Raw genomic sequence first — 136,675 nt, 5'->3', positions numbered from 1 at the left:
GACAGTTGTACACTTATCACTGCTGTCATCCCAAGAGCAGGAATATTTCCGTGTGGGAGAGGTTTGCTTCTGAGACGGGAGATTTCAGCAGTTGTCTGCCCTCGTGCAGCAGAAAAAAATTTGGCTTTGTACCACTAGATGGCAAGCACAGACTACTAGATAAATTGCCTGATTGCTTTAGGTTGCTTCGGGAATTGCTTCACATCATAATCAACCTTCAGTTCTATTTTATGGAACACATAGCTCATAACCTGCTTAGGAATTTTTACTACCTTCTTTACCTGTTGCAGAGCCCAGATCAGGTAAAGGCACATCCAACTGAAGTCTCAGGTGAAGTCTGAATTATAGAAGCATGAGGAGACTGAGCATGAGAACTCCTACCTTCCTGCAAAGCAATTTCAGTTTGATTTTAAATGGTTTTTAGAAGAGACACCATCTTACATTGCTGTAATCTCTGCCTGTCCCTACAGCTCCTTGTCATGCTCTTTTATAACATCTCTATTGCCTCATATATTCATCCTAGATGGTAACATTTTCTTTCTGCTTGAAGTCTGTAGCTTGATCTCATGTGGTTTCATATAATAAGAGCTCTGACCACTCAGTTGTCTCTCTACAATTTGAGTAAAGAGGGCCATCCAGAAAAAGAAAAAAATCTTTAATCTTCCTTCCAAAGTGATTTTTATTCTTCCTTCCTGGACAAACTCTACAGCTAATTCCATTATCAGAAAAAAAATTAGTTTCCTAGGTAGGGGCAATAATTCCATTTTAATCTTTAAGTGCTCGTAAAGATGGCTAGAGGAAGACTGGAAGACTGTTTCTTCTTCCTCTGTTCCTGTAGGACAGGTGCCATGCCATTCTTTAGCTAGAACTGGTGTTCTTTAGCTGATTTCCAGCATTTGTGTTCAGCCAAAGCAGAGCTAGCTCTAAATCCCTTAGGCCAAGGAGGGCCATATGCTCTATTACAAACACGTAGCACACATTTGGAAGTTTCAAAAATAAATGACATTCTTTTTAGTTATATTTCATTTTCAATTATTTAGCCCTTTCTACTTCTTCACATTATGACTGAAATAATTTCATTTGCCTACAATATTAAATTGAAGTTTATTCAGAAAAGTGAATTAAGGTAGCACTCTGGCAGTGAGCAAATGTTTTAAACATGCTAATGGGCAAATTCTATTCCGAGCTGCACTGATGAAACCCCGCTGACTAAAATGGTTCTGTTTCAGGACCAGAGATTTGATTTTGACCTGACACGCTTAAGAGGTTTTCACAACAGGACTTCTCTCAAAAAATATTGCTTCATCCAAATACAGAGTATTTTATGGAAGCAGTTGTTAGCTTAACTACTCTTGAAGCAATAGTGAGTCATGAAGTTCTGAATATTTGGGAATATACATTTTTAAGAAATACTGATTTTTGAACCAGGAGAAATAGAAGCATACATTTTTAAGAAACATAGATTTTTGGACAAGGAAAAATACTTAGATTAATGTAGTTAATATAGTGTGGCCTCTAGCTCTCTGCTCAGTGTTAAACCTGGGCTTTCTCAAACAGCTCTTTTATAATTTTTTTTCTCTATTATATATCAACAGTACTGATTTATTACAGGTTTGAAAATATAATAAATAGCACAAAACCTATTTCTGCCTACCTATCTGCTCAAGCATGTGACAGGAGGCATGAGAGCCTGCTTACCCAGGAGAGAGGTCAAACAGCTGCTCGTTGATATTCTCCCGAGGTTTCCAATTTAATATTACTTTTAAAAAGTTCTTTCTTGATATGCAAAGGATTCTGAACTTTTGCTACATAATCTTAACCAGAAAGTTATTTTCTGATGTTCATCCTTATGTTAGGGTCTTCCACTCCTTCCCTTTCTTCCCTAAATAATTTTATCTATTCAATAACACATGCTTACATTTAAACTCATATGAGTACAGAACTAAAGGCTGCTAAGGTGTGAAAAGAGCACTACAGTTTTCAATTTACCTGAAGAAACAAACTTGCATGACCACAGATTTTCCAAGGGGATTCAATAACATTGAGATAGAAGAAAATGGAAGACTCGTGGTTGAGCCCTTCTAAAAAAAGTTAATTCTTTTTACTAGTATTTCTCAATACTTTGAATTTTCTCTTTTAATCATGCAAGAAATAATGCCCATTTTGATAATTTTGGAAATATTTGTGTGTTGTATTGTCCATTTTGGTTCCATAGACTTTGAGTGGACTATATAAGTGCAGAGAAATAGATGGCTCCAGAGAGCAGCAAAGAGAGAAATTACTCAAGTAATGTAACTGCATGTTTCATATCACTAGCCTAAATAATTCATTAATCTTCACCAAAAATGAAATAAAAAAGATTTCCAAACTTCAAGATTTTAATAATACAATAATTTTCATTTTCCCCACCTCACCCTGATTAGTCATGATGTGTGTACAGATGGCTCATTGGATCACTTATTCCCTGGGAGCCCTTGTCCCCAAGCATTTGGCCTCATTCTATGCATGCATGAATAAAATGAGATCTGGATTGAAACAGAATTGAAGCAGTTGCAATTGCTAAGGAGAACTTTAAGTGAGAGGTTTTGCTCTATTAGCTTCTAAAAGATAAATTTCATCTTGAAGGTCATGATACTTTAATGTCAGTAGTCAATGGTTAGAGTATTTTATATTTTTATTTGTATTATTTGTTAGTTTGGTTTTTTTTTGTTTTTTTTTTTTTTAAATCAGGAAATGTGTTATGTCCCATAATGTTTATTTGGCTGACATTTAAAGTAAAACTTACAGTTCTATATGGCACGCCTTCTGTCTTCCCCTACTACTGTTCTTCACCTAAAAGAGAACTGAATTTCATCTTTAAAATATGGCCTTTGGTAAAATCTTTACCAAAACATTTTTCATTTTCTTGCCATAAGCAAATGACCACAATTTATGCCTAAGTACAAATAAAAATGGATGGACCACAATTTATGCCTAAGGACAAATAAAAATGAATGCAGTACGTGGAAAGTTTTGAAAGAACAGGGATTGCAGGAAAACCAGCTGCTATCTCTCTACTTCACTTGTAACAAAGCAGTTTCCAATAAATCTTTGCTCGAATGCCACTGCAATACACCTGGAATTAAAAGCCATCTTGTGAAAACCACACATAGAACCATTAATTCTGGTGAACTACATCAGCATTTTAATCAGAGTGAGGAACATCTCCTGTTCACATGTGCTGGTTTTGGCTGGAATAAAGCTAAATTTCCTCAGAGCAGCTAGTGTGAGCCTGTGTTTGGGGTTTGTGCTGGAAATGGTGCTGGTGGCTCAGGGATGTTTCAGCTATTGCTGAGCAGCATTTCCACAGAGCCAAGGCCTTTTCTGTCCATCACCCCACCAGTGAGGAGCCCAGGGGTGCACAAGGAGCTGGGAGGGGACACAGCCAGGACAGCTGACCCCTGCTGACCCAGGGACATTTCACACCACATCCCACACCATGTGGCTTTGTGCTGAGCACAAATCTCAGGGGAGAAGAAGGAAGCAGTGGAGGAGGGGACACACACTTTGAGTGGTGGCATTTGTCTTCCCAAGTCTCTGTTATGTGTTGGATCCCTACTTTCCCGGGGATGGCTGAACACACGCCTGCCCACGGGAAATGATGGATTAATTCCTGGTTTCACTTTGCTTGCTCATACACCTTGTGCATTATCTGTTAAATTGTCTTTATCTCAACCCACAAATTTTCTTACCTTTACTGTTCTGATTCTCTCTTCCACCCCACTCTGGGGGAGGAAGTGAGAGGCTGGCCAGGATTTTCAAGGATACCATAACTTCTTTGCTCTAATTTATTGTGCAGTCAAATATTTACCAGGCTTAAAGGAAGATTAGAATGCTTTTAAGAATGCACAGATACAATTTATATACCTAAGACTAGGTCTGCTCTTTGTGTCTGGTTCCAACTTGAGTCCATAGTTCTCTGAATTTAGTAATTTCACTTCTAGCAGACAAAGGCTTTTGTAAGAAGGCAGCAACAAACAGCAATGATGCAGTAAGCAATAGTTTTGTAACAATGGTAGCTGGTAGTTGGTGCATCTTAATGGTAGCTGGTTATATGAACTCCTTCCTTGTCCCTCCTGCTGCGCCTCTCCCAGGTATGAGAAGATGCCAGCACTGCTCCCCAGGTAGGGTACGTTTTTCCACCACTGCTCGCTTGAATCTAATAGTTTAATCAACAAGAAATTATTTTAAAAGATGTATCACTAGTCAAACAAACTTTTGAAAGTGTCCTCAAGTCCTTTCCAAGCATCAGAATGTCCTTCTTCTCTCTAAGCCTTTAATTTTATTTTTTTTGCTCTCCACTTTGGAAAACCTTTCCAATCCAATAAGAGTCAAGAACCCAAACTCCACTATATCAAGAAGAGTTGGCTGTGCCTGCACTTGTGAACTTTGTTCCACTGCAGCAATACATTGACTTTGTGCTGAATTTGGGGTATTTGCCTTGATTTATTTGACCATATGCTTTTCAACCTGTATGTTCCCTCCTTTGATTTGCAGGGCATCAGCCAGAAAAATGGGAGGGTCCTAAAGGCATTACAGGGGTGCTTGATACTCTCTGCGCTTGAAACTCCTTTGATCCTTGTTATGTGTTGGAGAAGAAACCAGAAGGATTCTAAATGAACATGTTATATGAAATGCTGCTTTAGCAGGGGGAAAGGCAGAAATAAGTAAAAGTATTGGTTTATTGCAGTTTATCTCAAAATAACAAAGTTGCTCATCCTTTCCTCTAATGTTTAAAAATTTGAAACTGGAATTCCTCCCCCAAATAAATCCTGAACTATGATATCTAATGCTGGTCGTACACAACTCAAAAAAATACAGATTCAAAACTCTATCAGCTCTAACTCTTGACACACTTGTAAAATTACCCTGCTCTGCAGTTTTCTGTAGCATTTGCAGCAGGCTCTTTTGCAAGGAGACAGCTGTCCCACAGTGCCAGTGAAACAGATGAGGTTTGGGTGTCCTGCTTCCCAGCCCCATTCCCTTCCATGCAGCAGCTGCCTTCTGTGAGGAGGGAAGCCCAAGGATGAGTCACTGTCTGACCCTACAGACATCATCTGTGTTCCTTGAGAGGCAGACACCCAGCTGCTGACTTCTGTTTTCTGAGCCCCCTCTTTTCTATCAGGCTTAAGAGTCTTCACAATAGTGTCTGATTTCATTACTGAAACTACTTTTTGATTCCATGAAGGATTTGGTTTTCCTACCCATTTTGTGAAAGATAATCTCATGCTATGTTAATGGACAGGGTAAAATCCTAATAAAATATGTTGTTGGTAAAAGTTCCAATAAAAATTAATTAGCTAAAAAAAGCCTGTACTTTACACATTCAATAAAAAAATTAATAGATCCTTCTAATGTGCAGTAGGTTAGAGAAACAGAGAAGTCGGAACACTGAGAAGAAATTTGTTTTCAAATTATTCCGGAGGGTAAGTTGTTACATTACTGAAGCCAGATACAAAATTACAGCAGCTTCTTGGGGAATTAAGCCCACCTGATTTTTATTTGCAGTTCGATAGTATAGTTGGCAAAACACAAAATAAAAATCTTCAAGCGTTCAGCATTACAAAATTAAAATCACCTTTTTCATCTTGATTATTTTCTCAGGACAGTTGTTCCCCTGGGATATGGCTATGCACACCCAGAGAATACAAATAAAATTCCCAAACTGTTAAAAAGGGTTTTTCCTCTTTTTATTCATGTTGTTTCAAATGTAACTGATCTTTAGTAGTTTTTAGTCATGTGAACTTAGTTTTATTAGAAAAAAATGATACTATTTTTAATACATTATTATAAAAACCAAAATCTAAAAGATAATATTTTATAAGACAAAAGCCTCAAAATGAGCCAAGACTGTACGGTAGGAATCATATTTACAAAAATGCTGTTCCCTTTGGTCTTAGCCTCGGTTAGCATTCATCTTCTATCTTTAACCATTGGTTGAAATGAAATCAAGCTTGGTAAGAATTTAAAAAAAACCAAAAAAACCAACAAAACAAACTGTGGAAATTTCTTCTATTAACATCAATTGTTTCATTATTCCCCTGAGTGATCACTCATTACAGACCCTGTTACATATGGTTAATCACATCAACAAAAACCTAAATTGGATTTAAGGCCAGTGGGGGTAACAGTAGCCAACCAAAATTACTTGTCCCACAGTGTGGTCTGCAGAGAACTGTTTGGTACCCTTGGAATCAAGACAGAGCTGTGGGATGAGCTGAGACACAGCCTCTGAGGAATGCATTCAGCCTTGGCTTTCGGATTGCAAATGACGGCAAATCTATTACAATCCAAAATCAATTACTTCAGCCATTACTCACCCTTGCTGTTAAAAATGTGTACCCCACCTCTACCCTGATTTCTCTTAGATCCCGGTTTTTGCCCCTGAAGTTTTTTGAACTTTACCTGAAGTATTAAAAGTCATCTGCTATAGAAAATTTTCCCCCTTGTCAGATATCACCGGCTGGTTCTAGCTCTCCTGTTGCTCAGCTGAGGAAGTTTCCCAGACATTATTCCTCTAATGCATTCCTGATCATTTTCCAATTGCTCATATTTATTTTTGTTTGAAGCATGAACAGCAGAACCCAGCCCAGTCTGCATGGATTGTTCTGTATTCCATAAATTGGTTATACGAGTTTTCTCCCTCCTTCCTCAGTGCTCGTGGCTATAGATACATATATACGTGTATACATATATATATATATATATACACACACACATACTGCACCTGTGCAATAAAGACTGTCAGTGCCAGTGAGTAAAACTGACTGAACCTTAAACAGATGTTCAGCCATTCTCCTAAATACAGCTCCACTTGAGCATCCTTCTGCACTTAAGAACATGTGCAGTGATTTTGGTAAACTGGCCTAATGTGGAGTGACTTCCAGCCTCCTCCACCTCTACCACTACCTCTTCTTCTCTTTTTTAGATCCTTAATGTAGTGGGAGGTTTTTGATGGGATGCTTTTACATCCTAAACCTCAGCAGTACACCTGTGTCTCTGTATTTCAATTTCCTTTCGGCATTAATTATTTTATCTCTTTACATCAAGTATATCTCAGATGAGAGAATGTGTGAATTTATGAGTATTGACAATTTTAAAATGAATATTATTAGGCAGAACAACAGGTATTTGTATTTTGAAGTAGAAATAGAAAATGTGACAATGAAGGGAAAGAGCTAGTAAAACATACATTTCTAAAATCAGGAACTGAAAAGACTTTTTTTTTGCACAGAACCATTGCAATAGCAGTTAAATTCCATTACTTCCAATCTACCAGCTGTGAGAGAGAACGGCAATTTTAACAGGTGAATAAAAAAAAGAAAAATGAGGCAAAGCTCTGAAGGAAAAGCACAAAAGACATTACAAAGATGATTTCAGGATGGAAAAAACCCGCACCCCAAATCTCTCAGCAAGTGACAGCTGTGGGTTTAATGGACTATTCTTAAAATGAGATTTATATGCAAACTGCCTACAGAAAGTTAAAAAAGGATGCTAATAACCTATAAATGTGAAAGGTTTTTATCTTAGGCTCAAAAATTTTGATGGCACTGGAGGGAATGTTATAACACACCATAAATGTCCCCATTAAATGATTGTTTCTCTGACCTGATGCCATTATAAATGAAAAGAACAAAGCAGCTGTCCTGTTGCTCCTTCCTGCTCCACTTCTTCCCAAGTCACTGAGGCTGTCAGCATGGGGGTTTTAACCTCACATGCCACCCCATCACTAGTATTTCTTTCTACTATCACTGAAAATATTCCTGATCTCCTAATGCATTCCTTTGCACTGAAAGAAAGTTTTGGACATGCATGCATGAAATGTTGGATCAACATTGGAGACTGTCTCACTGATGCACCCATCGACAGGTGCACCTTGAGGTGACAAATCTTCCTCCAGCTCAATGCTGGGTCTTTATCCACAGGGAGCTTTGCTGAAAAGCATCAGTTCCCACCAGCTGGAAACCAAGAATGATTGCTGAATATTAAATAGGTGGGAAAGGATATTATATCCTCTAAATTCTGAGTTACAGGATTCAGACAGCCAAATGCAGCACCTGGCCGATAAATGGCGTACTTTGGAAAGTTCTCCACTTTGGGTCGACCTATTGCAGACAGTAAAGAACAAATCATAGCAAAACTTCTTTAGACATTTGACTGGTGAGCTCTTACAATTTTTGTTTCAAAGGGTTAAGGCATCTTTCCCATCTGCTTGTGCCTCCTCTGTGCCTGACTCCAGCACACCCAGCAGAGCTGGCAGGAGATAACACACATCTGCACCTCTGATTTGTACCAAGCTACCAGTGTGGGCAAGGGGCTGCTGAGTTGTGAGCAGGCTGTTTTGTTGGGCTACATTTATTAAGACAGATACCGACACGTGTGTTTATTAAAACAGCTCCTGTGTACTGGCAGCACACATGTGAATACAGTAATTTCATGATTACAAGCCACACCATTTTGACTAAAATTTTGCTCCCACCCCGGAAATGCGGCTTACACTCAGGAGCGGCTAATATATGAAAAATTTTCTGACATTTCCAAGCCCGGAAGTGCAAACCGAGGTGCCAGTAAATCCCGGGACTGTGTGATTGTTACAAATTGGTTGCTCTGTTTCGCGGCGGGTGGAGCTGGGCTCCCTGCCGGCAGCATGGGGGAGGGGAGAAGGCGGAGGGCTCCTTCCTGCTGGCCCCGCGGCCTGGGGGGAGAGACGGGGGGCTCCCTCCTGCTGGCTCCCGTCCCTGCCTGCCGCCGCTGTGGGTGCCAGCAGGCTCCATCCCCGCCTCCCACCACCCCCGCTGGTGCTGGCAGGCTCCATGCTGGCGCAGCGCTGGGCCAGGGCAAGCGAGCCCAGTGGCGGCCGGTCCTGAGCGGCCCCGCCGAGCGGCAGCGCCGAGCTGGGCTACCTGGCCCCGTCAACAGCCCTGAGCCCACACGGCCCGAGCCAAGCCAGTAAACCCCGCCCTGCCACGATTCTGTTACTAATTGGCAACTTTGTTGCACGCGGGTCCTCACTGCGAATGACAGAGTGGTTTATAATTGGGTGCGGTTTATTTATGGACAAAGAACGAAATGTTTGCCAACACCTGGAGATGCGGCTTATACTCAGTGCGGCCTGTATTCGTGAATTTACTGTACTCACACACACACACACACACACACACACACACAGAGACACAGATATCACATTACAAGCGTATGCATACACCTCTACACTACTGAAACAATGAATATAAGCTAAACAAGCAAATCACATCATTGCTTTTTGGCACAAAATATCCCCATGACTAGCAGCTTCAACAGGCACATGCACAAATACTTGTGCAATCCGCTTCCTCGCTTAGAGAAATTGTAGGAGGCATTGCTTAGGAAAGCACAGTTTGTGCAAGCAACACATTGCCTCAGCATCAGAGCTTTAGTCCACACTGTTAGAATTCAGTGGTGACAAAAGCTAAATTCTTCCTCCAATATTAAATATAACTCTGCTTAAATGTGGAAAAGTAGCGCCAATTTCTTAAGCGAGAGCTGAAGTGAAGCTTCAGTTTCCTTGTGACAATTTTATAAAATTACCTAAAAGGTTTCAGAATTTGATTTATTTTTTTCTTTTCCCTTTGTATTTAGTAGCTCTAGCACTTAATCCTCCTTCATATCACTGCAGATCCAGCGAAGTATGTGATTCTTGTCTTGCCCGATCTGCCTGGAGAAGCAGCTGGAAGGCCCCTGGCAAGTGTTAGTTCTTCAGCCCTTTCGGTGCCAAAACAGGCTGCTGAGTCAAGAATGGGTTTGATCTCTGGCAACGATTTTAAAAAGAAATTAAGTTTTAGAGGAACAAAATCAATTATATTTAACTAAGACATTTTCTCTGAAGAAACTCAAGCATGACATTGGCACACGGTGAGCCCAAGAGCATTAACACCTGCAATGCTCACGGTCATAGTCCGTTTCTAGTTGTGCTGGAGCCCTACCGAGAGGAATGATTCATCCCATAGAGAGAGAATCGGATTTTCGGGCTTTCTGCCTGTAATACATCTCAGCCACCCAGTAGAAGCCATTGAACAAGTACGGAGGCACATTCTATATCCCATTCCTGCGGAAGACACCCAGCCCGTCCCGCTCCCCACACCGCACCTTTCTGACCCGTTCTCTCCCAGCGAGAGGCCGCCCGAGCTGTGTCCGTACTCTCCTGGACAGTCCCCCTTCCCCCGGGAATGCTGGGGGTGGGACCGCGCTCTCCTCTTGTGTGCGCGAACCCGCCGCGCAGAGCCGGGGTCGGCTCCGGGGAACTGCGAGGGTGACTCAGTTTCGGAGGGAGGGAAGGAGCGGGCAGGGCGGCTGCCCCCGCTGCTCCCCTCCGTCCCGTCCCGTCCCCTGCCAGCCGCGGTGTCCAGCGGCCCGGACGGGGCGATCCTGGCGGCGGAGCATGCTCACAGGGCGGCGGGGGCGGGCGGACAGCACCGGGGCAGCGCAGCCCCGGCGCGCTGAGAGCCCGGGCGGGCACGGGGCGAGCGGAGCCGCCAGCCCGGGTGGGAAGCGCCGGGAGCCGCGGGGGCGTAGAGCGAGCCCAGAAGGAGCGGGCGCGGAGCGTGTGCCACGGGCAGGGTCCGCGCTCAGCGGAGCGGGCAGCCCGAGGAAGAGAGGAGCGCGCTGAGCTGCGGAGCAGGGAGAGCAGGCGAGGCGGGTACCCAAACCGGGGTCCGCGGGACAGAGACCCGAGCGAGGGGACGAGCCGAACTGCAGAGCGGGAACCCCTGGAAGGAGCCGCGGGGCGGAGACCTCGAGCAGGGGGATCCGCACTGAGCCGCGGGGGCGGGGATCCCGAGCAGAGGTACTTGTGCGGAGCCGCGGGGCGGGGACCCCAGGCGGGGCCCCCGGAGCGCGGGAGAGGGACCCCGGCAGGGCTGGCGCGGCGGGGCGCGGAGCGCGGAGCGCGCTGAGCGGGGCCGTCCGGCGGGGGTGGCGGCGGGGCGGGGGGGCAGCGGCCCCATGGGGCCGGGCGGCGGGGCGGCGCTGGCTGCTCGGCGCATCCCGGCCGGAGCCGCCCCGCCGCCGGCGGGAGCCGCCAGCGATGCTGCGGGGCGGCCGGAGCCCGCTGCCCCCGGCCACGGGCCCCCCGACGAGGTGCGGGGCCCGGCGGGAGCTCCCGGCGCGGCGCAGGTGGCAGCGGGCAGCCTGCTGGCCCTGCTCATCCTCTGGACGCTCTTTGGGAACGTGCTCGTGTGCGCGGCCATCGTCCGCTACCGGCACCTGCGGAGCAAGGTTACCAACATCTTCATCGTGTCCCTGGCTGTCTCGGACCTACTGGTGGCCCTGCTGGTCATGCCCTGGAAGGCGGTGGCAGAGGTAGCTGGGTACTGGCCCTTTGGGGCTTTCTGCAACGTCTGGGTGGCCTTTGATATCATGTGCTCCACGGCCTCCATCCTCAACCTGTGCGTGATCAGTGTGGACAGGTACTGGGCTATCTCCAGCCCTTTCCGCTACGAGAGGAAGATGACCCAGCGCCTGGCTCTGGTGATGATCAGCGTGGCATGGGCGCTGTCCGTGCTCATCTCCTTCATCCCTGTCCAGCTCAACTGGCACAAAGGTGGGGATGTTGTTGCTACTGCTGATGTTGAAGATGGATTTGGCACTGCCTGGGCAGCAGCAGGTGCTGTCACCACCTGGGCAGAAGATATGAGTACCACATGGGTGGCATTAGCAGCAGTGCAGCCCTCTGATGGAACCTCTGGCAGCAATGATACCCTCACTGGACCATCGGAGAGCTGTGACTCCAGCCTCAACAGGACTTATGCTATTTCCTCCTCCTTGATCAGTTTTTACATCCCAGTGGCTATCATGATAGTTACCTACACTCGAATCTACCGCATTGCCCAGGTGCAGATTCGTCGGATCTCCTCCTTGGAGAGGGCAGCCGAGCATGCACAGAGCTGCCGGAGCAGCCACATCGACTGCCACCATCACACAAGCCTCAAGTCCTCCATCAGGAAGGAAACCAAGGTGTTGAAGACACTCTCTGTCATCATGGGTGTCTTTGTCTGTTGCTGGTTGCCATTCTTCATCCTGAACTGCATGGTTCCCTTCTGTGAGAGCCCACCCAGTGACCCCCATGCTGGCCTCCCCTGCGTCAGTGAGACCACCTTTAATATCTTTGTCTGGTTTGGTTGGGCTAACTCTTCTCTTAACCCCATCATCTATGCCTTCAATGCTGACTTTAGAAAGGTTTTCTCCAACCTCCTGGGATGTGGTCAGTTTTGCTCTGGTACTGCCGTGGAGACTGTTAATATAAGCAATGAGCTTATCTCTTACAACCAGGACACCCTTTACCATAAGGAGATAGTAACTGCTTATGTTAACATGATCCCAAATGTGGTTGACTGTGAGGAAAATCGTGAGGACCCTTTTGATAGGATGTCCCAGATCTCTCCTGACCATGAGGTTGCCACTGACTCTGCCTGTGAGCTGGACTGTGAAGGGGAGATTTCGCTAGGCAAGATAACACCTTTCACTCCAAATGGTTTACATTAAGTTGTGTCCTGGTCTGGTCAGTTCTTCTTGGATTATAAGAGATAATACTAGCACTGAGTGGAGAAACCTGCTCGATGATGTAGACACTGTCATACAGTGGGCTGGCAGCACAAACTTCAATCAGCACTTCCCCAGGCTGAGGGCAGACCAGGCAGTCGTGTTGATTAGCTGTGGTGAGGTATTGTGTTATAATTGCAGTCAGTTCATGTTTATAATGTGTTTGCAAATGAAAGATGCCATTGTCACTGCTAAGTATTATGACTCCTAAAATCAGGGACTGATGTGGCTGGCATAGACATTAAATAAAAAATTCTGGGCTGTTTGTTCAGATCTTATGTTTCTTTTCCTCAATTTTTTTGTTTGTTTACTTTTGATTTTTTTTTCTTTTTAAGATAGAGGTAGTGAGGTGGTGATTTGGATGATTATTTAAATGCGTGTTTCTGCCAAAACAGTTTATGTGAAATCCTTGTTCTCCTAGGCGGCGTTGTTGCCTATGATATCCTCTGTTCCTGGATGAATAAATAAAAGTTATACTGATCAAGGAATTATTATCTTTCTTTTGTCACCCTGTAAGGTTTACAAGTATTCCAACTAACATTTCTGTGAATAGTTAGAATGACTAACAGCTTAACCCTATAATTTTAAAAGCAAGTAGTCTGTATAGAAAATACAGTTTTTGAATGAAAGTGAGGCTCGTAAGAATTCTTGACTTAGATGAACTTGTTCATATGGCTCTTACAGCTAGATTTATACATCTTTTTCTTTAATATTATGATGCTATCCCTTTCTGCAGCAAAGAATATGGAGTATACATATGTATAAGCTATTAAAACTTTTCATTTAATTCTGCACTTGAATTTACTTTTAAAAATGCTATTGATGTAAAGAGTTTGATGAAAGAATTGGGAGTTGTGTATGTTTAAAAACAATAATTATGTTTGAAAATGATATTAATAATCATCATTTCCCAATGTAGACACTAGAGTACTCATTCACACTGAGAGAAGAAAAGAATTTTGTTAATGTATATTTTTAGTTACTTGTTAACTGGAATTTAAAGATGCTGTAAACATTTCGGCTATACTAAACATTTTAAAGCAATCCTTAAAACTGAAGGGAGTATTTTTTTACTCTGTCTCTATTGAATCATTTGCATCAAATGGAATATTAGAAACAGTTGTAAGCTTTCAGCTCAGAAACCAAAAATGATGCTATTTCCAAAACAAGTGATCAAAGGTAGTAAAAGCAATGCCAATATTTATTTCAAGTTTTGGTTCACAAAGTGAACAACACTTGAATTAATTTACCCTTTAAGAATACCTGTGCCATGAGCTGAGCAGATTTAAGTTGAATGGTAGGTGTGGATTCTGCAGCCCTCCCTGCTAACAGCCCTGACCTGGGGCCTCTCCATCCTGCCTGACTGGGAGCTGAAGGCCCCTGTAAGGTGTGTGGAGGAAAAGTGGAGTGCAGCGTGGTCCAGGGTAAATCATTTAACCAGATGCTGGGACTTGTGAATGCTGTGGGGTTAGTATTGAGACTGCTTGAAAGTCAAACCCTTAGTACTGGTTTGGGTGTTATCTTCTACCCCCTGGGATATGGGGTCAGGAGGTATGCGATGGAAATCCCTTTGTGGTGGACCTCTGCTGCAATCTTGGTCTGCAAGCAATATTTTATGTATTTAGTCTTTGATATTAATTAGGTATATCATCTTGGATTACCTTTTCAATCGCTTGTCACTGAAGATTGACATCTACCTGAGCATTTTCTTTGCTGTTGATGTGAAATCTTGGTGTAATATCGATTTACAGCTGTCCTTAGGGAAGGATATTGTGACTGTGTCTTAGGGAAGCTTGGAAAATAAATCTCATATCCATAACCAGGTTCAATCTACTAATGACATCAAGGGTGAATATGATACCTGTTCCTATCCTAAAGCAATCATATGTTATTAGAGTTAACCACTGTTCTAGCCCTGCTAGTTAGATAAACTTGCCCAGAATAAAATACTTTTCCCAAATAAAAATGAAGGGAAGCTGCTTCTGGTGGTGCAGAAATTGATTATCCCAACCTGAATTTAATTTTTTGCATTTTCCATTTGCTACTCAAATGTTGAGGCTAGTACAGCATTTTAAGCTGGATTTGTGCACAAAACCCAGTGATATCCAGATACAAGAGGTGCAGGCACCTGGTGCTGATTCCAACTCCCAGGGCAATGCCTGTATTTTATCCAGTTTTGTCTGCATTAAATCAGAAGCAGCCCGGGGAGATGGGGAAAGGAAATCATAATGTCTCCCTGAGCACCTGATGCGCCAGCAGGGCTGTGCAGCCTGGTGCTGCGTGGTTCCCCTGCTCCAGCAGCAGTACAGAGGGTGCAACAGCAGAGCAGAGGGTGTCCCCCTGCTGCCCGTGTGTCCTTCCTGCTCCACAGGGATCCTGTGACAGATCCCTTGGCTCCAGCTCACTGCAGGTGTGGCACAGGGGCAGATGTGTACCAGATGCAAGTGCATCACCTTGACCCCTGTTCTCCTCGTTGAGGCTTTACCTGCCTGGGTTTGAGGAATAAGTGAGTGGGCTGGCTCTGGGATGCAAGAAGACATCTCCATCAGTGGGTTTATGTAACAGCTTTGTGCTAGAATATTAGAAACAGTCTCTATCTTAGATCTGAAGGAAGGTGCCTTTTTAGTCAGCCCCTAGATTTTGTGAGCATGATTAGGGCAGTACAGAAAACTGGCCAAATTTCCACTTTCCATTAGTAATTTTTGTTTCAGGACTTCATTTGTAAATGATTTCTGATGGTGGCTCTATGATGTAATCTCTCATCTTGAAATATGTGTCTGTTAGGGGGCTTCATCTTTCAAAGCCTAGGAGCATCAGAAAGGGTACATTTCTGCTTCAACAGACAGACAGAAGGTACTTTTTTGCTGGAAGCAGAGCTTGACCTTATGGATCTGAAAGAAAATATTTTCTTAACTCATAGAGACAATTTGTTGCATTTTTTACGTCTCAATTACTTACCACTGACAAAGCTAGAGTATTCAGAATTAGTAAGATAAACTTTTAAATAAATGTGTATCTTGCCTTGAACTGTAAAAAGGGGCAACCCATTTTAATGAAAGCATCCCCAAAAGGGTTGTTCTAACTTGTTTCTCTCAGATGAAACTGCTGCCCTACTTTTTTACATTTCTCTCTTAAGGACTAATGCATCTACCTATACATAGAGTGGAGTTCACTGGAAGTGCGAGTGGGTTTTTATAATCCTCATATCCTTGTGGTGTCTCTCTGGAACTTGTCTAGGCTGATGGTTCTGTGCCTCTCATCTGTTTTTTTTGTTTGTTTGTTTTTGGTTTTGTTTGTTTGTTTGTCTTGTTGGTTTTTTGTTTGTTTATTTGGACTTTTTTTGTTTACTTGTTTTTTGTTTTTACCTAAATAATTTTAATGCACGATACAGTTTGACTTTAACTTAATCTAGTCCTGAGTGATGACTCATCTTCAAGGTCCCAGATAGTTTTCTGTTTCTGTTTTGTATTATTTTTAGAAATCTTACCTTGCAATTTGTTTCACTTTTAAATTACTTCTTAGCCAGCTGGATCTGTTAGTCCTGGATAGCACCATCCTAAGGAGGGTCAGTGTATTTGTAGTCTTTGTGTGTATCTTTGTGTGTGATTACAGATGAGTCATTTTGTCTTCTAAAAAAAAACACGGGAAGGTACCTTAATTTTTAAGAAGCTGGGACATGGAGAACCTGAAAGTATTGTGTTTTATGTAAAATTCTGCAAACATCATTCACTCTTCAAACCCTCAAAGGGTTTTTAACAGAGCTGGCTTTAACAATGGGTGTTGGGTTGTGAAGTGTTGTTTGTTTTTTTTCTTGAGATAAAGAAATGTATGTGTCTCTCTGAGAGGTGGACACAAATAAGACACCTTCCAAAGGGAGAAAAATTTCTGCAGTAATTTTGGTAAGTCTGGTACTTTATCTCTTTGCTTCCTTTGTGTTTTTCACTTTTGCCAGCCGCATCTGACGTGCGTCTGCAATGAGGCTCCCTACTGAGAATTCCTGTATTTTTGTTACATGTAACGAAAAAACCTTTAAAATTAGAAAGCCTTCTTGCGGCAATGACACAAAGCACAATTTTACACCATTTAGGAGTCAATCATATATCAAGTCAGCATTCAAGACCGGCAGGACTGGAGGCAGTGTTCAGAGCATGCATCAGACTGGAGGTTTGAGAGGTCACAAGTTCCTCAGCTGTTTCTATGTACAGAAATTGCCACTCTGAACAAGGAGATGAGGGCATCTTCACTACTGTTTAATTGAATTCATAAGATTTTTAAAAATATTCAATGCCTATTTAATTCAGCAGAAGACCTCAGGGATGAATGTGTGCTTATGTCACAGGGCAATGCAATTATTTCTCCTTGCTTCTTATTAATATTTCCGTTGGTATCCTCTGATAGTGGATGAAGACATGTTAAAGTTGGCACACTGAACAAATCATTTCACCTGCTGCAATGCAGAAATATTTTTTTTATTCAGATGTATTTGTTTGTTTTCAAACTTTGGAAGACTTTTCAAACTTCTCAGAAGCTTCATGAAGTCCACACAGAGATCTTCGCTTTGATCACAGACCAGCAACAACTATTGCATTTTGAATGCCTTGTTAACTATATAGTGCACTTCGTATTTATTGACAGAATTTTGCCCTCCAAGTTTAAACTGTTTTTTAATATAAGGGTATGCTTGCAGTTTAAAATCAATGATGTGCACAAAACAAACTATAAATGAGGATATTCCTGTTAATGGGGCATTAAAGATATGTCTCTTTCTTCAGCTTTTTGTTTATTGTTGCAGAGGTATTGTTGCAGTTGATGGTAGTGAACAGTAATAGCATTAGGTGTGTCAAGACTGGAAATATAAATAACACATGATGAAGCAGATGATGGATTGTTTTTTTCTGAGAACTTGCTGTCTCTCCCAGGATAGTTGAGTTTAATGGAAAATTTACAAGATGATTTTATATTGTTATATGTCGAAATCCATTCTTAGTTGTAAATGGAGATAACAGCCAATAATATTTATAGTAAGCAGTTATTTAGGGAGGATAAATACTTCTGTGGACTTAATCTTTATATCATAGCAATCACTGTCACAATTATGAGATTTAAAAAATACTATGCAGTAATCATAAAAAATTAAAAATTTCAGTGTGTGAAAAAATTTTCTTCCTGTGAATTATTCCCTCCAGTTAACAGCAAATACTTCGTTATATTGAGAACTGTGCCCTCATTGCTACCAGAAGAAGCTGGAAAGCTTTGAATCTTCTACTAATAAACTATTGATTCACAGTAGGAGGGAGGTCTGCAAACAAGGAAAGAAATGGCAAAAGCATGTGCAGATGGGTTCAGGTCTCATGAAATCAGTCTGGTGTCAGGCAGGCAGTGCAAGGGCTGCAGGGCAGGGACCCTTCCTGACACACAAGAACCTCACTCTCCACCACAAATGTCTGCTCCTTGGTACACCCCTTGTTCCCTAAATGGGTGCTCAAAATCTGCATGTGAGACATAGGAAATCTGAACTTTTTAAACAACAGATGTTTTTAGGCTTCTAAATAAAAGAGAGACCACATTTTCTTTCTGAGGTTACGCTCTGAACAAATGAGATCTGCAGAGCTGGTGTGTGGCTGTGGCTTGAACGGATGTGGCTGTGAGAGCTGCTCAGGGCTTTGTTGTTTTGTGGCTTTGAGCTGCACGTAGGTCATAGTTTAGAGACCCAATATTGAGCTGAAGAAATCCAATCCTAAATTCATATAGTTTTTCCAGAGCCCCTGGTATTTGCATAGCAGAGATGAGCCTTGACCACAGCCTGAGCTTGGTTGTTTCTGGGGAATTGGAGTAGTCTCTTCTGCAGCTCACCTGATGCAGTTTTGAAAATGTCCCATTAATCAAATATTAACCAGGAAGTTCAGTGTGCTTGCTTTTACCCTCTGACCTCATTTCTCCAATCTGAAATGTTTTCAGTAAGATGCAAAATCTAAGTTTCTAGCCTTTGGCCTTGACCTTTTCCTTTCCCTGTTGACTTGCTGTAATTAGTCTCCTTTAGGGAGCAGAAGCTCCTGGCATGGGGTTTGCTGCTCAGGTACCTTATTGCCACCACATCTGGAACCACCTCAAGCTACACTTAAATGACATTATTTCTCTGGCCAAAGAGAATCTTATAGGTCTTGTTGTTTTTGTTGTTGTTGGTTGTGTTTTTTCCCAAGCAACATTTCCTTTCTTAACACAAGGTTATTCACCAAAACTATAATTTAGAGGACAAGAATAAATAGATTTTTTATAAGCTCTTGAAGATTTTGCTTGAGAATACAAAGTGAATATGGATCAGTATTAGACATAGAGACAATTAAAATTAGCCAATATTTTTCTACAAATTTTTAATTTTTTGGCTTTTCTAGAAATAAAGGCAGAATATTTTCATTGTGGAGAGTACATGCATTTGATTTTTATATACTTGCATGTATAGGTTCTTTTATATATAATAAAAACCCCATTCGATCATATTTATGGGGTAATTATATAGATTTTTCTCTCTATATATGAAAAATATACAAATTCATCCAGAAGAAGCAAGTCAGATCTTAGAATTTTATTATCTGTCATTACAAGAATAAAACATTAGTACATACCTTTCCCAGATAAAACATCCCAGTGCAAATTTCTTTCAACTCTTTTGTATTCACAGCAGTTTTATAAAGATTTGCTAATCAATCTTTACCTTTAAGCATTCTGAGACAGCAAGAAAAGAAGATGGTTTAGAAGTACCTCTGGAGGTCTCTCAACAATGGATATTTAACAATGCTTTTGTCTTTCTGGATCAGTAAAACAAAGATGCAAACTTCTTCACAGTGTGCAAAGAATTTCTGCTTCATCAGAAGAAAAAAAAAGCTTTGCATAATCTCCAAACATTCAATTGAGGTAAGACAGTGTCTCAATGTTAAATAACTTCTTAAGTAGAACAATTTTCTGTTTTAAACAATTGCTTTGATAATTCAAATTGTGCCATTCTCCTAAAAAGTGGTATTTGCAGATAGGATTTCATAGGTCAAATGAGAGATAAAATGCAAATTCCAGGACCAGTTCAGCAGCACTGGAAGCAATGGCAGGATTGAAATTCCTGGCAATAGCAGAGTTCTGTCTGAGCATGGGAAGGAAAATAGTTGGGTAGAAGAGAGGGAGAGAATTTAAGGAGGAATCAGAGAAACCAGCTGGGAGTCCATCAATTCATAAATGTGGTGGTGGTTGAAGAAGGCAAGGGACCAGGAGGAACTGGTATGGTGCCTGGTGGCTGAGGCAGGGATGGTAATAGAGGTCAGTAGGTTTTGGAGCAAGGAGGGGAAAGGGAAGGGGTCAGGATGGGGCCAGGGCAGGGACTGTCCCTAGGGGCTTTTGGGACTCAAGGCCATACAGAAATGGGTGAGATTTACCTGGGGAAGCCAACAGAGAAGGACTGAGAGTCCTGTCCCCTTGCCAGGATCCTCAGACTCCTGCTCTGTGCAATCCCCTCCTGCCGCTTCTGAATAACTTCAGTAGTGCCATTGCATTTTATCATTAAACACATGCAACTCAAGTGTCTGTCTACTGTGTCAGCAGATGAGGAGGTGTCACACTTATTCCATTGTGGTACAGCTTGGAAAATAACTTCCACAGCAACACCCTACATTATCCTGCAAGGAATAGTGTCTCAAGGAAGGGAGAGCAGAGAGGGCTTTGCTGTGCTGCATGGGGCTGTTCTCACTGTACTGTGGGAGGGCATTTTAGAGGTTTCTTCTGCTGGATTTCTGGAAGAAAATGTGTCTTCCAGAAACTTTCTGGAGGTATCTGTCTGAAATCTTAGGTAGACTGGCCCTCAGTATGTCAGTGCTGTGATTTCTTTAATCTGTGCAATTAAGGTGCATAAGGAACAGTGTCAAAATCTGGTGCTATGTATTAAATGCATATATTCATGGTGAAGAGCTGATCTGTGGTGACTTGTAACATGATGATACATGGAGGTGACTCTTAGTGACTCAAGCCTAAATTTGCTAACATGTAAGTACAAGAGATGTGGGGGCTCTACTTTCTGCTAAATGAAAGTATTAGCAATATCTTTTTTCAAATACAGAGGTACCAAGTTCTACTGTTTTTGCCCCTTGAATAAAGTTAGTTTTTTACAGTGATGGGACAACTAGAAATGGGCCTGAGAAACAGAAAGCTTAACTTCACACATATATGTTTATATATCATGTAGTGTCTAACAGGAAAATTTTAGTACATAAGGTAACAATGCTCATGCTGTTTTACATCTTTGCAGAATGTGTTTCCTTTTTTTTTTTTTTAATATTTTAGTAGCTTCTTTCAGAGTATCCATGTGATGGTAACAGTCTGCAGAGATCTGCAGTGCAAACTCCAAAATTTAAGTGTTTTGCTTATGTAGTGTTTGAAAGAGAGGTGATGATACCTCTGCTTGACTATGTTCCCTTGTTAGCACAAAGACCTGCACCAGGTAAAGCTCAATGTCTCAAATCTGCCCTTCTCCTGGATCTGTGATACACCAGTAATGCCCCAGCTTTGAGAGGAGGAGACAGAGCCCCTGCTCACCCTGCTGCTCAGCTGCTCTCCTTGGAGGTTACGGAAGCTTAATCCATTTTCAGCAGGATCTCCTTACTTGATGTTTCTGTGTCAAGCCAAATGTCAGGTTCAGAGTGTGCTCAGTAAATCAAGTGGCAGCAGTGCACCTGGTCTGCAGGTGCCAGAGCTGGTGGGAAGATGTCTCAGCAAAAATGAAGACCAGTGGGTTGTATGTGATGGCACAGCTTTAGGCATATGGAGACCTATTGCCTTGAAAATCATCTGGGTGTGGATGCAAGATTTTTTTCAAGGCTGTTGTCCTGCCCTTAGGCACCTAAATTCCGTGTAAATGAAAATATAAGAACTTTAATACCTTTGAGATTACAGATGTATTTACCCAAGTATACCTGTAGATACTGCAGATGAATCTGGGTCCCAGCTGGCTAAGATTTTAAATACAGCATAGGTGTGTATGTACAAAGAGGATGACTTCGTAAAATCAGATTGGGCAGGATCATTCCTTCTCACTTGTGAGCATCACCTGGTTCAGCATCTGCTTTAAATTCTCTCACAGTGAGCTGAAGCAAACCACTGCCTCCCACGTACTGCTGCACTGATTCATGTGCAGGGGTTTTTAAACAGCCTGGAGCAGGATTTTGCAGCACTGGGACCAATGGATGTAAAATGAGGACAACCCTATGTGATGTGCTTCCCAATGTGAGTTGGCCAAAGCTTGTGTTACATCAGTGCCTCTTTGCACAGCATTCAGGCAGCCTTGGGGAGCCTAAGAGATGCCCTTAACTTCACATTTCTAGGCTGAGAGGTTTATTTTGTGACTCAAAGAGGCACAGCTGACTTTCAGTTGCTTTTTTAAAAGATAGTATGCTTCAGTGCCTTGTGTATAAAAGCAAATGGAATGAACACAGCGATGGCAGCAATACAAACTTTATAACTTTAATCTACTAGGACAGATCATTCAGTGGTGAAGCTGATTTAAAAGGGGTGACTGCCATTCTAAATTTGTCTCTCCTCTTCCTCTCCCTTTCCTTCTTCCTTTCCTTCTCCCTCTCCCTCTCCTCTCTTTCCAAGCATATTAGCTGAAACACTAGAGACAGTTGTTTGGTACAGAAAGAAATGTTTTTTTCTACTTCATCAGATATGATAAACTGTTCTAAAAGTGTCAAATAAGCTCCTTAGGGGCTGCTAATCAGTAGCAGGAAGAAACATACTTTTCAAATGTTTCCTCTAGATAAGATCTCATCTTTCTTCTCTCTGTGCTCTCCTCTTTCCAAGATGACTTCTCTTTGGGAACTACTTTTCTGCATCACCTCTGCTTTCCAGTACCCCAAGCACCACAGAAGCACATTGCATGGCCAGCCAGTTGGTGGCTGGTTTACACTTCTTTATTTCTAGAGGATTTGGGATGTGACACTTTAGTTCAGTCCAGGTTTTATCAAAATTTATCTGTCTGTATTGGTTACAGTAGCAGACTTCCTGCTTGAGAGTCAAAAGTTTGGGTTCAGATACTGGTTCTCCATACCGGTTTTCTGCAGCCTATTGATGTTCAAATTGAGTTTTCTTCTTTCATATTTAACAGCTACAAAGGATTCTCTCCTAGGAATTATCCTTCACTAATTCTTTTTCCCTTGTGAAGGAACTCCAAATTCAGAGGAGACTTAATTCTGCATGTCTTATTCTGTGTTCAAGTCAGTAGCTTCCAGGTCATATGAAAACACCTCTTTATGCATTCTTTCTAGTTGGCAAACACTGATGATCTCAGGCCAGACTGGAATTGGGTTTCTGGCTTCTCTGCAACTGACCTGTGACTGAAGTGACAATGGAACATTCAAGATCCATCAGGGTTGTTCTGTCTGGTACTGGAGCCAGACTGTTTCTCTTTAAGAATCTGTTCTCCTTTGAGAAAAGAGGAACACACTTCCCTGAGTCCTTGGAGGTCTCATGGGTTGCTTGTGTCAGGTTATGAAGTTCCTGCTGCTCTCATTTCTTCAGTGAAATGACTCTGATTCTGTTGGAGGAGGTGGGACCTGCACTAGCTGCCTGCAGTGTGGATTCAAATTGTATCCATCAAGGCTCTGAATAGTGGAAATGTCTTCCTACATGCTCCCTTTTTGCCTTCTCTACAGGATGAGCTACATAATATGGCTGGCCGCTGTCTTTGTAAGTTAGAATATATATACACAAAAAGATAATACGGGAAAGAAGGATGAAATACAAGACAAAGTGAACAGCTACACAAAGACTTAACAATTTGTGGTCCCAACACCCCATGCAAGACTGGTTTTTCATGAGCTGGCTACACCTGTGTATCTCCTTCCTTCAAGGATAGTCTTGGGGGCAGCTCCTACCCAGACAAACTTTGACAGCAATTCTCAGTCCAGCTCTCCTCTCCCAGTGGGCAGAACTCAGAGGGTCCTGGTGTAAATAATGTCCTTTGCAAGTTTAGCCCAGCTACAGTTCCCACCTATTCAAAGGCCCAATTAAGATCTAAAGTCCTTGATATAAATAGTTGTCTGGTATTCCCATCCCATAACTTCCACTCATTTTTGGGTTTCTAAAACTGAGAGTTGAATAGAAATCGCAATGCTTTTTTACCCTCTTGACTACTGTGCTATTAAGCCCATGTTTTGCACACCACTGGCTTAATTTCCTCCCTACTGGTAAAACTCTGAATTTGATTAGAAGGAAAGATGAGACGTCCAGGCTGACAAACCTACGCTTAAAAAGTTACAGGGAGAAAAAAAAAGCAGCCCAACAAAAAATATTGTAGGCTTAGCAAGCAGTAATTGGATTGCTTTCTGGCTTCATTTCAGCCTCAACTGCTTCCTCCCACTCCCACCTCTTAGCCAATAATTCATACAGCAACACAAAATACCTAAGAAGGTGGATTATACAAAATATCTCTGTATTTGGCCTCTGGTTGAAATCCAGACATGGTTGGTGATTACAGGATCAATGAAGTCCATTGAGTGACCTAAGTAAGATAAATTGCTGTACTCCCACAGCATGAAGTTCTTCCTATAGGAAGAAGTAGAGGAAAAGAACCAAAATGACTTAAATGTCAACCGTCAAACTTTTAATAAGCCCTAACGTGGGTGTGGTGAAGTGTTAGTTTTAACTTCTTCCAGAGTTAACTAAGTTTATGTCCTGTCTGCCAGTCTGGTATTGAAGGCATTTGAAAATGAGCCAATAATCCTTTCCTGGACTGGGGAGGGAGGTTGCTGATGCCTTCAGGAAGATCTTGCACTGAAATCCCAGACAAAAGGAACTGTAAGTTGTGTGCGTGGTTTGTCTAACCCTTTCTAATATTGTAACTCAAAAGGAAGACATTTTCTTTTCTATAGCTGCTCCTTGTTAAAATCTGCTTAAAATACTGGTGTTTGAGGCATGATGTTCTACACTCCATCCCTGATTTTTGTTGCCATTGTGTATTATAAATTTTTGCTTTGTGTGAAGCAATGTGTGTGTTCTTGAAAGCCTCTGTTTCTCATAGAGGATAAGAGATATCACCACCTGCTACAAATACTGTACAAATAGCTTGTAGCGCTGATGAGCAGCGATTCCTCTGCAGTTGTTACAGTTGTAACTATCGCTGAAGATTTTGTAAATACACAACTTGGTCTTAAAAGTTCACTACAGTTTCTGTTTCAAATCTGAGAATGTCAAACTGAAGAATAAGTTCCTGTCATCAGCTTTTGATTTATTGCCTTTCTGTTTCATCTTATGCTTCCCTGTTTCTTATGTCACACGGCAAAGAGACCAAACCCTCCCAAACTAGTGTATTTGTGAGCTTCTATGCTTTTAAAATAAATGGTTCCAAACTTTCCAGTTATACTTTACCATGGAGTTCTTCATGAGTTGTGCAGAACCTGTGCCCTACTACAGTTCTACCTCCTCGGTTTATGTAAAGTATCTTGGGCACACTGCAGGATTGTGTTTGGAGGTGAATTACGGCGCTTTGACACCATCTTAATGTATGGTGTTAATCTCAGTAAAAGCACAGGTGTAAATTTGCAATAGATTATTAGGGATCATTATCTGATAACAAAGCCTCAGGAAGCGAAACAAAATGAAAAAAGAGAAGCTGGGAATGTGGTTCAGACAGAGTTTGACTCACTGATGCAACTCAAAAACATTGAACAGAGAGTTGTTCTTTCTCCATGTATTTTCAATCTTAGGGAAATTTTGAGAGTAACTACCTTGCCCTGTACAGATCTGGGAAAACATTGACGTTATTTTTTTAAATTATACATCTGGGGGGTGAAAGGCTGGATGAAAGAAAACAGCAAGTTTTATTTAACATCCCCATACATCATTAATGATTCCAGTCAGTGCTGTGCAGATAAGATGCTATTAAAAAAACCTTCCTCAGCCAGTGCTCTGTCCTTGCCTGCAGGATTATAGCTGCAGGGTTTAGTGGAGAAAAAAAGAAGTATTAGTGTGAGGAAGGAGGGCAGTTTTTGGCGAGAGGAGTGGCTGCAGGCAGCACGGTGGGTGTGCAGCGGCAGGAGCCACACGTGTGTCCCTGCGAGGGACAGCTGCGGTTTGCCCTCCCACGGCTGGAATGAGGAACACTATTTATTGCAGTGTTAAAATTTGGAGGTAACTACAACAACAAAAGAGTAACTGCAGCATCCTGCTCTGGTAGGAGTAACTGACTAGTTTTGTAACTGAGTGGGTTTTTAATTTCCATATCCTTCTTAGGACAAATCTGGTTCTAAAGCTGGTGACGTGTCACAAAACTGAACTTGTCATGTATCCACAGATTTGGAGGTGCAGCTGGCAGCTGACATCTGATGAGTCTAGATGCTCTCCTTCCCCTTCCCAGTCCAAATCACAATAACTCAGACTCCAAGCAAGACATTGAAATGCCAGGATTCAAGTAAAAATATTTCATTTAGGTGCATCTAAAGTAATTTGGATTTTTCAATTGATTGCCAAATTGTTAGGACATTCCATCAGCAGAATGATGTGTCCCCTAGCTCTTTTCCTCTCCCCGTAAAACAATTCAAGTTAAAGACAAGACTGTGAGGGGCAGTTGCAGCTGGGTGGGATGGCCCCAAGCCCAGGGAGCTGTATGGAATCAGTGGGGCTTGCAGAACCCCCCCAGCCCCATCCTCAGGCACAGGCAGCTGTGGCTGGGGTGCCCAGGGCACAGTGTCTCTTACCAGGAGCTTCTGGGACCTGCTCTGTGCTGGTTCTTTGTGGGCAATAATGGCCCCTGTCACCCTCCTGCTTGCACCACGGTGTAGCTAATCTTAGCCCAGCAGCCTGCCAGAGCTGGAAACTTGCCTTAAAAAGAGGAAAAAGAAACTGAGAAAGGGAAGAGCTGACAAATGGTGTCTTTTGTAGGTGGGAAGAACAAGATGAAGGAAGGCTGATTTGAAAAATTTGCTGTTTGCATGGATGATCTGATGAAACTCAAGTTTTTGAATATGGCCCAAATGTATGGGTCATTATTATGTCTTTAGTGATACAGACATTTGTCTGAGTATTACCTCCAATCATGCATTGAGAGATATTTAATGCCAGTGGAATTATCATTGTGTTACAAAAAGAAATCTTCTCTATTTCTTTCGCCAATTTGACTCACCACTCTGTTAAGCTACATTTGTTCTTATTTAGAAGCTATTTTTCAGATACCCATTTCAAATCCAAGTAACAATTATTTTCAAAATTTTCTTTCCAATTCAGATGAAAATGACACAGGCTGACAAAAGCAGACACATTTCCAGGTAATGTGTGTCTTTCTACTTTTACTTATCCCCTGATGATGCCATTGTTTTCCCTTTACTTGTTGGTCACTCTGCAGCCATCCTTGTGGGTGAGTTTGCTGAACAGTAAAGGAGGTAAATCACTTTTAATGCAGTACCAGGGGCAGGTGAGAGCAGGGTCAAACATCTTGTGGAATCATGCAGCTTCACAGGGAAATGCAAACAAAGAGTGAATGATTTTCTATCTATCTATCTATCTATCTATCTATCTATCTATCTATCTATCTATCTATCTATCTATCTCTAATCTATGTCTATATCATCTATATCTATATCTATCTAATCTATATCTATATCTCTGTATGGTAAATCCTACACACTGGTTCTTAAAAAAAAAAAACCAAAAAAAACAGAAGCAGCAGCCAGGATAGAAATTCATAAACTCATCAATTTTTTATTCATGTCTATTTTTTCAAGTTTCTACAGATGAAAAAGGTCATGTTCCATGGCAGGAACTTCTGAAAAGTGGAAGTGATTGCAGAATGCTACACAGTAGTTGAGGCTTGTGAATGTTCCCAAATATTGGTCATTTTACACGAGTGCCATCATGCTGACCTTGGTCCTGTGGCTGCAGGTACAGCTGCTGCTTGGGACAGCACAGGACTGGCTGTGGCTTGGGGGATCAGTGTGATTCTTTTTTCGTCCAGTGTAAGTTAGGGACATGCCCATGGCCAGTGAGGAGCTGCAGGAGGAAGGAAGCGGAGAGAGCAGAGTGTGGCCTTCAGCTGAAGGGTTTGCTGGTGCATTGGCATTGCCAGGGGCTCACCTGCAGGCAAGGAAGAGTATGGAGAAAGACAGAGGGTTATTGGAGAGGATGCTCACACACTGGAGGTAAGAAACTAAGAAGGAAACTAATCAAGTGAGTAATTGAAAATTACTGTAATTTTCTTTTGAAGAGAATAAAAGTAAACTCACCCTTTGTGCAATTAGCAAGGAAACATGTTAACAGTTATCACAGCTATGTGGGAAAGGAAGGTGAAATAGAAGGGTAGAGAGACTAGTGATGGAATTTGATAATTTTTAATTCATCCTTGCTTCCCCTAGACTAGAAGGTGATTTTTCTGTCTCATGATTTTCAGGTTTGAGTCATGATCTGAACTGAAGAGCTGGTAACACAGCAATTCCTAGTTAGGGCTAGAAAGACACATTTTTTCCTTTAGTTTGAAGAGATAAAGGTCAAGAAGACATCTGGGGCATGCCCCCAGAATCCTAAACAAAATTGTAGAAATATTTAGCAGCTTTGTCTAAATTTCTCCTGCAAAGCTGTAATTTGAACATCTTGTTTCACACAAAAGTAAAACAATAAATCCAGGTCTTCTTACTGTGCTTTAACCATGTTTCTGTATGCCAGATGAGAGTCACAGAAGGGAGTGGGCTCAGAGCAGCTCTTTGACGTGTTCCCAGCAGATCTCAGTCTCTGGACCCCAAAGCTCGAAAGCCCATCACCATGTTACAGTTCAGAATTAAGGTTCGAGCTTCAATCCAAGAACATATTTGGCACCAGCTCTGGACAGCCCTTTTCCACGTGCTGTGGGCTTTTTGTGTATCCCTTTTGGGGAGTCCTCCCACAGTATGGAGGCCAGACACCTCTTCCTTTGTACTTCAGCCTGGAGGCCAGGCTGTGTCCCCTCACCCAGAGGCACAAAGTCCTTCAGTGGCCTTAGACCGTAGCAGCTCAGGTGTGGCTTTCCCACCTGGATACTCTATATTCAGGTGCTGACCATTAGGAAATCTCTATATGATGCAAAATTTTGCAGTTGTTTTTTGGGAATTTTTTTTGTGATTTTTGATCTTCAGAATGAAGCAAGCCGTGGCTAAGAGGTATGGAACTGTTGCTGAATTTATTCTTAGTATCTAGTCTAAACCTACTCTCTTTAAAATATTAAAATGCCCCTGTAGTACATGCTGCTCTGCCAAGGATGGAGAAAACATGAGTTCATGACTTAGTTTGCTGGTTAGGCCTGCTCCATAACAGGCAATTGACAGAAGATGTATACCTCATAAATAGGTTTTCTTTCTCCACTGTTTTATGAAATACCATTTGGCCGTGTACAATTGCATGAATTTTCAGCTTGGGCTTCTGGAGAGGCTAAAAGGAGAGCTCATAGATTCCTATTTGTGCATGTTTTGCTGGCCTTCCCTATATCACAGGGGTCTTATGGTTTTTGGGAAAAAAATACGTCTGTGTATCTAATTGTCATTATGTCATTCACTCACTTGTTCTGGAGCTGTTCTCATCCGTGCAAAAGTTTCTTTAGTGAAGCTGTCTGCAGATTCTTTGTCCTTGGTCTCTTGCTCGCTGCTGTGTCTGCAACAGGAAGGGCTGTCCCTCAATTGGACTACTCTAGCCTGGGCAGCTGTCCTCAACCTGCAGTGAGCCTTCATGGGAATGGCTCCTCTAAATCAAGATAAAATAAAAATATGCTAGTTCACAATGCTTCCACCCCATCAGCATGAAGCATTAACTACTACAAAAGCAGTGCATTACTAAGGAAGTTTGGGAAAGATTTTTTTTAAGCTGCTCACTTTGAAAGACATGGCTGTTCTTTGAAAGCTGCTGACATTTTAAAATGTTAACGATGGAAGATAGATTAGTAAGTGAAGGCAAAAATTCCCAGAGAGCCAGTAAACTATATTTATTGCATAGCACTAATTACAGCTTTTTACCAGTTAGCTTGTTTTAGGATATTACAGATAACTTCCCGTATTTCTCCACATCTTGACCTTTTGGGCTTCTTGTGCAACAGAAAGTGCATGCCCACTGTATACAGCCAAACTGATAGATGCTGTTTTAAAGCTGATTGTTGATGCGGATTGATTTTTGTTTTAAAGCCGTGTTTGTTTCTGCCCAAAATGAAGGTATTTTATTTTGCTACACCTGAGCACTAATGTAACCTCCTCCCGGAATGCAAACTTACCTTTCTAGAAAAGTTGATTTTTCTTTACTAGGTGTTGAAATCAAACTAGGAAATGTTCTTGGAAAGGTTATCATTCCACATCATGGCTTTCAGAAGTATATGAATGTAATAATTTGATTAAGGACTTGAGAAGATATCACATCTTACAAGACGTAGAAAACTTCACTGTCACCAGACAGTATCTTCAACAGGTGATAGCTTGTTTATAAGTCTGTTTCCTCAGAATAACTTCTTCAGGAATGTAACTGGTTACTCTGCATTGCTCTCAGCAAGACAGATGCCCATCTGAGAGATGAATCATCTCATTTTGCTTTCAGGATTTTGATTTATGCACCATTGGAGATACTCTGGAGAATGGCAATAGCTTTACTCCTAGGGAGCAGACTGAATTGTGTACCACCTCTCTTTTATTCCTGTTAAAAACAAAATGCTCATCTGGTTTTTTAGATTTATGTCAGAATGATTCCTCTCTTTCTTCTGTGAATGCAAATGCCTTGTCAGTTCTCTGTTTTGCTCTCCATCGTGTATTTCATTGGCCTGACCTGTGCTTTGCTGCTCCTGAGTTAAGCAGAGATGCAGTTCAAAGTCTGGTGAAGAGTTCTTTCCACTCATGCTTGTCAAATTGAAATTCATTTTTTGAATGCTGAACTTGGGAACTTTGGCATCTTCTTTCCAGATTTTTTTTTTTTTTTTTACTAGTTCAAAATGAGTAATTTCTTGTCATTTAATGATCACAAAGAATTAAGACAGTTGTCTTTTAAGGAGCTTGAGTACACTATGAAAGACACAGAGAACAGAAGGGTGGCTCTCCTCACCCTCAAACTGCAGCACTGTGCTTGGACAACTGGCTTTAGCCTGTGCTGGTCACTGGGCATCAGCTGTTATTTCAGGAGGTACATGGAAATGTCTAAGAAAAGCAATTTTCCTGTTAGAAGCTTTGTGTCACACAGGAGTCTGTAACCAGTGGAAAATTTTTAGGGAACAGCAAATAAGAAAACACTGATGAGTGTGAATCTGGAATTCATTTTCTGTTTTCCTGCTCCATATTAAAAAAACCCAAAAAACCCCCAACCCAACTCCAAAAAACCCCGGAAGATTTTGCATAACATTTTTCTGAGAGAGATGATGGTGTTACACACAAACATCTTCTCCAAAGACTGGGGAAATTTGACCTATTACCTAGATGTATGAACTCATCACACTGATCTCCTGTAAGGAATGACAGAAAAATGAGAAAACGTTTATCAGGAAAGGTCTTTGGCTTGTCCCAACCCCCAGACTTGGCCTGGGAAGTTTTTGGGAGGCTGCTGGTCAGCATGGGTCAAAACTGAGCCAAGAACACCTGTAGTGATTCTGTGTTAGACAGCTGTAAGTTTAGAGTGTGTCTGGGCGTGTTCCCTTTCAATTTACAGCCCGAGACTCACCTGTCAGAGAACAGAAGGAACATTATTATTTTTTGGACCATCTCACTGAGATGAGTGCCATTCTCTGTTCACCTCTGTTGCCACCTGACCCACGAGGAATTTGCAGGAAGATGTGTGCATGGAGGTTGTGTGAGATGTGCATGGAGATGTGTGCATGGAGGTTGTGTGAGATGTGCATGGAGATGTGTGCATGGAGGCTGTGTGAGATGAGCATGGAGATGTGTGCATGGAGATGTGTGCATGGAGCCAGCAGGAGTCCCTGCTGTGCACCAGGAGCAGAAGCAGCAGAGGAGAGGGTCCCACCAGCAGCTCTTCTGCAAGACTGGAGGAGCAGAGTGCAGTGAGGTATGGCAGGAGGCAGCTGGTATGAACATCACCGATTAGGATTTGGATTGAAACACAAATCCTGCTCTGCAAGAAAGGTGCAACTTAGAGAGCTAAATGGGACTCGTGTGCAGACTTTCATGAATGTCAGGCTTTGGACAAGACCCTAATAAATATCGATTGTTTAGGAACAAATTTAGTGGCTATTATCTTTACCAACAAGAGGGGCAAAGCGATGGTGTCCTCTAGAGTTTAATTATACTCTATACTCTATACTTTGCTGGAGTGAAAATAGAAACGTACATTAAGGGAGACATTTGTCCCCTTTCCTGGCACAACAGAGTCATGTCCTCTCTGAAGTGATCTGAAAAATAGTTTCCAATACACAATAAATTTTACCTTTGTTTATTATTTTAGTAATGGACTTGGGCCAATCTGCAGCATTTACCATCTTTTACACAGTTTTTGTTTGGAAGCATGTGGGGAATTTACTAACATTGAATTTAATCCTAAAGGACAGGGGAATGATTCCAGAAATTATTTGTGTTATATTGTGTAGTAACAGTGTGTGCTTTGGGATTTAAATTCAAGCCTTTGCAGGAAATAAATTGTGGACCATAGTGCACATTGATTACATTCTATAAGGTACTTTATGAAACGATTGAAAAATGTGTATTTTTCCTGGCAGCTGTAATGTTACAATGAAATCAGTTCCAGATACCTGGCTGTAATGTCTGAAGTAGCTTGGAAATGCCAAGAAATCAATTTATTCCAGGTGGTTCAAAGCCTCTGTGTACATTAATCCGATGCATACCTTAATTTAAAAAAAGTCTCTAGGTCTCAAATATTTTAATGTTGGCATTCCAGGAACAGTATATAGGATCAGAGACCCAGAGTTTGGTGTAGTGCTGTGTGGGTGTCAGGACTTAGATTAACTTAGTCCCAGGAACACCTTAAAATAAATTACAATTACAGTAATAGGACAAGGGGAAGGACTTTAAGCTGAAGGAGGTGACGTTTACATCAGATATTGGGAAGAAATTCACAGGACAGAGGTGAGGCTCTGGCACAGGCTGCCCAGAAAAGCTGTGGATGCCCCGTCTCTGGAAGTGTTCAAGGCCAGGTTGGATGGGGTTTTGAGCAACATGGACAAGTGAAAGGTGTCCCTGCACATGGCGGGGGGTTGGAATTAGATATCTTGAAGGTACTTTCCAACCCACACCTTTGGGAATACAGCTAGAGAGCAGAACTGCCAGTACTGCTCAGCTTGCCGCTACCGATGTGGATCTGTTAGCCCTAGTAGGCCGCAAGCCTTGGCAGGAGTGAGTAGGCCCAAGCCTTGGCAGGAATGAGTAGGCCCAAGCCTTGGCAGAAGAAAGTGGGATTTTGGGGAAGGAATGCAAAAGATAAGAAGGTGCTTGGTATGCAGTGCTTAGCCTGCAGTTTCTAGGGAATTTACGGGAAATATTTTATCTACCTGGCTAGCTTAGATGAGGCCTAGATTGAGCAATGTTATCTAGTTACAAGTAAGCAATATACCTTAGTTACACAAATATTATTGGTGCGCTATTTTTAGTAACAATAGAAAAAGTGTGTAAACTTTGCTTTGTGGATCAATAAACGACTTCATGGCACCTTGCAAATCATGAAGACTCCGTCCCTTCTTTTACACCGCCGTCACACACCATTCTATGTTTCTATGATTTTTTTCAGCTTTGGAGAGATTATTAGGAAAAATTTACAAGACATATTCTGTGGTGTGAGAAGAGGGAAGGAAAAATGACCAAACAAACAAAAGTTCATGAGGCCTGATCCCAAAAATTACAACTATATTAAAAATGATGTGCCCACATATTCAAACCTTGCATCACTTAAATATTTACTTATTTCATTCTTGCTTATTCATTGGTGCTCACTGAAAATCACATGATAGTAGAAAAGGGATTTTGATACCTGTGAAAGCAATACTAATTATTCCATTGCCAAAAACACATTAGATAAATGCCATCAGTAGATGGGATAGTTTTCCCTGAAAAGCAGAAGCCTTGTGCACTGAATAGTTTGATCATCTGTGCTTGCAATGGCAGTAATTACCATTACACTTTAGTATCTCCTTTTGACAGAATCAGCAGAGCTTGATTAAGATTATGAATCAACAAAAAGATCCAGGAAGAAAGAGATGACATCTGGATAAATCTATACTTATTTGAAGGAAACAGTAGATGAAAAAAACCCCCATAGAATCATGGAATGGCATTGATTGGAAGGAACCTGAAAAGTCATCTATTTCCAACCCACTCCCATGGGCAGGGATACCTCCCACTACACCTGATTGCTCAGGGGCATGGGAGGAGAGGCTGGAGCTGGGGTTTTCTTTCCCAGCTCATCTCACTGGGGCTGGGATGAGCTGTCAGGCCATGGATAAAGCTCCTGCTCAAATCAGGATGGGGGTTCCTACAGGTCTGTTCAAGCATGGCCATGGCTGTAACCCATGCCAGACCAGGTGCTCATTCATCAGCTGCTCTGTGTAGGTTTCATCTTTTGACACCAGTTTCAGAACAGATCGCTGAAGAAGGGTTGCACTCTTCGGCTTTGTGGTGCCCTACACTTACCACACAATGTGTACCCCTTTGTGAGGCAGTTTTAGGAAAAAAAGCTCACTTTCACCTGGTGGGGCTCATTTTCTTGGCTCCCCTATAGCCAGAGGAGGGAAGGACTCCCTAGCTCACAGTTTGAGTAGCTGGCAGGAGGAGCAAGCAGAGCCAGGACTAAGAGCAGCCTTTGTGGGTGTCTCTCAGTGCCTTGGAAAGCCTGTAAGTCTTTTCCCTCTATGAAAATCCTTTGTCATCAGGAAACTTCCAGGAAATTTTTCACATCTCAGCATAAAATTTTCATTTCTTCTTTATCACCAGGACTTTATCACCATTATAGTGATATATACTCAGGGCCACTATATGCAAACTTACATAGGCACAATAGCAGTTGGTGTCTCACCAGAATTTAGAGGATCGTTTTTACTTCAGGAAAACACTATTTTAATTTTTTTTCCTTTTTGTTTTTTAAATTATTGATCTAAAATTTAATTATGTGACTGTGGAAACAAAGCCGTGCATCCAGCCCTGGTAACAGCTGGGGCAATACTTTTAGTGGGAAGCATTGTAATGCTATCATTCTCTTATCACCATGGCACCCAGGTAGTACTCATTTTTTCTTAATCGTTCTGCAAACTGCACACATTTATCAACTCTCCAGCCTGATATTCCTGGCACAAAGTGATTAAAGGTGTGACTCCAGCAACCCTGGTATCTCTGAAAAGCTAGGCAATGTCAAGATAGGCAGGGAAAGAATAATTTAGATAATTCTCAGGTTCATTTCTCTCCCTGTCTGTCATATCTTTCTATTTAAAAGTAATTTGTGTAACCTGTAAAATTGGAAGGTGATTATTAGATTACTGAGCAGTTGGGCAGAAGTTTGAATGAGGCAGATCTGATAACTGCAGGAACTTTGCTACAAAAAGTTGGCATGTGAGTTTACTTCCTTAAAGACCAACACAAACAATAACATTTAAAAGTTATTTTGAATAATTTGGAAGAGGCAGATTTCAAACCCACTCTCCTTGCAGACCTTTTCCCATTGCTGAGGTGCTGACAAAGTAGCCCTTTTTAAAGATGCTCATGGCCCAACTTGCCACAGTCATTTCATTTCATGTCAAAATCTAACCACCTCTGCTCATATGTTTTTCAAGGTCCCTTGAGAAGCTTGTCCTTTATCACTAGTATTTTATAAAAGAAAAAATCCAAGTAATTAAATATTGCCAGTCAATAGTGCTGCTCTGTAAACAGTGGATGAACTGAGCACAGGAAATGTGAGTCCAACAGTGGGATTTGGGCTCTGGGTGGGAGGGAACAATTTTAAAACTAGTCCTTATTTGTCTTATCTTGTTAGAAGAATGCTTTTAGACTTTATGAGCAGTAAAACTCAGGCCACTGCCTTGATTTTAGTTGTCCTCTGTTTTCTTTGTGCAAGTTGTTTTAGTTGGGGTTTTTTTTCTGTAGTTCTTCAGTCATTCAGATGTTTTGCATTAGTTGTAACTGCCCAGGATGAGACGCATAAAGTGTGGATTTGCTACTGTTGTACCACAAAATGTCTTTTATAGTAGTGATAGTGGAAAGACATGGCAGAGAGAAGGCTTCTTCCACCCCAAGGGTCACTGGCACTGAAGGGGGTCCTGGCTTTGAATGTTGTTTACAATTGGGCATGTAATAATATACCTGCATCAGGGGTTTCCAGAGCCTGGGAGATGGTTGTGGTTAAATTTGCATACCCAAAGGTAAGCTGGGGATGTGAGAGGTCTCCTCTCCCCCTGCCTGTGTGTCCTGGTGAGGTGCTGTGCTCCCAGTTAAGAGTGGGGCCAGAGCCATGCAGAGCTGACCTTGAGTCACTGCTGCCACTGCAGTCTGTGCTGCATTTGGTTTTATCCTGCTGCTCAGAAGCACTCTGGCTGTGATGGGCATGGCCAGCTTCCCTGCCTCCTTTCAGCCTCATCTGACAATCTTTATAAGGGGAAGACACATCTGATCTCCCCATATCTCCAAATGCCCTCTCTGGTGGAACAGGACGACCTTGAGCAGATGATGAGTGGAGATGAAGCAGCTCTGCTCTCAGAGGAGGATGAGCAGCATCTGCACGTGGGCTCCTGAGTTTTTCCAGCCTCCCTGCAGGCACATTTCACCCTTTACTGTTGCACTGCTCTTGCAGGAGCTCAACTCCATTGCTTGTTGTGTGGTGTTAGCCATTGCCACAGGGACACCCGAGGTGCTGAGGGAGGTCATGGGGCACAGCCACCCCAAGGCAGACATTATAACCGTGACCATGTTGGTGTTGATGCTGTAGAAAGGTGATCTTTAAAATGTACTTCATAGGCTGTCTCTCTTCCAAGAGAGCTATTTAAGGTAAAGCATTATGTAACGCTGGAAGTAGATAGTGAGCTATTCTAAGTTGATTACCTCTGCTGATGAAAAGACTAATATTCAGCAACTGTGCAGTGCAGGTTTATTGTGGAGCAGATGTTGAGAATTGGAGTGTATATTGAAGAGACTCCATTTTCTGTTTGTTTTCAACATGATATTGCGTGAGTGTATATTCTTGTGAGGCATTTGGGAAGATCAACTTGTGCCTCCCAAGTTCCAACGCCCAGCAAGGCACCTGGAAAGTTCTCAATGGGTTTTGGTAGAGCTTGTTCATTTAACATTGCCTTAACAAGGAGCACATTTACACTACCCACTGGTTCCATCCAGATGACTCAAACTGGAGTCTCCTGCTCCAGAATATCAACACAAATCACTGCTTCCACTAAAGTTGAGCCAAGAGAATAAAATTATTTAGCAGCAACCTTATTTTATTTTTTGCCACATGGCTTTAAAACACAGTGTAACTGAGTGCTGTGGCATTTCTATATTGTGATGCTAGAGAATTTCCAGACTCATATGTGTAGCATTTTGAATTTTAGATGCTATTTAAAACTTTTCCTGATTTCCTTTATTGGACTTTTCCAGCAGCCAGGAGGAGCACAGTTAAACCCTGGCTCTGTGGATAATGTATGGATGAGAGAAGGTTGTCCCATTTTGCAGAGCTATTATCTAGAAGTGATACACTCGGGTTGGCTATGGCTTTTTCTCTGCTGCGCTGTAAAAAAAAATCAGGGTAAAATAAGTTCAGAGCAAATAAAAACCTTCTCATCTGTACAGCATGCTTCTGCTAGAGACAGAAGTATATGGATTAAAAGGATAGAGGCTTTTCTGGGTGAACTCACTCAAAGATTCAACGATTATCTCTTGTATTCTGTCAGTTAAGAAAATTGCACTGAAAGGCTTTGATTATTGTGGAGAAAGAGAAAAGAATGAAGGGAGCTGAAGCACAGGTTATTCCATGTGGAATTAGAAACACCCGTGTCTACATATTTCTCACTCTCAGCCAAGGGATTCAGGGCACTTATAGAATAAGAGAAATTGTCATTACATTACTGCTCACTATGTGATTTCTGACTGTTCATAGTCTTGTTGTGATAAAGGTTTTATCCTGCCTTGTATCAGGTTGCCAATGATTCAGTCCAGAAGTTTGCACCAGAAAACTGTTGCAAAAGGCCATGGGAGAACATGGAACTAGTCTAGTGCCTTGTTAGAGAGGGATTATCCATAAATAAGTCACCTTTCTACAATTTATTCCTTAGCACAACCAGACAAAAATCTTTCCCAGCTCTCACAGATATTTACTCTACTGTCATGCTGACCTTGCTGGTATGAAAAAAGAAATTGGAATTGAACCCCACTAGTTCTTGTTGAATTCAGCAAGAGCATAGTTTATGTCTTCCATTTCTGCAGCAAGCTCTTATATACGGGGCTTTTCTGTGTGTGGAGGATTTCTTTGTGCTGAGCCCCAGTTCTTTCAATCTTTATTCAGAGTTTGATGTCTGTCAGCACTACAAAACTTTCTTCCTCAAAATCTCTGAGGTGAGACTCAGCCACTTCCCTGGGCAGCCTACTCCAAAGGTTGTCAAAGGTTTAGTGTTCAACCTGACAGTGCTGGGTTAAGAGTGGGATTTGGTGGTCTTAGAAATGCCTTCCAACCTAAATGATTCCATAACTCTTGGATTCTGTGGGTTGGTTTCATTTTCCATCAGCGCAGCTTTGGTTTGTGACCTGCATGACTGAACTGCACCTCCTTATGAACCTTGAGCAGTGGCTCAAACACACAGGTGGTGGGCTAGAAGTGGGAGTGAAAATGGGTAAATCACAATTCTCATCACAAGCCTGCAGGATCACAGACCTGAAAAATGCTGCCTGCACCAGTGGTATATTAGCTGGTAGAAAGCAGAAAACAATGGATTAGACGGACAGTATGAGGAGTGGGCTGGAATTATGTGGGGAGTGAATGTGCTGTGAGAGGTGTGTTTAAAAGAAGCAGCTGAGACTAAGAAAAAGGATGTTCTCAATGCTGTGGTGTCATTTTGGAACAAACATGTAGGCTGAATAATTTGATTTTTCCCCTCTGTATCTTTAGCAGTGCCCTGAAAACTCTCATCAGAAGCCAGGATTTTGACCTGGTCAGGCAGGCTGAGAGCACCCGCTGAGCAGCTCTGAAGTTGTTTAACAAATTCAAAAAAGGGGAACAATTCCAGTTTGTGCAATAACAGTGGATTTTGCTTGAGAGAATAAATTTTAAAATGTTTTACTCTACCTGAGCCGTCTCGTCTTGTATAAACCCAGGCTGTAGCTGTCAAGACCCAAAAACTCTGAATCTGTGTAATCACACATGTTATTTTCTATGCACATTTTGCTAGAGTGCATAAAAAGATGCAGGATAGATTAATGTAACTCCCCATTCTACTGCCAATATAAACCAAGCAATATAGAAAGGACTCCACTATTTCAGTATTAACAAGATCATAAAAATTCATGAGGCATTCAAAGCTGCTAGTTAAGCTGTGTGAGAATTTCTGAATATGCTCTGTGTAGGACTTGACTGAAAATAACTCACAAAAACTTAGTTTCAGTGGCTTTTTAAGCTGCTCTAAGTTTTGCAAGAACTGTGATTTGCCTATTGTTATTTGTTGTTGTTATTTGACCCTGGATTTGCACAGACAACTCTCACAGAACTACGCAGATACCACAGACTTTGCATCAATAACTGGGAGTGAATGCAGAGAAAGCAAAAGCAGCAGGGACCTGGAATCTCTCTTCGCTAATTGTACACAGTTGCATTTTATTTGAAGGACTAGAATTATTCCAGTGACGATTTCTAGACCATCTCTAACTAAAGAAAGCAAATCACTGAGCTCTCGACAGATACATAAATAATTTATAAATCTGTGAACTGGTCTGGAGAAGTGCTTCAGTTTGTGCAATTTAATAAAGACATGCATGATCCACATGTGCAAAGAGGTATAGCTTACTGAATTACTCCAACTGGAAATAGAAAAAAAAAGTTTAATGCTGTACAGCACATAAAGTCATATTTTATATATTTTTGTGTGTTTATATACATGCATATATAATCATCTAAATATAAAGAACTCTGCATGAAAATACATATATAATTATTCCCCTATGCTGCATGTGATTTGCATTATTCTGGGAATGGATTTAGTAACTGAATACAATTATTAAAATGAAAGGATATTTTTGTATACACTCCTTGTTTAGAATAAAAAGATCTCTGCACATGTAATTTTGGCAATGAATCACATAGCTGCACTATTGACCCATAAGCAAGACTACCCTTGGTTCTGAGGCGCTTGTTTTTCTGTACATAACTATTATTTGAATTTATTGCAGAAGAAACATTTGGAAAAAGCAATTGTCTGAAAATCATTATTTTAAAAGATCAACTACCATCATAACAGCAGAAGATATTTAAAGTCTGTGAGCATTCTTCGTACTCTGCTGAATGTATACAAGGAATAACTAAGTAATATCTAGCTGTCTAGTTAGTGTATGTTTTTCCTTCTATTTTGCAGTGGGATACATCTGGTGCAGAGTCATTAGTCACCACAGGGACAGAACTCTATTTGCTCCACTGAGTAACAGTGAGGTCTAACCGAACTGGTTTATGATTGCAGTGTCATTGTCACTGGAATATCATCCCTGACACCCAGCTTTTGTGCACTACTCACAGTTTTTCTCCAAGTAGTGATTTTTCCTTGGGCTAGAAATGTTTGTAGGCACTCATGCTGTGAGTAAGTTCTGATGTGCTAAGGATGCACCTTAGGCTGAAGGGTCAGCTGGCAGAGCCTGGAATTTAGCTGCTGTTTCTGCTTCTCACAACCCCTTCAAATTTGCTTTTTTTCTGAGAAGTTGTTGGAAACATAAGCAGGATGTAGTGAGAGAGAGTGGCTGCTCCTCTCGTGAATAGGAAGGAGCCCCACAGCCCCCAGGGCTGTCCTGCACTGAGCTGGCTCCTTCCAGGACAGCAGCAGCTGCAGGAAACGGAACTCAGCACCTTGGTGAACTTCTATGACAGCTGCTCTTATGCTGCTTCTTCCTTTTTCTCTGATAGCCCTCTAGCTATTGTCCAGCTGACAGTAGCATAGACTTTGAAGGGGGTTGTGAAAATGTTATTTGGTGATTTATTAAATAAATACTGTGCAAGGTTTTTTTTGTTTTTGTTTTTGTTTTTGTTTTCTAATGCAAGAGAATCTGATTTCACAAGTTTCTAAAGCTTGGAAAGAGGCAAGGGTGGGATTTTTGCTATTAAAAAACACATATGCAAATAAAGAGAACACCAAAAATTGCAAAATAAAGCAACTATTGAATTTCATAAATATGAAGCGCAAAATGTCATAGAGCAGATTAGGCATTTATCATGTATCATCACAATAAACTGTAAGATTTTTGTCCTTTAAGTAACTGTGAAAGGACTAAACCAAACAGTTCTGCCAGGCTGAGGGAGAGGGAGTGGATGTGTGACCTGCTACCAGCAATGGCACTGTGAAGGAGCTTGGTCAAACCCAGTCAGCTCTAAGGAGGGCAGGCCACAGGTTGGTCGAGTTGTGCATGTGGGTCAGATAAAATATTACAGATAAATGCCCAGGGCAAATCTGGCCATTGTACTAATTCCTGCTGACCACATTCTCAAAGCAGAAAGTGACTTGTAGGAGAGTTTTAATTTCACTTTTCTTGGGTGGCAACAGTAGTATCCTGCTTAGCTCCACAATAAATCTGTAGGACCACAGACTGGGGAGGTTGGTAATATCTGCAGTTTACTGAACAAGGACCCAGTCCCGCTAACTTTTAACCTTGTGACTAGCTGTCATTTGTGTTGCTTATCAATCATTTCTTACCACCAAAAGCATTTATGTGAATATTCAGTGCTGTGTAAAGGTTTTTGAGGGAAATCCTGGCCTGTGATGACAGGGAAGGGTTAAATGCCAAACATTTCCTACCTCAGATCCCACCTGCAATATTTAAATGTAAAACCTTTCCAAGAACTGTGGTGAGGAGCTCCAGAGAGAATGGCTTTAATATTAGACTATTTTGGCATTTTTGTTTTTGATTCTGAAATATGAGATCTAAAGATAACAGTGGAGCTGGAAAGATCTTTCTACTGCTCACCTAGTGAAGCTGTTCATGGTATAATTGAACAAAAGTGGCCGTCAAATAAATGTCCATGATCTAATATTGTGTACAGAAGAAAGCATTGTCAATGTCTTTCATTTGAAAGATAAAAGAAATGTCTTTGCCTTCAAAATCTGATTTTTAAGTAGTATTGAGTAACTTAATGACAGTGAAAGCATGTATGATGTGTTACGATTTTCTGTCACTTCTAAATTTAAACCAAAAATTGTCTTAGAGCTGAGAACAATTTTGAATTCCAGAGTGATCATCTCTTCAGCACCACCCACATCCTGAGTGCCAACATCACCTACTCCCTTTGAACTCCAGCTCTTCAAGTTGGTACTTTGGAGTACAAAGCTTACCCCATCCAGTAAATAGTTTGAGAATATTTAGAAAAACTAATTATTAAATTTTTATGATTTTAAATAATCAGAGCCAGCAGTCCTGGCTCATAGCTAACACACAGGCTTGCCAGACATGCTGATTCTCCTCCTACTGTTGCTGAATTGTTAGATATTTTTTTTTCTGTCTTACTAACATTCATTTCTCATGCTTATTAACCAAGGCTGTGAACAATGAGAAGAGGTTGAAACTTCTACCAAGTAACAGCTCTGCAAAATCTGATTTAATAAAAAAGAGCTAAGCTTTTAAAAGAGTTAGAAAAGTTGAGAACATAATCTCCCAATGGATATCATTAGGCATAGTGTTTCAAATTTATTATGAAAGCTCCCTTGCATGGAAACAACTTGGAGCTTGGGTTTTGGGGTTTTTTGAAACAATGTGAGACTTACATGTTAATTTGCTTAAATTTATTTTGAGGCATCAAAGGAAAACATCAAAAAAACTCTTTTCATCCAGCTAGAGAACAATTTATATTGAAGACCCTCAAGAAGCAGCATGTATCAGAATACTGTTCAGGCTGGGCCAAGCTAAATATACTCTTCCAGAATCCAGAGATGCATTTTGTATACTAGAATCTCTCAGCCTTTTAATGGGGAGGCCTCATTGCCACCCCTCCCTTCTTTTCCCTCCTCTATCTCCATCTTCCTCAAGTCTTATATATGTATTTATTAATTTATTTATTTGTTTGTTTTTTAGGTAGTGCTGGGGTTTCCCCACTTCTGTTGTATTTTGGGTCAGGAAATAGTGCTCACTGCAACCTGTCTGAGGAATGATCCAGCTTGTGTTCCATAATTTATCTGCACATCTCAAAAGACGGTGAAAATGTGATCTAATGTCCAATTATAGGCAATTCAGCTCCTTAGAGAAATTTCTTAGCTCTTATTAGTTATAGCTATTCTTTATTTCTTGAGTCTAACCTAAATATGAAAGTTATCATAAATGTAAATATCTACTATAAAAATTCATTAATTCTAATTTGTGCTAATGAATTCTACAGCTTTGGTTATGTGTTTCTGAACTTTTCTATTACCTTTTAATTAATATTTAATTACTCATCGAATTCGTGTCATGTACTGAAAATAAGCCATCTGTCTTTCTTGGTCATGTTTATTTTTAACTGATATTCCATTAGAAAAATTAATTTGTAATATTAGATTTTTCTTGTGAAGACCACTGTTATCCTTTTTGCCTTTTGTTTCCTTTGGTTACTGTTGCAGAGTGGGCAGTATTGTTATGTCAGAGTGATATCTCAGCTACCTATCTACATGTTTTTCACTAATTAAATCAACAGCAGCAATGCCTAAGCCTCTTGATGGTTTCTCACACACAGATTTCATCTGTCAGCAGCTGCCCAGTCTCAAACTCCCTAGTTCCTTCCGCCTTCCTTGTGGTTGCACTGCTCATGGCCTCTCTGAAGTCCATAAAAGAAGTTTAAAAGTGCAGCTGTACTTCTCTCCAAGAGAGCCATGGCTGCATAGTGCCACCCTTGGATCCCGCTGAGATCTGCCTTTGATCCCCCTCTTTTCTGCCTCTGAGACTCTTTCACCTCTCAGGTGATGGAAATGCTGTTTCCAAAGATGTGCTGGCACACCTAGAGGCAAAGCACAGCCCATGTCAGGTGGGGATAGAGGAGGGAAAAGAAGGGAGGGGTGGCAATGATACCTCCCCACTGAAAGGCTGAGAGATTCTGACGTGCAAAATGCATCTCTGGATTCTGGAAGAGTATATTTAGCTTGGCCCAGCCTGAGCACTATTCTGATACATGCTGCTTCTTGAAGGTCTTCAATACAAATTGTTCTCGGATGAAAAGAGTTTTGATATTTTCCTTTGATGCCTCAAAATAAATTTAAGCAAATTAGTATCGTAGTCTCTCCCTAGCAGTTTAGGAAAGTGGAAAATGAAAAATCTAAGGCTGGTCAAAAGGAGGCAGCCTTGCTAGACTACTTTTCCAAACCTATGATCATGCAAACTTTAGCTAAATTTGCTAATGCAAGTGTCTGAGTCCCAGTGTGTCTGACCTGTCCAGTCCACAACTTGATATAGTATCCAGATGGTCCAATTTTGTGTATAAGAATTAAACTGCTGAACCTTTTCCATGGTATAACGTAAAAGTCTCTCTATATATAACATATGCATATACATAGACAGTAAAGCTTAATTCAAAGAGATGAAATTACACGAAATTTGGATTTAAAGGATTAATTCTTGAATTCATCTTTGAAAATGGTAGCCTGTAGAGAAAATTGTATTTATCACTTTTGTAATCTTTGGCATGTTTTCTTTTCCTAAGTAAATATTGCTTTCTGATTTTCAGGTGTGAACTGTAAAAAATTTTATATAATTGGGTGGAACAAGTCAGAAACAAAAGTGGAACAAATGCAGAGGTGAGCATTGCATTTAGTTTGACTGACTTTTTAAACTGAGAGGACCAAGAGAAAGTGAAACAAAAATCAATGTCTCTGCATGGCACCTTACACAGTAGCAGACAAATTACCTCCTACATCTGCAAGATCATGCTCTTAATGGATTGTGTTTCAAGGGTCTGACAGAGTTACATTTGAGTTTATGCCTTTTGGGCGTTATTATCTTAGACAGCCAACAACTCCAGAAGTCTCGTTTTTGGTACTCTGATTTGGTGTATGAGCCAGACTAAAAGTGTTCTCTTAAAAAAACCCCAACAAATCTTCAACCAACCAATCCACCAACCCAACCCCTGTTCCCAAATTCTGAAGAAATGCCTCAGATCAGTGCTTTTGCAGCCTCTGAATTATACCATTATTTTCCTAGACTGAGAAAACAAACCACTCCTTTACTATCTAAAGAAGATAAAATTGTGCTGGGTTTCCTGAGCTTGGAATTCCTGTATGTGTACCATGTCTTTTTTGGGTACACGTGTGTAGTTGAAATCACTGGAGAAGATTCCTGTTGACGTCCCTATTGCCTGTGTAAATGTCTCCTGAAAGCTTTTCTTATGTACATTTTTTTTTTTTTTAACTCAGAATCCAAGTTTAAAAGAGTTTAACTGTAGTGAAGCTTTAGTAGGAATAACTCAAAGACCAGCTAAATTATCCACTGCCCATGTTTCTCTTAGGTCATGGCAAAAGCAAGGTTAATGCAGCTTAGCCTGCAAGCAAGAGGGCTCTAGTGACTCAGGTTATGCACGATTGCTTACTGAGCTGTGATAACTTGATTAGGAGTCCAAGTACCAAGCACTTGCCATGAAATTCACCTTTCTACAGAGCTCACTTTCAAATAAAATTAAATATGGACTCAAACCTGAATGTTTTAACTGCAGAAATGTTTACCTTAACAAACCTGCTTCAGTTTGGGCCTGTGTATTTCAGGATTTTAGATTTTATCTGAACTCCATTTACTGGAGTTAGACTGGAAGGAAAAGTCCACAGGTATTTCCTAAGAATGCTTTACTTGGATTTGTTCTTCCTGTTATGTGAGGTGACCTGAGCTCCAATGGTTTATATGGTGATGTCTGCAAGGAAAAGGACATAAAAATAGTCAAATGAAAGAAAGCAAATTTCAAAGAGTTGGTTTTGGAGTGCTTTTTAACTTTTTTTTTTCTTTTTAATTTTTAAATTTTACTCTGAAGATGGAAATTATCCCATATGGATTATTACTCACATCTTCCCCCACTAGAAAGCAGATCCTTGTGGAGTGAAAATTGGCTTCAAAACCTGAAGTATGAAGTTTTTCATACATATTTCAGATTTAAGTTTTTGCATATCCTTGTAGCAGAAATAGTCACTTGACTGAATTTCTCATCAGAAAGAGCTGTAGCAACTCAAATTCATCCTTTGCAAATGACAAGTTTCTGCAAAAAGCCTCACCAGTGCCAGTCATTACTACCACTAGCCAGTTTTAATAATTTTCTTCACACCATTGCCTGCATTTTTATTTCTAAAGCCCAGTATAAACATATGAAAGAATGAAGTTTGGAATTTGATTTGAGAATCAAAATGCAAATAATGCTTCAAAAAGAATACAGGTCACCATTTTCTTCCCATAACTCCCAACCACTCCACTGTGGAGTTCACAATGACTTGGGTCATCCAGACACAGGACTAAAGTCTTATACTGGGACATACAAAACCCCCTGGGAGTTGAAATATGTGCATGTGTTGAGGTCCAGATTTACCCAGAACAAAATCCACATAACTTAATTTTATTCCAAAGGTTTATTTTGCAATCACTGTGTATGAACATAGTTGATCACACAGACTTGTGGTACCCATACAAACACCAGCTCACAGTACCTCACCCCAGTGTCGGACAGGAAAAGGGAATGTGGCACCACACAACACTTGCAGACAAACACATGGGCTATAGACAATTTAATACATTCAACAAGAAAAAAATAAACAACAAATTGCTGATATTTTCCATGTTGTCCTCTCATTGCTGGAGAAATCATAGCAGCATTACCATAGAAAAAAACTTTATTGAACAGGAGCAACACAAAACTCTCATTAGGGTCAGAGACGAGAAAGTTAATGAAGTACTGGCACATCTCAAACTTCCACAGCACAAGGCAGAGGACACTTCCCTGGCCAGTAAACAAAGCAGTAGCTTGACCTGGAATCATTTTGAACATGGATGGCAACAAAAATCCGGTGAGATGTGGAACCCCTGTCCCACACTGTACCCAGTTTTTAGCAGCTCTTTGCAGCCACACAGAAAGTGTGTGCCCTTCTCAGGTAGGACAAGAGGAGAGCAAAGGGGATGGCACAAATCAAAACGTGGCCCCTTGCTGTTAGCACTGACAAGGCCCCTGAGCTGATAGGAAATTCAATCAAGACATCTCTACCTATGCATTGAAAGCTGGGCTCCAAATGCAAATGCAGGCAAATATCAGATGATTTCATTCTGTTGCAGAAGTCATGCAACCACTGTGTCAGGCCAGCAGGCTATTTAATTGAAGTTTTCCAATGGCAGCATTTTCAACAGGGTCTATAATGGACATTAACGAGCAGCACTAAGCATTAAATTATTCTCATTCTAATAATACTGGTTTCCAATCTTGCCACCTTGGCTAAAAGCAAAACTCATCCTACCACATTAGTAGCCCTAATTACAAAGTAAGGTAATTCCTAGTCTGAAGGAGAGGGTCTAATTTTGCCAGTCTTGCCCTGCAGGCAAAAAAAGAAAATTTTCAGGTAATTTTCTGTGGGGCTGTTATTCACACTCAGTGTTTACATAGCCATTCACTTAGCAAGCCTCATGTAACTCTTGGAATAGGGAACTAAAGGCACTGAAAGGTAATATTTTCATTTGCTCTATATATAATTTTACAAGTGGCTATAAAAATAATTTTTTTCTTCAGTTTTCTCCACAGTATTTGATTAGCTTCCATTTATGACTCTCAGTTGGTATAATCCTGCTTTGCTCTCTTTCTTAATAGTAGCACCAAACCCATACATTTTAAATTTTTCATTCTTATTCTCTTTTTCATATATATTTAATTTTCTTACTGCTGTACTTCTATCCCACTAAAAAAAAAAAAAAACAAAACAAAACATAAAGTCTGGCATAAAAGCACCTATCAATTTTTTGTCAATTACCTAGTAATTAAATTGCCCTATTAGGTCAGCTTACAATGTCTGTGATAAATATGCCACATAAAAATAAATCACAGTATAAAACTATATACATAAATTAGTAACAGCTGAGCATTAGGATCTCTGATTTTAATTTACAGGGTCCTTTACAGTGTAGAACAAAATGAAAAACAGCTTATCACTTGGAGAGATACAAACATTCCCCCCTCCCAGATACTGAAAAATAATTGTCCATTGTGTGTGTATATGTATATGAATAAAAATCACGATCATAGAATAGCCTGGGTTGGAAGGCACCTTAAAGATCATCTTGGTCCAGTCCCCCACCATGGGCAAGGACACCAATCTAGGTTGCTCAAAGCCCCATCCAATCTGGACTTGAACAATTCCAGGGATGGAGTAGCCACAGTTTCTCTGGGCAACCTCTTCCAGTACTCTCACAGTAAAGGATTTCTTCCTAATATCCAATCTCTATCTACCCTCTTCCACCTTAAAGCCACTAATATTAAGCCATTAAATATTAATATATATCTATACTCGGAATACATATATTCATATATGCATACATATATGAATATATACTCAAATTTTCTCACAAAATATGTTCCAAGTTCATTAATTTCTAGATCAGTAAATGTAACTTGTGGAAGTAGTTTACCTACATGCTGCACTTTTTTCTTGTGTCTTACTCCTCACCGAGAGCAGTTCAAAGACTTACTGACTTTTCATATAAAACAGCTATTTAAGTTTAAAATTCTTATTATCCCTCAACATCCAGGTATCTAGAGGGATCAAGAAAAAATGTTGTCAAAATTACAAACTGTAAAGATGATGTTCATTGTGAAAAAATCCCATGAACTGTTCACCGAACCACTGAGAGCCTGCTGAGTTTTTCTCTCATGAAATCAAGCAGTTTAACAAAGCTTTAGACAACTGAGAATATTATTCATGTGACCTAGGACTGGTGCTTCAGAATCTAATGCCCAAATAAAAATTAGTGTTTAAGTAAGAAACAGGCACCCAAATTCCTATCTAGGGATCTGAATGTTAAGAACTAAGTTATTAGGTCTCAGGGAAATTTGGGCTTCTAAGTCTTGCTTTAAAAGGAATTTGAAAAGTAACAAAAAACCAAACAAAACAATTGAAAAATCCCAACCCTTGGAACACTTAATGTTTGAATTTTTGTTTCAATACTGTGTCCTACACGTACCATCGGAGTTCCCTCACTTCACCATGAGGTTTAGTTTTCATATTAAAGCTTCTAAGTTTATTCTTAAAAAATAAAATTGTATAAATACATATCTTCAGAGAAATTCAGTGCTGGCAAACCCAGAGACCAGAGACAACTCTATTACTAGTGAATCAGGATTTGCAAGTGAGACAAGTAAACTCATCAGGACCCAGAGCTGCCCTTTTGCAGGAAGGTGGCAGATGTTGCAAACCATGCAACTGAAAGTAAAATAGCTAGAAAAGGAATGAGTGGTCAGGGAAGTGTCATGGCAGTTCTCATGGGCAGCTTGAATGACATCTTGGAGAAATACCTTATGGTGCCATTTCAGGTTTGCTTCTCATCAGGCCCCACTGGGATCTCTTCCCTTGTCCCTGCCTCCTCCTCCTCTTGGAGGGAGCATGCACACCTCCCTGTGGGCACACAGGGGTGCTCAGCCAGCTGCTGCTCAAAACCCTGGCTCCCCACTGCCATTTCACATCTCCAAGTCTGCATTCCTCATTCCACTCACCACAGCACTTGCTTCACAGGTGCCAATGGAACTCCATCTCATTTACTTTATCAGTTGCTGTTCCTCCTGCCCCTCATTGTCACAACCATTACCCCAGCTGCTAATGAATTCACCCATACTCACATAGAATATTTGCAGGGGGGAAACAGTTCATGAAGTCATAATACAAGTTGTGCACTGCTATAAATGAAAAGAGCACGCTTTCCCCCACCCCCTGAAAGAGCATCCTGGGTTTACACAATCCCTTTTTTGGTTTCCCCATTGTCCACTGAAGAGGTGAAGTTTGATTCTTGTTCTTCCCTTGATTTCCCTTCCCCCGTGTAGTGGTTCATCTCTTGCATCTCTATAGTTACTTTATTCCTTTTGGCAAAAGCTTGGCTGATCTCATGAAATGTCTTATTTTTTGTTTCAGGCAGGACAAAAAACAGGTAGCTTGCTCCTGCAAAGCAGATGCCAGCAAACACTAGGAAGCAGTAGGTCTGTAAACCAGCCTGTGAATAGAAAACAAAGGAGATGGTCATTATCAGAGAGAAAAAAGTCAGAAGTGAGGCAGGAATGGTTTGAAAGAAAAAGTGGGGTGTATGGAGCAATCTTCAACCAAGTACAGTACATGCTGGCACTCATTGCTAGATGGAGTGCTGAGAGGTTCATAAAATGCAGGAAATTTTGGTTCTTCCAACACTGCCTGTGGCCCGTTGACAGCAAAGCAGGTTCTGGCAAGGGCACACAGAGCTGCAGTCTGGGCAGGGCTGGGAGACACCAGACTGAGCTGAGGCAGCACAGGGAGAGCAGGTGGCAGCAGAAACCCTGCACTGTGCTCAGCTGAGCCTGGCACTGCCCTGGGGTTTCTGGAAATGAGGCAGATGTTTCACTGGGCTTTTCTGCGCACTGCTTCCCAGCTCCTAGGCACAGAAACTGAGGCACGCCTTAGCAGCGCTGTGCACCTCTACAAAACTCATGGAAAAACTGCCATAGCCAGGGGCATCTTCATCACAGCAGTTACAGGCTTTGAGATTTGCAAAATATCTGAGGAAAAACCCCAAATAGCACACATTTGTTATCACTCTTATGGTTACAGGAGTTCACAGCAGGAAAAAATAAAATCCATAAAATGCATTTTTTTTCATGCCAGATAGTGTAAGAGTTAGTTAAGGGAATGTAAAGTACAGACCATACATGAATGTTATGGATTTTGCTTCACTGCAAAAGCAAAGAGAGTAGATGTAAAGAAGTTCATTTATAAATTGAGCATAAAGGCTCCAACCAGCCGGTAGGAATTGTACTTCACCAAAAAATAAGTATTTCTTGCCCAGTGATTATTAGATCATTTAGCAGCTACCAGTTACTTACAACAGTACAGTTGTGAAAAAACATTTGATAATTATCATATTGCTATCTGAGCTTTGTTGAACTTGAAAGAGGTTTGATATTATGGTTCCAGGGAAGGCACTTGCAACATTTGAGGAAATTGCCCTTCCTCCTCTATTGATTTACATTCACAAACGTCCATTGTACCCATATTTTTCTAATTGCTTTTATTAACAAGCTGAATTAAAACAGAAAGGATTTCTCCAACTCCAAAAGTAAGATGACCTTCCTGTGGTACCTTGTGTGAGGTCATGAGCAGCAAACCCAAGGAGAGCTGGACTCCTCACACATCACCTCAGGTGCTGCAAGGCTGAGGTCACCCCAGGGAAAAACTGTCTTCCTAAACTTACATAACTGCCATTAAAGGCATATAGTTGAAGCAAGCAGGCAGCCTTCATTTTGCACATTTTTGTAATATACTCTCACCATCATTAGTCACACCAGCCCTACACTGCAGGCTGCTTTGACTCCCTGCTTTGGGTGCACAAGGTGTATGCAATTCTTAGCACTGTTTTTATGTTTCACTTGCTCATTATACATCATGTGTGGTATACAAGAAGAACAATTAATTCCTGGGTGGAACAAGAAAGAAAAATGCAAAAAAACTCCCATTTTCTGCAGCTGCTTTTTAATATCATGGCTGATTTCCAGCCTGCCTAGTCACAATGTTCTTTTTCTGTGGATAATTCATTACCTAGTTCAGTGCTTCAAATTATGCCTGTAAGAGGAAAGGTAGCAAGTGCATTCTCTGATATTGTCTATGATTCTAGAGATCCTCAGTGCTTTTGCTTTAAATCCTAGAAGCATGAAGTCCTGAGCAAGCTGACAATCACAAACCAAACAACACAGGTAATGTGGGAGGAGATATTCTGGCATGTAACAAATAAAACTTGCAGGCTTATACAGAGGCAGAAGCAAAAGGATATAGTAGACTGGAGATTTTCCAGTGCCTCATAAATCATCTTGTCAGGCAAGGAAGTTTAATTTTACGTCTGGAACACCTGAATGTGTAATTGTTGTTCAGCTGAATAGAATTTCACGATTATAAGCCGCACTGAGTATAAGCTGCACTTCTGGGTGCCAGCAACTTTTCATTTTTTGTCCATGCATAAGCTGCACCTGATTATAAGCCGCACATCACAATACAGAATGTGATAAAAGGTATCTATTTTATCACCATCTGTTGAGGGTGGGGGCAGTGATCTTTATCTCAAAGGCAGATATTCTGCTAATGGGCCATCCACTGAAACCAGGCAGGGCATTGTTCTTTATCTTTGCACCCCCCATCCTTCTTCCAGGGAGTTATTGTCTGCTAATGGCCCATTGAGTCCCACTGTGGGACTGATAAAATTACTGCATCCCATTGGAAGTTGCTCCAGCCAGGGGGAAGAGCCCAACATTTCTTACCAAGATAAAAACAGAGGTTTTGGGACACTAAGGGAGCCCCTTTCTCCACTGGACTCCAGAGGAAAACCGGATTTCTCCACATCACCACTGGACCTCCGGAGGGAAACTGCACCTTCTGCAGGAGCACTGCTCCAACTGAATCACATCTGTCACTGCAGGAGGATGCAGCCACCATTTAATGGGACTGCAACCAACACCCTGCCTGACAGGGTGTCAGGTTGTACTCTGACTTTGTCAGGGCTTGGAGTTTGTTTCTTTGTAGTACTGTATTTCTATTTTAATTTCCCTAGTAAAGAACTTTTATTCCTAATTCTCATATTTTTGCCTAAAGCCCCTTGATTTCAAAATTATAATAATTTGGAGGGAGGGGGTTTACATTCTCCAAGAATTTCCTGCTTTCTCAGCAGACACCTGTCCTCCAAACTAAAACAGCAACTTTTCGTTCTTTGTCCATATATAAGCCTCACCTGATTACAAGCCGCACTCTGGGTTCGGACCAAAATTTTAGTCAAAATGGTGCTGTTTATAGTCGTGAAATTACTGTATGTTTTTCGCTTTTAAAATTTCACTGAATTAAATATTCTCCAAGATGAACATGAACCATTAATACCTTGTATGAATAAACTTGGTAACCACATGTAATAAGTTACTTGTGTCTCTTTGTGGTGCAGCCACAACTTTGTCCCAACTTTCTAATTCCTCTTTATTTCGTTGCTGTCCATGAGCTAAATACATTAGTGCTTATTATCTCTGATTCATATCTCTGTAAACCTCTTCTAATTGGACTCAACACTCATGAGTGCATGTTTTATTTACAATTATTTAACCTAATGTATTTATATTTATTTGTAATAATCATACTCTTCCTAACTTCTGCAATCCCTTAAGAAGTAATTCACAAGGACCTCCAACTGAAGTTTCACAGAGAATAAGCTAAAAATTAAATTTTATTATAAATCCTGCAAATGGATTTTGTAGGGTTTGTACAAGGCTGCACTTGTGTTCTGCAGGCCCATAATTCCCAGACAGGAATACTGAAAAATGGCCACAAAAAGCTCTTTTGTCACCAGCCATTCTTCAGTTATAATATTTCCTTAAAGCTGGTTCTTCCCCTCAGTCATAAACCTTTTATAACTCTTCCAGAATTCAATTTATATCACCCAAACCTGCATTTTGTACAGAACATCATATTCTAATCAAATTCCTCATTATAAGTATGAAACCTATATGCACTGCACACTGATAAAGTTTGTAGGACAGAAATGCAGGATGAAGGGGGAGGAAAATGTTAAATTACAAATCTCAATTCAGTAAAAACCTTTAGTTGGACATAGGTGGGATACAGTTCAGCCTAGATATTTAATTCATTTTTATCTGTTTCTGATGTATTTTGAATTCTTGGTGCTGGAGGAAACATCTGAGGGGTGGAACAAAAAATAAATTGGCCCAAACATATCTGATGTGCCCATCAGGGAATCTAGAATTTGAGATAATGTGGTGAAAATACAGTAAATGCTGAGCTATTGGACAATGACCACTACAGAAAAAGTACTGATAGACAGATCTGACAGGAAACAGGATCTTTGTTCCATGAGATTATTTTACTTTCTTTTATTTATATTGGATGTTATTTATATCATGTCCATGAAACCTGTATACCTCACTTACTATCTGTAATCACCACAGTCTCCCAACTAACCTGTAGTTTCTCTTGTTTTACTCCTTCCAATGTGCTAGAGATGAGCCTGCTGCTGCTACTGTGGAATTAAAACAACAGAACATTGCTTATCCTGGGCTGGGGTGGGAGTTAAAAGCTGAGGAAGAACTTCCCTCAAAGTCTTTGGTCAAAGCATGGATTCTCTGCAGTCCTGGGTATTTGGGTCTACAGACATGGATGGCCTCGAGTCTTCACTGACGTGTATTGCCAATGATACAGGAATAATGACAACATATATGATAAAATTGAAAAGGTAACTCCCTTTTCTATGCTTTGTGACAGTATTTCACCTGCTACACGGAGTAGATGCCTCAGTTTTCAAAAAATTGAATACTTGTATCCACCAGAAGAGTAAATTGACTTTTTAGCAAAAAGAACAGCTAGAAGGGACAGTTAAAAGAGGAAGGGAACATCAGAGGAAGAAGTAAAAGCAAATCAGTTCTGAATGGAAATTCTAAGCAAATAGAGAAAAAATTCAAGGAAAGTGTGTGGTTTCTGTAGGTCTGCATTTCCTCATGTAAGGACACTGCCTCTCACTGTGCTCCAAGCAGCAGCAGCAGGAGCCGTGCTGGTCATGCAGGAAGCACCAAGGCAGCCCCATCCATATCCCACGGACACATCCACTGCCTGCTCGTACTGCTCAGCTTCAGAACACGCTGCCACCTGCACAAAGCTGCTGCTCCTGCCCCAGCCAGGCAGCCTTGCAGAGCTAGGAACATGTTTCCTCAGCAATACCTGAAGCCAGGCTTTTATGTGCTCAGTTAGAAACCCGAAGGTCAGAGGGAAGTCAGAACAAAGCTCTACAACAGTCTGTGTTTGGCAGCTGCTTTCCCTTAGCATTTCCTTCAGCATAACCTCCTGCAGGAGCAGCCAAGGTTCAGAGGTGAGCAGAGTTTCAGGTGGTTTCCTAAATAGCAACAGCCTCTGTCAGCACCTGTCTCCTGACAGAGATATCCATTCAGAGCCAGGGCAGACACACAGGAGAGGCTCCTTGAAGGGGCCAGGCTTTCTGGGGTTACTGGGGGTCACCTGCCCTATCAGGTGTGCAGGAGAGGGCAAAAGAGCAGCAGACACCCTTATTGATGAAATCTCCTGAGGGAAGCACCTGCTAAGTCAGCAGACTAATAAAACTTCTTCAAAGCAGGATTTTCATTGGGTTTTTTTTGAGGCTGGCGAGGGCTGTTGCTATACAGGCTATTTATTAGTTAAAAATAAACTTTAAAATGTATAACCTTCTGTTTTAATACCAGCTTTCTAAGGAGGTCATTTGAAAAACAGCATTTCTGCAAATTCTGGCCAGCTGAATCCTGAATTACTCATTTTTGTCTTCTCTTTTCTGCAGATGATCAAGGCTTTGTGTTTGTGGGGAAAAAAAGAAAAGGAAAACCAAGAAGTGATTTATCTAAGATATGCATGCAATTACCGCAAAAAAGAATCAAAGTTGAAGTACTCCATCAATTCCCCCAAATCACATCCCAGGCATGGCAAGCAATCAGGCCTGATGTTGGGGATGAGACAGAGCTGCATAAGTGAGGTGTATGAATAAGGAGGTGCAGCTTTTGCCATATTTTCTTTAAAAAAGAGGTGAACAAACATACCCCCAGCTTGTGAGGGGCTGCTATACACATTGGAGAGAATATACAGGCATTCCCCCATCTCCCTCTAAATACAATAGTAAAGGATACTTTTTTTTTAGCATTGTGAACTGACTTTAGGTGCCCAAAATGAATGAGCAAAAGAGCTCATTTTTTTAAAGCTAAATGGTAAACTGAAACAAATAAAGAACCTACCATTGAATTGATCAGGATTCTTGTTTTAATTAAAAAACCTGCATAATTTGCTACTTTAGAAGTAATCTAGCTGAGAACAGTCTTCCTGTTAATAGCTTGCATGCTGTGAACACCATACCCTGGAGGAATCTAAAAGTAGTTCGGAGGATTATTACATGCTATTTTACAATGGTTGCTTACTGACTTAACACACTGTAGCAAAGGTTAAATTCTGAGAAGGACTGTGATATTGGAAACAGGAAAATAGATATTCTAGGGCAGATACAGCAAATGAGCAAATGATAGGGCATTTGTATCTAGGGCAGATACAAAACAAATGAGCAAATGAACAAATTCTGAATCAATTTAATAAACACAACACATTCATATTTTTAAAACAAAACTTCTGGCTCTTTCCAGCAAATGCCAAACGTTACTCTAAATTCTCAACTTGCAAGTCACAGCCCTTGGCACTAGCAATGGGTCCTTGCATTGGAAGTTGCCATGAAGATTGGTGTCATTAATGTGGGTCAAACTGGCTTTTGAAGTGGTGAGGTCGAGTAATAATGGTTCAATGTCTTTCAAAATTGATCAGCAGAAAAACTATTATTCATGTAGACATTCGACTTCACTTGGCTCAAATTGATATAATGCAGTGAAACAAATGGATAAGGGTTTGTGTCCTTTACCCTTTGTCCTTCTTCTGTTCCAGACATAATTTAAGGTTCTGCTGAAAGTGCAGGACAATGAAGGACAGAGCACTAAAGTATAATGTATGAAATATAATTTCTAAGTAAAAAATAGAGACATTTTTAGAAATGAACTGCAATTTCAACCATGACCCTCACACACACTATCTCCTCATAAAAGTGTAACAGATCTTTACATTGTATCCCTGAAATGGGCTGCTTCTAATTAAGATAAGCACATCTGACCCTCTGAAAGCCCATATTTCATTTTCTCATCTTGGAGGGGAACTTTGACCATTACCCTTAATACAGTGACACTGTCACTACATGAAGCATCCAATGTGTTTGAAGAAGCTTAAAATAGCTTGGCTGAGGGAAACTATGCAAAACTTTCTGTGCACACCTGTTATTGAAATCCTTGTGCTGAGTAATAGTAAAAGTCAATGGATACACAGCAAGGAAATAATAAGGACAACCAAAAGACAATCTTGCTGAGTAAATGAGTCTTGAGGCATGAGAATGAAAATCTCTTGTGTAAAACTAAGGAAGAAATAAAGAAGAATCAAAAGAGAACCTCCAGAAATCAGTATAATATCTCAATAGTTACACTTCACAGGCACAAAGTAATTAATTTCTAAAAGGAGGAAAATAAATACACATACAGGTCTTGGCATTGTCCTAGTAAGCAATTTGAACTCAGGCTTCAAGGCTTGTAGTGCCTTTATCCCATATGATACTGAGCTCCTTTTGGATCACAGATCCAGGGAGATTGTTTTGGTCAAACCCCAGTTAAGAGTACAATTAGATTTCCATATAACAGATCTCTAATCATAATGGGATATTCCTCTGCATTCCCCAGTTATTGGAAACTTTTGTATTAGAAGAAAAGTGTGAAGATGAGCTGTTCTTGAAAATTAGAAATATAAAATACATAGCAATTTAAATATTTCCCAAGTGTATACTGAATATACAATGTGACTTTGACATCAAAAAGGACTGCCCAATCTTTTAGAAAGAGAAATTATTATGGTAGAAACTTTTTGGAGAAATCTGCTATGTTTTCCTACAGTATATTACTAATTTACCATGTAGTCTTTAAGTGCATCATAACAATCTAATATCACAATGTGAAATAAGAAATAAAATGCATCTGTATGTAATGAAAATAGCAAGTTGGGAAATTATTTGGTAATTATTGATGTTTAATAATTCTTTTTATTTATGCAACACATCACAAAAAGTAAGCAGAAACTTTTTCTAGATAACATGTACAGTAATTTCATGATTATAAGCTGCAGTATTTTGACTACAATTTTGGTCCGAACCCGGAAGTGAGGCTTATAATCAGGTGCAGCCAATATATTGATGAGGTTCAGAAATTTGGCAACCCGGAAGTGCGAGCCTGCACGGCCCCGAGCCGAGCCGGAGCCTGCCCAGCCCCAGCGGGGGAAAAGCGGGGCCGATCCAAGCCTGTGCGGCCCAACCTGAGCCAGTAAACTCTGCGATCCCGTGGTTCTGTTACTAATTGGCAACTTTGTGAAAGCTGCATGCTGATCCTCACTGCGAATGAAAGTGCAGCTAATAATCAGGTGCGGCTTGTAATAGTGAAATTACTGTACTTAACCTCCTGCTACACCATTGGATTATTGAAGACTATCCCTGCAAACTTATTGCTAATGAACGGTACTTAGCACACAAAGCCTATTCTATGGCACCAGAACTTCTCTACCCTTTTAGATTATACTTTTCTGCTGTTTTGTTGTTCCCTGTGCCTGCTTCAGCAAATTGCACCCATTTCCACATATATATACATTCTAATTTCTGATTTATTGTGTCCCTGCTCACATTTCAGCACCTCAGATAGTGATGAGGCCTGGAAGAGAAGCCACAGCAAATTTATTTTTTCATTTGTCAAAAATTGATTTGTATACTAGCTTTTCAATCACATCTGTATATTTTAATGTAAGACTCAAGCCACTCTTTGATTATATTTATCTACAGATGGTTGAAGGGCAAAAATCTAGTAATTCAAATTAGTTAATTAGACATTTGGAAAACTAACTGCTGTTAGATTTTTTTAGCAGCTGTAAACTTATTAGATTTGTTTCCCAAATGTTTGGGATAATTTTGTAGAAGCACACCAAAGATCAAGAAAAGTGGCTGCTGTTTCTCAAGCAATCAGGTTAGTATTTAAACACACAGACAGGATTATTCATTCATCCTGTGAAGGTATCTTAAAGTTTTTTCCTGGTTTAGATTTATAAAATGGGCTAAGAAGAAGATATTGCCTTTATGTGAAGAAAGTGATGACTCATAAACCGAATTTTAAGAGTAAGGTTGACTGAAATAGGAAGAAAGTTAAAGCTTGGGAAAGAGGAAATGTTCTAGTTTGATCTTGTGAAAAAGCTTTAAAAATCAAAGTCTGAGTAACACTGCTTTCATCTTTAGGTGCAAACTCTAAGCTTTTTCTCTTTTTTATTTCTCTTTTCTTTAAAAGAAGAAAAAAATCCCCAAACCCCCTTCAAGCTGGAGATATAATTTGTCTTCATTAAAACTAAACTGGATAATTTTGTAATCACACAACCGGATATTTTTATGACACCTTATGATAAATTCCACAAGGCTACAGCAAACTTCATGAAGATGCACACTAAATCACTCAAAAAGCTTTAATATGCATGTGGAAAATTAGAGGATGTAGTTTGCATTTTAATTTGAATTTACTGAGGGACTTTTTAAACAGTTTTCACCAGGTGATCTGTCAGGTAGCATTAGCAGAACAAGTAGGGATGTCCTGAGTTGCATGAATTCAAATCTGGCAACTAAATAGAGCTCAGGGTAATCCCCAGTTATGTGCAGGAGGGAGAAACTGCAGTTTTTGGAGAAATGTGATTATTCTCTAAATGTCTCTGGATAATTTAAAAAAAAAAAAAAACAAACAAAACCAAACAATACCAAATCTCACCCCCCCATAAAAACCCCAACCCAAGCCCAAAAATACCTAAAAAAACCAAAAAAACCCCAAACCAAATGAAAATATTCTGAAGTATTCTGATTAAATGCCCCTGGATTTAATTTAATTCTCAGTTTAAATGCCCCTGGATTTAATTTAATTCTGATTTAAAATGCCCCTGTCCAGCTGCCATGGAGGCAGGGGTGGAACCAGAAGTGCCTGGCCACCTGGGCTGGAAGGGAGGGTCTAATGCTACTAAAACAGCCTCTCCTCACCTTCTGGAAGAAAATGCTATTAAACCACACAGAGGCATCCATTTGCTGGGTGACTTGGGGCTGGCCCATGGACTAGGTCAGGTTTTCAAAATCTCAGGGGAGTTGTCTAATTGTTTCCACCATTTGGTAGATGTAACACCTCAGTGGAAAAGGAATTACGTCTCGACCTCCTTTTGATATCTTATCATAGGAATTATGTGCTACCTACTCATCAATTTCAATAACCATGAAACGAAGTTCTTAAGACATAGTAGTGTAATTGCAGTTAATGTTAGTTAATATATAGAGTTTGGAAAGATCACAGATTCTACAATCATGTCGAATTTTGAAGGTGATCCAAATAATCATAATTACAAGAGACTTGTCCCTGTTAGAAGAAATTTTAAATTGTGTCAAACTTAGATCATGGTTCAGGCTTTATAAGGCTTTCAAGTTCTCCCATAAAGTACCTCATACAGATAATTTAAAACAGTACCACAGAGTAAAAGCAGTTCTATTTGTCAAATGAAATATATGAAGTTTTAGAGAATGATCATTTTACTGTATCTTCTATTAGTTAGGCATGTGGCATTGCAGAATCAAATAATTTTCAGTTGGAAGAAAGCCCACACAGCAGCAACTCTCATCGCTCAAATCTCTTCCTTGGTGACGATTTGAAAACCATTCCAGAATCTCTCTCCTGGGTGTGAGGTGCAAGTATCCTGGAGGGTTTGCTCTCCCTGCACCTTTCCTCTGCCCCTGTTTTCCTCAGTGTGTCTAAAAAACTCAAAATCCAGAGAATCTCTGTTTTGACCTGTAGTAGTGAGCTTCACTCTTAAACTGTTATCAGGGGAGCAGATGCCTCTTTTAGGAGTTTGGATATGGCCAGTCAGGCCATGATCAGTATTTCAACTCCTGAGATGAAGCACCAGCTTCAGTGTGAGCTCCAGAGAGCGCAGACAATCCCTGGGAGAGGTTAATGAGCAAGAAAAGAACCTCAGCTTGTTTTCTAATTAGAAGCTTCTTGAAGCCTTTTTGCCATACAATGACACATCAATAGTGTTAAAGTGCTCTCAGGAATCAGAGTAGGAGAATGTTGTTCTCTGATGAAGTTTTAATATTTTTTTTGCATTTTTTAAAAATAAACTTTTCTTGTTAAAGTACAACCCCTCAGTTCTCAGGCAGCTTTTGATGAAAGTGTCCTCCATGTGACTAGTGCAGCCAAGCAATCCACTAAAAACAAAGCTTATGAGAGCCTGGGGAAGTTGGGACAGGAACAGATTAATCCATGCAGCAATTAAGCTGCAGCAAGAAGGAACCAGCTAAAGAAGATAAAAGCCGGACAGAAGTGGGAAAAAAGAGCCATGAAGCCAAGCTTATGGAGAGAGGTGCAGAGAGCATCTATTTCCCCACGAATTCTCAAAGCATAGGGTAAATCAGATGATGGCTATCCTAAAAGCTGAAGAAAAAGGCAGTGACAATCAGCATCAGTGACTGAACCTAGACAAAACCATCTGATTGCATAGCTTAAACACTCCTGTGGAGAACTTGCGATAGAGGGCTGTCCATGGTTACAGTATTTTTTCTTCTGCAGGACAACTGTTTTCCAGCACATTCCAGCAAGGAGACATGTGGGTATCATAACTAATCTCTATCACAAACATGGTGGGAATGTCATCCACACTTCAATAATAGGACATTTACTATTACTGAAATCTCTTCTCAAATGTCACATGTCCCACTACACCAGCAACATCACAGCACAGGAGTTATCAGGGGTGTTGAGTACCTGGATGAAAGGGAAGAGCAGTCCCACTGCAAAGTTGGAGAGCCAGTTGACTGTCCCAGCTATCATGAATGCTGCTGGCCTCTGTGACTGCTGGAAAAACTCTCCAGTGAGGACAAAGGGAATCCCACCTGAAACAGGATCCAAAAAGACAGTGGTTTTAGTAGAGTCCCCCACCCAGCAGCAGAGATGAACAAGCCTCGTGATGCACACCTCCATGGCTAGCATTGCTCTGCAGCTCTGCAGGGCCCCCAGGAACAGATTTGTCAAAATTGTGTTTTAGAGAAGTGACACTTCTTTCTTCCATGACATCACATTTCCTGTTTTACATTCTTTTCAGGAGTGACAAGCAGGTAACAGAGCAGCGAATCCACAAAACAGCTTCCAAGCTTCCAGAGCATCATGTGATGGGATATTTACTAAAAATAAGAATGATTGTTTCTACTAAAATGCAGAATGTCTACTAAAATTCTGAAAATTCAGAGATACTCCATAATACTTTTGATCTTAACAGCTGGAAAGATGGCTCCAAAGATACTGACTCCTATTTTTTTCTAATTATTACCCGCTTTATTTCAGCAATAAAAAGGACAAAACTTTTGCTTTCCTATGAGTATACTTGTCATTGATGCTTATTTAATACATTCCCTTACCAGACACTGCTGGCACTTCTGGAGAAGTCTATTTCTTCCATCAGTCAAGACTCTGACCTTCATAATAACAATTTTGAATGCCGCATTTGTGACTCATGTTTCCTTCCACTTAGGCAGTGGACTATTTTGTACAGCACTGGCATATTGCTGGCCTGACCCCCAGGGAGTAGCTGTCTAGTAGCAGAAAGTCTCAATTTATGATCTTCAGCTTCCTTCATTCCCACTGGATATTTCAACAGAAATATTTCTATTTTTAGAGAATAAAACCTGGATTTTATTTGCTGATCAGGTACATAATTCAGTTAACGTTACACATCAGACATACATCTACTTGCAGAATTATTTCATTACAGTTTGAAGAACTGTACAATTAGTAACACCAGAATTCTGCTGCTACCAGTTTCTGCCTCTAGGTTCTGAAGTGTGCTGGTATTACCTGTCTCACCATTCAGCTTTGTTGGCAAGACTCATATACACTGTGGAAGACTATGTAAGTCCTTCCTCTGTTTTAAGCAATTTAACAAGATGGTGTAAACAACAAAAAACATATTTATAGATACATTTACTTTTAAAAACCTGTATAGCAGTACCGACCTCCAAAAGATTTATAAATTAATAAGAAATCAGCCCTACAGACTTATCCATCCACTGAGTCCTCTTTTGCACATCTTTCCTTGATCTATGTGCTAATCTTTTGCACTGCCTTTGCCCTTGGACATTTGTGAATATATATCTAAGTGCATTAAAGGGATGCATCCTTATGTAGCCCCTTGTGCACCATGGCCCTGAGCTTAAACACATGCACCAGGAGCTCCTGTGAGCAGTGTGAGATTGGGACTTGCAGACTCTAACATGACATGCAGATGACATGTGTTGTCAGACATCCTTGCAGATGCAGAAGCCATGAATATGTGCATAAAAGAAAGGCAGTGTGATGCAGCAAGCAGCTACTCTCCACCATGAGCTAGCATGACTTTTTGTGAGAACATGTCTAAAATGGTAGCAAAGCCTTCAACTGAACCTTCTGTGCCAAAGATGCCAGTATATATTACACCAAAAAACCGAGAGAATAAATAAATTTATTTATTCCTACTTTCTAAATAGGACACTGAGATATGGAGAGTTTAAGCCATCCAAACTGCAGCTTTGTATCTTCCTACAAGGCATATATAGTATCAGAATTCTGTGACTAAAAAATAGTGGCCTCTCCCAGCAGCAGTTTGAACGCGTAGAGTAAGTATCTGAACCCCCCCCAACTTAACAAAATTCAAGCAACATGGGGTCTATCAATGCCTGATGGCTTCCAGTGGCCATCCTATCATACCCTTGGGATTTGGGTTCAAATGGCAGCAATCACATCTGTTCTATCAGCATCTGGTTTGGGTCTTAAACGCTGTACAAGGCAGCAGTTTGCCAGGACACTTGGCCCTTGGAGAGAGGAACTGAAGGACTGCAAACACAGAAATCATGCAAGATGACTTATTTATGATTATTTATACTGTCATGCCTTTGCTGTAGGACAATCTACAGAGGTGTTGCTGTTCTTGTCAGTATAATAATATGCTGCTGGAAACAGCACTTGGAAAAGTAGCATTTGGAAAAATACATATTGTACAAGAGAGAAAAAAGCCAGAGGCAAAGAAAAAAAGTAGAAAAGGACAGAAACCTATCAGAAAACATAAGTGTACTGGAAATAAAAATGCATGGGCACTATCTTGGAACAGATTCCTTGAAATTCCAATTTAATTTCTAAGAACATATCAATTACCACTAACTTTCATAAATGGGAAGGGTGGCACAGACAGACCTCTCAGCTTTCTCATGGTCTAGAGAAGTATATCCACAGCATTACAAAACAGAGAAAGTCAGCTACTGAAGAAGGATGACTTAAAAGAGGAGGAACTAAGGAGCCTGAAAAGTGACAAGTGATACATGAGCTATGTGAAAGTCAGGTCAGATCCGGGAACACAAGGAATGGAATGAAGCCAGGTCACTGCTGTCTACTGCTGTATGCCTGGAAGAGCACGGACTTGGCCTTGTGAGGATGAGGAGGAGGGCATGTGAATGCCTTCCAAGTGCCATATCACTGTGAAAAACACACTCTGCAACTGAGTGAAGTGAAAAAAGAAATTTGGGAGAGCTGAAGAAAAACTGTAAAGCCTCAAAGTCACAGCCAGTGAAGGCACCTGAGATCAGCTGAACTGATAACCCCGGGATTTGATTCTCAGTCATTTCAAGGTGCCAGACGTGCTCACAGACTCTCCTGGAACCCACTGCTCTTTGGTGTGGATACTGGTAAAAGCCAGGGAAAGGTGGAGCTTGGATTTTCTCAAGCTGCTCAAATTAGACGTAAGAGAAAGAATTAATAATAAAAGACAAGCACCTGCAGGATGCATGAGAGACATGACAAAGGGTGTTACCTCCCTTGCACCAATGAAATCAAGTCTATCCTCAGTTCCATGATCTAGTCTAAAAAAGTGTGATTTGTATATTTAATAAAGGGCTTTTTGCTTCTCTTCTGCTTCAGAAGGAAGTTTGTTGCTACATCCTTTTCGCTGCTTTCCTAGCCTGGTAGCAACACTTTGGGATACACATTTGGGCTGAAGGAAGCTGTAATGTGCTTTGACTATGTAAGTTGGATCTGAGCAGAGATCACAATACTAGGGCATCTTACCAACCACTTCTCAGTAGTCTCTGCAAGGTACCTACATAGTCATTGGGCCAGATGGGTCTGTACCAGCCTGTGTTCAAACACGGGAGCTTGGAAACCACTGTCAAAAGCAATCCAACCAAACCACTGTATCTTTGGAATAGTCTTTAAAAAGTTTTGTAACCTTAACATGTATTTGAATGTGGGTGAAATAATTCACCAAAAAGCAACCTGATGATCTTTCTCACGGAGGATGAACCTGGCATTGTCTTTTCCCCTGGAAGGCTTTCCATTCAATTTTCAATGAAAAGCTTTATTTTAGCACTGATCATAAACCAAAAAAATCTATGTTAGGATTTCCTGTAGGAGTTTTTCAATAAGATAGCTTCCAAACATGAATTTAAATAGGTTATACATTGACCAGATAATCACAGTGATTAATTTCTAATACTTTGTTCTTTTCAGCATTGCAGTGAACATAATAGAAAAACTCTTACCATGCTGCAGTGTTAGTAGAGAAAGATTGTTATGTCTGCTAGGATTCTACTTTTATTGAAAAGTACAAATGTCTTACTGCAGGACTTTCAGTTTAATAAAAATGAGATTAAACCCACATGACACAATTAGACATGCATAAATACTTCTGTTTCTGTGTTCTTTATTAATTTAACTCTGTAACTAGTCCAGTTACACGTAGAATCAATGTCATGTGCCATGAAAATCCAGACTCTCAATCCAGTGCTCTTTTATGCATGGAATTGGAATGTTAGAACAGAAAAAATATTCTTGTTATCCAAGCTATATATTTTTCAAATATATATTAAAATTTACACAAGTACCAATGTGTTTTATAAAAAATTAGGCACACATATTTACTGTTTTGTTCAGTGAGCAGTTTGAATAAATATTGCTTGGCAGAAGTTACATGAGTCAGTGCAAAAACCTGAATACAGAAATCATGTGAAAGGAAGCAAAATGCTGAACCCCTCATTCTGTTTTTATCTAGTACCTACCTGGGAATTTATGTTATGGCTGTAGATATGATTTATGAAATGAGACTGCTACAAGAATAAGTGCCTAATACAGATCAGGAAGATTTATTACAGTGGTAAATCATCTCTAAAGGTGAAATTTTGTGCCCTAAGAACAACTAAAGAGAAAGGAATTCTCCCTGAGCTAGCAGTTCATCTTTTAATACCCACCCAAGCCAAACCCTTGTGTGTTCAGGCAGTGGCCCCACGGCACCAGGGGGTTTCCAGCCCCACCACAAGGACCACCCATGGCCACCCTGGCCAGTGATCCTGCAGGTCTCAGCTCTCCCAAATCTGCCCATACAAGGGGGAGTCTGGGAATCCTGCAAGGCTGATTAGGGCAAGAGTTCCCAGGCTTTCCAACTCCATGCTTTGAGAGAGGGAGTCTTCAAATGGAGGTGTTACAGAAAACAAACAACTGCCTTGCAATAATGCTCTGTTTTGGGCTGGGGAAAGAAGTTTGTGCAGCTGCAAACATGGTCAAGCAAAATTGCTTTGCCTGCAAGGCAAGGCGTGTAGGGAAGGCTGATATATCCTAATAGGGCTGGGGGACAAAGTGCTGCCTCGATGGAAGGTTCTGCTGTTTGCAATTCAAGGGCCCTCTAGAGAGCACCTCTGGGAGAGAAGCAGTGGAAGTGAGACAAAATCCTGGAATTTAACTGCTGGAAAAACAACCTGATGTTCTTCAGTGAGAGAGCAAAAGGCTGCTAGTTTCTACCCAGACTTTAGATATTAAAAAACCCCAAACAAACAAACAAACAAGCAAACCCTACCTAAACACTGAACAAAACCCCAAAAAATGTGCAACAAAGCCCAGGGGAAAATACATTTCAGGAATACTGCTAGGGAGAGATGCAATGCAACTACTGAGTTTCTTCCATTTCTGTAGGTCTACAGATAGAATTAGAATTTTGCAAAAAAGAAAGCTCAATCTTTATAAAGGTGTTCTGTCACCTGTTAGATTATTTTAACTTGCACTTTGTATTTGATTGAATAATACCCCACCAAATATGACATTACAGTCAGATATGACAGCTGTACTCCCAGCTAATCCTGCTGAGAGAACTGGGAACAGAAGGTGTGACAGGGGTGTACTGAGTCACAGCTTCATGCTACAGACTTTTCTAGCTGTCTGCAGCTCTTCTCTGCAGGATAATTAAGTAAAACAGGCACTTCGTTTGTAGAAAATGGTATAGTTCATTAACCTCATTAATTTGTGCCATTTGAATATTTTCTGCCTAAGATTAAAGGCCACTTGATTAAAAAATTTTAAAAAAATTTAAAGCAGCCTATAACAAACAAAAAATGCAAATTATAAGACCAAATTAAAACACACAAATAATACAAAACTTTGCAAACTCTGACATGATAATAAATAATATTTACAATTATTAAAGGACTACTTTTTAATGCAGTATTGTGTGAAAGAGTTTTTGCATTGATTAATTTGCATTTGGTTTAGCATTTTCACAAAACCTGCTATTCCAACAGCATTTAGAAAGCCAGTTCTGGAGGTATTCTGTACTTTGTCGGTGCAAGGCAACCCAAATCATTCAACTAAGCAATGGTGCAGAACAAAAATATTGATTCACTCTGTTCTCAGTAGTTAAAATGCTATTTCTTGGTTCTCAGGTAATTCACACTAAAATGGTTGACATACAACAACAAGGCCATTACATAAAATATAATAAATGACACAAAGTTCTTTCTAGGTGTGTTTAGGTAGCTATTTCTGCAGCACATATTCCATGCAAAAAAGACACAATACCCTTATCTGAACCATCTGATAATTTCCTTTTCAATTAAATTCTCCCTCTCTTGAATATTAATGAGTATGTTTTCCTATATTTTTTACTTCCATAAGTCAGTGCACTCAAGCAGAATTTTATGAACAGTCCTTTACCAACTGAATATTTTTTCTCTGAAAATTTGTTCAAAAAAATACTTATCATACAACTGATTAGTCCAAATAAGTTCAATACTTTTAAGATAATTTTCCTTAATTGAGTTATAACAATTCCCTTTGAAACAGAATTGCTGGCTGTAAACATGAGGAATATATTTAATTTTGAATTTATTTAAATTTATTAATTTAATTTAACATTTAATATTTTTACCTCTTTTATTGTAAGACAAACCAGCAGTATGTAGGCCATTCTGACAAATTCTGAACAAAATGAATTGTTTTTTTTGTTATTTGGTAACAATTTTGGTCAATTGGGGTACTTGGTGATTTTTGTTTTGGTGGTTTTTTTGCTATTATTGTGATTTGATTTTTTTTGTCTCGGCTTTTGTTTGTACAAACTGAACATCAATATAAAATTTTTCCTCTGATTCTTGGCAAAATTTCTTTTTATTTCACAATTATGATGCTGCATAGCTACCAAAGCATAAAATGCAATTAAAAAAAAATTACACTCAACTTATAACTATATAAAAAGTTAATAGTCTTTTAAACATTTCTGCCATATATTCAGATTTTCTCTATAACATCACAACCCTAATTATAGCCCAACTTTCTGTTCTATTTGAATGTGAAGAAATTTTTTTTTACTGGGCTATGACTATGAGTCTATACAATAGAATTAAATTTATAATTATTCTTAGTAACAATGATGATTAAGCACTTCTGTTCATATTAAACTGTTAAAACCAGTCATCTCAATTGGATGAGAACAGTCATGAGAGAGTTTTTAGTTTAACAAAAGCACAGAAGTGTCCCTTGCATATTCATCCACTATTAATACAGATGGAAGTAGTGTGGAAATACCCAAATTAAAGACTCACAGTTGTGTTCCGTCCTAGGTAAGAGAAATAGTCATACCATTACATCACTGCATGAGGAAGATAAAACCCCAACTCCTATCTATTCTAGGCCTATTACTTCTATGATAATCTTCTGAAAGAAATATGAAGCCATCAGACATGATTTCCTGTCAGGAATTCAAGTTGACAGACCATCAGCACAAAATGCTGCTGGTTGTGAACCTGCAAGCTAAAGTAATCTTGAAAAGTTGGTATATTTTAACAAACAAATTATTCACTCTAGCAGTGCATGGTTATGTAATTGAATCACTGTATCCATCCTGAAATGCCAACAGTAAAAATAGTGGGCCAAGTTTTCAGAGAAGCTGGGACTGAAGAGTTCTCCTTGTCCTTCTCCTGTTTAAGATGGGTAACAGACCTTGTCTTCGCTGTTTATGATTTCTGGAAGCTGTTGAAGCTTTTAGGACACATGGCCTCAAATGCCAGTAATTAAAGAAATTGGTAGTTGCTACAGGATGGTGGACAAGGTAAGAGGAGCAGTTGTTGTAGAAATAATGGATGTAAGACAATAACAAAAAAATATTTTCCTTCTGTGGCCAATAACCAAAACAAATATAACAAATAGCGGTATTTGCTTGCTAACAAACAGAAAGCAAAAGGAAGAAGGACTCAGAAGATGCACTTGGACTAGAAGTATCAGCTAAGACAGTAAGAGTCTTGCTGAGATTAACAATATAAGCCTTCTTCTGATGAAACTCAGGAAGAGGTCACATAAGCCATAACTCAGTGTTTCCAAAAAAGTGATGTTTCTGTAGTAGGACAAATAACATCTGGAGATTTAAGGGAAACAATTGCTTTGACTGCTTGGTCAAACTGACGCTGACTACCCTTGTTCATGCAGTTCTCCTTTTGACTTAATTTTTTCTTCTGAAAGTCTGTTTCTGGTTCAGTCATCTTTCTACACAGTATGTTGGCTACCAAGAAACACTGTCTGGACTCTAGAACAGTGTTCATCGCAACATGGAATTAATAAACTTTTGCACTTCAATCTTAGCCATGGAGATTAGTCAGAAATAGATGAGATGAACAGAAAACTTTTCTTTGCTCTGCATTGTGCCTAGTCATAAGGGAAATAAAATGTTTTTATTGCCTTACATCCATTAATTCTACGTCTACTATTCTATATATTTATTAGTTTGCACTTCTGCAAGTATAACTATTTTATACAAATTCACAGAAAAAACAGTATTTTTTTTACTAGACATTTCATATCCAATCCCTATTAATCTGAATAATGTACCTAGGTCCCTTACACAGTTTTTCAAGAAATGTTTTTTTCTCATTGTTACATGAACCTCTAAAACACATGGGTGCATTTTTGCAGCAGTAAGTTTCTTCAGGGTTGGAGTTGGGAGCCATCAGCAACTAATTAATGATCATTCAGGAAAAGCTGCTAGTTGAGGTAGGAGGAGTGCTGTCAAGTGTCAAAGCATTCACATTTTGAAAGCTTCAATTAAGCTAATTTTTAAAATCTATTGTTAGCAGGATAAAGTTCATAAGTTTTCCTGCTGCTGAGAACTCCAGGTGTCACCTCCAGCAATTCCTTTATTCAACAGATACAATTACCTTTCAAATACTAGGGGTTCATTTTTCTTTAGAACTGCCACTAATTACAAAGAATTGAAATCACTTTTGCTACAGAACTGTTAAAAGCTACACATTTTCTTTATGCTGCTCTTTAAGAGAGAAGAATTCAAACAAAACGTAAAGCAGGTATTAATCCCAAAATATATGTTGAATTACATTGTATTTCATATGTTCAAAGGGCATGTTATCCTCCCCCCACAAAAAAAAATCAATGAATATTGAAAGGAATTCTAGTCGTATTTCATAACAGCCTAAAAAATCAGTTTGTTCACTCAAAAGTAATCAAAAGATAAATTCTCAACTGCTTGACTTGGTAGAAGTAGTTGAAAACACTCCTGCCCCTGCGGTAGGCAGGAGCTTTTCTCATTGCTAAAGCCAGAAAAGGAAAGGTGAGTGAGCCCTCCTGCTCCAGGGACAGCAATGGCATTGCCAGGGCAGGCTGTGCTGCTGCAGCTGGGAGGGCAGAACGCCAGTCCGGGGGTACTTTGGATGGATGGCAGCCACAGCAAGGGAGTGTCACAACAGGGCAGGGGATGGGCCAGGAGTCTCAGAAAATCTTCAGCTGAGACTCTCTCCAGCTTATTACAAGTTTCTGAACTGAACCATAACTCACATTTGGAGTATTTAACTGATATTTATGCAGCATATATTAATTCTGCTGCTGTGCCCACAAAAGCCTTACAGCTATCAACAAATCAAGCATTTCCCAAATACCTGGGAAAACTAAAGGTTATTTCTTCACAAATACTCTCCATATCCAGTGCAGAAACTACTTGGCATTATCAAAGAATGCCTAAAGACTGTAAAGGCTTCTCATTTATATTAAAAAAAATATTGAAAATTGACCTAATCTTTCAAATCTACAACTTTAAAACAAAATATAGAACAACACAGGTTTATTTGTTTCTTGTTAACTGCATACACTTTTCTGGTACAGAGATTGGTTTTTGTTTTGTTTTTTTTTTGCACTCAAGCAAGATCAAGCTCTTTCTCAAAGTGGACTGGCATAATGCCTCTGTGGGAGGCCATGAGTGTCAGAAGTTCTTACATCCCACTCTAAGTGGAGAAGCTAAAACATCACACAAAGCCTCTGTAAGTGCCTATTTCAGGTAATAATACTGATGCTGCCTTTCATTGCAGCATTTATGTCTACATGTGTGCTATCACACCTTTGGTTGTTTCACATCCAAGAGCTGATTTTTATTTTCTTCACTCGTGACATTTCAGGCTGAACAAACCTCGTGACTCTCAAAGTGACCCTTTTATGACAACAGCTCTGCTGTCAATACAGCTGCACAATGGCATTCAGAATAAGAGCATGGACTGATTTAAACTTTAAATACCAAAATATCTTTGATAAACCTCAGGGCACAGCAATGCTTTCCTCTGAGTTTTCCTTTGTTTACCTTATAATGTCAATTGAAAATTGTATTCAATTGTATTCATTGTATTCAGCTGTGCTAGGGACGATTTCACTCACGTTCCATAAGCCATGACAAGTACTGTAAAACTCTCACAAAAGAGACAAACATAAGGCAAAATCTTTTCTGGAATGGCCTGGTTTGTTGATATTTCTCAGCTGCGTCTGAAAACACAATTGCTTTAAAAAGTAAGTATTTAAAAATTAAGATACTGCCACCATAAAATTACTATTTTTTAAAATTCATCAAATTCATCTGAGTTTGAATTTTACTGATTTCTCTGTCCTGTAATCAGAGTGACTGAGAACATTCCACTGATCTTATTTTGTCATCTTTATGCATACTAAATAGAAACCTATTTTAAAAGTAGGACTTTAAGTAAAATCACACAGACTAAGATTTGATCACAGTAAATTCAGCCTTATCTGTGCTACACTGAACTCAGCAGGACTTCTATAGGGAGATGCTACTCATCCACAGAAATACTTACAGGATTAAAGACCAGAGTAACTACTTCCAAGACATAAGACTGTAAAGCCAAAATGCCTGAAGCCCCTGTGTATGTCTTAGCCAGAGACTCCTCTTTTCTTCTCTCTAGGGCCACTGATTTAAAAATAGCAGCTATTGACAGAAATTAAGTCAGGGGCTGCATTTTATTGCAGTGACGAGCTAGAAAACCTCTCTGGCCACATGCACGTCTTTGCAGACACCGAGGGCTTTAGACAGGTAGAAACAAGGTAAGACTTTATACAGAGGATCGAGCACCCCTCTTAGAGACAAACAAAGAACACAAGATTTGAAGATAAAGGAATCGAGGATCATATTAGATCATCGGGTTCAAATACAATCCTCAGTTGTTTCAGGCAGTATTTAATTCTCAGCCTTTTTTGTGAGACACTAGGAAGTTATTCTGGATCTTTCCATATATAAATCTATTTTCTTCACCTTCATGGTAGCCCTTTTGCAGCCCTTCTTTGGTGCCTGAGCAGTTTTGTGCTCCAACATTCAGCTCTAAGTCATGTCAAAAACCATGACATGACACCTGACAACACAATGAGCATTTTTCACGTTACAATACAGTGAGACGATGCACAACAATATGATGTATTAGGTCTTTAAGAAAACATGTAAAAGAATATGCATACAGAGTGTTAATATATTTTTCAAATTAATTAGATAAAATATATTCAGTTATGTGGAAGTCTTCCATGTGATACTTAGAGATATTATTCTTATGTTTTTCCTTAGCTAACTGGCATTTTTCAGACATCCTTAAATCCTCACCCTGTTCTGAGTTTCTATGTCTCTTTTTCTCCCCAGATCATGCAAGTATATATGTCCCATTCTTAGAAATGGGCAAAATGCAAAAGATTGCAACAAAATCAGTAATCTCAAACTTGAAGTTCCACCAAAATAACATAAATTTCCAGCACAAAGATGGCTTGAGTTATCCTGAACAGGCAACGGATATAAAATCAACTTCTCAGATTTTTGGATTTTCTATTATTATTACTGTTTGTTGTATTAAAAGGTAATTTTTCTTTTCTTTCCAAAGGACTCTAAGGGACTCTTCGGAAGAAGGAGCATTAACATTTGCCTTCCTGTGCACACATGTGGCTGATCTCCCTCCCAGATGCAGTGATCAAAGGGTGGGCAACACATTTGTGCTACATAAACACTTTTTACAGATCTTACTGCCACAATTGGGATCTGGGGTTATTTCTACTTATTTCCAGTGGTAAAATAAGTGCAGTGCTTCAGTGCACCATGTTTCCAGAGCCAGAAAATTTGCAGAGATTTGAAAGCAACAATACTTATTCAGTTTGTGAAACAAGGTGGTAAAAGATTGTTTCAAAGCTAGGTATTTTATCAAAACAGTCTATCTCCTCCCACGTCCTCTCATCCTTTCATTTAGTTAAAGACAGGCATCATACCTCACCTTGGCCACCATGGTTTCCTGTCCCTTCTCTGCACCAGGGCCTTCCTGACTTATCAAAATTGGATAGAAAGGTGTTACACTTAAACAGAATAGGCTTCTAAGGAAGAAATACCAATAAATCACTGCATACAAAGGTAATGCATGGAAATGATTTATGCCAGGTTTCCAAGTTCTCAAGGTCCTGACTATCTTTTGTTACACCTATTTTCACTAGGAAGATTATCCCGAAGTTATGCTAATGTTTCTGTAATCCCCAATTAATCAGTTTTTTCCTCCCTATTCCACTATCTGACACATCCTGACTGGTGGCAGAAAAGCCATTCTCTGGTTCAGAGGATAAACATATAGTTGTTTTATGTGAGTTGGAAAAACTTCAAAACCAAAACCTGCGAGCCCTTAATCCAAAAATGCGTGACAGACTCACTGACAATTGGGGTCATCATCCTTGCAGACAAATCAGGAAACTGAATGGAACACATTCTGTGCAGTGTTTGGTTGTTTTTTAAAATATTTGGCTGGTGGGTAAACGGGGACAATCTGCAGCAGGTTTTCTAAAACTACAATCCACATTTTCCAACTCTTCCTGAAAAATCAAAAATCACTCGCTGGCACAGCAATGCTTGTAAAGGTACAATGGGTGAATAGGGAATTCAAGAAAATAGCTAAAAATAAGCAGAACCTTCTCTTTTTTTCTGTTTAAGTCAGATTTTAGACCATCTTTCCTTAAAGAGGTTGATTCTGCAGGCACAGTTGAATACGAGTGTTCAATCCATGAAGAGGCTGCCACACAGCTTTAACTGAGAAAGTGGGAATAAATCTCAGTTTTCTTTTTTTCTTAAATATTAACTAAGGCAGAGTTAAAGAAGGAAGACATTTCACATGTACCTAAACCTGTCTATCACTATCCAAATTTCCAAGAAGCTGCACATTTTGTACCTATTCTGTAAAGGCAATACAAATCCCTGACTTTGCTCATGATGCATAACCTGAACAGCACAAATGCTCCCTGCAGATCCTGAAAAAGTTATTTTACTTTTTTTCTTTCATTTGTTTTCTTAGCTGACTTTCAGTTTTTTGCTTTTTGTCTCCTTAGGAATCAGAACCAATCCCCTCAGTTTTTTCTATTTATTGTTGCTGAATTCTACATTTGAAATGTATTCTATATTTATTTCAGCTCCAGCAAGTATCTCAACTTGTGCAAAATTAACCAAATAGGCACAATGAAACAACTGTCTGGACCAGCACAGCCCCCTAATCTAAGAACAATAAACAATTTTCTTTCAGATCACAGACTGACTGTATCAAGCATAAGGGCCCCTTTAATTTTTAGAAAGTGAAAGCTTTCTCTGTTTGTCTTTTAACAAAAATGATGAAGTACCAAACCACACATATGGCTGAACATACCTGTTGCTAGCATTACTGTTTCAGTCCTCAAAAATATCTGCAAACTGAAAAGCCGAGCTCAGAAAAATGAGACAAATAAAAACCCTCCAGAGTTTGTAGTAACAGCTGATCCTCACTGTAAAGGAGCAGATGGGACTCATGCAAATGGTATCAGAAAGTGGTTTACATAACATCTAAGCTATCATGAAGATATTAGATGTTCCAACAAGAGAGAAAATATTGTACTTTTAAAGGCAATTTTATGCTAGAAAGTTAAAGCACTATTTTTATAAACTCAATTCCTCATGTTATTTGTTATCTTCAGATGGAATAATTTTTCCAAGTAGTAATAGCTCAATTAGCATAAACTAAATTTGTCCTAGCTTAAGATTTGTACCTATGGAATCATTACAAATTGTTTTTGTAATGTAACTACAGGAGCAATTATGATACTGAGGATTAGTTTACAATAGTCCATGTTTAACCAATACAAATGAATGACAAAACTTCTACAAAAGACTGAAAGTATAAAAAATATGCAGCTTTATAATAAAGAATGTATCTTCATTTTCTTGGGGAAAACCCCTTTTACTCCCAGAAAGGTGGGAAAGTTATTCCTGAACCTCAGTCTTACCTCATTAAACCATCAGAGTGCTACAAAAGAGCACCACTGTGTGAAAAGGTGTGTTATAAAATATCACTGAGAAGGTGGCAATAAGAAATAGCTGTTCATTCCAGAAATATCTATGTTGATAAGGTAAAAGTTTGCAAGATCACAAGGCAGTTGAAAAGGAGGATCTGTTGCTCTGTTCCTGAAGACCTAGAGGGTATCACACAAAGACTAACAAAGGATGTGCTCATGAAAGATGGTAGACATGTAGTTTTCTTTGCCTAAGAATACTAAAATACTGCTATTTCAGACAGAGATTTAACTAACCCATGGGAGACTATGAAAGTGTTAGAAGCTATGCCTCAGAAAGACCCTAACCTGGAAAAAAATGTGCACTGATTCTCTAAAAATGTCTCAGCTACTTTCCCTGTTTGTATTTTGCTCTGGACACTTCCCTACAACCACTGTGATGGAGAAAAATAGAAGTACAAATTATTCAGTTTTGATCTTTGTTTAGTAATTAAGGACTCAGTATCCTTTGCAGCCTGCTCAACTGCCTAGAAGCAAAAAGCTTTTCCTTACACTGGTTCTGCATCTTTCTTTTTTAACACCTGCGTTCCACCTCTCAAGCACCTCCCCATGCAGCAGCAGGAGAGTGGCTCTGCCATTGCCACACCCTTCCAATAGGAAGGGTGCACTTCTCTTAGGTCCCAAAGCTGTTTCTCCTCAGGGTGGACAAGTCCAGGTCACCCAGTCCCTTCTCACAGGTCTCCTGTCACTGGCATGGTGGCCTCCAATGGACCTGTCACAGGCTATTCAAGTCTTTTCTGTATAAGGAAAGGCAGACAAAACTTGACACAGTAGCTGCACTCAATTATTGAGTTGTGCCTGGTGATACTAAAATTGATGGATGCAAAGTGGACTTCTTGGTAATAACTCCTTTGTTCAGAAAAAAATATGTAAGCTCTCCTCTTATTCAATCATCTTAAAACATTGCTAGTAATGTAAGTTGGCTGGGTGAAAGTTACTACCTTTACTATTTTGCTACAATAGTTCAGATCTCCTAAGCTCCTCTAAAGAGAACACAGAAATTTCATTGAAGATAAATTGGCTCCCATCAAGGTCAGTTTAAATACTGCTGTTGATTTGCAGTGATGTCAGAATATGATTCTTCAGACCTTTTTCTCAACAGCTGAAAAGTCAATTACCAATATTTTCATTAAAAGCAATTCAATGTTAAGTGCGACACGGATATTCCCACTATTGTCAGACATGACAAATGTTTAAACACACAGAGGAAAGGTAGAGAAGCTAATTAGGTAGCTGCTGGTACACTATTAATGTTCTTTGGATTTTAACAGCACTGAGTGCTGTGAAAAACACAACTGAAGCTTTAATTTTAATGAATTTCTGTAGAAAGCAAGCAAGTAATTTCTAACAATAGCTGATTGTCCCAGATGTATCTGCAGACACTTTGTTTGAAAAAAGATTGTGAAGTACAACACAAACCCTGAATAACATCAGTAAAGAGAAAGAATCTAAATGAACACTAGAATCCATTTTGAAGAATGATGAAGTGAAGAAGAAAAGCAGAGGGTTAACTTTAATATGCTAGAAAGTATAACATGTAAGAACATATTGATCTGCATGTTCTAAAAACTGGTGAAACATATCTGTAATAGGGAAAAATCTTCAGTTTGTTCCAACAGAGATTTTAAAAATTCCCAGTGGTAGATGTTGAAGTAACTGCACTTAAACTTTCTGAGCCACATAAAACACCAGAGGGAAGTTTTAAAGAAGTTTCAAGTCAATATTTGATATTCCTAGGGTACTTAAAATTCAAGAAAAGTTCTATTCCACAGAATTCTTTAACACCCACCCCCCCAGCTCAGTCAAAGCAACATAGGTCAGCAGTCAACGAACTTAGATGAACCCTCTGAAGGACAGGGGGATTGCTACTTCTTCCCAGTATTTTCACAGTATTTTGCACAGAAATTGCAAGCCTTTTTCCCAGAAACAAAGGTGAAGGAAATAGAATAGTCTTTTCCCCATTTTTCTCTAAAGCATCATATTTTTTTCTCAGCTTTTCAAAAGAGGATCCACAGAATTACACCAGTATTTAATTAGAGTCACATCAAACATCAGCAACTCTTCCCCAAATAAACCACAATCAATCAATCAGACCACTTCAGTGGTAAAGATGTGTAAACAGCTGATTAATGTTTAACTCCTTACAAAGAAAAAGAGGCAATAAATAGTGCATAAAAACCCACCAAAAGCTCAAGGGAACAGAAGTCTTACTTTCTGGTTTACTGCTGAAGTTCTCTCCAAGTGCTTTGCTAACATAATGCCAATGCAAAAATACCTGTCCTTAGATGTACAAAGAAACATGAAAAAATAGATATAGACATACCTGGTCCAATGCAGAACGATGCAATGATTGCAAGGATACAAAATATACTGAGGTAAGGAAGCCAATGCACAGTGCTCTGGGTAGATAAAAGACATTCATTTTTAGCATATTGCACATATCACAAATATTTCTAAAAATTTGCAGACTGTAAATAATGCTTTCCATGATTCTTGAATTTTCAGAATTTAGTCTGGGTTACTTTAGAAAATCACAGCATTTCTGTAGGACTTGATTAGATGATTTATATTTAAAGGCCTTGGTCTCTGAAATCCCTGTAGAGAAACACTAGACAAGCTATGGACCACAGAGTCAGAACTCTAAAAAAACACAACTTCTTGTGCTTAAGTTCTAACCAGCCTGGAACACTGAACACATTCAGAACCTCCATCCACCTCAGGTATTTCAGTCATGTGTAAAAAGAGCATCTGGGATGGCCCATAGAATTTCAAAGTTCTCTAGTGTCTGGGGTTACAATGCAGGATGTGATAAAAGGTATCTATTCTATCACCATCTGTTGAGGGTGGGGGCAGTGATCCTTATCTCAACGGCAGATATTCTGCTAATGGGCCATCCATTGAAACCAGGCAGGGCATTGTTCTTTATCTTTTCACAACCCATCCTTCCTCCAGGGAGTCATTTTCTGCTAATGGCCCATTGAGTCCCACTGTGTGACTGATAAAATTACTACATCCCATTGGAAGTTGCTCCAGCCGGGGGGAAGAGCCCAACATTTCTTACCAAGATAAAAACAGAGGTTTTGGGACACTAAGGGAGCCCCTTTCTCCATTAGACTCCAGAGGAAAATCGGATTTCTCCACATTACCACTGGACCTTTAGAGGAAAACTGCACCTACTGCAGGAGCACTGCTCCAACTGAGCCACATCTGTCACTGCAGGAGGATGCAGCCACCATGGAATGGGACTGCTGCCAACACCCTGCCTGACGGGGTGTCAGGTTGTACTCTGACTTTGTCAGGGTTTGGAGTTTGCTTCTTTGTAGTACTGTATTTCTATTTTAATTTCCCTAGAAAAGAACTGTTATTCCTAATTCCCATATCTTTGCCTGAAAGTCCTTGATGTCAAAATTATAATAATTTGGAGGGAGGGGGTTTACAGTCTCCATTTCAAAGAGAAGCTCCTGCCTTTCTCAGCAGACACCTGTCCTCCAAACTAAGACACCTAGTCAAAGGCTTGGCTGAAGACTATACCCTACAGGCTGACATTTGGTAGGACAACCAGGTATCTGAACCTTGGCAAAGTATGGGAAAGCCACAGTGAAGGGTTTTTCAGCTATAATCTGATTTTGCAGACAATCTTATATGCTATCTTTCCTCTACTTCTAAGTAGATTTTTCTCTACTGAGACCTCTAAATGTCAGGAACTTGAAACACAAAGAGCAATTCCTGTGAAGTTTGCAGGACACTGTTTCCTAATCATATAGGTGAATGCTTGATTCAAACACTAAGAGTTGAGAAAAAAGCATGACTGCCCATTTCTTTCTCTCTCCAACAGGTGGAGTTTTCCTGCAGCAAAGTGTGAATGATATTTTTACTACAATTTTGCTATTTTTGAAAAGTTTAAGATACATGTCAGTGTACTGTTGTTACCTGGAGTGGCACTGCAAGAATATTCTTGCTAAAGAAAGTACAGTAATTTCACGACTATAAGGCACACCCTTTTGACTATTTTTGGTCTGAACCCGGAAGTGTGCCTTATACTCGTGTAATTACTGTAATTATTTTCTTCAGTGTTAAGGAAAAGCCTGCATTTTCTGATGCTTTTTCTTTTCTAGTCTGGGCTATTTTCCTAGTTATGTGGAAACCATGGTCTCTTGGACATTAACATTAACCAAAAGGGTTGTATATCTATCAAAATTACACAATCTAAGGTTCTTGTCTGGAGAAAGAGAAGGTGCAAATATGGAGTAGATATAAATTTCTCTGAGATTAAGTCTATTTGTAGCATGATCCTTTGCTCAAAGCAACTCTAATACTCAACACATTGAGATCCTTTTGAAAGGAAGTAAAAGTGAAAGGCATTCAGACTTCAGGGATTTAAAACAGCTGAAGGTCCTCACACTCACATCTTGGCTTTAAAAGATCTGGAAGGGAATTTTTCACTCATCATACAAAATAACATCTCTCTTCTGGAGGAGAGCTGTCTTACAGCTGTCCTGGCAGGTGTGTGAAGATTTATTATGATGTACATACAGGTAAATCAAATAAAACTGTAATGGTGTGGTATAGACCTGCCAGTCAACCTGACTTACTGACTCCCTTCAAAAAAGAAAAAAGATCTGGAAGTCAGATCAATGAATCAAAAGCAGCAGGAAAACACCTTGATGAAACACCACCCAAACCCATGCCATTGCAAATGTCAGTTTTACTTCTCTAAAGTCCTTGGGAACATAAACAAACCACATTATTATGTAGATGGAAGCCAAACAATGAAAATTACTCAGGACCAGAGTTTAAACTGGTTTAAAAGAGTCTCCTCTGATAATTTGAAACACCTGTGGAATTGAGTGTTAATAGCATCTGATAACTTTAGAACCATATCATCATAGAAACATATTGATTGAAAGAGACCTTTAAAGCTCATTTAGTTCCAGTCTCTGCAATGAGCAGAGACTAAATCTTTAACTAAATCAGTTTGTTCAGAGCCCCGTCCAACCCAGTCTTGAATATTTCCAGAGATGGGGCATCAACCATTTCTCTGGACAACCTGTTCAACATTTCATCACTCCCATTGCAAAAGACTTCTTCCTTATATTTAATCTAAACTGACCCTGGTTTAGTTTAAAACTATTACCTCTTGCCCTATCATAACAGGCCCTGTTAAAAAGTCTATTCCTATCTTTCTTCCAGGGCCAAATGTTCTCCAAAGGATAAGTCTTTATATTGCCTACACCAATACCAAAAAAGTAACTTGAAAGAAATGTCAAGCATGGAAATTTTTCACTAAAGAAAAAATCCTAGTCTACAACAGGCATGACATATAAAACATGAAAGAAATCTCAGAGAGAGTGAATTACAAACAAAGATACACCCACAGAATATGGACAAACTGTTTATTCAGCTATGGGTAATATTGTCTTCATAATAGTTCATGATATGCATAAATCTTTGAATTAGGGAGTCTGAATGTGGGAATGTGAGGAAGTCCCTATAGCTTTTTAATGCAAAAACTTTGAAGCAAACAGATTCATAAATTAGTGTAAGTGACCTTTCACTCCTCATGCCAAACTGATTAAAAGCATTGGCTTATGCAGGAATGTTGAGACGAACCAGTATCAAGCATGTTTAAAATAGAGTAAAAATATCCAGTGCCCCTGGTGTTACCTGTAAAGTCAGGGAGACAGTGAGCACTGCAAAGAAGACGATCATCAACCCAAAGCCCCCAATCAGCAGAGGTCTGCGTCCCAGCCGCTCGATAACTAAACCCTGGAAAACAAAAGGCAGCATTTGGCTTTCTTGAGAAAACACTGAAGAACTTGGAGCATGAAGTATGTCCTCCTAGTGAACATGAAGATCTAAACTGAAACCATGAGGGTTGATTTTGCATTGTTCATAAGCTATGACATTCATAATTGTGCTCACAATTAAATTTACAAAATTTAACATGTTTGAAAAAACAAGTCAGTGTGGTATCCTCATCTGAAACCACTGAAAAAAAATGTACATTATTTGAATGGCTTACAAATATGCACTAAATTTCTATGACAATATTCTTACAATATGTAATTTTTAAATGTCAGTATGTTGAAGTGAATTATAGTCTCTTGCTTTTGCATTTTGACTGTTTCCTAATTTCAACATCTCTCTGAATTTAAGCTTAAAACATTTAAAATTTGAGATTTAAATATTTTCAGCAAAAATTACTTAAATTTATTAAACCAAAATTGCTTTTAAATTAATTTTTTTCTTAAATATGGAATGAGCATTTAGTTGTTATTTTGGATAATCAGTGTAATTAGAATATCCAAGCAAAAGAAATCCATGCAGCAGAAAACTGTACAGGCAAGTGATTTTAACACTGATGCTTGTGCAGTTACATCCATTTTGAATTTATATTTAACATTTGAATATAAGTCAGAAAATCTGAATATTTATCTGCTAGAGAAAAGCACAATGAAGAATTTCTTAAAAAGCTGTAACTTGAATCTCTGTCAGTCTGACTCATTAAAATAGGCTAATACGTACTTTGTCATAACAGCTGATGTACTTTTCATGTTGGTAACTACTGTACACTTGTCTTTCTTATGAGAAAAATAAAAGGATTTTATGAAGATTAAAATGTACCACTTCAAATAAGCTGAAGTCAAAATCACACAACTGTTTGCCATTTCATTATTTACTGGAGACTGAATGCCATCTTCTGCACATCCTTTGAGAAAAAAATAAAATGGGCAACTAAAATGAAATCTGGAGTAATACTGTTAATTCTGAGAAGCGACACACATCACTCCATGGGGAGCATCTAGAAGAAATGTGTTAAAGCGAAGTACAGAGACACCCACAGATGAAATGCCTGGAGAGGCAAGTGCTTCTCCCTCAGTTTGGGGCTCACCGGGAGATTTCAGGACAGGCATGTCTGTCCTAAACACACGTTGGTGTTGCAAACTGAGCTGAACATCCTCAATACAGACATGCCCTGGGCTGCTGCAGATCACTGAAAGCAGCTCTGTGACAAGATTTTGGATTCTTTAAATGGTGAAATATAGTCTCTTGGACAATTTCCACAGCTTCCATAATAGAATTGTGGAATTTTAAAAAGACCTGCACTGATATTAATAAGATCTTATGAGGTCCAAATGTTTCAAAACTGCTACTGCTCCACAGTCAAAATCTTTACAAGATGGCAGCTATTTCCCATTATAATTAATTAATCTGTCTTACAAACACACGTGACCACACACACACTGAACCAAGAGAGAATTTTAATGGCTTTGAGCACTAAAAAATTATTTGATGGGTTTGTAGGACCCATCTTCTGCAACTTCTGCAAGAGACTTTTGCAACAGATGTTTCACATGTTATTTGGAGTGGATTATATGTTCAGCAATAAATGTTTCACATGTAATTTGACATAATGTGCAATTTCTCTTATTTTTTTCATTGCTGGCTTGATGGTCATGATGAAACAACCTTGATGTTACACAGTTGGGGGGGTTTGTATTAAAACAGGGTCAGGGATGATGCTTCTCTTAGATAGAAAAAGCCATAGATGCCTCACATACAAAACATGGGGAAAGTGTGTTACATAGTTTTCACTTGTAAAACTCAAAGCAAAACAAATTCCAGTAAGGAAGGACAATTTGGGCTTGGTCTTCCATGACAGCAAGTTTCCCTGATGAAAGCAATGCTGATTTTGAGGTTGTAAACAGACAACCTTAATTTTTTAGTTATGATTATACAAATCCAAAACTTGTTCTCTTGCAAAACTCACTAAGAGGCTTATGACTCATAAGAAGTGGAAGATGATTCACCACTTTCCAAGTATTTATAGTTCTGAATGCTCCACTGCTATGCACTGGTAACTGTTACCTATTGAAGATCTCTAGCAAGTCAAAATATACCGTACAGCAGAATAAATGAAATAACAAGAAATCCAGTGTATGCTCAAGTACAGACAGCAGAAGAACATTGCAACTGTTTTCTGTGATAACACCTGAGTTGTGTGCCGGGCTGTGTAGGATGATACTTGTTTCTGTGTGATCATAAACATGCATTTGTAGAAACCTATACCCAGTCATGATGGTTAACACAGCTGAAATTACTGAAAATGTGTAAAAAAATATAGCAACAAAAATTCTCTCAACACAAATGTTTCGTGATAAAAAGGCAACTGATATACTAACTACATTAGCAGTTCACACAACTTACTTCTGTCTGTCAGGAAACACTTGTGAATAAAGTTAAAGAAGCAAATGTCAACCTTTTTGCTTGAGTCAGCTGCAGATACCAGGGCTGACATAATGAAAGCAGAGTGAGATAAAATAGATCAGACAAGCTTCCTTGGATAAAATGAATGTGCAAACAAGTCCTGCAGTCCAAACAGGAGGTTGCTGCGTACCGTTCCCTACTTATATCCCGCCCTAAATTTTGCTAAGCAAATCCTATCAGGTTTTCTTGATGTCTCAGCTCTGTGAAGACGTTTGCTCTATAAGTTTATGTCAAGAACAGCCACACTTTTTTTCCTCATGTATTTTGGATAAAGGTCTGAGTGAGACTCTGTGACTAGATTCAAACTTAACATGGCAAGCTAACACTGGGCTATTTCCATTTTAAATATCAGGATTAAAATGGATAGCCTCATTTAAACCATTTTATGACACAATGTGTAATATCTTGTACCGAGGAATGGGAGGGGAACAGCAGACTGAGAATTATAAATTGGTGGGTTTTGATTCATGTTTTGATGTATATCCATTAGTCAAGTCTATTAATTATTCATTTTAAAACAGAAAAAGGGGCTATTGCTTTTAAGTATCTAAACTGGAATTTAGAGACCTAGCATCAACTTTGACCACATAAGCACAAGCCTTAAATATATCCCTGTCTGCAAGGCTCTCACATCCATTTGTCTGTATCTGTATTAAAGCCATGACAGGATAAGATCTTATACAACTTCTGCAGGTACCTGTCAAGTTTACTCTCAGTAAAGCATGGAATTGATTGCTATAGTTCTAAGCTCAGTCTGAAGTATTTTGCTTAATCAGCTTCACTGGGCAGTGAAATTTTCTATTCCATACTCGATACCTGCCAAACACCAGCATAGCCAAGACATATCCCATGCAAGGACTTCTCCTAGCCAGCCCCTTTTGCCTCAGCAGTGCTTGGCAATAGCCCCTAGTGTAGCACAAAACACTCATTTCACACTCATTTCCTTATTCCTATTCTGTCCCTTCAGTAAACTGCAGACATTTCTGAAGCAGAGCTCCTTCTAGTGATGACTTAGTTGTTAAAAGCATTAAGCTGTCTTGTTTATGCTATAAAAGCCAGACTAGATCTCAACCTAGATCTGTGACAGCTTATTGTGGCTGATGCCTTATTTTCCTTATTTTCTAATGATGGTATTTGAATGCCCCAATGCAGATTATTCTGAATAAATTGATAAAAGGATTACTCAAACCCAATGCATTTAATTCTCAGCAGCAGGAGATACATCTTTAAAACTTTCAATTTCTGAATATATCCTACAAAATAATTTTTACTGCATAAATACAGCCTTTAAGCATGTACGCCTTGGGTCTTAGGAATGGTGTTGAAAGGCAGTCCTTCATGAGGAGACTTTTTCTTCTGGAAAGCACTGCACAGTTACTTCAACGCATGCAGTCCTCATCTATTCAAAAGTCCATGTGTACTAAAACAATTAAAAAGCAATAATGTCTTCACCTAAAAGCAATCCTGTTGATCACTTGTGGGCTAAGACAGCATGCATTAACACAGCCTCTCTCTGCAGTCCACCCTGCAGAGAAAATATGCCCAAACGCCCCTGGCCTTTGACAAACACCATGATCTGAAACACTGCTTGCCAGGTTCTTTTCCATTGCTGTCTCTGTCTGGGCTACTACAGACCAAGATATTACCTTCAAATTCTGGTAATCCTTGAGCAACAGCTTGTCAGGGTGAGGGGAGAACGAGGGGGAAATGCCATGTTTGTCCCATTCTTGTCCTCTCTACTTATGTCCCACTGGGAATTTGGATATGTGAAGACTGATTCTTAGTATGTACAATGTCATGAGGGACTGTATTAAAAGTTTTACTAAAAGTCAGATTCTAGCATTACTCCTAGGAACACTCTAGAGTCCGGTATTTGCCACCCCATTTTTTCACTTGCTAAGAATGACTGTTACTGGAGCACATTTCTTTCTCTTCTGACCACAGTGGACCCAGAATTTCAGAGGAGGTATCTTGCATCATCCTGTGGAAACCATGAAGAAAATGAGCTGCAGATGAGAACACCCATGGAAGTGTCTGGAATACCCTTTATTTAAGATGTGCCATGCCCTGAGCAGGGAATATTTCCTTATATTGAGCTCTGTTAACAGTAAAAAAATCAAAGAACGAGTCTGAGAGCCCCTTCTCATGACATCCTGAAGCAGATTTAAATCATCTTGCTAAAGAAGACTGGCTTCCCTGACTTCTGTGTGATACTGCAAAGGATTTCCCACATTCTTTTATGGTCTAGTACTGCAATTATTTTAACTCATTCCAAGCTTCACACAGCTTGTCTCTGTCACAGGCTTTTAGTAACACCTTAATGCATCATCCTATGGGAAATACTTAGGGCCCAGTCTTCTCAATATAGTCATATCTAGACTCTTCCTGTGAACATTACAAGAAAACCAAATGTGGTGCTACAGATGGCAAGACTGGATGTGGGATGCTTAATTTGAATATCATTCCCTTTTATTCTATGCTGGCTTCATGGAGGATGGAAGGAATCTTTTCAGACATTTATTTCTGTCTCCCCCTTTCCCTGCTGCTATGCTAAAGAAATGCATGGGAAAATTGTTCTCTTTGCTCACTAAGAGTAAGACCACAACTAAATTAACCTGAATTACTAAAAATTAGAAAATAGAAACCATAATTAATCTTACTGAAGAACAACTAAGTTTGTGGTATGCCCTTACTTAAGAAGTTACAGAACAAACTTCTAATAAACAGAGAGTTATTTAGATATATTCCATCCTGCTTCAAAGAATTGCATCAGATTAGATAATTTACTGCTGTAACTTGTCTATGAGTAGTAAATCTATTCAGTACTTCATTTCAGAGGATACAAAACTTCAGAAACAAACTGAAATTAATGGGTACTCCACTAAAAAGTAATTATCTAGCCAGTCCTCTAAATCAAATCAATGTTAAGTACAATGGGTGGAATTCTCTATCATTAACCAAAAAATATACAGAAATTTTATATTGTCTCCCTAGAGAAAAGCCAGGGCATCAGGGATGCAATGGTACAACACATATATTTCATGAAGTAAACTAGGAAGTGTTGGTGGAAGCAGAAGCTGCAGCCAAATTATGTGAATTCAAGGAAAATTATGATTCATGTTTCATCTTTCAATGTATTGTTAATGTGGCTTTTGCTGGAGAGGAAGAGGGATGGAGCTGTAGGCAAAGCATGCTACAAGTGAGCATATCAAGGGATCTGGGGCAATACAGAGCTAAGAAAAGGATGGATTATTCATTGTCTTTCCTCATGGGCCACATCAACATTATTACTATTGTGCTGCTGCTCCCAAGAGACACATTAAAGGGAGATTTTCAAAATTTTTCCTCCTAAATATTACTTTGCTTCTCCATGAAATACATCTCTGTTTCACTGTTTTCCTTTGGCATTCCTAGGGGTCTCATCAATGGAGGTCATCAATACCCAAATATTCTTACTGAGGCTCAATCTCATGACCACCTAATTTATGCATAATGATTTATGCATACATGATTTCTAGTGGGCATTTCCAATTCTATTTCATTTAAGAGGACAGAAAATACACCTCTATAACTGATTATCTCTACTGAAATCCTGGAGTTTATTGTGAGTAAAATATGGTTTCTGCTTGCAAACACAAACACCAGGAAAATGAAGTTCTGGTCTTGATTTCTTCTGTTTCTTTCCTGAATAGTACAGAAGGCATGTACCTGGCTTAGCATTTAAAGCTGTGAAATATATTTTTCTAAAAATGTAAAAAGGAGACCCTGGGAGAGGTTGGGAACAGGAGGAATCCCCTGTCCTCAGTATTAGGCATCAAAATTTAATGGGAAATTACTTGAATAAATAAGCTGCAAATCCTTCAACTGAAAAACTAAATTCATTTTGTTGTTCCCTTAAACAACAGTAGTGAAACATTTATGAAAATTAAGGAAATAAAATTAAGGCTAAAAATCTGTGTGTCTTGATCTGAGAAATTGGAAGGGAACAGAGATATTGGTACACCAGCATTTCCAGAGGCACAGCAGGCAGCATTAACAGAAAATGTATTAAAAAAAACTCCTCTTGAGTACAAAAAGTTACCACACATATCAGGAGCCAAAGCACACCCATCTACCTCCTTATGAATGAAGAGTGTGCTCTGAATAAGCCCCACAAACTGAGAGCACAGAAGGAATTAGAAAGCTAACAGACCCTATATTTATAGAAGGGCTTTAATATCATGGAATCATCTCCATGTAATTATCATCTGTTTTCACATAAAAGAGGTGTATTCTTCACTTAAATCAGTGGTAGAATTACCATTGTTATTTTTTCATATATCTTAAACAAAGAAGCATGTGTGCAGTATCACAAAGAAGAAACTATAAGAGATAGGCACTTTCATATTTCTCTATTTCCACCTATTAAAATGAATAATAAAATCAGTCTCTTTAATATAAAAAAACCTCAAAAAACTAAGAAAAATATTTAGCCAAAAACAGATGTGTGGAAATTCACAAAGCATTATCAGAATATCAGAAGAAGATATTTGTGACCCTGTAGAGTCCTTATGTCCTAGAGTATAAGAAAACATATCTGATAGCTGGATTTAGTTTAACATTTTGTAGGTCACAAGCAGTTACTCTGCCACTGAAAAAGACACTTTTTCCAAAACCATTCTTCTGACAGTTGAAAATCTTGCTATGTTCAGAATTGTTCAAATACAGTTGGTAAAGAATATATGAAGAAAAAATTCTAACAACGAAATGACTACTTGCTTGATTGCAACTTTCCATTCCTCAGACTTCTCCCATTGCTTCTTATTTATTGCAGTGCAAATGTAAATGTTTTTCCTTTAGTAATTAATTGTGTAATCACATACTAACACTTGGAGTTTCAGTTTGCTTATTTAGTGTATTTTTTTTCCCTATTCAACTTTTCCATTTTGCAATAGAGAAGAAAAAAATGTGCATGGATGAGTTTTTCTATAAACTTCCTCTGCATTCAGAGCAGAACAAAGGACCTGCTCTGGAGCTCCTGAATTAGGAAAGGATGCCTGTTTGTCCTGAGTGAGGCAGCAGAACTGAACATCAGGTGGGACTGCCTTGTTCTAGCAGGTTGCCTTTACTGTTCCAACTCCCTGAAGCCACATTGAACACCTGTAGCTGTGCCTGAGCCTCTCCAAACAATGCTGCTGCTGCCCAGCAGGCACATGAGAAGACTGAGATGTGAATAAACTGCTACCAGGTAAGGTTGTTCAATCAGGTGAAATAATTTATGAGTTACCACTTAATAGACTTTAGCCTTTGCTGTCTCTGCCTTCTTCCTCTTCATAAATACAAAGAACTGCAGGACATACACACTTTTTCTGTTCCTTTTATAGGTCTAAAATTAAAGAGCATCTTAAAAAATATTCCAAGAAAATAATTTGGTTTAAGATTAAAATTAGAAATAATATTCTGAATTGCATTATCAACCATTACACTTAATCAACATATTATTCTTTTTCTATTTTAAGCTGTATAAGAAAATAAAATCTAATAATATTTAAATATCAATCATGTTAATGGATTTTTATAACCATACTTACAGAAAAAACAGCAGCCAGAGTCTCAACAGCACCAGTACTTAGTGTAACGTAAGGGATTGTCTCACGATCAATCCCAGATTCACTGAAGATGTTGTTTGTGTAGTACCAGATCTGTAACAGAGAGAAAAAAGGAGTTATTAATCATTAGGGGTTGAACTACAATATATCAGTATTCACCTCAACCATCTAACCTGCTCGAGATGAGACTTGTTAAAACTCTGAGCACTCCCAAATCACCGAGGGCCAAACAGGACAACAGATGCACAATGCTGCTGTAGTTCCACTTACAGATCCAGGCAGAATTACAAACAGCTTCAACTCAATTTAGCTTAATTCACTTTAGGAGTAAATCAAAGAAACTCACTTTAAGTGTGAACAACAGGATACAAACAGGTTTTTTGTGGATTACCAAGCAGGTTCATGCAGCTTTATGGAATACTTCAATAGCATGTAACAACAGAGTAGAGAACAGGAAAGAGATGTTGCAAGACACTCAAGAAGCTGCTTATTTTTGGACAGAAGGTGTGAGGTGTTATTTCTGCTTTAACTTTACTGGAGTGTGGACATCTGCAGCCAAACCATCCCCCAGTCTCTCTTTATTGTCCACAGAAAGAAAAGATACTTTCAAGATTAGAATTTCTTGGGGAAAAGTAAAATTCTGTTTTTAGGATGAAATAATCATAGGCTCTAAGTAGCTGTCACTAATGGAGAGAAATACAGATTGTGTGACATAGAGGAAGCCAATCATGTTTAGCCAATAAAACTATGTCCAGCAGTGACAATATCCAGGCAGAGAATATATAATGGCAACATTCTAAAATAGCAAGTCTGGCAAGCATCAGAGTCCCATTCACATCACTATGTTCAAAAACCATATATTTATGTTTGACTCAAGGTGACAGGAAAAAACTAGCCAGAGATTTTTGGCTGCCCAAAAGCATGCAAGAAGAGGAGACAAAAAGATAATTGATTTGGTAAAATGAAATGAAAAAGGGTTGAAATTACTGATTATCAAGAGAAAATGAAGTTCTAAACCACAGGTAATTTATCTGTGACAACAAAAGTCAAAGCCCTAGATAATAATGGCACTAAGCATTAAAGTAGTAGTGATATTTTTTCCCATATGCTCTCAATGGTACAAGACCTAACAGGGTGAACTCTGCTAAATACAAGGCTTGTCTGATGGATGGCAGTTGTGATTGCACAAGGAAAAATCTGGTACCTGCCAGCATATTATGAACTTGCTACAGCTGTTTGTCAAGAAACTAAATCAGCAGTTTTGTAAAAAAACCCAAAATTAAAAAAAAAAAAATTCTAAATTCCCAAGTAGCCCTTCAAGCAAAGCTGCTTGTTCCAGAAGAAAATTCAAGTCATATTACATAAACCCCAAGTAAAGTAACACACCAAGGAGTAAAAAGTCACCATTTCACCTTACAGATAAAGAGAAACTGACTGAAGACTTTTGCCTGCTGCTGACACATCAGCTTTCATCAGAACAGATGCAGTGACAAGAAATGATTGCAACAAACTTCTCTACACGAAGTAATCTGCCTTTGTGCAGCACATGCTGGAGTTAATGGTGCACTACCCTGCTGACACAGAGCACAGACAAACAAAACCAAGGATGAGTTCCTAGTTCTCTCTGAAATGTTTACGCCCACTCACAGTTTTGGGGGACACAGTACTCTGACACTGTATTCACTTCCCATATACTTGTATAGTATATAAGCAGAACAAAGTAGCATAAAAACTGTGACAAAAATAATTTTCTTAATTGTACTACAAATTACAAGATTGATTTAGTGCAGTAAAGTCAGCAAACATAATTTAGGCATTTCATCCTTGATATCAGTTTTGTATAGCAGCTAGATCTTCTAAAATGACAGAGATATTGCAGGTATGCACAATTTAAAAGAGAAGAAAGAGGCCGAAGAGCCACTTACAGCAGTTAACTCGTGAATGAAATTTGCCAGAATGCAACAAGAACATAAGATGTTTTGCAAGTGGTTTCACAGAAGAGGACGACTGACCTAGTAGTAAGATTTAAAAATTGGCAGAGAAAAACAAGATGAGATTCGCAGATTTATTAGTCTCTGTAGCAGTACAAAACAATTAGGATAAAAATTAACAAAGTCTACAGTTTTCAAGAAAAAATGAATGTTTTTCAGCCTGTGAACCACTAAGGAGAGAAAAAACATAGGCAAATTTCCTGGGCATGCTTACTAGGCTAATGACCACTTTTCTAATTTCACTGAAGTTATTTTTCTAGCATGGTTTCTGTTAGCTAATTATTTCATCAGCTAAGAAAATTAGCTAATGGTTAGGCTAAACATTTTTTAATGAAAGAGCTGTGAAAAATGGTGCAGAAGGCTCAAAAACTAAATGGGCAACAGCAGCCACAGGCTGTGGCACACTGCATGCTCATCCCCTCCTACACTGCCTGATGCTCTCCACATCAGCTGTGAAGGACACACCATGACAGATCATTTGCAGATTGCAAACGTGCATTGTCCCACAGATCCATCCCAGGATGATTTCTTTGCACCTGAAATGCAGCTTGAAGATCAGACCTTACTGAAGCCTAGGGGTCCCACTTTGGGAACAACTCGTGCACTTGCACAGTGTATTCCTTGATATGAAAAGTATAACCTTCACAGTGAAAACTTCACCATAGTTTTGTGACTTCTTTAGAGATGAGATAAAATGTGGGGGATAAATAAATTTATTATGGCTTATATGTATCAGATAAATGTTAATGGAGTAAAAGAGACTAATAAGAAATTATTTACTTAGGTCAGTTTATGCCAGGCTGTCTGGTATTTTGTTATAACTGAAAACATTAAGATGATTGGAGCATCACCACAATTTCTGTTCCGTGTGGTAATAAACAAATATACTTCTTTAAGCAAAATACATTTTTATCTGAAGCAAAATCCTTAAAAAGAAGCAAGTATTCTCAGGTAGCAGGAGGATGATTACAGAAATCTGCCAGCTGGCAATGTCCCTGGAGAACGACCTGAGAGTCTTGCCTGAAGGAATCCCAACTTTCCCACATGCCCTGTCCAGATGGCAGTTGTGGAAAGACCAGACTGACTAACAGACAAAGTAAATGAGTTAGAAGGAGCCTTCCCTGCCAGCAAAACCTGGCTGGTGCTGGCTCACACCCAGCAGGTTGGTTCAGATGCACTCAGGCAAACCAAGACTCGGGCTCACCAGTATCTGTCACACCTGGACCTGTCCTCTCATCTTGGAGCTTCGAGTGACTTGAGCAGCATCAGCCAGGAAAGCCAAGCAAGAGAGACAAGTTTTCAAAGCCTTGTCTCTTAATCAAGTGGTCCAGCTATTTCTCTTGACCTCTTTGTTAATTTTCTTGTTTTTACTATTAACTGTTACTAACCACTGTTTAAATAATCCATTTCAGAACACAATTTTTGTGTAAAAATTTTTTTTTCATGTTTGGTAACATCACATAAGATGAGAAACAAAGTAATAATAAGAAAGGAAGGCTTGAAATAACCAACTCAGCACACAGGTTTCCTAAAAAAGACAGTTTTTCTGAGGCATATTTTCAGAAAGTGGCCATTCAATGACACTTTTAAATAGCTCTGGCATCCATTTTGGACTGAACATGTCTGACTATCCTACCATACCCTCACTTAAACCATGAGAGTGTGGCCTTTTTTCTGCCACAAAATACTGGACAATTTCTATCAACTATTAAGTGTCCTCAAAGTCACAAAACTCTTCCACTTCCCCAGAAAATTTAGCTGTGACTATTTTTTTCAGGCAATGTGTTCCATTATTTGAACAGTCTGTTTATTACTATAAGTGTCTTTTTTTCCCCTTATGTGTTGATAAACCTTAAGAAGACTGGATGACAAGATAATTCTGGGGTTTTTTCCTCAAAAATGTATCCACAATGAGGAATAAAATAACCTGCCATTAGCACTGAAATCCTACCATTAGAAGAGAACGCCACCTATACAAGCATTATTATAGTTTACCCCACAGGATGAAAAAGCTCTTCTAATTCCCTCCTGGTATTTTTCAAAAAGCTTTCAGATACCAGAGTTCCAATTGCATTAATCTTTTAAATGGTCTTGGAGAAATCACTTTGATATGGAGTCTTAAAGCACATAGGCTTATTAGCCCTGGGGGGAAAACCCAGCTGAAGTGTGCTGCAGAGTTCAGTGAGGGTTCCTTGCAGCAGTGAGAATATTGCTTTTCACATACATAAACAAGTAATGCCTTTGAACTATGACAAAAACCCTCTTCCTTTGAGGTGCTTCATGAGAATATTTGTTTTTTGCAGCATAAAGCATCTAAGCCAGATGCCACAAGCTTCTACAAGGATGGTTCTGGCTGGACATAAAGAAAACACTTTTCACAGTGTAAGTGGTGTAAACACCTGGCATGGCTGCCCAGGAGGGTTGTGGACTCTTCACTCTTGAATATGTTTAAAACTCAACTGCACAAGTCCCTCAGCAGCCTGAGACAACCCTAAATCATTCCTGCTCTAAGCAAAGGCTTGGACCAGGTGGAGGGATCTTCCAACCTAAATTGTCCTGTGACCTTCTCATACAGACTCAGGTAGATGGTGAAGGGGACTTCTGATACCCACTAGCCTCAGACATGTTAATGGCCAACAGGATTCACTGTTTTGTGTCTTTTCCCTCTTTTGCTTCACTTTCCAGGACAGGAATATTGAAGCAACAAAAAATCAAATATGCACAGGGACCTTTTATAGGAAGTTTTGCTGACCTCTGTTAGTACTGAACTGAACAAATCCAAGCTGAAATGTCACTGAAAACACTCTGAATATGCATGGGGCACATTAAAAACAGAGAATCTGAGTACCAGAAGTGAAAGCTTCATGCTCTTTCTTTGCTGTTCTCTTCTTACCTTTTCATGTATTCCTTCAAAGTTAACACAACCTGGCTTTCCTCAAACTTTTTTTTTAAAAGCCCCCGAACAATACAGGTCTCTGTGGTTCTTCCCACACTCTGCTCTCACAGAATCACTACTGATAAGAAACAGCCAAAAAAGGGAGCTCATAGAGGTTGGTAAATGGTTTTTAGAAAGGAAAGGAGCCCCCAGGAGGTGCTGTGCCTGAGGAAGGACACTTACAGCATTGAGCCCACAGAGCTGGTAGCAGCCCATGGTGACGATGACGGTCATGATCTGCCATCGCACCGCGCGCGTTCGCAGCAGCTCCACCACCGACACCAGCTTGGTGTTCCTTTGGACTCGGGACTCTGCCAAAACTTCTTCTATTTCATGAGAAACATCGTCTTTCCCAAGGAACCTCTGAAATGCTGCAAAGAGAGAACGTGTACTTCAGGCCAGACACTTGGTACTGTGTGCATTTTTAACTGTCTTGCTTCTTTAAAATGGAAATTTTTGGCAGAAATAGGAGGAATACATGGGCTGCAACTTAATTATTCTTCTGTCAACAATATCATTCTGCTCTGGATGTGATCTGGTTCATCCCTGTTATTGGGCTCAGAAACTGAAACAAAATCAAAAATCATTTGTCTCCCTGCATGATCTCTTCTGTGATTTCATATATAATACAGCCTCAGGTCCAGTGAAGAGTGAAAACCTGGTGTGACTTGAAAATATTTGTTACCAAAGCATCTCTGAACATTATTTGACTTGGCTACTTTTGCAGCCTAACAGTATAGCTGACCTCAATGCTGAAGATAGACTGGATAAAGAAATACTAAGATACAAAAATGCAGGTAAGTCTGGTAAACCAAGAAAAGGCAGACATTAGAAAGGAACAGCTGCAACTCTTCATATTACCTCTTGTTTTCACTAGTGTGTAGGCAAGAATTCACTTTGTCAAGCTGATTAATATTAGAAATAATTACCCAGAGCAGTTCAAGATTTTATATTTGTCAATGCTGGAGTCATAGGAACAAATTTACATGGCCAATGTAAGCAAGCAACCAAGCTCATCTTCCCAGAAAGACACCATTTAGTATTGCACACTAATAGCTTACTGAAATATCCTCCCACTGTGAATAATAGAGGCTTGCCTCCTCCCAGATACCTCCGACTGGACATGATGTGTCTCCACAACCTTGTTTGACAGATACTGTCTGTGCAGGTGATACTTTTGTCTCAATCTAACGAGCATACCCCAGGGGTTGGCATTTCAAGAGATGTTTAAAATGCTCATCATCTCAGAGTGACTGCAGAGAAACAATGACATCACACAAACCCCTGCACCAAGGCTTTGTGACCCAGTAGGATGCTAACACTCAAAACAATCCTTTACGCAGCAGGTCGCTTAAAATGGTTATTTTCATTAAATGAATAAATTCATTTAGTTCACCTAAAAACCAAATCATTTTTTCTTATCCACAGCTTTGCATAACACTGTCAGTAAACAAAGGACCACATATTTCAATATTTTTACACACCTTTGGATCATAAAAAGCACTTTGATGTTCAAGAAAACTAGAGATACTGACTAATCATGTTTGATACATCCAGAGTCTATTTAGATTTTGAAGTTACAAGATTTTATCTTTACCCAGTAGGTGAAAAGGTCATTTAGTGGCATTTCATTGTTGTGAGGGATAGGTCACACGAATGAACTGGTGGCATCCCCAGAGCATCCCTCTCTGACACTTTGGTGAATGCTCAAGTCTGCACATTCTGCCTGGCTCCTGGTCTGGCAAGCAGGGATCTAACTTGAGCTCTGGGCCAGGTTTTTCTGAGGCACTTAGCACTTCTAATGCATTTTAATGTGCCCCACATGATTCTGCTTAGCAAGAAGGATGATTTTTTTAAAGGGATGAACCACCTCTGGGTGTTGAGTCAATTCATAGCATTCATTCATTCTGGTAACCAGTTTCTTGAGAAGAGAGGTCAGAATTTTTAAATGTCTCAGTAAAAGCACAAGATCTGTCATTTCACACAGGCTGTACAATCAGAAATGAATTAACAAATTGAGACCTCAGAATTAAAATTTTAAGCTGCTCAATTTTGTCCTTTATTGTTGCCCATTTTTAAATAAATATCATGGTAAACACTCATTTTAATGAGTGTGATGTATTTAAGGACAGTGATAAAAATGCAAAATCAGAACCATGTTTGGTTCTAGGACAGTATGCTTAAATTAGTGTGCCATATGGAAATTACACTTTTTTCACTACTAGAATGTTGATCGAGAAAAATTCAGGCAAAGATGAGGAGAACCAGACATGTATCACCATAGTCTTCCATGAAAGGATTCTCTCAGATTTTTAAGCATCTGGTGTGTCAGTGTAAATCAGGTCAGTGCACAACTTTATTTTTCCTGTCCTTAGAATCCTCAGCATTACTTTAGGGCACACAAATCAAAAATCTAGGTACAGTCAAGTAAAAATATAGCAAACTCTCTTTTCTGCAGATGGGAGCTTTCTGTATTTCTAGAGGGACCAGGACCTAAATTGCAGGAATTAAAAAACTACAATTACCAAAATTGTCAGGTACAAGACAGGAAAAACATAGACACATGATTTATTTTCTTCGTGGGATTAAATAAAGAGATGTAAATGCCAGTAGGCATCTTTGATGCACTTTTAAAATTACTAATAAGTCAAGAAATGCTGAGAAATTACTAGGCTATATATACATGCATAATTTTGAACAGACATCACCCAACCTTCTAGGAAAAACATTTTCCTGGTACTCAACATCTTTAATTTTCTTCCATTACCAGCTTTTCAGTACCATAAGAACCCCAATTTTATGTATAAATAATGTGGAAATAAATTCTGCATTAGCAGGGAGATAGGGAAACTCGAAAGTCTTTCAGTGTGTGATGTTCAGTTTATTAGTTTTACATTCTAAACCCTGGCATTGCTGGCACTGGGAAGCACAGCTTCCTCTCCTTGCTGCAATGACTCACTTCCCTCTGTGACTGGCTGCTGCTCTCTATAGGGAAGCCTTATTTTCATGTGACTCTTAAAACCATCTAAGGAGTTGCAGTTCTAGAAACTTTTAAAACTTTCCAGATTCCTATTTAATTCCCTTGGATCAGAAGGTTATAGAAGCTCAGCCTTCCAAAGTTGGAATACTGCCTTCATAAACTGGAAAAGAACAGGATGGTTCCAGTCAAGGGGAAAGAAGTCAAGAAATCCTTCCATTTACACCACCAGTTTTTATTCATCTCACCTAAGTGAAGGTGAAGCACCTGAAAGAGGTTCAAAGATCTGAAAGAAAAGTCGGTTGGCACCAACTCCAAAACCTATCAGGCCACTAAATTAACTGAAGATGGACACTCAACATCTCAGCTACATGGGGAATTACTGCTGCATGTCCTCCTTAATATGCACCCCCAGTAAGATTACACAAAGATTACACAAAATCTTTTGCTCCTTCCCCTTCTCCCAGTCTCTTATATGCCCCTTAAAGACAACTGTCATAAAAGGGGTTGACATCATTTGTATTTTGGTGGTTACAGACTGGTTATCACAGAGAAGAAAAGGAGAGGATGAAAGCAGGGGCAAAACTTTGTGGAAACAAAATGACCTACATAATCTCACTGGATATTATTGCTCTAAAACAATTGGGAAGATTAATATCATCAGCTCCATTTTAGGAGCTTTGACATATATGCATACTTCAGAGTATTTCAGAAAGACTAACAGAGTCATCTGCTGTAAATACAGCAGACCTTTTGCAAATAATAGTTTCATATTTCTCTGACAAGGAATAATCCACAGTGAAATATATATTTGCATGAATAGCCTTGATCCATCACGGGAAAGAAAAAGGATTTAGTCAGTAGAAAGAGTTGCAAATTTTCAATATTAATATGCAGATTTAAGCTAAGAGGCAAATAATTTAAAAGCATTATTACAGTCATCATTAAAATGAAGAATTCTGCTTTGTGATTATATGACTTACAAGCAGGAGGGCATTTTAATAAATCACAACTCCTCCAGTCTCCCTAATACTTAGATTTTTCCTCCCCCATTTCTGCTGATAATGCAGTATCCAGTTATTTGTCTTGATTGTTGATTCACTCTCCTATTTTTTGAATTCCACTGTAGACTACACTCAAAATCAGTTACACGGTGTACTACAACATATCTCAGAATTGAGTCTTTTCTTCTAGAATTAATAAAATCCTAAAGCATATATTTGTATACAGTTACTCTGAAAAACTTTTCATATCAGTTGTCTCTTTTTTTTTCAGAGTATCTAAATTTATAGCCCTCAGAGTGGCTCATGAAAACCATCTTCTTGTAATCAGCCAGCCCGTGGCTAAAGCTCATTTCCCCAGGCAATTGCTCTCCTGGTGCCCTCTACTCCAAAACCTACCTCCAATGCCTCTGGATTAGATTTTGAATTATTTTCAGAACATGTATGCTGAAAATGTCCCAGAGTGCAGTTGACGCATTACCAGCAACAGTAAATGGTGTGAATTTCAGGGTAGATGGTGTTATTTTATTTGTCATGTTTTGTAATTTTTAAACTTCACCTATGAGAGGTCCACGTTCACTGTTAGTGTTGAGGTCTCCAGGTACCCTAGCAGGATTTTCAATAACTCCTCATAGCAAGTGTGACATTATGCAATAGCATTGCAGATTCAGACTCTGCCAACCATAGATCTGGAAATATATCTACAATTTCATCAGGCAGAAACGAACCTGGTAAACCTGGCACCCAAAGGCATTTCTCTCCTGTCCAGCCAGGGTGCTGCAGTTTCCACCCAGCTGGGTCCTACACCCATGCTGGGTGCTCTGAGCACAGCTGGCAGGGCAGCCCTTTCCTTCAGGGTCCTTGGAAAAGCTCTTCTCACCTCCTCAAAACTCTGCTGATTCTATGAAACTAAAGAACTCTTCACAAAACCTTGTGCCTTTTGTGCTCTTACTTTTTTTTTTAAGTATTGAACTGTATCTCTAAGTGTCTGAGGCTCCAATGCTTATAGAATCTTTCATTCAACACCAAATTGAGACAACAAGGGAGTGTCTTCATTAGTGTGCTATTTCTTTTTCAGAGAGCTCTTCAGAATAAAAAAGATCAATTTTTAGTTTCAAAATAGAAGAAACTGGATAGAGTTGCATTAATTTAATGCTAGAAGATTATTAAATTTATATTTCAGGTGTTAATATCTTTACAAGTAATTTTGCAAGGAACTAGTTTGTGACTGAAAATGTTAAGGGTTGTATTCAAAGTTTTTAAGAATAATTTATTAAGCAGTTATGTTTGGTATTCTGTTATAATCAGACTCCTTTTTTGTACACTCCTGTTTTTATTATGTCCTTATAATAAGCTAAACCAAATTTTTAGCATTCTCTCAACTGTATTGGGATCATAGTAAATTTACTGGGGTGGAGAATACAGCAACTATGATCACACAAGCGAATTGTTTTATATCTAGAACCTAAAGTAAGGACAAAATATTCTGTGTCTGTGAAGCTGAAACAATATGGAAGCAACAGAATTTTTCAGTTAAACAGATGTAAGGGGTTTTTATTAGATCTACAAAGGTTATTGAGTTACAGAACACAGAGTCAAAACACAAGTGACTACTGGGGAAAAAGGCAGCAATAGAATCAGTGTTTTTATTAGTCAAAGTGCAAAGAATAGAGATAAGGGAGAGTCATGATACTGAAATAAACCTTTCACTTCCAAATGAACCCTGCACAGAGTGGCTGGCACACAACAGCAGGCTGATTTGGTTAGTTCTGTATCACCATGTGCAATGTTATATAAGTTACCTTGCTGGAGAATTTGATTTATAAAAACTTCTAAGCCACAGCCATATTTACACATACAGAGACAAACAAAAATGTGAGAAAAATTACTGCCAAGATAATCTCTCCTATGAAATTATTCTGCTTTTAGTGTGGTATCAAAATCAGGTATCTCCAGCCTGAATCCCTACAATAAACACCCTTTATTGCAAGAAAGTCACACAGCATACCTTTTTCTGCCTTGCTCCTGTTGTGCTTTTCAAGCAGGAGGAACCGAGGACTTTCGGGAAGAAAAGGCAGAATCACGGCTTGTATCAATGATGGGACAATGATTGCTCCAAATAGGAAAGGCCATCGAGATTCCTGCAGATGGATGCAAACATGAGTCAGTAATAGTCTCCCATAGTGAGCCTTGGAAGAAAAACAGCTTTGGTAGGAAACACTGTAATTTTCCATCATTCAAAGTATTGTGTCCACCACCAGAGTGATGTGTTCCTCCTAAGCTTAGTAAATGGTTTGAACACTTCCCTCTCAGATCACCTTACCCAAGGGCCAAGCCCCCAAACTACTTTCCATTGACAGTTTTTATTTTACACTCTTCCACTTCAGCAAGGCCTAAAGCACCACGCTCTGCATGGTATGGGATGTAATCCACAATTCAAACCTGAAATGAGGCTCAAGATAAACAAATAACGCCCAGAAATAATAGGTGGGGTATCTCCTAATCTAACTTTTCACTTGCTCTTTTAGGTGAGAGAGGTGTTTTTAAAAATTCTCCTAGGATGGGAAAACAACTTGAGAAAGTGTTTTTTCAAACAATTTAAAGCTTGAGGAATCAATCTCCCTAAGAGCCTGCATTACCATGAAGGCTTCATTCCTTTTATCTTTTTTTTCCACTTGAGTGGAAAACTTTATGTAATGTAGATGAACCTAAAGTGGTTAGTACTGTTTGTAGACAAATAAGCCTGGATCTTATTTTAAAAACTAGAAAACTAAGGTTAACACTTTAAAACCAGTCAGTAATCACATAATCAAAGTGGGTACTGGTTTGTAAAGAACAACTAAGAAAACAGGCAGTATAACTTGTCACCTTCATTCCATATCTGCCCAGACTAATTTCCTGTAATATAAATCTCTTTGCTATGTACCATATAAAAGTGTATAGAGTGTTGAAATTTTTGACAATACTTCCAGATAAAAATCATACTCTTGATCAGCATGTCATATTTTCTGTAGGTTTTTTCCACAATGTCAAGGATGCTTCTTAGAGGAAAAAAAAGTATTCTCTATATACTGTTATTGTCAGCATTCTGCCCACCTATGGAAACTTCCATGGAATAAGCTCCTTTTAAAGTCTCTTTAATGTGTGGTTTATTAATTGGTCACATTTATCTCAAATAACTTAAAATAACTTATTTTGAAAAAGTTATGAACAAGACTCTGAACTTACCCTTCCCAATAAATAGCAAATTACTAAAATGAAAAGCCCTTTATTTTTGCCACATAAGACACTGAGTTTCCTTTATTTCCTCGATTAAAGATTTCTGTTTTACTTTTTGTCGTGCTAACTTCTAATACCTTAAGGTAAACTCATAAATACTCATAAATATGTTCCCACTTGCCATTTTAGCATGAAACTAATCAGGAAGTCACTGAAGCCAATGGAAACTTTATCCATTTCAAAAGATTTAATGTCTATTCAATGTTATGGAGTGTGAGTTCTACTTGTTTTTCTCTTAATTTATGTTATACAACCTTAGCCTTTTCTGCCTGCTACAGAAAAGAAATAGTAGGACTAATGTAAGTTTAAAAGATTCATTAAGATTGCTGGGAATCAGGCTGAACTAGACCCTACAAAGAGAACTAAGAGAAACAGGGAAAAGGAAGGTTTCATAACCTTTTTAAGAAGGAATAGAGCAGGACATACACTGGGACACTGCTCAGAAGCAGTAATAAGCTAAAGGCAAAAGACAGTATAGGTGACTTAGGAGACACTTGAAACACTTTGCCTCAATTATCAGCAGTAAGGAGAAGCAGACAGGCATTGCTGGGAGACATGAAAAAAACTGCATCCCATTTTATTTCAGGAAAAACTTAAAAGAGCATTAAATGTTTTAATTACAGGGGACCTGATTTCATCACCTGCACAGAATTGTTACAAATAACATGTCAAGATGGTAAAATTTTCATTTTAAACTGTCACATTATGGATATTTGCTTAAGCTGGAGCATAAAAAACCTGGCTTTCATGTATTTACAAAAGACAGTTAAACAGTAGAGCAAGTTTGACAACCACAGGCTCATTCAAAGGTTGATGTAATAAAGTGCAAAGCTGCAGAGACAGAAGATTGGGCAGAAGGGAGGGAGATAAAGTGAGGCATGGATTTATCAGCTGCAAATGAGACAAGATTGTGGTTCACTGAAACACAGAAAAGAAAACATTGCCATGTCAGAAAATGATCAGCTAAAATACAGAAAATGAAACTTCTTGTAACCACCAAAAGGTGGAAAAGAACGTGGTGTGGGGAAATGTCAACAGGCCAGCTGAACTATGCCTATCAAACTCAATAATCTATTGAAGCACCAGTTACATTTAATACTCTCAGCAATTAGGAAGAGTTTGGTAAAATGTGAAGACACTCTCAACACAGACCAGGTTAACAGTATACAAACAGATAAATTTCAAAGGGAGAACAGAATTGCTAACAGGGTCATGGAGCAGAGGGGCAAGAAGTGCTGTAGTGCCCTGGACATGGGCACCCATTTTTTGAAAGACTTAGTGTGGTCAATTAAATATCCCAGTGTGGGATATCCCAGAGATGGATAATAGGATCAAAAAAACTGAGTAAGGAAATAAGCAAATGTGACAGGTTTTACTCTCTCACAGACAGAAAGAAATTTCTCTAGTCTCATTTTTAGATGCCCTGAAGCATTTTGCCTCAGCCTCCTGCTGCAGCTCCAGAAGAATGCAGGTCTCTGTGATATTCTCTGTCACCTCTGCCAGTCCCACAGGGACACCTAAGGTACCTCAAGGTATCAAGATGATAGTATGTGCTTATATTCAAGCAATTGAAGTTTATCCTTTCTTGTAGAGACCTGGCACAAAAAATGTGTATCAGAAATACTCCATCTGTCCCTCAAAAAAAAAAAAAAAATTATCCTTACTCAGAACAGACTGGGTAAACTCACTTAGGCATGCAAAGCCCAGAATACTGCACAAATTCAGCATTTATCTGTTAATCTGCTACCATACCACATAAAACACTCTTAAAAGTAAGGGACAGCCACGCTGGCCTGGGGCCAAGGACTGAAAATGCACTGACATGGAACTAATTCCTTAGAATTAGAACCATCTTCTCTTCCTTTAGCCAAGGGTATGGCACAGTGGTGATGATCATGAGGCAGCTCAGATAAGAGAACTTCTACATCTCAGGCTTCAGAGCAGCTACTCAGGTAAGGTGCAGAACCACTACCTTCCTCTTACCTTCTTTGTACCACTCCAAACACCCCTCTAAACCTCCTCTGGCTGCAGAGGATGCTAATCTCACAGGTGGACACAATTTTCTCTTTGCATGGCCATTTCTGTAACCCAGTTTGTCAAAATGTATTTCAATAACAGAGTTACAAATTGCTTACCTCACTATTTAAAACAGGGGTAACTCAGATAATATGTGTACTTCACCTCTGTTCTGCACACAGATGTGTATTTTTACAGGTCACTACTACAGCTATAACTCTGACAAGAAGATTACTCAAGTATGAGAATCTTCCCAGGTAATAATCACAACATAGAAAGTCACCAGACTTAAGGCTGTACAAGTCTGACGTAAAATTCACAGAAATCAGCAGGAGATTTTTGTTACTGAGTAAATGGCCTTTAGATGAGAACTTAAAACAGCTTTAAAAGTGTCTGGTGTCTGACTCCCATGATTTTCTCTTACTAAATAGCATGTTAGATCATGTACATACTGAGAGGGATAATTAAAGTATCCGCTACAAGTCCCCCAGATGGTTTTTTGTCCAATGTTTGTTGGAGTAACAACTAACTTTTTACTGCACACTTATATGTCATATAATTTGTCTTCATTTCTTATTCATCTCCAAGAGAAGTAATTATTTCAGAGAAAAGCAATGGGAAATGGGAAGCTTTCACATGGAATTATTATCAGCAGCCAGCATATATACTCAAGCCTCTTTAGGAAGAAACATTAGAGGTATGCTGGAGCTAGGCAAAATTTCTGACAGAACTTCCTTTCAGTGATACATTTAGGCTCAGGTTAGCATCCATAAATAACAAAATATAAAAATAGTAAATTAAAATAATTGAGGAGGATAAGACTCAGTTTTTCAAATGTGAGAACATGCTATCATTCTGATGCCCTTGGGTACCTCAGATGTCCCTGTGGGGCTGGCAGATGCAATACAGAACTGCAAGACCTGCATCCTTTTGGAACTGCTGTGGGACATGAAGAGAAGTGCTCCAGGGCATCTAGAAATGGCATTAGATGCAAACCTTTTTTGTGATTATGTTTTGCCAAACTGAAGTTATGAAAGTTAGACTAAGGTATATCAAGGTTAAAAGAAAAATAAATGTAAAAATACTGAAAGCACATTTGCTGTTTAAAAAACCTGAAATGGTTTTCTTAGATTTTCTTAGCTTTTCTTAGCTTTTCTTAGCTTTTCTTTAATGACAACAAATCTAGTTTGGATTTTAAAAAAAACAAAACCCAATTAATTTTAATTTGACATTTACTTAAAGTATAAAAAATCCCTCAAAATTCTAATCAAGAATATAACTCCCATTCTTTTCCTTTTGCCAGCAGTTTCAAAAGCAAAGACACTCAAGAGTAGAAAACACACCCTCCCACTCAATATGATGACTGCATGCTATCCTACAGTGCTTGACCAACTTACCATGGCATTAATACCTAATTTGTAAAGGACAAATTTACATATTAGGACATGAATTTGCAATAATGGGTGGGTTTACAATGTGTAATAGAAAGTAAAACTGAAATGTTAATCTTAAAGGTTAAGAACTTTCAAAAATGTTTAAGTGATGGTTGTCTCCCCAGTGTGTGAAACACACTTGGAAGAAAGTCACAGGCCAAATTGTTTCAGATTTATTGCTTAATAACAGATTTTAAAATATTATCATATACTCAAGCATTAAGGGAACAGGCAAATCTGAAATGTTCACTTACTCCTAAACATCTGAAGCAGAGTCCAATTTACACAGGGTAAGATAAGTTTTACAGACAGACACTATTTGTTATTAGGTCGGATACAGTAGGTGAAAAGCTCACCTTTTAAGTCTGATAAAGTAGAACAAAGTACAGTAATTTCACAATTACAGGCCTGATTATAAGCTGCAGGTCCAGGTGTCGGCAACCTTTAGGTCTTTGTCCATATATAAGCCGCACCAGATTGTAAGCCGCACTTTTGTTCACAGCGAGGAAACGCATGCAATTTTCACAAAGTTGCCAAATAGTAACAGAATCGCGGGATCACGGGGTTTACTGGCTCGGTCCCGCTTGGGGTGGTCACCAGGGAGTGGCCGCAGCCCCACTCGCTGCTGCTGCCGGGAAGAGGGAGAGAGGCGTGCCCGGCCACTGCTGCCGTCGCGTGCCCCGGGGCCAGGCAGCGCCGCTGTGCCTCCCGGGGCCAGGCGGGCTCTGGTTCGGCTCAGGGCTACTGCGGGCTTGGACTTCCTGGTTGGGAAATTTCCAAAATATGTTCGTATATTGGCTGCTCCTGAATGTCAGCTGCACTTCTGGTTTTGGGACCAAAATTTTTGTCAAAATGGTGTGGCTTATAATCGTGAAATTACTCTAATATTTTAAATATTAGTATAGATAAATGCTCTTAGTTACATGTGTTAACTATGTTGCAGTAGATAAGAAGAAAATTATAAGCAACTGCTATCAGCCTCCACAGGGTTTTGATGTTTTTCTTTCCTTCACATCTGTTGAAGGATGTCTTTCCAGGAAAGCTTGTCTACTGCTTTTCCAACTGACCTAATTAAGCAGAGAACAACTACACAGAAATCTTCTCAAGAGTCAGATGAGCTCTGTTTCACTGTCTATGAGTAGCAGTCCTACTGATGATAAACCTTCATCTTTAGATGCTCTGCCATTAAGTCTTTTGTTCATTGTTGAATCTAAATTATGTGTCTATCTCCATAGTGCTCTGGTTTCCATAGCCACACTTCCATTTTCAGACAGCTCCTCTCCTGTAAGATGTTCTCCTTCCCAAATGCAAAACTGCAACATTTCAGTATTACACATGGCCCATCAACCATATGTTGTTAAAACTTTGGGAACTGAAGCCTCACAACACAACTTTAATGGACTGAAACTCATTTGCAAATATGAAGACACACAGCTGTTTTCCCATGCATTACTTAATGAGTTCTGTACAGAAGAGGGATGAATAAATACCATTGTGTCTGCCTCAGGGAACTAATAAAAAGTTGATTTATAATCTCCAGTAAATACATAATCTCAGCTGATCCACAATAGATATAAACCAAGTACCTCACAAAGTCTCCTTTAGAAATATATCAGCATGCACCACATTCACGCAGCAGGGCTGGTATAATAGAGCAGACCTCTTCCCATGGATCCTACTGAACTATGGATATGCAACAATGCAGATAGTCCTGGTACCATTTCTGTACTTTTATTGGTATCACCAAGGGTGTGCCTGCTGCCTGCACAGCATCTTCCCTTGACGGCATCAACCAACCCTTGGGTGAGTTGACTCTCATGACCCTGATCAGCAACTCACAGCTTGTATTGAAGTGCTTGTGTCTTGATAAAAGGCTTGGAAATTGTTTCAGCAGTAAGAGATTTTGTGCCTTATGTGTTACTGTAAACAGAGAACAGAACAGTTCCATTGCTAGAAAAGTAAAGAATGGAGAATATCTGAAAAAGGATTGCCATCTTCCAAACGACTGCCTCAAGCATTTCTTAATTGGCTGTCTGGTAGCAGTTTGCAGGAAGTGCAGGCAAACATCAAACACCTGCAGAAATCAGTGACTCTCAGAATGAGCACTGAAACATTTTTGGCCTTTCTTTCTCTCTTTCTTTCTTTCTTTCTTTCTTTCTTTCTTTCTTTCTTTCTTTCTTTCTTTCTTTCTTTCTTTCTTTCTTTCTTTCTTTCTTTCTTTCTTTCTTTCTTTCTTTCTTTCTTTCTTTCTTTCTTTCTTTCTTTCTTTCTTTCTTTCTTTCCTTCCCTCCCTTCCTTCCTTCCTTCCTTCCTTCCTTCCTTCCTTCCTTCCTTCCTTCCTTCCTTCCTTCCTTCCTTCCTTCCTTCCTTCCTTCCTTCCTTCCTTCCTTCCTTCCTTCCTTCCTTCCTTCCTTCCTTCCTTCCTTCCTTCCTTCTCCCTCCCATTGAGAAATTCCTTTATTTGTGAGGTGTTTCTCTGAGTTATTAGTGATATCACCCCCTTAAGGATTTGAGCAGCCACTTATAAGCACCAATGTGTCTCCTGTATCCTTAGCAGAAGTTTTAAAACACTCCTCAGGGAAGGCTTTAGCTTTTCATTCATAGCTTTGCATTTTACTACATGAATATAAAGCAGTTTTGCTTTTGTGTTTCTATGAAGTACTGTACAAGCTCAGCAGCCCAGTGAATTGGCAGGGACCAGGGCAGCTTGGAGTCACCTTTTGCAAGCCTGGCTCAATAGCAGAATGGTTTCCAGGAGTACTATGGGACCACCTCCTCAAACTCTTGTTCTAAACTTAGAAAAATCCTGATCAAAAACCCTCACAACTGGGAACCAGAGCTGATGAGAAAAACTCCTGTGTTATTCCAAGTCCTACACTAACCTTTGCTCTTAAGAACTCATAAAGAGCTAGCAATTTATATAATAATATAGACTCCACAAAGCTGTATGTTTCTACAAATACAAACAGCTCCACCATCATCCAGGTCATTAATGAAGATACTGAACAGGACTGGAACTCTGGGCACACCACTAATTACTGGCTTCACAGCTAGACTTTGCTTCAGTTCACTGTATTTTAGAATATAACTAGGCGGAGTGAAGATGATATAGGATTTTTTATTCTACATAGCCAGATGTTTGACATTATTACAAACAGGACATTTTAGGATTTCAAGTGATCCTGGAAAATGCTGACCTGGTGGAGGCATTTGTCCTACTCTAATGGAAAGTACAAATACCTTGTTATATTTGTAGACAGAATAAGGAATCAGCTGCTTAAATTTCCAACACTCTCCATGAAGCTGCCAGAATTCACCTGTCTCTTATTGCCACAAGAGCTCTCGGTTCTATACTCTGAAATTCTCACTTGTATTTTAAAGAAGAATATCTTTAACTATAGTCACCATCATGACTCAAGGAGAAGATAAACATACAGAACAAAGGAGCTCACAGAAAAATATTAAGAAAATGGTTAATTCATACTTTGTGTTATCATGCTAATGTGTCAGATTCACTTCAAGAGCATCTCCAAAAGACCATTTTGCTGCTGGTGTCCACCTGCAGGCTCCAGGTCCCTAGAATGATTTGGATTTGCTTTCTCTACTCATCTATAATTTCTGCTTTAGACCGTTTTTAAGGAATCCTTGAATCTGAGTCAAGAGTCTTAGAAAGAAGGATCAGTAAAAAAAAAAAAAAGAAAAGAAAAACGAAGGAGAAATCACTCTGAAAATGAAGCTTTGACAAGTAAAATCAAAGCTTATTTTCAGAACAGCCTTCAACTGCACAGGCTGTACAACCTATTCCATCACTGTCTATTTTTTGAGCAAGTGAAGGAGTACTTTTAAAAGACCTTAGCAAAGCAAAATGAAAAATTCCTATATAAACTTTCCTAAATACATAGTTATCTATCACATCAAATACATAATTTTTAAGACATCTGGTAAAGAAAATTAGAGTTTTACACAGCATCAACAGAAGTTTTTAGTTTCTTCACAACTATTCCTCAGCAAGGTTCACTTGTGTAAAAAACAGCCATGAAAGGGACTCATCACAGAGATGGTTCCTTACTAGGCATATAGTACAGTGTCCATGGAGTTCATTGGTCCTTTTCCAGATTTAACTCAATTTGCAGCAAAAATTTATATTGATATTTATATCACTAGCAGAATTTCTTTGCTAAAATAATGAATTGTGGGGAGTACTGGCCAGTGTCATCATGTGTCACAAACCTATTTCCAGCTAAACATCTCTTTAAAAACAGGTATTCTCTAGCCAAATATGCATTAAAGCTGCTAAAAATCCTCACAAAAGTGTAATTAGACTAATTCATGCATCTTACCTGACAAAGACAATATCCAGTTAATAAAGTCTGTAACTTAAACCATCTACACAAGAGATTTGCAATAAATTCAAATCCTTTTAAAGAAATATTGAGAAGTGTCTACAAAAGCAGCATTACAGAAAAACATAATTTCACAATAAATTCTAAACCTTCTCTGGTGCACTTTGTTTCTGGTGCACTCAAGCTTTGAGTGTTTCCCCAGCATGGAGTTACCCATAGGAGCTGTTTAACCCTGATTTTTCTCAAGGAGCCACTTCCCAAATCTGATCATTGCTGCTCACTCCTGTACCTTGTACTGCTTGATGACACTCTTTTCTAAACCAAGAATGACCAAACCTACCATACTAGCAACATTCAAGAGACGGATAAATCAGGAATTTGAATTTTTTTCTGTTTAGTCTAGTGTTTTGGTTTCTTTTCTTTTTTCCCCCCCTTGAAAAGTAACACAGCAATAGGATTCCTGTTCCCCTGGTGAGTTTTAGGAGCCAAGCCAAGCAGAGTTTTCAGGATAACATACTATCCATTAGGGAACAATGCAACCATGTAGTTGGACAAGCTCCTGGGTGCTTGGAGTTTAGGGCTCCTGAAGTAAACAAAACATACCAAAAAATTCTATTTGTCCATTGGTGTACAGCTGCTCAGTCAGAGAAGCAGCCAGAGCTGGCAGCCACGGGGCCAGCTCCAGGGAAAAGAACTGTAGCTTGGCAAAGCCTGGCACACCAGGCACAGGGAAAGGTGCTCCAAGCAGAGGTCTGAGGAGAGCATGGAAAAGGCAGCTGTTTCAGCTTTACCTGTCCTGAATAAATATACACACTGGGAAACATTTTTTCTCTCTCATATTGATACACCGATGAAAGAGATACTGAAGCTCAATGTCTATTGAAAATAAGAACACTATGACTACTGCAAATGTATTCAGAAACTAAATCCTCTAAAATCCAAGGAAAGATTAAAGCCCACCTTCATTAAACAAAATGAAGCTTTAGAATAGACAGTCTGACAGTTTACAATGTTTAGAAGATATTACCATGGTAAGGAAAACCTGTGGAGCAGGACATTCCATGCAGGAGGAACTAGATGAGTTAGCTAGAGAGATATTTAAATTTTCATAGAATATGCCAGAATCAGGCCAGACAATATTCCCCCAAGACAGTAAGCGTAAATTTGAACTTTCAAAACTGAAGTTGACAGTGTACTGGCCTTTGCTTTGCAGGAGCAATCTGTCAGGAAAAATAGGCTGGATGATTCAATTGCAGAATCACAGAAACAGAGAGAATGGAAATACCTGAAGGGCAGTGTTTGAAGAAGTGACAGGTCTAAGATAGTTTGTCCTTATCTTATTATGTTTTTTTTCTTCAGTCAGATATATGGAAAGCTGCACATGTTGTACAACCAAAAATGGCCTGAATTAAATAACCATGTAGCCAGTAGCAATAATTCAGGGCCTGCACCAAGCTGGCATCTGCAGGTGCCATGGCTTCCTGAAGAATTAAGGACTCTGGCTTACAGAACACAAGATGCCAGCACGTGAAAATGAGCATTCATCTCTCAGCAGCTGGGTGCTGGGGAGAGGCAGGTCACAGCACATGAAGTCATTGTGCTCTGTACTCTGATCAGCCTGCTTTTCCATGGTGGAATTTCCCAAACCTCAGTGGAGACATTGCAGATAGGTTTTCTCCTAGGTTATGACTTACAAGAATCAGAATCTTTGACAAAAAGCATTTCTGTGATTTGTTGGATGGGAGGTAATTAGGACTGTGGAAAAAAGCAAGATTATCAAGTCCTCTGCAGCAGAGGACTGTTGTCACAGCTGCAGCTTTTTCCTTCAAATAATCACTCTTGGTAAGCTTTGCATACTGAAGAAACACATTCTAAAATTAGTAATTTTGGAGACAAAAAAATAAAATTCAATATATTCAGAATAAAAAAATTGTATTTATGTGTTACAGTCTATCAGATTGCAAATTTTTTGTTGCATTTGCTGTTTTAGACTATAATTTTAAAATTGAACATAGTCTTATTTGTCTAGTTCATGTCAATATGGCAGGACACAGATTAAAAATTAAATGCATTTCTGCAATACTTCAGAAAAATGTTTCCAGAAAAACACAAAAATATGATATGATATGATATGATATGATTAATATAGTATAATATAATATAATATAATATAATATAATATAATATAATATAATATAATATAATATAATATAATATAATATATAAAAATTATTCTATTTTTTAATGTTATGTTTCATCTGGTTAGCTGTATAATCTTGTTCTCCTGGGTTCAAATTTAAACCAAGAATTATTTGAGAGAAGGACTTGCAGGGTGAGAAAGAGATTAAAGAGCTTGTGTACTAGAGGAGGTGAAGTTTAACCTGAAACACAAAGATCACAAGTGATGGGGGGAGGAGAGAGGAAGCACACTGTAGAAAGTGGTGAAAAAAAATAAAAGAAACAGAAAGGTACTAAGGAATAAATAACAGTTGATCAAAAGAATCATGAGGACAAGTTGACAGAACTGGCATGAAGAGGTATTAGAAGGAAGTGAGAAGATTGCCAATCCTCAGCATTTCCAGTAGAAAGCTTGGGGAACCTGAAGGAAGAGGAAACAGCCATCCAGCCTTAAGGCAGTACCCAGGCAGAGCTGAGCACTGCCCCTCAGACTGCACCCGGGGCTGCCCACGTGCCTCCTGCTGCACCTCCACCTTGACCAACAAAAGATTTATAAAAAGTCAACTTAGGGCTGCTTAACCTACTTGATACAAAAGGCAGCAAGGACTTTTGAATTGCCTCAAGTAATACTCAGTGCTTTAGAGTTATTTTTATCACAATGTCACATTTAAGAGATACTTTTGCATTTGATAACAGAGGAAATCATCACTTAGGTTGTTCATAAATGCTTGTTAACACTATGCCACACAGCCAACATAAACACATTCCTTTTCTGTGGAGAGACTTCATAGAACCACTGAAGGCAACAACCTCATATAATCCACATAAATGCATCAAGCTCCCATTTGAAATTTAAATTTTCTGCTCAAGCTACTTCAGCCAGGAGTCTGTTCCAAACGTCACTCTGATGAATCTCAGCATGCAATTATTCACACAATATTTATAAAAATCATTCTTGTAGCCACATTGTCTTTGAGGTTAAGCCACTCTATTGCCTCTTTCTCATGTTAGCGGGGTGCAGTCAGTTCCTCTCCTTTCCCTCTGTTCGTTTGACCACACAGCAATGTTGTTGTTACCTCCTCTTACCTCACCCATGCTGACAGCCCTTCTCATGCCCATCCCTTTTCCAAAGAGTCTCTTCCAGCAACACACTCATCTCTGTTTTTGTCCCTCCTTTCTTCAAAACCATCACTGCTTAGATACTATGGTTAATAACCTCTTAGATATTTGCTCAATTTACAAATAATAGACACGACAGATCTCAGCAGAAAACTTATGAAACCATGATGAGAAGACAAGTATTTGTAACTAGTATTATTCACAACAAATTCTGATAAGAAAAAAACAACTACCATACAACAAAATAAAAGCTACCTCCCACTGAAGGAGTTTCAATGGGACCCCCACAAACCTAGGGAAAAAAAATCCTGGCTTAACTGAAACCAAGAGAAATTAAACAAAAACCTGCCCACATACTCAACTAGAATTTTCAAGTTGCCTCAAATAAATTGGCTGGAAATATTGCAATTCACATAATCCAGACCTTTGCTTCTTTTACACACTGATGTTACTGTCTTGAAAAAACTAATTCTACAGATAAAGCATATTTCTTCTTACATTAATTAATGTCTATCTTTAATGGTGAAATATTAATTAACTTCACCCTAAAGCAGGTTGTAGAAGCAGAAACACTACCTCCATAACTTGGTAGCAGCAAGAATGGTGAAGAAAGGAAGGCAAGAAGAGAAATAAAACCATCAAGAATGAGCTGAAATCAAGGAATAAAATTTCACCTTTGAAAGTATATGCATGTTTCAAAAAGAGAAATTTAAAAAATCTCCTGCTACATAAGGGCCGGCACACACTAAGCAATCAAATTGGCCTCTTGAAATTTCATACACTCATTTGTAATAGACTTGTTTCCAAGGCAAGAGAAGGACATCTGTAGAAGCCACACAATAAAAGACATTTTAAGTTCTTTCCTAAAATCTGTTTCTTTGGACAGGTAGGGGAAAAATCCATCCTTCAATAAAGGGTAAATTGAATCAAATCATTAGCCTTCAGCAGAGCTGAACAGAATAAATGGACAGAATAAGAAAGCTGGTCAGGCAAAAATATAAGCGTCAGGGAGGATGGTATCAGGTATTTTCAAAGAGGTTGCCTTAGAATGGACAGAGAAGGACAAGATCCTCTCACTTTCCAACATCTTACTACTTTTTCTGGTTGTCAGAAGGGATTCTGTGTTCAAGTTCCAATGTGAGAGGATTGTTGCAGACCTTTCCTCCACACTTGCTTTGAAGATTAATTTCTGAATGGAAAGTACCTGATCAGATCAGATGTCCAGTGTGGTTCCTCCCAACCTTACCCATTGTGTGATTCTGTATTTCCAACTACCAGCCTGAACGAAACCTGAATTCATTTATTCAGAGTAATGATGACATCCAGTGGCCACCAAGTTAATCTCAGCCTATGACAGCAAGACAACCTCTTATCTGAATAGGCACTCTTTCCATAAAGGTGTGTGTTAACTGTGCTCTTCCACCACTTAGTCTAAAAGCAGGACAAGTAAGGACTGCACTGAAAGGAATGATAAAATCACTAAGCAAGAGTCTTCCTATTCAGGTTCTCATAATTACTCTATCCAGGGTTTTTCAGCTCTATCTCACATTGGAAAATTAGAGATCAAAAATATAAAAACTCTTAAGCATTTCCAGTGCCCAAAGAAACTGGAAGCCAGCAAAAGTAGATGTACATGGAGAAATGGGGAGAAGGAGAATGGCATATGGACACACGAGCCACTCAAGCTGTTGAAACTGCTGGCCACATCTACCAAATTTGGTCATGCTATTAGTACATGCTTTTGGAAAACATGGAGGAAACTGCTTTTAAAAGTGCTTCAGAATGTAAAAGAAATATTTCTGTTATCCACTTCTGTAAAGAACCCAGTCAAAATATGAAAATATGACATTTAGAGCATGCTTGTGTTCTTTGATAGAAAAGGTCTGTTAAATACTTACTTGCCCAAATATTTCTGGCAGCCCCAAAACTTGACCAGTGAAAACACCAATACAAATGAAAATCGCTGTGACCTGACCCAATGAACCACGAATTTCCTTAGGAGAAATTTCACTCAAATACATGGGGAGGGCACTTAAGGAAATGCCTACAAAGGAAGAACAAAACCCATATATTAAGTCATAGCATTTTTATTATGCCAGGTATGCAACAAATTTCTATTGAAAGGAGCCTGAGTGATAATATGCTCACAAGGGTGGCATAAAAATAAGCAAGGAATAGAATTATATCTATCCATTCATAACATGAATTATTTTCCCTGCATGTCTAATTACTCTCACACCATTTAATAACTATGGGATTGATTATCTGTTACAGATCTACAGTGATGTGCGTAGGCTTCTTTTTGATGTGGAGCACCAAAGGTTACTCAGAGATGAGAATCTCCAAGAGAACAGATTTTATGTTTTAAATTTGCTCATCCAAAGCAAGCAAAATCATGTTAACACTGGTGCAGGTAAGGGAAAGAATGGCCAGTGCATCAGTCAGACAGAGCAGATATTGTCAGATGTAGTTTTACTGTAAACAGTATTAGCACATGTTCCTCTCAATGCAAACTTATAGCTGCAACGAACTTTTTACAGTAGGTGTAAAATAAAAGTAGGAATGCTGCTTAAAGCCAGGAACAGAACAAGCCAATGCATGATCCCAGTCAGTACAATGGCAATGTTTGCACAGCTCCAGAAGTTTGGTTGCTTGATGGTAATCTGATTTCAAAATTTGCAGAAACCTTTCCTTCTATCTGCAAGATTATTCTGGTGCTGCAGTGCCTCCACGATTTACTTTCAAACTGGGAGGACCGTACTGATAGGAGCAATTGATGAGGTACCAAACCTTCCCTAGTCCTGCAGGTGTCAGCATGGGATCAAACAACTTCTAAACACAGCGAAAAGCAATGTTGATTACAGAATACACTCTCCTAGTCAAGGGATTTTCATGGCACGGAAACAAATACATTCTGCCACGGCTGGAAGAGGAAAGGTGGGGAAACAACCAGCATTGTTAGCAGTGGAGAGCATCCATTCCAGTGTCTCCTCCAGACATCAGATCCTCCAGCTCTTTGTGCCATTTTGTCGCAGTGAAATCAGTGCGGCTACAGCACACAGTGTGGCTGGAGCACCTCTTTGGTGTAAAGCAAATTCTAACTGGGGAAGAGGGGGAAGGGTGTGCATGGCACAAGCATTTCAGACATGCAGAGTGTGACCAAGGCTTACCTGCGTCGACACCCATGATGATGCGGCCCAGGATGAGCATTTCAAAGGACCCTGCCAGCAAGGACAGGGACATCAACAACGCAGCTGCCACTGCAAACACGTTATTGAGCACCAGTGTGCATTTCCTAAAAGGCAAAGATGGTTTAGGTAGAAACCAGCATCACACCAGTTAGATCTAGCTGTACTAGAAGCACACTAAGCTATTATTCTTAAATATCTGTAAATAAAAAGTGCCTAACAAACTAACAAACACTGCCTCTTAGATGTGTAGAGCTCTGAAAAACAGCACTATACCCATATGGATACAGTTTCCTACCTATGCCACAGTTTAAAAGAAAACAGCCACAATTTAAAAGAAAACATATCATAGATAACTAAAGAGCTGCACTTCATAACCACAGCAAGGAGACAATTTATGCATCCTAAAAATCCTAGTACCAGGCCTGAGGCTCTGTGCATGAATATAAATAAGCACACTGTGGATAGATGTCTGTATGGAGAACCCAAAGAATATCCTTCAAATAGCAATAAGCTGATATAACTACAGGCACTTTAATGTTACATACAGTTTTTGACTCTTCAAGAACTTCCCAACTATGACATCATCTAGGTCATTAAAATTAATCCTTAAATTCTCTATATTAATACCATGCATTGAGGAAAATTACTTCCTATTTGTAGCGTTAGAAAAACCATTTGGGCTCAAACAAGTAACAGAAATCAACCCTTTTCTAAAAATTGTTGGAATTAACCAGGTTTACATATTTCTTCCCCTCCTTTAAAATTATTTCATTCTATAACAGTCAAATAAAACATTAGTTTTGGTTGGTTTTTTTTCTCTTTATGGCAAATTATTACTTTCTTTAAAAGTATAAACAAAATCACAAAAACGTATTTTAAATTTTTCAAAACATCTAAATTTCTCATTTACCAACAGCTTAATTCCTTTTAGTTTTCATCTTTCAGAACTGTCTGCTCAAGTTTGAGGGATCAATTAAAAAGGAGTGACCAGGAAGGCTGCCTTGCCCTTTCCTTTCTAGAGCAAGTGACAAACTGTCCCACCAGTTCCAATTTCTTTCAATGTGTAAGTATCAACTGGGAATTTCACACCCATTGACAAAGTCACCCAACTTCTCTCGACAGATGTGTACCTTTTGGAAAGGAAATATTTTAAACATTTACATTTTTAATTACTCTTCCTGCTTTCTGGTGAGTTTTGAACACTGAATGAACAACATGGCTTGAATATTGAGAAATGATATACAAATAATTTAAAGTCTATACAATATAACCATGAGGGTGATGACTGTATTATTTAGAATCGATTTTCAGATGAGTGTGCCTTCTGAGATGGCTGAAATGATACAAATAATGACAAAAATAGAAAGAAAATACTCATTCTGGTCAAACAAGTCTTATACAGTTATCTGAAGATATCACTTTTTTCTCCTTCAATTTAAATAAAAGCTATAAAATACACATTTTTTGAGAAAAAGTTGGCCAGCAAACCCTTATACTGTGCAGCTGTGAAGAGAAGAGCACAGCCTAACTAGGCAGGATAGAAGCAAAGACTTTGGTAGGCTGAAAAGGAAATGAAGACAATAAGACACTCTTTTTAGGGGGTAATTATGGAAAGCAGTGTCTGTAGCAAGGTTTTGGGAGTGCTGGGGCTGCAGGAGTGGCCTCTGTGGAGAGGTGGAGCGAGGGTGTAACAAGGTCAGGGGAGGAGAGGATGATGCAGACCTGAGCAGGGACATCCCCAGAGGGACTGTGGTCCATGGGCACCCATGCTGGAGCACAGGAGGAGTGAGGAGCAAGGAGTGGCACAGAGGAATTGCTGCACACTGACCCCAGCCCCCTGCACTGTCCTTTCTGTCACTGAAGGCACTGGGCGTGACCTCTGGCTGCGGTACCAAGGAGAAGGAGAGTGTGTGGTGATGCTCAGCCTAGTATGCCTCCCTAGAAGTGACCTAAACAATCCCTTGAGCCTACTGGTCTGGGTGCTCAGGATAAACGAAAGCAGACCCTCTTCTTTAGAAGAGGAGAATTTAAATTACAAAGTGTCAAAGCCACATCTGAATTTGGGAATTATGTTTATGTGGATGAAGGCTCCCTTTCAAAAAATTACATGTCTCTTGAAGTAAATAGGGCCTGGGAATCCAGTAATTTGCAATTTATGTTTTTAACCTTACAGCAATATGATTCAAAAGTGTACTTTTAAAGTCATACATTATTTCTGACTGGAGCTTTTAATCCCCCTTAGCTCATTATTCTGTGTCAGTGTAAATGGAGCTCAGCTTCATCATACACACAACCCTCCAACCTACACTTGAGCAATTTAACAGCAAAGTATTTTATTGTTCTGCCAACATTTCACTATGTGCTCCTCAATTACCATAATGACGTGTCAGTCTGGGCTCCTAGACCAGACAAACACACTGCAGAGTGAACAGCAAACTCAAGAGCCTCTCTTTGCTGAGCAGCCTTTATTCACACAGCCCCTTCCCATCTCTGCTCCAGCACCCACTATATCTGAAACAGAGCTGCTCTCATGGCTTAATGGAGATAAACATCATAAACAGGGGCAGAGTCTGCAGTGTAAAGGGCTACCCTGGAAACCTGACCAGCTCCAGTAGAAATGGTGTATCTAGGACAGAGATCAGCCACCATTTTCACAAACCTGCACACAAAGCTGTTCTACTCTTCACAAAAAATTCTAGTCTTCTGTGAACCCATTTTTACTTCCCTTTATTTTAATAAAGACTCAGCAATATTCTGAGAATTAATCACTCTGAGTCAGGCAAAGTTTCATATTTCTAACAAGTATGTTAAAGCCAAATGTATGATTTGGCAGAAGAAATTGAAAATGTAAAAAAAAAAACAAAAGGTAACCATAGAAAATATTTAAAAATTGAAAATCAAGTGCTGGAGTTACAAAATAAATTCATGAAGAATGAGTAACAACTGAGAATACTGATTTGCTATAAGCATGAAATGAAAGAACCTGAAAATATACTCTTCGATATAAAAATGACATATGGACAAGTTAGAAGAATGAAAAATAGACCTAGGAAAGTACAGTAGTTTCACGAATACAAGCCGCATGGATTATAAGCCGCACCCCCGGTGCCTCGACAATGTTGCTGTCTTTGTCAATAGATAAGCCGCACCCCGAATATTAGCCGCACTTTCGTTCGTCGCGAGAATCCGTGCGCAGCTTTCACAAATTGGTCAATTAGTAACAGGATCGCGGCATAGTGGGGTTTACTGGCTCGGGGCGGGGCCAGGCAGGCTCGGCCTGCTCATGGTTGCCGACGGGGCCGCGTGGCCCAGCTCAGCGCCACGGCTCGGCGGGGCTGGCCGGGTGGTGCTGCTGCCGCCGCCGGGCTCGCTGGCCCCCCTCTCCCGTCAGCACTGCCCCGCTGCCGCGTTCGCTCGCCCGGTTGGCAGGGCTGCCACCGCCGCCGCCGCTGGGCTCGCCGCTCGCCCCGCGCCGCGTTCGCTCGCCCCGCGCCGCATTCGCTCGCGCCGCGCCGCGTTCGCTCGCGCCGCTTTCGCTCGCGCCGCTTTCGCTCGCGCCGTGTTCGTTCGCGCCGCGCCTCGCTCGCCCCGCGCCGCGTTCGCTCGCGCCGCTTTCGCTCGCGCCGCGCCTCGCTCGCGCCGCACCTCGCTCGCGCCGCGTTCGCTCGCGCCGCGTTCGCTCGCGCCGCGCCTCGCTCGCCCCGCGCCGCGCCGCGCTCGCCCCGCGCCGCGTTCGCTCGCGCCGCTTTCGCTCGCGCCGCGTTCACTCGCACCGCGTTCGCCCGCGCCTCGCTCGCCCCGCTGCCGCGTTCGCTCGCCCCGCCGGCGGGGCTGCCGCCGCCGCCGCCAGGCTCGCCGGCCGCCCCCTCCTGTCTGCACCGCCGCCGCGTTTCCTCGCCCTGACCGGCACTGCAGGCCCCCGCACCGCCGGGCTCCCCCACGCTGCTGGCCCCGATTCTGCTGGGCTTCCCCCGCTGCCAGGCAGCCCCACCCGCCGGCCTTCCTGCTTCTGCCATGCTCCCCTGCACTGCTAGCCCCAGTTCTCCCGGGCTCCCCCGCCCTGCTGGCCTGGGCTCTGCCGCCCCCCGGCCCCGCCCTGCTGGCTCAGGCTCTGCCGCCCGCCCCCCACACTGCTGGCCCCGCCTCTGCCAGGCTTTCCCACCTCAGCCGGGGCCGGCCGGGCTCCAGCTTGGCTTGGGGCTGCCGCGGGCTCTCACTTCCGTGTTGGCAGCTTTTAGAATTTTGTTAATGTATTAGCCGCCCCGGAATATTGGCCGCACTTCCGGGTTTCCACCAAAATTTTGGTCAAATTGGTGCGGCTTGTATTCGTGAAATTACTGTACAATCTAATAGAAATAGTGAAAATGTAAAACAGGAAAGTAAGAACACTGGAGGTTTACACTTATATTTAAACCTCCATGGTGATGTTCTCCTGTGATTTAACTGACCAAAAGATATCAAAAATATTGAATTTACAATTAAGAAAAATCCAAATAAGTTGTTATAATGAATGCTATAATGGTGGGGATTTTTCATGCCCTTCTAAATATAGCTAAATTTAAAATTACCTTTAAAATTTTGAAAGACTGTATGACACTAAATTTGAAAGACTGTATGACACTAAATTTTGACAGAAATAACTAGTTAGTACCTGCAGCAAAAATTGCAAACACACACCAACACAAACATTCCAAAATATTCTCATATTCTCTATGGTTAAGGCTTGGCTAAATACTTCTTGGGGAAGGCCATACATGAACTTCATCCTAGTCTAGTTCTTCAAACTGTATTTTAAGTTGACACAAGGGTTGAAAAAAGAGTAAATTTTTATCGCCACATGACAACAAATGCAGTTAAGGAACAAATGAGATATGTTGATAGCTTTGTTTACAGTAAGACACTCAGTAGACACATGAAACAAAGTTCTGCTAGTCCTTTGTGAAATAATTTCTGTTTTATGGTATTTTCCTTTGGCACAATTGACAAGTCACACTCCTCAACATGTCAACCCATTCAGAGCAAATGGTTTCCGTGACTCAAATGAAGCACAGGAAGTTAAAGATTTTTTTGTTACTGCTTTGTTTTGTTTTCCTTTTTAATAAAAGTAAAACCTTCTAGAGAGACTAAGTGAGAAACTATTTTAAAAAAGGCAAACTTACCTTCCAAAGAATTTCACAATTGGGGTAACAATAATGGCACCCACAAGGCCTCCGATGGCAAAAATAGAAACAGTTATGGACCAGAGGAGTGTCAGCGTGCCTTCATCCACTGAGAAGCCATATCTCCTCTCCCAAGTTTCATTGTAAAACTTCTTGATGTACTGAAAGAAAATACATCATAAAAATAGGTGCGAAAAATAAAAAATGAAAAACCAACAAAAAACCACACACTTTAGGAATACAATTGAGAAAAACAGAATTAAAAACCAGAAACCCCCAGGAGCTTTCTTGCAGGAATCTCTCTTGTTCTTCTATCACCCTCCTCCGAAAAATGTGGCCTCATTTATAGATACAACTGCAATCAAACTGAATCAGTCCAAGCATACACGCATAGAACTACAAGGCAGTACCAAACCAGGTGGGGGAAAACCCCACAGGCAGATAAGAATGTCCAGGATGAGATCACTCTTTAGTCTTTAACATACCAAAGTTCACACTCTTCCACTTTCCTCACATGAGCACAACTACAGGTTTTTGAAGGATGCCTTCTTAGAACTTCCCTGATGTTTAATTAGACTAAGTTCTGCATCTTTTTAAAAGGTAAAGAAATCATAGCTACAGGACAGCATTTTAACAGCCTATGTATTGCCTACAGAGACATCACCTATTTACTTTCTACTTAGTCAAGTTTCTTTGTTTTTATGCTGCTCCCATTTCAAAACCAAGGAAATGCCACCGTGGTGCCTGATGCTCTGGCCAGGATACAGCACCAGGAAGTTGCAGTCAGTACAGCAGAAGGGCACAACATACTTGGGAAAAGCTCTCAAGCTCTACAGTATCAAAAGTTTAATCCTGGCACTTCTTCACAGTTTCTTCTCTGATTTTCTTGAGAATGTAACAGCTCCTAAATTATCCTGGGACAGGACTCAACATAATAAGTCACCATCTTCTCCTTGCTCAAACAAGGGACTTCAAACTTTACCTGAAGTCTGGCCTTGGACACATGAAATATTCTCTTTGAGAGTTTTTAGTTTGAATCATCACCTCTCCATCTATAAAATATCTAAGGAAGGTGAAGGTAAAATATACAATTTCCTGTCTTCCATCTATCAAATTTCTAGTAAACTTCTTGTACCCTGAATTAAAAGGAGAACAGGGTTATTTCTCCCATTCTATTGTAAATGTTTCTAAGCATACAGGGAAAAAACTATATAAAAATAATTTAAAGAAAATTTTAAAAAATAAAAATAAAATTAAAAATAAAATCAAAAATAAAAATAAAAATAAATATAAAAATAAAAATAAAAATAAAAAGTCAATTTGGTGCTTGAATAATTTAGAAGTCTCACAGTAAGATTCCAAATGAATCTGCCATTAAATCAAGTACTAACATCTTTGTTTTTTAATGCAAATATTCAGATTATATTTAGATCCAGACATCTTGTCTATTTGAAATTAATTTCTGATAGTAATGAATACTAAGAGAAAACACTTTTAGAACACTATTAGCATTTCTTGTTAATGATAATGGCTAAAAATAGTATGTCAATTACTCTTCTCTTGTGCTATGACTAATTTTATCAGCATAGCAAATATTCAAGAAAAGAAAGTTCAAACTAAAACACTCACTAATAACAGATAGATGAATGTTCTGACATGTGCTAGCACCTCTCTCTGGACTCCCACTGCCAATAAATATGAAGCTACAACCTGCACAGAGGTTTTCAGAAGATGCACATGAAACAAAACAAACCAAGTGGACAAATCCACTGGAATTGAATCCACTGAATTCTGTGTAAAAGCTCCTTTGGGATTTTGATCAGAACTCGCAATAATACTAAAGGAATAAACCTGTATACAAAATTTTAGCCCCTAAACAAAACCTACAAAAATGGTGGCTGACTGATATCAGTATCTTCTCTTCCCAGCTGCCTCAGTTCATTGTGATAGTAGTGCTGGGATGAGAAAGAGAAGAGGAATATAAGCAATATATAAAATTTTATATATACGAATCAAATGGATATATTTTAAAAACAAGAGAGATAATTTCCTTGTCTCACCCATGGTTACAGAGGTCATTCAAACACAGTGACAAGTACTGAGGCAGCTGTCACAGCAGGCTGCATGTTTGTGCCACAGGACCTCAGAGCTGCAGCCTCCTGCAGGACGAGGGCAAGGGCTGCGAAGCAGAAAGTCGTGGGGACTTTGCTTCCCTCACAGAGCACAAAGCACATCATTGTTTCACAGGCATTGCCCACAATCAGTCCACGAAGTGAACTGCAGAAATTCGGCTCAGAAAAAGACAGCTTCATCTTGTATTCAATTAAATCTTTTGTCTTCCTACTGCCAAGTGCTCCCATATGTTTTTAATAAATTCTGGTAAGTCTTTGAACAAGCCCATGGAAACTTGTAATTCTGGGTTTCACAGGGAATCATACCTGTGATGGGCCATGCTCTTTCCCACAAAACTACAGGGAACTGAGTGGGAAGCAATCTTAACTCTGAACAAAGTATGTGCAGCTTATTTTCCCCCTTGCAACCATCAGGAAGTTGGACTAAGTCTGCCTCATGAGATGACCTGAAGTAAAGCCCACCAGTGAGAACTGTAGGAGAATTCCCCTGTGATTTGACAAGCTGGCACAATTTGTGACACTGCAAGAAAATGGACACAAGAATTTACAAATAGTTCTTCAACACATCAGTCTTAAATTAACTTCCTTCACTCGTCAGCTCCTACTGACATCCTGCTGACATGCTCAGTTCAAGAATCCTAGAAACATCCTGTGATTTAGTCAACTGTCATTATCATGCCTTTTCCCCCTACTTTTCAAAGGATTATACAGCCCTTCTCTAAGGACTTCAGCATCAAGAGGAATTTTACTGAAGTAAACAGGTGCAGAAGATACCCAGCATCCTACAAAGAGGACAATCTGACAATGTTGGCTGTAAGCTGCATGAGACCTCAAGAAGCTATTGATCCTACCAAGTTAATAAATGAAACTCAGCTTACAACTTGTAGGAATTACTGCATTCCCAGTAAACCTCTTACAAGGCTGCTTTCATGTACAGCTACAAGATACTCTGCTTTGGTGTTTCTCAGTCATCTCATATCAGTATTCCCAAAGGATCATCTTGCAGCAGACTGATTTGGTAACACACAGGTGAAAACAGAGGGGGCAAAGGTTCCTTTTCTTGCGCTGCAAGAAGCACAGCTTTGATGTGGCTCACTGTTCCCCACCATGGCTATGACCTCAGCCTGTGCTCTTCCCCTCGACCTGGTCACTGCAGCTCCGAGGACAGGGACAGGAAAGGGGTCTGTTGTAGGCAAATGAATGACACACATTAATCCTGGAGCTAGAGAGAGGGCCAGAGGACAGAGTGGTATTTTATTCTTGAGCTACACCTCTTCTTTGTCATTAGGATTCCTTAGCCCTAGCTGACGAATGGTTTAACATGAAGAAGAGAGATATGAAGTTCTCAATGTACCTCTGAAACCAAGGGAGACTTCCTGCATTCCTGTAATGGTATGACCAAAGCCATCAGTATAGTGCCCAGTTTTAGCCCAAAAGCCACACTAAAGACTTCAAGCAAAACCAGACAACCCTGGAAGTGTTATTAAGTACAAAACCTGGAATTTAGCATTTGTCACAGGGTTGCATCATCAACCTTCCTGCCCATATCACTGTAATCTATTGCATGGTTCAGAGAACTTTGTGAGTGCTGCCAAGGAACTCATCCCATCATCCTTTCTTTCCCTTACTCCTGCAGAAAGTGACAGGAAAGCTCTGACTACCAGGACAGCCCATTTTTAATATGGTACTTAAAAGTTTAGAAATCGTTCTCACTGCTCTGTTTACAGCCCCAAGGCAGTGCAGGAAGGATTTTTCCATCAGGACAATCAATACCACTGCTCACAGAATTTCAGATTCTTGCTGATTTTTTCTAAGCTATGTTTATCCTCTGATGGCTGCAAGGTGATGCTTGAACATGTCATGCTAACATCCAATTTATCCAGCCTTGAGTTACCAGGAATTCAAAGAAAACTCCCAGAAGTTATGAAGTGAACAATTAAAAATTTCTATAAGCTGAGTCTCTTCCTACTCCTTTGACTCAACTGTTCACCAAATAAAATCCACATATGAAATATAAATTTTGAAAAATGTTCCTTTCATTGTTTGCATAAATAGTGCATCCAGCTTTAACATGAAAAAACTGTTTAGGTGGAAATCTAGCCACATATTTTAATAGGAGGTTTTCATAAAAGAAGGAGCTTAGCTTTGGAAAGGAACTGTTTTGAGATGGAATTTCCACAGTTAATTCCAAATATTTACTAGCTACTTTTCAAAATAATGTTGCTTGAAACTTCACTGAATTTCTTCCTGCTGCGCTTGACTGAATTGAGGGTCTCTAGACAACCAGTGTAAAAACAAAATGTTCAGATTTCCATTTGTAATAACTGATGCTTTAATGAAATCCCTACAAATTTTGTACACTGATTTCACAGTGCTCTATTCATCAAATCTATCCCACATGTTGCAGCCAATAGGTGGTCAACCCAGAAGCTTAAAATTCAGAACCAAACAAGGCATCACGAAAGCTCAGAAGAGGAGGCCCATTATTTAAGAGGAAATCAGAAGATTATTTATAATATCAGTACTATGGGAATGAAATGTTGTGCAACCCTCTAGAATTGAATGATGTGAACAGAAGTTGCTGAACATGTGCGTGCAGCTACTGAATACTCACCAGTCAGATATTAAAAATAGTTTATCGCATAAAAGTGTGCAAGAAGATTCAGGATTAGCTTGGATCTGAGAGAATGAGAAGCAAACCATGTGCACTCATTCATGTCCACAGCAGCATTTAGCTCTCTGAATTCATGTGGATAACCCATGGGAAGCAGAAAGAAAGTTTTGGGCAAAGGAACGTTACTATATGAGATTTAATCCCCTTCTAGAATGTAATCAGGAGTACAAAGGCAGGATGCTGAGGAGTACAATAGTTGGACAAGGCTGCCCTCTACTGATATTAAATTCCAGTTTAGTCCGTCACTTACCACTGCGGGAGCGTTCACCACCGACAGATTGTAACCATAAAGAAAAGACGACCCAAAAGCACCAGTTAAGGAGGCTAGGATAAGACTTCCAGACCAATTCTGAAAAACAAAGAAAATAGGCAGTCATTTTTAATACACTCAATGTACCTCAGGTTTTAAACTCTCCTTAGTATTTTGCAAGCTCCTGCAGGCAGATGTCCTTGCTGCAGAATAACAGCCTGAAACACTGTCCCTTGCTCAATCTGTCACATTTGAAGTGACAGCATGTCACTTAACATCTACGGAGGCATAAGTGAACATTTGAACTTCTTTCAACCTCGTGCAGTTCTGTTGCAAGCATTCTACCAGCTCCCACTCCAAAAAGTAAAATGCTGGGGAAGCATAATCTCAGCAGAGATTGTTGACAGTATATCAGTGACACACTGAAGTAAGGTATAGCATATATATGGTACAACAGGTCTGTGGGTAGATCTGACTTGGATGAAAACTCATGAGATGGTGTGTCCCCCCACCATAAGGATTAATGAAATTGTGATCAAAAATATTAAAATTATGCCTACAAGCTAGGTTTTGTCATCTGAATGCAAGTTTCCAACATTATCTTGTTGCCACACACACTCTTCAGTGCCCTTTTTCCCAGTGGCACACCTGTACTTCCCCTCCTCAGGTCTCCTCTCCTCATCCTCCTCATTCTCTTTTTAGCCTAACTCTACAATTTCTGCTGCCACATCAGTAAATGTTGAATAAAAGGTGGAACTGCTTTGATTTGAGAGATTTTACATTCCTTTGTAGCTTCCCCAGTATTGCTTTCTGCCCCTCACTTTTCCTGCAGGATTACAGAACGCAGCAGAAGAGCCCGTTCCCAGCCATTCCCAAGAGACACTGAAGTCAGTGTTTTGGTGACTGGTCAATTGCAAATGCCATTGTGTAGATAATGAAAGATAACTCTGAATGTGTTAAAATGGATGCATTTTTAATGTGTTTATAATTTTAAAAACAACTATGAAAGGAACATAGAATTTCAGGCACAGTTCACTGCTATTTATGCCCAGCCTCCTCACTCACTGAAGCCTCAATCCTTTCAAAAGCAGTAAGATCTGGTTAAGCAGGCCTAAGAAACTCAGCTGCAGTTATATCACCCACCACACCACAACAGGTTAATGAGTGAATACATTCTGTCAACTGCACAGAGCTGTGCGCTGGCTTTGGAAAATGCAGGTCCTGAGCCTGAAGGAGGTTTGTGCAGGTGGCTCATGGCATAGCTGCAGTGACAGTGGACTGGAACAAGCTCCACCAGCCTTGCAGGCACAGCAGGGAAGGTGAACACACCAGGGCTGTTGGCATATGCCAGAGCTCCTGTGCCGCACTGTTGGCATGGACTCTGCCGCCTGTGGAGAGGGGATGAGACACCCAGGTGCCAGGGTGAGGAGCAGTGTTCAACCCAGCACAAGGGGGGTCTGCCATGCTCATAGCTGCCAGCAATGAGCGTTCAAAATGCACCCTGTAGGATGGCTGAGTGTTTTTAACTTCTTCCACATGATGTGGGAACCTTTTAAGAGATTACACAGTTCATTAACCAGCCTGTTTTTGGTCAGGTCAGGAGGAAATGTGCAGGGGGCAAAAAGCCTTGTGTAAGAAATATATCCTGCTGAGATCATTACATAAGCCAAACACAATTTGTTATTATTAGTCAGCTCCTTAAAATGAGCCTGCCACACACACACAGACTTGGCACCATTACCTTGTTAACAAAATGTAGAAATTTGACATAAGGATTTATTTAACTTCTGATGATAACACCTCGTATTAGGTGCTTATTATCTCTCTGCTATGCACAAGCATTCCTGCACTTAGAAGAAATTGCTACTACTCTGAATGAATGATGCTGGAGAAAATAGTTCTGGTGGTCTACCAGGCTGCTCCCAAAGGGTTCACAAACAATAAGCACGAGTTCCCAAGTTATGCAGTAATCTTGATGAAATATTTCTAAAGGGCTCTACTGCAACAGTATTAGACATATCAGAAAATCCTTCAAGTGAAATTATTTGGAACATATAGCCTAATAGTCATTAAAAGAGCCAATGAATGCACAAAACTTTCAGTACAGGTAAATTATTTGCACGTGAAGCTAAGCGGAAGATAATGCAGGGCAAATCATAGAAGTGCTTAGAAAACCTCACACTGTAATAACTGGGTTTAGAAACGTATTCAGTACTACTAAGTTTCTAAGTATATAGGCTGCTGCAAAAAAACCTCAGGCTCGCTCAGTTTGGAGGTTTTGGAACTCGGAGCACGAACTTCAACTTCTCCATGACCTGTCTCCTTGTTCAGTATTTTAAATATTTGCTCAGGTTTCAGCAATACCAGATAAAGACAAAAGCAAAATGAAGCAAGAATGCAAAAAAAAAAAAAAAAAATCAAAAATCAAACTGTTGCTCAAAAAAAAATTTACCCTGTGGCAACATTAATAAAAGGAAAGGAAAGATAAACACAACCCATAGTGTCTTTTAAAATGTCCAGGAAACAAGAAGGCAACCACGCCTCCTCCATAGGTGCTCCTTGGCTTCACGGTCGTGCGTGTGCTCACGCGTCGCTGCTGCCAGCCCGGGGGCAGGAGCGTGTGACCGTCACCACAGCAATGAGAGCTCAGCCAGGAAAGCTGCATGTCAGCTCACAGAAACACCTGCGGATACCCGAGGACTGCTTACTAGTGAAAGCCCATATTTTTGGTCTAATCACAGATCCCAGGGCATTGTGGTCTGTGTCTGTAGATGCTTTTCATAATTCCAGTTCTTGTTCAATATGCAGTGAAGTATTTGTGTTGGCTACCATGAGTCTCAAATTGTATTTTTTTTTTCATTTACTACATGACAGTTTGCATTTCAGTTTTCTAAACACAGTTTAGAGTATTGTACTTTGGTTAGTTACGGCCCCCTCCTCAAACAAAAATGAAACACAGTTGTTAGTGGTAAACACTGCACACATGAATAAGGAAGTTAAATCTTTTGGAACAGATATTGCTGATCGACACCGGAAGGCTGGACTCTGGAGTGCCATACTGGGGATACCTCACTCGGACCCAGGTCCCGCGGACCCGGCGCGCTCCGGCAGCCCTGCCCTCGGGGCTGCGGGCGATGAATGGAAACCTCCATCCCTCTCTGCCTGGCCCTGCCCTTGCCCTGAGTGCCTGCCAGCACGGGTGGTCCTGGGGAGCAGCGAGGGAGCAGCAGCAGCCCCCTCGCCTTGCTCCGCTCTCGCCGGCCAGCGCTTCACCCGCGGCGGCGGCGGCTGCGCTCCCCGGCGGGCGCCCCGCGCTCACCCCCGCCCATCCTCCGGGTCCCGGCTCGGCCGCTGCGATGCTTTTAGCTCACCCACCACCGGCCTGCCCTGCACCGGTGCCAACAACTTTCCGAGCAGGGAAGGGTTGTGCAACCTGAGCTCCGCCTGGGAACACAGGGGCTGCTACTCCGGCTCCCGCAGCCTCCGCGCACCACCCTCCCCACCACGGCAGAGACGATCGGAATCGCCCCCTCTCCCGTTAATCCTCCCTGAGACGTGGGCAGCGCAGGCCGAGCTTCCCCACCCGCCCCGCCGGGCTCGCTCCCGCTCCGCGGTAAGGGCTGAGGCGTTCCCGCAGCACGGAAAGCCGCCCCGCGTTACTTACGCCCCGGCGGGTGCGGCCGCCGCGCTCCGCTCCGCGCTGCACCAGCGTGTGCGCCTCGGGCTCCGCCGCTCCGGCCATGCCGCCTCCGCACGCGCGCAACGGCCGCGCATCGCCGGGGCAGCGCGGGGCAGCGCGGGGGCGGGCGGGGGGCGGCGGCCGTGTGCCTGCCCCTGTCACTGCCCTGTCACTGCCCCTGTCACTGTGCCTGCCCCTGTCACTGCCCCTGTCACTGCCCCTGTCACTGTGCCTGCCCCTGTCACTGCCCTGTCACTGTGCTTGCCCCTGTCACTGCCCTGTCACTGCCCCTGTCACTGTCACTGCCCTGTAGCTGTACCTGCCCCAGCCACTGCTCTGCCCCTGTCACTGCCCTGTCACTGCCCCTGTCACTGTGCCTGCCCCTGTCACTGTGCCTGCCCCTGTCACTGCCCCTGTCACTGCCCTGTCGTTGTACCTGCCCCAGCCACTGCCCTGCCCCTGTCTCTGCCCCTGTCACTGCCCCTGTCACTGCCCCTGACACTGCCCCTGTCACTGCCCCTGTCACTGTGCCTGCCCCTGTCACTGCTCTGTCGCTGTGCCTGCTCCTGTCACTGCCCCCGTCACTGCCCCTGTCACTGTGCCTGCCCCTGCCCCTGTCACTACCCCTGCCCCTGTCACTGCCCCTACCCCTGTCACTACCCCTGTCACTGTGCCTGCCCCTGCCCCTGTCACTGCCCTGTCGCTGTGCCTGCCCCTGTCACTGCCCCTGCTACTGCGCCTACCCCTCTCACTGCCCTGTCCCTGCCTCTGTCACTGCCCTATCCCTACCCCTGTCACTCCCCCTGCCCCTGTTACTGCCCCTGTCCCTGCCCCTGTCACTCCCCCTGCCCCTGTCCCTGCCCCTGTCACTCCCCCTGTCCCTGTCCCTGCCCCTGTCACTGCCCTGTCCCTGTCTCCCGGGAGGGGACAGAGCCGGTGCCCGGGCTGCGGACAGGACTGGAGCGATGGGGAGCACAAGCTCGGTTCTGTGCGTGCTCACACATAACTTGGGAGAATGTGCCCGCCCGCCGCCGTGCTGGGGCTGCCCACGGGCCCTGTCCCGCGCTGGGATTTACCCAGCAGGGCAGGTAGGGCAGGGGAATGTCGCGACTCGGTGTCCATCGCGGCCCCACCGCCGAGTGGCACTGGGGCTGGGGGACCACGGCTTGAAGGGGCCCCTGCCGCGGTCCCGGCTGGACACCTGGGCAGCCTTTCGGGGACCAAAACTCTAGACTGAGGCGGGGAAGAATTTGTTGCCGAGGCTGGAAAGTGAAGGTACCTCAAGACTTGTAGCCAATCAAGGTGTTAAAGATGTTTCACAGCCTTAGGAGGTTTAGATCTGACATGCCACACTACTGCTGTGTTAAGGATGGGAATTAGACATGCCACCTGGGGAAGATAAAAGCTTTCAGCTATTATATTTGAAGGTACATACTTGCAATCATGGAATTTTGAACTGCTAAGAGTTAAATGACACCTTCTAGGTGGCAATGATGGGTATTAAGTGCATCTGGGAATTGTCCCCAAGTGACTGTAGCAGGTATCAGTGTAAATCTGAGCTGTTTTCGTTTCAGATACGTTACATACCCCAGAACTAGCTTACAGCTCTCAAAGACTTAGTAAGTAATGCCACTGAGCAATGGAGGCTGGAAAGCAGTTTGGAGTGTCATTGGTTCAGATCAAGATGACCAGTGTTTGAACAGGAAGCCAGACGCTACTCATTAATGTGTACAGTTATTGTACATGTTAATAGAAGATCTGGACAACATTATAATATCTGAATTGTTGTGAGCAGTAGAAGAGTCAAGTTAGGAGAATCAAACCCCTGGAATATATATGCCGTATTTGAGATGAATCAGACACCTGTGTTTCGTTTTGTTTCATGTTAAATAGCAGTGCAAATTCTTCTGTTCATACTCAAATCAAATACCACGGCTACATGTGATTAATATGTACATAATTTCTCACCTTAGCACAAAATTTTTTACCCTTTCCAATCACTATTGGTTAGTTACAGAAATGAAACCTATGCTACCCAAAAAAAAAAGAAAGGTAACTATTGATAAAGATTCAAAATACTTATTTCATAATAATTTTCTTCTTCCCGTCTCCAAATAGCAAACAAATGCCTTAACAGAAGATTTGATGAATTCACTCACCACTTTTTTCTTCACTGCATTATTTTCTTTTGTCATGCCGTTGCTTTGCTGCTTGTTCTCCATTCTGTTTCCTTGTTAAATAATCGCTGAGAAGGAAAAGAGGGAAAATTGTGCTACTGTTCAGGAGAGAAAAAAGATACAGGCTCTTTAGTAGACATGCTGTCACTATTACAGGAGGAACATCAGACCCACAGCAACTACAAAAGAAGTTTAGTCAGTCAGGTGGAACTACATTACTATGGCTGAGTTCCAGCCAGGGCATTTGGATTAATTGTTGGTGTGATTCTAATGATTATTAGACCTTATACTAGCTAGGTCATTGCGCATTTGCAAAGGAGGAGTCCATTTATTTACTGTTCTGTCAAGCAAATTCTTGGCTGTACATCACCATATGTACCTAAATAATGTTAAAGGGCATTTTAGTCTTAATTTATTGAGAAACTAAACTTGTTTCTGGTGTTTCAGAGAGGATCTGATGCTATTATTTACATGCTGCTTCATTGCATGATCTTGGGCAGTCCACCAGTTTGTTCAGTTAAGTTGGAACATGGATTACTGTGTTATTCTGCTTCAACATCTTGAGATGACAGTGCCTTTCAAGATTTTTGCCTATGTGGCCATTATGGTAATGATGGATCCAGTCCTGAATACAAGTTGTCTTCCAGACAGGAGTCTACAAGATAGTGAGCTATGAGAGGGGGGAAGTTTGGTGAAGCAGCACGCTGGATTGTTAAGGCCATCACACTTACAAGAGGTTTTTAGGATGAAATCATTTCTGTGAGACATTGGCAGTACTGGGGCCATTATATCAGATGGTTCCAAGCAATCAGTCTGAGCTTTTGAGTAAGAGAAACCAGAGATATAACAACATCCTAGAAGCACTAAAGCCAAGAAAATTTACCTTCTTCCCTCTCTACCTAACAGTGCAATCAATACTAACAACCTGCAAACAACCTCCTTTTCCTCTGCTTCAAGGGGCCTTAGGACAATTCCTAAAAAATTGTTCTTCAAAAAGAGCTTTCATGGAAATGTATTTCACTTTATAGAAGAGAGGCTTAGTCTCATCAAGCAGATCTCCTGTCCCATGCCACATTCAACAAGTATATGAAAAATAATGTCATGACCTGCTCACTGAAGCTCCCACATCCCATACAGATTTCATATATGGATAATGCAGATAATTAAATTAATGAAGGTTCTGACAGAGCACAAACAAAGCATCATCAAACTGGAATTTAAAGGCTGGCAAGATAAAGACTATTTGGGTCATAGCACTGAGACAGAAATGGCAGTCAGAAACAATCTGCTAAGAATCTAAGGAGACATAACCTCACAACCAAGCCACAAGCAGGGGTAGCTTCTGTCTGCCTTCCCTCACTGAACTTATTTTTATGAGGCTGAATTTATTTCAGAACCTCTTTAAAACATTTTAAGATATTTCTGTTGTGTCTGGAAAGTTTAATTGCTAGCAATGCACCATCAGCATAACTGTTAAGATTGAGCTATCCTTCCTATATTTCAGGTAACGTTTAAGATATCAACTTGTCTATAGCAAAAGGAATTTTACCATATCCAGAACAGACATTCTAGTTGATGCAAAAAAAAAGAAATCTGGACTGGGGATGGAGTAGAAATCCCTGAAATCCTGCATGGATTTGTCAATGTTATTTTTCCATCTTATTGACTCGTGTGCAAGGAGGAGAGACATGATTTCAGCAAACAGAAACCTGATCTTCAGATTGCAGAGTGCAACAAAATTTAAGGAAGTGATGATCCACTTAGGGGAATGAAAAGCTCATATTTGCTCTGATGCTGTTGTTTACAACTTACTGAAAAAATTTAATTGATAATGTGGAACAATAAAGTTGCTGAAGTTGTCAATCCAAATATATTAATTCATTATTTTTTAATTTGTCACAGCAGATTAGATTTTTCTGCTCCATAACTTGTACAGTTAGTCAGGAGGTGACTCACAAATCAGGAAGGGCTCATTTACGTCAGGCCAGGGTACATCTTCCATTTCAGCTACAGTTTGCTTATCTGCTCATCCAACAGTTTGTTTAGCAATGTATGGGTTGAGTTCACTGGTAGGAGACGGAATCCAACGGAGTCCTATGAATTGTTAGCCTTGGCAAGAAAGGCTCAGCAGTTCACAAAAAAGGAACATTATGACTGGCACAGCAAACTGACTTGGGAGAGGTATGAATAAACCTACTGTAATCCAGGTTTAATTTTGAACTTCTGTTGAACATTCAACTTTCATTTACTGACTGCAAGTCAGGAGAAAGAAAAGCTGTTGGAAAGCTGTCGTGTTCAGAAAAAGCAGATAGGCAAAGGGAGTAGTTCAGGTGAACTAAGATTCCAAACAGCCATATTTGCTAAGTAAGATGATGAAATCACCAAGGAGATGACCACCTCAGAAAAGCTAGTTAAAGGACACAGATGTTAAAAAGCCCAACAAAACCAAGCCAGACTAAGAAGTGTATAAAACCTGGACTAGAACAATTATTGTCCAGTCTGAACATAAGGCTCAGTGGCCAGTGAGGGCCCATTTGACATCTTCATCAGATGAGCATGGACTAACACCAAGGCCCCAGTCACTCCACCCAAAGCAAAACACAAACAAGCTTCAGGTAGTTTGTTTGTGATATAAAAGATTCTCCTGTCGTAAGTTCCTTGTGATGGGCATGCTTCCCTATCTGTCTCCCAAGTACAAATTACACTACCTGCATAGAAAAATAATGTCTATGTCAACATTGCACTACTATGGACAGGAGAAATGTGGAAGAGCAGCCTCTAGCTGACAAAATTCACTTGTAATTATACACTAGTACAACCTCTCAAGGTTGAAAAGGGCTTTCCACTCCTCAGGACACCCCTCTCTCAACTGTAGCACAGAATAGTTTGCTTTCTTTTGAAAGCAGGAAAAAAGAAGCACCAAGAGAGACAACACCACAGTAAGGTGTGAATGGCAAAGTCTGGAAAACATACTGGTGTAAAAATTACCCAGAGAGACCCAATAAGTCTTATTGTCCATGCTAGACTGACATCTAATAATTTTTGCCTTTGGGAGGCAAAATTGCCCACTAAAACAACTCTGGCAAAAGAGCAGGGAGGAGAAAAATTTTGCCTTTCACTCTTATTCAATAGCTTGTGTGCTGCTATCTTTTTTCTAGTCAGCTATAGCAGAAGTTTTCTATGGCTGAGTGCTTGTGCCTTTCAAAAATGGAGCTGTTCTTGCAGTGAAAGAGATGCAAGCTGGGGACTTGCCTGTGCTTCCCGACAGATGTACCTGCCCCTAGTTTATGGTGTGTACTGCAGTGAACATGCTCCTCTCCCTGGTACTGTGAAGCACACACACACACTCACATAAAAGAAATACACCATTGATTAATTAAAAGATTGATTAATAAGAGCATCCAATGTGAAGAACACATTTTGAGTTTCTGTGTCCCCAAAGCAGTAATAGTTTATGTATTAGATCCTAGTAAGTGACATAGATATCTGGTTTAAATATGTACCATGGAACTCCATTAAGAACTGAAGGGATTATTTTTTCTCAAGCAGTTTTGTTAATCTAGATCTATTCTGATTGTAGTGAGAATATACAAGTCAATGCTTCTTATACTGTTTATTAAAAATATCTAGCAGTACCAATATTAAAATACCATTGATGGAATCAGATGGGGTATGACTTTAGTCAGACACAGAGCATTCCTATGGTACTGAACTATTTAGAAAAAGTTATTCTCAAATACTGTAGACACTCCAGCTCCCAGAAATACTTGTCTTGGAAGTGATTAGGTAAAATAGTGGAAAAAAACCACTTATGTCTTTTTTTCCCTGTGCTTGTAGTATCCATCCTAAATGTAGTATCCATTTTGCCTTTCTGAAATGATGAATTATTATATTTTCATTACAATATTTCATAGGAGTCACAATCTGATCTCTTATACCGAGAAGTGGAAAGATTAAGTTTCTATCTCAAAGTGAAGTGTTGTGTTGCTGGTTTGTTGCTGGTTTTGATGGATTTTTATAAAGAATTCTGGTGAAAATTAAAACTATTTTCTATAGAAATGTGTTACACTAGGAGAGGAAGACAAATTTCAGAGTTAATGACTAGTTACATAGAAGCTGAGTACTTGACTAGTGCAGGAAATTATTTGTTTATAAATTTCAAAACATTAGTTTATACCAAGATAAATCTATTCTTCCCTCCCCAAGTCAACCCCTTGAGAACATTGTCAAATTTGCTGTGAACTTCTAGATGCTACTCACCACTTGTCTGAAGTATTCTCCACTTCCAGTGAAATTCAGTGCACTTCAGAAGCAGTCCTCTTCAGGCAGCTGTTGCCTTCTTCTCTAAAACAGGGGCAACTAAGTCACTGAATTAAATGTAAAGCCAGATTGAACTCTTTTATACCATTTCAGTAGCAATAAATAATTAACAGTAAAACCAAAGAATAGTATGACGCTGCAGCTGGAATTTGTGCAATGTCTTTTTTGCCCAATAGAAAACAAACTGCCTTGTATGGCTGTGATACCCTACACGAGGTCTTTGTTTCAGGTACCACAGACCGTGAAAAAGCTTTCCTTCCTAAATTTGAACCATTAGACATTTGAAATGCAAGTGCCTAAGGCTAGGACTTGCATTTTTATACTTTTACCTGATTACAAGTGACTATACTGAAGAACACCCACAACATTCCATGAGCTATAACAGCTTTCAG

The 136,675-nt window shown here is 40.0% G+C and overlaps 2 protein-coding genes and 1 long non-coding RNA gene across 3 annotated transcripts; 2 read left to right on the top strand and 1 right to left on the bottom strand.

Annotated features, from left to right (window-relative positions):
- Nucleotides 1–11,101: 11,101 nt before the first annotated feature.
- On the top strand, nt 11,102–13,097 carry DRD5 (dopamine receptor D5). The gene is given in 2 exon segments (XM_033060305.2): nt 11,102–11,141; nt 11,144–13,097. Coding segments are annotated over 2 exon segments (1,455 nt in total). The 3' UTR covers nt 12,559–13,097.
- A 31,360-nt stretch (nt 13,098–44,457) lies between these two features.
- Nucleotides 44,458–55,653, top strand: LOC116996961. The gene is made up of 3 exons (XR_004418047.1): nt 44,458–44,515; nt 53,953–54,185; nt 55,275–55,653. It is a non-coding gene; the product is annotated as an uncharacterized LOC116996961 (long non-coding RNA).
- On the bottom strand, nt 48,105–129,849 carry SLC2A9 (solute carrier family 2 member 9). Its single transcript, XM_033061082.1, has 12 exons — nt 129,772–129,849; nt 126,108–126,206; nt 121,052–121,212; nt 115,872–115,996; nt 114,600–114,745; nt 100,342–100,474; nt 94,539–94,726; nt 89,412–89,522; nt 81,238–81,339; nt 77,897–77,972; nt 61,387–61,514; nt 48,105–49,931 (listed from the first exon to the last, which is right to left on the bottom strand). Exons 1-12 carry the CDS (start codon nt 129,847–129,849, stop codon nt 49,674–49,676), a joined length of 1,605 nt encoding a protein of 534 aa, XP_032916973.1. The 3' UTR covers nt 48,105–49,673.
- Between the last annotated feature and the right edge of the window lie 6,826 nt (nt 129,850–136,675).

This window comes from Catharus ustulatus, chromosome 5 (assembly GCF_009819885.2).
Source record: "Catharus ustulatus isolate bCatUst1 chromosome 5, bCatUst1.pri.v2, whole genome shotgun sequence".
NCBI lineage: Eukaryota > Metazoa > Chordata > Aves > Passeriformes > Turdidae > Catharus > Catharus ustulatus.
The sequence above is the reverse complement of the archived record's forward strand: the minus strand, read 5'-3'. Positions and strand labels throughout refer to the sequence as shown.

What these genes read in the sequence shown, in the direction of transcription:
- SLC2A9 (XM_033061082.1), bottom strand. Translation starts at nt 129,849, where the DNA reads ATGGCCGGAGCGGCGGAGCCCGAGGCGCACACGCTGGTGCAGCGCGGA. An exon ending in CATCATGGGTGTCGACGCAG is followed by an intron (nt 114,746 to 115,871) that starts GTAAGCCTTGGT and finishes CTTCCTTTGTAG; the next exon opens with GCATTTCCTTAAGTGCCCTC. An exon ending in TGCTCTTCCCTTTCATCCAG is followed by an intron (nt 49,932 to 61,386) that starts GTACTCAACACC and finishes TTCTATTCACAG; the next exon opens with GCTGGTTTACAGACCTACTG.